General features: G+C 38.9%; 1 long non-coding RNA gene across 1 annotated transcript; it reads right to left on the bottom strand.

Annotated features, from left to right (window-relative positions):
* Positions 1-55,077: 55,077 nt before the first annotated feature.
* Positions 55,078-110,339, bottom strand: LOC140527514 (uncharacterized). The gene is made up of 4 exons (XR_011974826.1): positions 110,109-110,339; positions 89,493-89,552; positions 71,914-72,007; positions 55,078-66,562 (listed from the first exon to the last, which is right to left on the bottom strand). It is a non-coding gene; the product is annotated as an uncharacterized lncRNA (long non-coding RNA).
* Between the last annotated feature and the right edge of the window lie 20,482 nt (positions 110,340-130,821).

The following is a 130,821-nucleotide window of genomic DNA, read 5'->3' as shown; positions in this document are numbered from 1 at the left end:
TCTAGTTAAACCTCCCATCTCCCTTTTGTCTCTGTTCACTACATCTTCCCGTTTGCTTGAGAGCGTGGGAGACAGTCAGGCCAAATATTGGGACACTAGAATTCCAGAGAGAGCTACTTCTGCCACCCCAGCCATTGTTAGTCTCCCGGACCCTAAAGTGCTCCCCCATCTCAGCCAGTATCTGATTAAGCCTGAGGCCTGGGAAGGACTACAACCTTTAACTGAAAAATTCCTTAAGTATAGAATCTTTGTCCCTTGTTCATATCCACGCAACACTGCAATCCTTCCTGCAAAAAAGTCTAATGGAGAATACTCACAATTTATTTTTGCTTTTGAATGTACTTTTCCTGGGAATCAAGTCCATATCAGCTAACATGGACAGTCTTGCCCCAAAGGATTCGAGATAACCCTCATTTATTTGGCCAGGCTTTGGGAAGGGATTTAAGGCACCTGAAACTAAGACACTGACTCAGACCAGGTTAAAGTTTTTGAGACTCCGAAAACTAATTTGACCACCACCCCATCACTAGACCTACCCAATCTGGGAAAACCTTTCCCTCTGTATGTTGCTGAAAGGAGAGGACAGGCTTTGGGAGTCTTAACCCATTCCTTAGGACCTGGCCCCAGGCCAGTTGATGTTTTTATTTACTCAAAATATGTTTTCCTTTTTCTACATACCTATGGAGCAGTCTGGAAAGAAAGGGGATATCTGACAGCAAAAAACTCCCCTATCAAACATGCCCTTCTATGTTTTGACCTTGCCACAGTCATCTTTAATTCTCTCCAGAGAAATTATCTTTTATGCCAGGGAAATTGTCTTTTCTTTATGCTCTCTTTGTACCTGTTTGGTGTGTGTTTGCCTAACCTCCTGGCCAAGTTTATCTTTTCCAGAGTGCAAGCCATCAACTTCCAGATGACAGCCCAGGCTATATACCAACTTCCCAAGGTCTCCAGCCCACTGGACCTGACACCACCCAGGATCTGAAGTCTGACCCCTTGAACAGGACCCATCAAGGGAGGGACAGCTCTACGCCCCTTGCCAGCAGGAAGAAGTTTCACAAGCTGAGACCTTCGCCCTTTACCCCAAAAGAATTTGGGTTCAATCTGTTTGAGAGGGGAATGATGGGGTTCAGACTCTGGGAACTTCCTTGAGCTCCCCTGGAATCTCCTCACTTAACCTGGCTTTTCATACTCAAAGTAAGCTCTCCTTGTATCTCCCCACAGAACCTGGCTTTTCATACTCAAATCTGTGACCATTGTCTGTTACCTCTTGATTGCCTCACCTGTTTCCCACCTAGGCGCCCCCTAGTCTGATATCTCCTAATAGCTTCCAGCTGTTTCCAGCCTTTGACCCTCCTTGGATTCTTTGGACTTCTCAAGACCCTTCCTAAACCCCTCCTCCCATCACCCTCATCTACCCGACCACCCCCCAGATCCCTCCTATACTCTTTTCTGTATTTAGTTCCATCTTGCCTCCACGAAGGCGCTCAGACTCTGTCTAGCTGGGATTCTATCTGGCCCGCTCAAGCATCACAAATGCTTAGGCTCCTTAAGAGCCAACCCAATTTGGTGAATCTTTAATAAACTTTGCTTTCTTTGGCTTTAAGAAGGCTTGAGTCGAATTCATTCGAGCACGACCCAGACTGTTGGTATTTTGGGGTCCCCATCACCCCTCAACCTTATCAGTTCCACATCCATGGACACATCCATGGACATCTACAAAGGAAGGAGCAGGCTAGAAGGAGATATTTTTCTTGGGCCAAGCTTGGTATTTATAATTTGCAACATTCACTTTCATTTGCTTTGTGGTGGTTAATTTTTACCCTTTACATGTTGTAATCATTGTGTACGCTGTTTTTATAATTCTGCTTAATTCACTTTGAATCAGCTCATATAAGATTTTCCAAGTTTCTCTACATTCGTAATCCTTGTCATTTCTTATGGCACAGGAACATTTCATCGTCTTTATGTATGGCAGTTTGTTTAGGCTTTCTCCAATTGATAGGCATTTTTTTCTAGTTCTATGCTGCCATCAAAAGTACTACTATAAACATTTTGGGATACATAGCACCTTTCTTTTTTAAAAAATTAACCTCTTTGGGGATATACACATAGAATGGAATTTCTTTAATCACTATTTTCATAATTCCAGGTTGCTAGATAATGATTACCAAGAAAAATTATTTTTCACACTGTCCAGAAGTGTGTACATTTCAAAGCTCCACTAACAATGCCCCTGTCTCTCCACAACACTAACTACTCCTGTCTTTGATCATCTCTGCCGAATTTGGGGGGTAAGAGAAGAAACTTAGGGTTGTTTTGATTTGTATTTGTGTTAGTATTAGTGATTCGGAACAATTTTTTCACATTGTTAATAGTTTACAGTTCTTCTGTGATCAATTTGTTCATATCTTTTAACAACCTGCAGAATGGCTTTTAGGCATATATTTCTATTGGCTGTCTATATATCTTGCCTATCTAAATCTTACAAGAAATTTACAAGAATTCATCTACCTATAACTATGAAGAGTGGTTGATGTGCATTTCTTCCAATTTCTTTTATGTTATCATCTTTAATATTCAGCTTATGTATTGTGAAAAATGATTTTTCTTAGTAATCATTATCTTGGAGACTTAGAGCTATCCCCCCACCAGCTCCCTTCTTCAAAAGTTCAGTTTCTTCTTCAGAAGGACTTGACGAATAATGAGATCGCATTGAGTCTCCTTATCTTGGTCAAACCCTAACCCAAGCTAGGAACTAATTTAATCAAAGGTATGGAAGCTGCATTGCGTTCTGCTTATGCTTGAGTGGAGACAGATTCTTTTGTCTACATAGTCCAAGTCTGGGAGTGGCCTGCTATGGTGGTGGTGCTCCATTGAAGAGGTTTTCCTCTTTCTGGAGGTAAAATTATGATGGGGTGATAGCTCCTGTTGAAAAGATATTTAAACTGTGCACCCCAACCCCAAAATGGGCTCAGTTGCAAGGCTGCAGATCTCCCTCCTCTTTTCACACCTGCCTGTTTTGAAAAGAAATAAACACACTCTAATCATATCTGTCTTTCCTAAATCAAACTCTGGAGGTTGATAGTATCTTTTGAATTGGTTATAGAACATGATCTAAGATGTTCGCCTAAGCCCAATTTTTGCCAGACTGCTTTTTAGTTTTCCCATGAGCTTTTATCAAACAGGTAGTTTTTTCCTTAGGTAATTACATTTTGAAGGTTTATCTAACATAGGGTTATTGAGTTGTTTGTGATTCTTCCTTGCCTAGTTTATTCTACTGATTTACTTTTCTATTTTTTACCAGGACCATGTGATTTTGATGATTACTCCTTTATATTGTAATATGAGTCCTGGGAATGTTATTCCCCTTTCATTATTCTATTTTAAAAATTATTTCCCTTCACATTCTAGATAATCTTTTCCTCCAAATAACCTTTGTTATTATTTTTTCTGACTTTGAGCACTACTAAATCTATAAATTAACTTTGGAAGTATTGTCATTTTTTACTGTATTGGCATGGCGCAGTCTTCAGTACTGAATATAACTCTAGAAATTTAAGTTTTTCTTTATTTGTTTATAGGACATCTTATAATGAATCTGTAGATATCAAATGTTAGACTAATTTCCAAATATTGTAAGCATTTTTTGATCATTTGATTGAGATTCACATTGCTATTATTGTCTCCTGGATTTTGTTATCATTATTATATAAAAATGCTATTGGTTTTTGTAGATTTGTTTTGTAGCCTATAACTTTGCTAAAGTTATTATCTCAAATTATAAACAAATAAGAACAATTTTTTTTCCTCTTTTCCAATCTTAATGTGTTCAATCACTTTCTTCTATCTTACTGCTATTACTAGGATTTCTAGAACTTTGTTACATTATAGCAGGAAAAATGGGCACCCTTGCTTTACTCCTGTCTTCATTGGGAATACTTCTGGCAAAGAGGTGAGGCAAACACACCAAACAGGTACGAAAGGAGTATAAAGAAGAGACAATTTCCCTGGCATAAAAGATAATGTCTCTGGAGAAAATTAAAGATGACTGTGGCAAGGCAAAAACATAGAAGGGCATGTTTGATAGGGGAGTTTTTTGCTGTCAGATATCCCCTTTCTTTCCAGACTGCTCCATAGGTATGTAGAAAAAGGAAAACATATTTTGAGTAAATAAAAACATCAACTGGCCTGGGGCCAGGTCCTAAGGAATGGGTTACATTACTTATAATGCTTGATTTTGGTGTTGAATAAGTCCTTTTGTCTCCAATAAATATTTATGAAGCCTCTACTATGTGGGAGGCACTGTGCTAAGTTCTGGGGATACACATAAGAAAAAGAAAGTCTTTTTCCTCAAGACGCTTACAATTTAATGGAGGAAGACAACACATAAGAGGAAGCTGGAAAGGGTAAGGGTTGTACACTGGACATGCTCTGCGAAGGGGTATTGTTCTGTGGAGTTCAAACCAAGTAGGGCTGTATGCAGAAAGTAGAGATTAGCATAAAGTTCAGTTCCCAGCCCCTGAAAAGGAAATGTTTGGGAAGGACTTAATGTTCCATTCCAGCCCTCCAATCAGAGGGGAGGGGAGGCTGAGCAAGTTGAACTTTATTTTTTTTAATTGTCTTATACTTAAATTTGAAGGGTTTTAGCATAAACAAGTAATATACTCTTTTAAAAGGTTTTGGGGGCATCTATTGATATAATCGTAATTTTGGATGTCTGAGGTCTCAAATATGACTCATTAATTTCATGATATAGAACAAACTTCATGTTTGTTGTATAAATCTAACTCAGTCATAATGAAAGTTTTAAAAAATAAATTGCTGTGATCTTTGCCAAGATTTTATGTAAATTTCTTGAATCAATATTCATTAATGATACCAATCTATAGTTCTCTTTCTTTGAATTATCTTCCCCTGGTTTAGAAATATATTTATCTTTTAACAGGAGTTTGGCAGACTGTTTTGTTTCTCAGACTTTGGTAATAATTTGTATACCATATATATTAATTTTTTTTAATCTTTGATAGAATTCTTCAAGTTGATCTCTACCAGAATGTTTTTTTTTTAACCTCCTTTCCTATTCCTTTAAAGTTAATATTCTCTTTCCCTGAGGTATATTATTTAACATCTCTATTTGGTATTCTCTTAGTTTGGGAATTTTTATATTTTTGAAAATAATCTACTTGCTTTGTGTTCTTTTCCTCCTTCCCTCCCTCCTTCTCTTCTCTCCAAGTGTACATGGTAGTTTCTGATTATTTTGGATTTGTTGAGATTTTACCTTGTTCATTTTTCATTTTATTGATTTTATTTTTCCACCTTCTTTTAAAATAATTAGATTGGCCAATGGTTTATCAACTTTTTTAGTCATATCAAAGAACCACCTTTTAGCTCTGTATTTTGATTTTCAACTTATCTGTTTAATTTTTCAAAATTTACTCTTGTGTGCTTATATGTTGGCTTTCTAGTTTTAAAAATGCATATTCCATTCTCTAGTCACTGTAGAATTTATTATTAGAATTGTTTAACTGTTGAGGTCAAGGAACCATAATGTAGAGGTCTGGGGTGCTCTGGACCCCAAAATACCAACACACCAAGTCCTGCTGAATGAATTCGAGTCAAGCCTTCTTTCAGTCATGGTGAAACAAAGTTTATTAAAGGTTTGCCCATATTGGGTTGACTCCTAAGGAGCCTAAGCATTTGTGAAGCTTGCATTCACAAGCAGGCCAGATAAAATCTCAGCTGGAGACAGAGCTAGATTGAATCTGAGTGCCTTCATGGAAGTCAAATGGAACTTATATACAGAAAGACTGTGGGAAAGATCTAAAGGTGGTCTAGTCATCTGGGAGGAGGTTCTAAGGAGGCTATTGAGGGGTTGGGGTTACTGGTTGTTGTCCTTCATTCTCCAAGAGGACCAAAATGACATCACCAAGATAAAGTGAAATTTCAGTATGTCTGATTGTGGCTGATTAGACCAATATGAGCTCGGAATGCTCTATCACAGGTTAGATAGTCCGTGTGAATATTTGGGGTGGATACCCCAAATTCTCGCATCCTATGTCTACTTTGTGCTGTCTCAATTCTGCTTTGCTCATAGAGCACAGCATCCTTTCTGATGTGGGCAAGCTATGCTGAATGGTTCTGTGCCAGTGTGTTCCACGTTGCATAGTCAAATCCATAGTTCTTGAGAGTGTCTTTGTATCACTTCTGACCACCATGTGATCGCCTGCCCCATGTGAGTTCAACATAAAATTGTGTTTTGGGCAAGTGTACATTTTGCATTGAACAACATGGTCAACGCATCAGAGTTGCACTCTCTTTAGCATAGTTTGAATGCTTGGCAATTCAGCTTGAGCAAGGACGTCAGTGTCTGGTACCTTATCCTGCCAGATGATCTGCAGAATTTTCGTAAGACAGTTCAAATGAAAGCAATTCAGTTTCCTGGCATGGCACTGGTAGACTGTCCATGTTTCACAGGCATGCAACACTGAGGTCAGCATAATAGCTCTGTAGACCTTCAGTTTGGTAGTCAATCTAATACCTCTTCTCTCCCAAACACTGAGCTAGCTCCGACAATGCATGCAGCAACCTCTTTGTCAATGTATACATCCCTGGAAAGTACACTACCAAGATAAGTGAACTTATCCACAGCACTGAAAACTTCTCCATTTGTTGTAAACAGTGGTTCCACATATGGATGGTTCTTGATATTAATTATTAGGTCAAAATTAGCACAGGCAACAGAGAATTGATCCATACCTTGTTGATCTCAGCTTCAGAGGCTGCATTGAGTGTACAGTCATCTGCAAACAGAAACTCATGCACCAAAACTCCCTCCACTTTGGTCTTGTGAGGTATCTGACAATGGAGAACTGGAGTGGGAAGCAGGTGGGGCAATCTTGAGGTAACAGACTATAGAGAGCCAGGGCTAGGCTAAGGGTAACAGATTTGATTATGAAAGGCCAGATTAAGTGGGAAGATTCAAGGAGAGTTCAAGGAGGTTCCCAGTGTCTGTACCCCATCATAACCACTGTGTGTTTTAGAGTTTGAAACAAGGTGTTTTACTCTATTACTCTTCTTATTTTTCCTAGAATTAATATGGGAATTCTTTTGATTGGTACTCTTTTTTTTATATCTTCGGAAGTTCTTAACAGTTTTCTTTTTGGTATTATTTCCTGAATTACAGTGTTCAGATTTTTCCATTTTTCATGTTTGTTTTTAGAGACCTATAATCCTTAAATTGATACTACAACCTTCTCCAAGGTCAGTAACTTTTGCTTGCAGAAAGATCAGGAGTTTGTTTTTTTAGTCACTTAAAATCTTTTGCTTCATTCCATATAGACTTGTCCTTCATTTTAGCATACTTGTATTACAAATCTGTTGATCTCTGCATTCTTTGAAGACTTGCCATTGTGGATTCAAGTTTTTCTAATCTGTTAATTATTTCTCTTGTGCAGGCCATAAGTTTTGCTATTTAATCTCTTCTAACTTGTTCTCATGATTTTCTGTCTCTTTTGAACTATTCTGGAACATCATGTTTGTCGACACTCTCTTGGCATTTCACAGGGCTCTATGTTTTATTAGGCATTCGTTCAATTTCCTTTTCCTTATTTATCTAGAGATGTGTGTGAATGTCAGTCAGTCAGTCCTTCCTTCTAATTTTAGTATTCTCTTTATTACTTTATGGGCTTATACTCTAGGTTTTTCATTGAATTTCCCCTTGAAATCTCGGTTGATTTTAGCCTTTTCCCCTTATATTCTCTTTCATTCCCTTTCTCACTCCTCCTCCCTTTGATTATAGAAATACCCTGAAACTAAACTGCAAAACTGTCTCAGGCTCATCCTTGTTGAAAAATTGACTTTCACAGGCCTTGGTCCCTCATCCAAGTAGGCTCTTGATGTCAAACTGTCTTCCATTGCCCTTTCTTTTTGACCTTATGCAGCCATCCATATCAGTCTCTTGCCTCAGTTCTCTTCTGTTTTCTTGTTCTATCTTTCTCTAGTGAGGCTTTTTTTGGGAGGAGATACGATAGGCGTTTCTTTCACTTGCATCTTTTCTGACTCTTTTGAAACACACACATGTTTTTGTTGCAGTACCTACTGACTTGATACATTCAACGTGAGCCCAAAGCCCAGTAGAAATGGTTGAGTCAGGAGAAGGGTAGAGAAGATCCCTTCTATGACTGTGCTGGTATATCAGCACCAGCAGTTATCTTGTCATATGTAAGTTATTCTGGCCAAGCTTGGATTGATTGCCTTGCTAGGAGGACTAAATTGCTAATGACCCTGGAAGCTATATTTCTTAGTTTAGGAAGAGACAACTATTGTAGGATTCAAAGCCTAAGGCAAAGTTTTTCCATTGTGAGAGTGATTTTTAAAAACCTCTTGAGAGAGGTGTGGAGAGAGAATTAGAATAAGGGGGCAGCCCACTGCATGTGGCAGAACAGAAAACATAAAACAAAAGATGAAATAAATTCACTTGTTTTATATAAAAATTTATGCCACCTTTTGCTTTTCCTTTCTGTCATGGGAAACAAGGAAGTTCAGTCAGGTTAGAGGTCAGAAACTTGTACACAGGCTCGACAAGCTATTTGAGGAAAACCCTATCAGAGAGAACATGAAGTCATGTGGCAATGGATGGTGTCCTGGCAGGTCCAAAATTCGTACCAGTATAAGAAGATTCCACTGATCTGAACAAATTGTAGCCTTCCTGTAGCCTTATTGGGAAGCCACCCATTCATAGTAAATGTGGAGGATACTCCCTCCTCTGAACTCTATTTTAATAAATTTTCCTTGATGACCTTGTGTGTCAAGTGCATCTCTAACACTGTTGTTTTGTCACATGCATGGACATCATGGTTCGTTGCTAAGTATATCTCAGTTTAGATTTGCATGCTACTTATTTGTATTTTTAAGGCAAGAAAACTTCAATTTTAAACATCTTAAGTTAGTGGTGTTGATGAGGTTTAGGGGTGCTGGGGACCCCAAAATACCAACAGTCCGGGTTGTGCTCGAATGAATTTGACCCAAGCCTTCTTAAAGCCAAACAAATCAAAGTTCATTAAAGATTCACCAAATTGGGTTGCCTCTTAAGGAGCCTAAGCATTTGTGATGCTTGTATTCAAGTGAGCCAGATAGAATCTCAGAGTCTGAGCGCCTTCATGAAGGCAAGATGGAATTTATACAGAAAAGACTATAGAAGGGGTGGGGGGTGGGGATGGAGTCTTCTAGTCTAGAGTGATGGGAAGAGGGGTATAGGGAGGGTCCTGAAAAGAAGTTCTAAAAGGGAATCCCAGGAGGATCAAAGGCTGGAAACAGCTGAGGAAATCAACAAACATCAGACTGGGGGGCGCCTAGGTGGGAAGCAGGTGGGGCAATCCTGAGGTAACAGACTACTCACAGATTAGAGTATGAAAAGCCAGGTTCTGTGGGGAGATACAAGGAGAGCTTACTTTGAATATGAAAAGCCAGGTTAAGTGAGGAGATTCCAGGGGAGCTCAAGGAAGTTCCCAGAGTCTGAACCCCATCAGTGTGACTATAGGATGTGTAATAAAGGAATAAAGGGGTTATGGATATCTTACACCATATTCGACTGGCTAGGAAATCTTTCTGGCTTGGTGATTGTCAATGTGAATTTTAAATGAAAACAGTCAATCTTAACAAAATGAAGTCTTTAATCGGGGCAAGTGAGTTGCCTCTTGGGGTGCCATACAGCAAGTGCTGAACACTCAAGAAAGGGAGTGGGAACAGGGAATAACTATGCTGCAGGTAGGAGAGGTTAGACGTCTCGGTTTCACTAGGTAAGTTGTATTATATAAGAAGCAAAAGTCCATAAAGAAAGTTTGAGAATCTCTAGAGGGGACCCTTTGGGAGATCTACAAAACCACAAGAGGCTGGAAGTGACTGGTCAGACCCAGGCAGTTCATCGGTCTGGGAACCAATACAACTTCTGTCAGTTCTTAGTCTACTGTGTTTGTCAAGGTCAAAAAAGTCACCTAGGGGCTCAGTATTTTATGCATTTTCTTAATAATCTGTATTGTTAAGTTTTCTAACTTTTCAAATAGAAACCAAGATCTGGGGCCTTTGCCCTAGATTAAGACTTTTACAAAATAATCTCATTTACTCCTACTGATAGACCCCTTGGGTTTTCTTCACTCCTTACCCTAATGCAAAAGAAGAGAGGAGGAATTGAGGCTGAGACCTCAAAAGAAAGTCATGCCCTGAGCTAGATGCAGAGGGTCGGGACAGGATTGGTATGAGAATCAAATCCATTCACTTTCCTCAGATTGAGGTGTTGAGGGTGAAAAGTGCTCCTCATCCAAACTCTCCTTCACAGGGACATTTACTGGGCTTCACAAATAAAGATGGAAGCTTTGGGGAGTCAGGTTGAGTCAGTCAAGACAAATTCCCAGCACTCCCTGCTTTTTGACTTCCCAATGTAGTACAGACAGGAAAAGAGCAAAAAAGAAGTTCTGGGTGTATTGAATAGACAAATGAGTTTATTAGAAAATATACTGACCCCACAGCTAGAAATCACTTACCTGGTAACTTCAACTATCCAGGACACAATTACAAACTCTTTGAATGGATATATTCAAAATCCCTATACTTATCAGAGATATACCTTGAAGTGAATACTGTTGTCCACATAGCCTAAATGGACTTAGCTTAGAGGGACTTGTGGGCTGCCTGCTGGTACCAGTGGAATTGTCATGTTGGGAAGACCTTGGGTGTTTATGAGGAAGTCTAGAATGATTTGAATATGATGAGAGTATTTTGAATGAATATGTTGAAGCAGAGATAGTGGGGAGATAGTGCTATAATTGTGCAGAAGTACAGAATATTAGTGTTGGACTGAATGACCTATGAGAGAATGATGTGTGTGTGTGTGGGGGGGTGCTGTTTGAGTGTGGATCCCCATGCAATTTAAGTGTGTCTTTTAGTGCTTTAGGTTCAAGTCCCTGAGGCTGATTCTGTATTCCTAGCCAGCATGACTTGAGTTACAGTTCCTTGGAAAGAATGGTTTCTAGAATGAAGGAGAAGCAATTGTCCTCTGCCTACATAACTAGCCAGGAGGTTATGTGACCCTCCTGTTGTACAGATCCCCCATATAGTACTTATAGTTTTATTTATAGAATAAATATAGTTATTCTGGGATGTCTGAGGAGTTAACAAGCTGTATTCAAAGCTATATCGGAATGGCACAATTTTGATTCCTGCCCCCACCCCTCTCCAGTCTCCCAATGAGACTAGAATGTGGAGGTGCCCCAGGAAGAGGCAGAAAGCCTACCCAGAGTACAAAAACATTGACGAGTGGGCCCAAGTCTTTAGTAGAAGGTTAGACATAGCTTGGTGTTACAGTGGAGAGAGTATTAGGTCTGAAATCAGAAAGACTTGAATTTGGCCTTAAACTCTTATTGGTTGTGTGACTCTAGACAAATCACTTAACTTCCATCTGTTTCAGTTTCCTCAACTATAAAATGGGGATAATAAGAGCACCTACCTCCCAGGGTTGTTGTGACGATTAAATAATATTTGTGAAATGCTTAGCAAAATGCCTGAGACATAGTAAGTGCCTAATAAATGCTTGTTTCCTTCCTTACAGACATTCCTAATAGGCTTAGTTCGGATCATGAATAGAAAATTAGAAAGAGGAACGCTAGAGGTATCCAAATTTATAGCAGCAAGAAGTGAGAGCTGACAGATCCTGGGAAGAGAAAGGACAGCAATAGAAAGCAAAGGCACTCAGAAATCCCAGCAGTCAGAGAGCCATTCAGTGCTGGAGCAAGCTGCCTTCTTCAGTGGAACTGAACTCTTGAAGGCATAGCTCCAGAGGACAACAAATGATGATCATAACAATGTTTTGATGCAGCCAGAAGAGTCTAAATTATGCTCATGAGGAAGGAGAAGGGAAGGAGGGAGGGTGAGGGGAAGAAAAAAAACACCACATTTATTAAACACCTACTATGTGCCAACTGCTTGTTTTTTGTTTTCTTTGCTTCCTTCCCTTCTCTTTCTTTTTTTCCTCCCTTCCTTCCTTTCTTTTCTCTGTCTTTCTTTCTCTCTTTTTCTCATTCTTTCCTCCTTTCCTCCAGGTTCTGTATTCCTAGTAGGGCTTGAGTTATAGTTGCTTAGAGAAAGAATGGCTTCCAAGATGAAGGAGAGGCAGTTGTCCTCTGCCTATGCAACTGAAGAGGAGGTTGTGTGATCCTGGGTCCTTGTGTGCCACACACTGTGCTAAGGACTTTAAAAATATTACATCTGATCCTCCCAAGAACCCTGGCAGGTAAGTAACATAACATCTTCATTTTGTAGCTGGGGAAGCTGAGTTAGAGAGAGGTTAAATGACTTACCCAAGGTTGTCATTATTAAGGAAAGTAAGGAAGCATACATTTAGGAAGATTTCCATCAAAGGGGTATAAAAGAAAGAAACAGGATGATGTGAAATTATAATGATCAAGCTTGATGCCAAAGAAAAGAGATAAATTTTATTTTATTTTATTTTTTTTAATGGTTAAACACTTATGTTAATTGTTAAACAGTTCTACATTGCACTTTTTAATCACATTTCTTTTGGCAACTTCCTTTTTCAACAATTCCATCGTTTTATGAAAATTAAGATAATATTGTTTTTTTTTAACTTAGCAGGAACTAGGAACCAAAGACTGAATAACGAACTTCAAGGTCAGAGCCCCAAATGGGGCAAATGATCCTAACCTTGGAACTCCGGGGGCTCACCTGATTCACGTCCATTGACACCAGTCTTTTGCTTAAGAATCAGCTTCTTCCTTCATCAATAGTACAATATCAGCAGAAGTCGTTATTAATAGATCAGATTGTGAAGAAAGAAACTTACATGTGTTGTTTGAACCAATTAACAGGGCTCACTTATGTATCAGATACTGCTCTAAAGTGGTCGCAGTTTAAAGGAATCAACTTCTGTCCAAAGAGAACTCTTCTTCCCAGTTGCTTAATTCATGCCAGTCTTCTGAAATATTTTTCTTTTTTTTCTTTTTTTTTAAATTTAACTTTTAACATTCATTTTCACAGAATTTTGGGTTCCAAATTTTCTCCCCCCTTGTCCCCTCCCCCCACCCCAAAACACCGAGCATTCCAATTGCCCCCATCACCAATCTGCTCTCTCCTCCATCATTCCTCTCTGCCCTTGTCTCCATCCTCTCCTCTGTCCTGTTGGGCCAAATAACTTTCTATACCCCTTTACATGTATTTCTTATTTCCTAGCAGCAAGAACAGTACTCGACAGTTGTTCCTAAAACTTTGAGTTCCAACTTCTTTTCCTCCCTCCCTCCCCACCCCCTCCCTTTGGAAGGCAAGCAATTCAATATAGGACACATCTGTATAGTTTTGCAAATGATTTCCATAATAGTTGTGTTGTATAAGACTAACTATATTTCCCTCCATCCTATCCTGCCCCCAATTACTTCTATAAAGAGACAAATTTTAAAAAGAGACTCCTGGAACCTCTCACTTTACAGAGGTGGAGGACTATGGGTGTGCCCCATTGTATATACTGTCTGTTTTGGTTTATAGAGTGTTTTGTTTTGCTGAACTGTTTTTTTCTTTCGCATTCATCTTTTATTATAAGGGATTGCTTTCTGGGAAAGGGACAGAGGAGAGAGAATATATTTGAAAAGCAAGGTGACATGAAAAAATCTTTTACACTTTTAAAAGTCAAAGTGGTTAAACAATTTTACCACTAAGAGACAGACTTCAGTTACGTAGGAAATTCATTTATTTAGATAAAGAAAAAATTCTGGATAAAGGAAGTGTGACAACAATGGAGTCAGTTGATTTTCCATGTCATTTAGTTACTTTGAAATTACCTAGAGTAAAACAATATATTTAGGTCTGATCATTCTTGCTAATATCAGCTTTCATGTCTTTTTCTGTTTATTAGGAAGTTAAATAGTGTCTGTCCATGTTCATTCAACTATACATTGCTGATGAAAAGAGATAAGATACATAAAATTCCTTAACACAGAATTCCTATTAAGAATGAATATAGCTAGTCTGAGCTCTTGTGAATTCTTATAGGAAGAGAAACCTAGATTTTGTGTTTCATGCATTTCTATTACCTTCATACTAATTAGGTAAAACTAATATTTGTGTTGGGATTATATATGTAAATTTTTTTCCCTTAGAGAACTGTGACTTGGTGTTGACTAAGTGATCATGGTCCTGAGTCAAGGTTACTTATCAATACTGGAAAAGAAGGCTCTCTCCTTCCAAAGATACTTTATTTAGTCACTTCACGCTTGAAAGAACTTTGGAGAAGTTAGTGATTTCCAATTATAAATTGTAAGACCACATATTTGCTTTAGCACTGTATCAAAATTTCAAATGAGAAAAGAAACTTCAAAGTTCTCCTTTACTAATGCGTCTGCTTAATAGTCTAATGAAGTAACATTTGTCCTGAGAATTTAGAGCAGTCCTGCTAAGACACAAAGAAATGAAACACTTTTAAAAGAGTTGGTATGGTGTAGAAGAAAGAGCCCTGGATTTGGCATTAATAAATCTAGGCTTGAGTACAAGACATGCTTTAATTTTTTTCAAATAGTTTTGTGAATTTGGACAAGTTACTTGTTCTCCCCATGTCTACCTCATGGGATGGCTATGAGGATCATTAAATTGTAAACTCCTTGAAGCCAGGCACTGTCTTTTACCTCTTTTTGTTTCCTTAGCGCTTAGCATAATAGTAGGCACTTAATAAATGTTGATTGATAGTAGACATTTAATAAATGTTTACTGATTGATCAAATGAGATACTATATATATGTGCATGTATATCATATATGTATATATATATGTGTGTGTGTGTAAGTGTGTGTTTATATATATGCAATGTCAAGATCCGCGTGCCAAGACCACTCGTCTCTCTTTACTGTTTTCCAGAGCTAAGGCCCAGCAAGCAAGCTGTGTCCTGAGCTTAGCATCACCACAATCCTTTGCGGCTCACCCTCTGGCTGATCTCAGCCACAACAAAATCCTTGAATCATTTCACAGCAGAAGGAGGTGTTCTCTGAGCTCAGACAAGTACCTGTAATACCTGTGTTCCATTTGTGAAGTCCTGCTATGACTCAAACTTGTCTCATTGTTGCTGTTCTGTATTGTCAGGGCTGTAGCTCATGGCGTAGACACTAGCACATGTATCGAGATGTGCCCACACGCAGATTTCTTACTTAATTCCTTACTTAATCACACGTGTGTCAGTTCTCTCTTCCCATGGAATAAAGAAAGCTTTTTGTTTATAAAAACAAATTTTAGTTTAATTTTATTTATTTATATTATTTTTAGAATTGTGTCATTTTGATAACCTGTATGACTCTCTGGTTTCTTTAGACTTAACAGCAGTTACAGGCCTGCTGTGGCTCTTTGGTCATTTGCCATCAGGGTGGATAGCATACGCATACCCACACACACCACACACATGCATACACATATAAACACATATGTGTATATATACATGTATATATGTGTATACACACACACATACACACACCCTCCTATGGGTCAGAATAAACTCAGGTTCAAATTCTGGAAACCTTTTATGATAATTTAGTGATTTATAGCAGCAATCATGTGACCCAGTGTATAGCGTACTAGATGTGGAATCTAAGTTCAGAGGCAGACTCCAGTACTTATTAGCTTAGTGACCCTGGGCAAACCACTTAACCTTTGTCAACCTTAAATTTCCTTATTGATAAAAGAAAAATCTATAAAATGGAAATAATAATTGTACCTCCCTTCTAGCATTGTTGAGAGGATCTAATAAAATAATAGACCTCCAGTTCTTTGCACACCACGTAAATGCTGGCTATTATTATCTTGGTTCTTCGTCTCTTACCTAGTCTGGAAACTGACTTCTGACAAGGAAGTATCTAGGATTTTTTATTTTAATTTGGTTGTGGATGTAAGTAAATTTTGTTTGTAAGGTCTCATACAAACCCCCAACTATATTCCTGATTAAATCCCACACAATGCAAAATCCTCAAAAACAGTTTAATAAAACATTATAAAGAGTGATTATAACTGACCCAGGCCTAGGTTTTCTGTGCTAGCAGATGCAGCAAAGAATGTCATTGAAATAGTAAACATTTAATCAGGACAGAAAGAAATATTAAAGTAACAAAAATAGTATCATCCACATTTCCAAATGAGGTCAGCATCCTTCCCCTTCCCCCTCACAGTGTCTCAGGATTCAGTCTCCAAACTCAGGACTCTAACATAGAGTCAGTGTCTCTTTGTAGCCAGAGGGTATTTTTGGATAATTATTCTGGGGCTGAAGACATCAGTGAAGGGGTAGCCTGTTTTATGTGCCTAGGCTGCTATCCCTCTTTCTTTGCAAGTCTCACTGCCTCTGCTTGGGTCCCCAGCTTGCCTCTCTTCTTTCTGAATTCATCACTCTTTCATTGAATGACCTTTCTCCCCAGCTGTCTCACCTTGAGGAAGGAGAGAGCATCATCTTCCCTAAGGCTGGAGGGAAAATTTCTTCACTACTTCCTTGCATGTGAGTCTTTCCTCTTCCAGATTCTTCCCCATCCTTCCTTGGAAGGGGAAAATGTGCCCAGGTCAGTCCTTTAAGAAGCCAGGTCCTACCCCATATTTTGTAATAGCACTTTATTATATGACAACGAGTTATTATTATTCCTTAACAATAGGGACCCATCATTAGATGCCAGCATTCTCAAGTTGTATCTCTTGAAGGACAGAAAGGATTGGGACCATATTTATTTAACTTTCTAGTCCAGGAGTTAGAATGGTAGATCAAGTTTCAAATTCCATTTGTGTTCCAGGCAAGGCTTTTAGCCTTATTTTCCTCAGCTGTAAAATGAGATCTTTAGACTAGATGACTTTTAAGAGCTTTTCCAACTCTAAACCTGTGATCCCATGTCTTATCTAAGCTGTGTAATGCTTACTTTACAGCCGGTGGTTGTAGAGATTGAATGAGATAGCACTTTGTAAACCTTGGCAAAAGTTCTATTCAAATGCTAGTGCTTTGTACCTAGTAGGTACTTGGTAAATATTATTTTGAATGAGGAAAGAAAAGAAATAATTATGCCTTCAAGATTTTTGGAAAGGCAGGAAGGTTTTTGTTTTGTTTCATTAATGTTTCTTTAAACAAATATTTTTTTAAATAGTATTTTATTTTTTTCCAATTGTATGTCAAGGCAATTTTTGACTTCCAGATTTTTCTCCTTCCCTCCCTTTCCTTCCCTTCCTAAAACGGTAGGCAATTTGAACAAAGATTTTTTTACAGTGAAACATCAAGTAGTGATAAGACTAGATTCAAGTCAGATACTGTAGATTTAGACTTGGGTTCTGTTATTTGCCTCCAGTATGACCTTAATGAGGTCACTAAACATCTTTGGGATCAATTGGAAGATCTTGGAATCTTAACTGGAAAAATTAAATAAAATATAAATAAGAATAATATAAAAATAACACAAATAAAAAATTAAATAAAACTTGAGATCTTTGCAGCCTCCCCAGTTTCCCCAGCCTTTTGGTGTGGAGGGAAGTCAGAAGTGGTACCATCTCTTTCTAGACTCTGCTCAGAAACTCTGCTTTCCTCACTCTTGTCCTCTTCTCCCACATCAGTTACTTCACTGTGAGTTCCGTTTCAGAAAAATAAAAATGAGTTAATTTTCCTCAAAAGGCAAGAATCTGATGGTAGGAAATACAGGAGGGCCAATAACATGACCACTGAAGAAAGATATGGTGTAGGTCAAGAGAGGAGATATTTGGGGTCATGTGACCCTTTTACTAACCCTCAAACCATGGAACACAATAGAGATACTAACATATCATTTGCCTTGTATGAAACTTATTTGGGATGAATGAAATATCCATAATTCTTAATTGGTTTTGGTCTTCTCCTACCAGCCTCTACTATTGTGATTTCTACATAGAAGGAACTTCAAAGGTTGCTGAGGCTCTGGACAAATGGTTGTGAATGAATTGTGTTCTCCAGTATATTTTATAACAAAATCCCTTCATAATACCTATCACTAGATTATAGATTTGGTTACTACATATGAGAAACATGGTTTGAGGATCACAGGACTTCCCAGGCAAGGTCAGGGAGTTAGCCTGGACAAGCCTCTGTTGCCCATTGCTTTCCTGGTAATGTGCCATCTGGGAGACCCAGTGATAGACCCATTCTCACTGAAAGAACTCAGAAACAAAGTGGACAGGGGAAGGCATTTATTACATACACATCTCTGAGGAAACCAGTGTGGTGCTCACTAAGAACACCCACACCGATACAGAAGCAGGAGTGAAGTTACACAGTTCTGTCCTTCCCCTTAGAATGAGGGTTAGTTCAAACTCCTCTGGGTTATGTCCTTTACTACTCTACATTCCCTTCTTATGCCTATTACACAGGCATAGTAGTAAGGATACTTGTGGCTGGGACATGACCCCTAGGGTTCTGAGCTGTTTGTCATGTCCGAACCTTTCTAGTTCCCCTGAAGTCAGGATGGGCTCCACAGACCATGGCCTTGCAAAACAGGTTATGCATGCTTACCTTATCACAATTTTCCATCAGCCTAGGAGCTTTACTATTTTTCAAGAGCATTTGTGGGAACAAAACAAGACACAATATTCATTCTAACATATGGGCCAACCCATAAAGAAGGGAAATAGTAGGTATAATGGGGAGCTAACACTCCCAGGTTAGGAAGACCTGGGTTCATCAGACACTAACCTGGTGACCCTGAACAAGTCTGAGTCTTAGCTTGCTCATCTATAAAATGAGGGAGTTAGACTCAATTGATTCTGAGGTCCCTTCTAAATCTATAATCCTGTGATACATAATGTACATCCCAGTATAACATGGAGTTATGCTAGGCACTCTGCTATGGAAAGCCTTTAATGGAAGCATTATTCCCTAATGTCAGCACTGAGATGGGGCTCTACTTGTTGGCGTAGATTCATGGTAAAGACACCAGCATTAACAATTCTTGCTGCTGGGTTGTTTTAGTTGTGACCCTATTTGAGGTTTTCTTAGCAAAGTTACTAAAATGACTTGCCATTTCCTTCTCCAGCTCATTGTACAGATGAGGAAATTGAGGCAAGCAGGGTTAAATGATTTACCCAGGGTGATACAACTAGTAAGTGTATTTGAACTTAGGTCTTCCCGGGCCAGTGCTCTATCCAATAGCTGGTGTTTATTTTATACTTGAAGGTTTGAATACAGTTTTCATGTATTATCTCACTTGATCTTCCCAACAACTTTAGGAAATGACTACTTTAGGTCTTACGCTGATTTACAGTTAAGGAAACTAGGGGGCAGGTAGATAGTGGGCTTGATAGAGTACCGGTGGTAGAGTCAGGAAAACCTGAGTTCAAATTTGACCTCCGACACTTGGCACTTACTAGCTGCGTGACCCTGGGGAAATCACTTAACCCCAATTGTCTGGGGGAGGGGCGGGGGGGAGAACAAAACCAGATAAGCAAACTGAGGCTGAGTGGTTAGTTGACTCATTGTTAAGTGCTAATATCTGAGGGAGGAATCAAACCCAGATCTCTCTGATTCCAAGTCCACTATACCAATGGTATCAAACTTGAGTAGAAATAAGGGCCACTCCATAGTACATAAGATCTCTGAGAGTCACATATTGACTTAGAAAACCACATATATGTTCTATTTTTATTTATGTTGCTAAATATCTCCCAATTATATTTTAATCTATTTGGGCCACACTCTGCAGTGTTTCAGACAATGTGGTCCAAGGGTCATATGTTTGACACCTTTGTACCACGCCAGTCTTCTTTTCAGTGAAACTCAATAAGGGCAAAAACTCATTCTGGACAGGAGGGAGTTCATTAAGAAGATCTAGAGACAGAGTGACACCTAATGCACCTAATGGAAAAAAAAAAATATCTATTAGTCTCATTCCCATTGTAGAAGCATTTACCTGATAATCATTGGACTATTAGAATTAGGCAAGAATTATCTTCTTGCCTCTCCTTGAATGTGATCGTCACTTTCCAAATCTGTGCTTTCTCTCTGTCTGAAATACTCTCCTTCCTCTTGCTCTTCTCCCAGCTTCCCTGATTTCCTTCAAGACAGCTCAATTTCTGTCTTCTGAAAAAGGCTTTGCTTGATGCAAGACTCCCCTCCTACCACTGCTTTTGCCTTCTCTCTATTGATTACCTCCCTGTGTATACTATTGGTATATATTTGTTCTTATGTTGTTTTTCCATTGGAGTAAGTTGTTTGAAGACTTCTGCTTCCTCTTCTTCTCCTTCTTCCTCCTTGCTCTTCTTATTTTTATTCTTTTTCTTTTTCCTTTCTTTGCATTCCTGGTGTTTAGTGCAGTACTTGGCACATAGTAGGCATCTAATAAATACTTGTTCTCAGTGAAGATGATGATGACAATGACCTATGACAATGATGATTGACAGGATCTCAAAAGGTCATCAGTCTACCTATCTTCCCTCTTCAAACAAAACCATTCCAGACAGATATAATCTTATTTCTTTGAATTTTCAGCCAAATAAGATTCAGCAGATGACCTCAAAGATCTAATTTAGTATAAGGTTTTTCTAACCCAAATCTTTCCTACTATAATTATGCCAATTTCCTCATATTTTGAAGACAGAAAACAATGTGTTATTGTCCTCTTTACAGAAAGAATATTGTAAATCCCTTAGGCAGGAGGAAAGATGATAGTACTGGAAGCAACATGTAATCTGGACATCTTGTTCATTTGGCTGGAAGGGAGAGGTTAGAGTCATCTCTGGCTAGATGGCATCATGAGACTAGAGAAGAAGACCGTCAGTGTTTGTGCATGTTGGTTACGGACACAGAGATGGTGAGCAACAAAATAGGCCAGAAGATTCAGATGTTAACAAAACAAATCCTAGCACAAATGCAGGAAGAAGGCATACAACAGAATATGCTAAGTTTAACTCCAAAACTGTGTGGGGAGTGGCATCCTGAATCTGTCGGGAGGAATGCTGCATCATTCTAAGGACTTGCTTAATTAGTAAAGGCACAGCATAACTGACAGCACAACTCTTCAAATGTGAAGGTACAGACAGGAGGCGTGGGTCCAAGGCTTGCCTCAGCTACTAACTAGTCCTGTGACTGGGGGCAAATCATTTTAATTTCAGTCTTGGTTTCCTTGTTCAAAAAAAGAACATGTAAAAGAGCTTTGTTAATGTCCAAGTGTTATATAAATAGGAATCATTTGGTTATGAATTCAATAACAATATGAATTCAATTTGAATGTGAATTTAAAAAGATACATGCTTTACTAGTCACTTAGTCAACAAGTCTAGGTGTCAGGCACTGTACTAAGTGCTAGGGATACAAGAAAGGCAACCCCTCCCCCCACATTTGCTAATGTTTGTGATGGTTTTTACTATCCTAGGGTTTTTTTTTTCTTTTTGGCGGACTAGGGGACAGCTAATTTCAGTCTTCCTGATAAATAACCAGGAAGCACTTTTATGACAGCAAGTTGCAAACTCTTTTGATTCCAGGTCAGCCATGGTGTATATACAGATGCCATATTGCCTTGCAACACCCTGGCATCAGCCATGTCTGCCCAAGACTTGGGAAGCATCATAGACTTGACTCCATTTGATGATTTCAGAGGTTGGTCCTTTTTTGTTAATGACTGCCCAAATTTTGAGTTTCAATTAGCCTTTCTAGTTCATATGACCCAACACAGCAGCACTTCATTGTGTACAGAGTACAAGAAAACTTTGGGGTGATTTGTACCTCTGACACTAGCTGGGTGACTCTGGGCAAATCCCTTAACCTCTCAACTCTCTTTCTTTTTCATGTATAAAATAATACCTACAGTATTAATATCATAAGATTGTGAGATTCAAAAAAAAAATTTATGTATAGAAATGCCTTTCTAAACTTTATTTAGAAAAATAGAAACCTAATGTTCATTCCTATATGTTACATATATGTTAATATATATGTATATATGGTAACCACTCCCTTTTATTAATTTATTTCCTATTCTATTTTCAGTTCCAAATTTTCTCTTTTGGCTTTATCTCCCACCCACTGAGAAGACAAGAGCTATGATACATATGCGTATGAAGTCATCTTTGTGAACTTTAAAGCATTAGTAAATATCAATTATTATCTGCCTGTTGAAATGCTTTGTCTGGTAAAACATAAGCTCTTTGAGAGAAGACGCTATCTTTTCAACGTCTTTGCATCCCCAGTGCCTAGCAGAGTGCCTCGCACACATGCTTGAAAATTGTCTGGCGAACTGAATGAAAAACTCAACTTGAGCAAAGTTATCTTGGTCTCAATTGTGAGTAGCAACAATGTTGTGACTTTCACATTGTTTTAACTAAGACGACAAGTTGTTCTGGTAGCATCTAAGAGCACACTTGAAATGTCCCTCTTTTGAGGCAGTTAGGTAGCACAGTAGATTGAATTCTGGGTCTGGAATCAGGAAATCTAGAGTTCGAATCCAGCCTCAAACACTAACTTACCTGCTGTGCCACCCTGGGCAAGCCACTTAGTTTCTGTCTGTCTCAGTTTTCTTATCTGTAACAGAGGGACAATAATGGCACTTGTCTCCCAGGTAGGTTGTGAGGATCAAATGAGATATTGTAAGGCGCTTTGCAAACCTTAAGGCACCATATAATAATAATAAATTATTATTACTTCAAGGACTACTGTGAAGAAAACACTTTGTAAATCTGAAGACCTATATAAATATTAGCTTTGATTATTATTGTTATTCAAAGTACAGCTCAGAGTTATCATAGAATCCTTGATTTGGAGCTGGAAAAGCCCTTTGGGATCATCAATTCTGGCCCTCTTCATTTTAAAGACACGGAAACTGATGAGAACTGCTTCACAGTTCTCTCTGATTTATATTTATTAGTGTCACTTCATTAATGCTAATTAAACAGCTCTGAGAAGCCAGGTAGAGCATAAAGGAAAGACAATGTGAGAATTTAGCCTAATTATCCCACCATCCAAATCTGGAAATTAACACACTACAAAATAAACCTTCACAAATGGAAGGTAAAGTGTTTGTGTGTTGTGGGAGTGGGGCTGCACTCGTGTGTGTGTGTATTCCATGGGATAAATTACTTAAAGCTGGAAGGGATTCTAGAAGTCATTTAATTCAGTTTCTTTACTTAATAAATGAAGAAATTGGGACCCACATCGCAAGTACCCCCATTTGTAGGTAGCAGAGTGGAAGTTTCAACCCTTGTTTTCTGACTCCAAATCTAAGATTCTTTTCACTGCAGCATTTGCTAAACGTAACCTGAGTCTCTCTAGATTATTCAAGCATATCTCCTTGGTTACTCTAGATGATAGAACTCTCAGTGAAACATCAGATCTAGAGATTTATCAACCTCTTTTTTCATCTACTTTTGAAAAGAAACTAGACTTCTTTTCCATTGGTGGTTTTTCTTATCCTATGTCAATGACAACTCATCTACAACTCCAGAAAGAGTTCATGTCTCTTGCCCTTGCTCTGAGAATCCCTTTCTCTTAGACTCTATAGCCTCCCAGTTGGTTTCCTCATCTTGTCTCTCCTCTTTTCACATAAAAATGAAAATTCCTAAATCATAGGTATGACCATGTCACACTCCTGCTCAAGAAGCTCCCTCTTGCCTTTAAGAGAAAATATAGATTCCTTTTCTTAACATTTGAGGCTCTTTATGATCTACTTCCAAAGTACCTTATTAACTCATTACACATTCCTCCCCTTCCTTCACTTTATGACCCACTTATTGTTCCTCATACCCATCTCCCATCTACCACCTACGCCATTGTCCAGGTATCCCCCATGCCTAGAGTGGATTTACTCTATCTTCCCAGCTTAGAATCCCTTGCTTTCTTCAAAGCTCTGCTTAAAAGGTACCTCCTACAGGAAACCCAGCCCAACTCCCCCACCTCTCCCCAGTCACTAGTTTTTCTCTTGGAACTCCTTTGCATTTACTCTGTGTATGTCTTATGTTTGCTGCTTATGTGAGAGATAGTCTGGTATGCAGCGGATGGAGAGCTGATTTTGGAGTCCAGAAGTCTTGGGTTCAAATCCTGTCTCTGACACATGTGAACTGCATGATCGTGGGCAAGTCACTCAACTTCTTAGCACTTTAGCAGCTCCTTAAGTTGTGGAGATGGGAGATGCTTCCCTCCTGGGAGCCTGCCAGAGAACTCCAGGCATTCTCCAGACCAGTGAAATAACAGGTTCATGCCCTGTCTTTGGGGGTGTGTATGTGTGTGGGTGTACATTCATACACACACACACAAATACTTTATATGAACACATGAATACATATGTGCTTATAGTCGTGATGCACATATATGCACTGCATATGTACACACATATACACATGGGCTATACACACAGCAATGTATATATGTATGTAAGCTTATCATGTGTATAGTATGCATATACACAGTGTTTGCATACACACAAAAATATGTATCCAGGCATATACACATACTATGCATATAGTATACACAGTGTTTATATACATGTAACATACATGCATATATAGATAATACTATGTACACAGTATACCCATCATGTTTACATGTAACACACATGTAGATAGGTATACACACATACTATGTATGTGGTATATATACAACATACATATATGTGTATAAATATAGATAAAGAGAGAGGGAATATGTTTATAAATACATACATACACACACTATATGTATGTATGTGCGTGTATATATATACATATACTGTATGTATATAAACACACATATTCTTCTATACAAGAGTTCTTTATATGGTTTCTCTCATATGTATATATACACATACACATAAAATACTATATATACACCCATGATATAATATGTATATAAATATGTTTGTATTATACAAACATGTGTCTATAAACATACATGCATAGTGTTTATTGTGTATGTACATATGAATACTATATGTATATGCATATAGTTTGTATGTGTATGTATACATTATATATACATGTACTTATACATACACACACTCTCTCTATCCGTATATATTGTGTGTGTGCATATAAGCACATATATTCCCTCACCTGGGAGTTATCTATATGATTTCCCCCAAAGAGAATACAAGATCCTTCAGGACAAGGAAGGTTTGATTTTTGCCTCTGCATCCCCAAGCTTCTGCACATTATCTGGCACCTTACATATAATAAAAAATTCTTGCTGAATGAACGAATGAAACAGATAAACTCCTGGTTCATCTCTCGCCTGACAGACTTGCAGGAATGCAGAGGAGGAATACTTCATTTCTGGAGTGGAGATTTTCTCCTGCTCAGCAGCAGCCAGGACGCGGAACATCAGAATTCCTCCCCTGGCCCTTCCACACAAACATCTGGGCTACGATTTGCATATTCATTGACAGAGCATGAAGCACACAGGTCACATATGGACAAGAGCTTGTGGGGACCGGCAGGTGGAAATGCAGCCAGGTAATAAGGGAAGCCTGGGGAGGCACTTTCACTGTTAGGTCTAAAAGACTTCAATTACTCTCAGTGGCTGCATGCTCCCACTTTCATTCCAATTGTGTCTAGTATTCTTTTGGACTTTTAGTCCAACCTCCTCTGATTCTTCCTTCAAGAGAAAAGTTTTATATTGCAGATAATAAGTAAAGACCTGGTTTTGCAGATGATTACAATAAAGACTTTGTAGTCAGAGTTAAGGTTCACAATTACCACACTGCTTCATGTCCCTGTTACAAAGTCCTTCAAAGGGCAGTTATCCCTCTATAATGACAAAACTCTAATTTTTGAAGCTGATATCTGTATGAGTGTTTTTAGTAAAAGCACTAACAATCAACTCTCTAACAAGGTCTATTCTGCTAGTGTCAACTACTTACCCCCTCTTGCTGACTGAAGAGAGATGGCTATTTAACAGTTTTGTAGAATAGGAGAATGCTCCTATCTAGTCTGTAATTACAGTGTCAGCTGGGCAACCTATTGAGTTTGGAAAGCTCTATATGTATTTGGAAAAACTCCACGAATGGACCATGAGCTGGGGTAAGAATGAAGCAGGAGAAGAGAAGGATGGTTGCATGGCCTTTGGGAAATCATAAAGTTCTTTATTGAATGACACCAATTTTCTCTCTGCACAAAAGACCCATTTTAACACCTATATGCTTCCAGTGAAGTTGTGTGACCATAACTCATGGAACATTATAGCTTCCAAAGAACTGAAGAAAAGGATGATCCCATGGGCAATCAGAGGTAGTTACATGACAGGTAACAATCTGCAGCACATTACAGATGAGTCTTAACAGAGAGAAGTGTTAGAAAGAATGTCATTCAAGAAATATGGGACTGGAAAAGGAGAGGGCTTGGTCACCAGACCACAGCGAGGGACAGCCACAGGATAGGCACCACATATATCCTTACAATATCAAAAGAAAGTGAAAATGGCCCGCAAAACATTTGGTGTATAGACAACTTATGGTTAATAGTCACAAATGTGAATTAGAGTTGCTCAGAGTGGGATCAGATCTGTATTGTTGGAGAGAATATCCATATGCATAGCATAATATACTCATTGAAGTCTTGGAGTAGTATATAATAAAGGAAGGGAATAAGCATTTCTTTTTAAAATAATTAATTCTTTATTTTTAAATTTTCAACATTTACTTCCATAAGATTTTGAGTTCTAAATTTTTCCCCTCTCCTCCCTCCTCCCCATGATGTCATGCAATCTGATATAGACTACACACATACATTCATATTAAGCATTTTCACATTAGTCATGTTGTAAAGAAGAATTAGAACCTAATGGCAGGAACCATGAGAAAGAAGACACAGAGAGAGAGAGAGAGAGAGAGAGAGAGAGAGAGAGAGAGAGAGAGAGAGAGAGAGAGAGAGAGAGAGAGCAAAGAGCATGCTTCCATTTGCATTCAGACTCCAAAGTTCTTTTTCTGGATGTGGATCGCATTTTCCATCATGAGTCTTTTGGAGTTGTATTAGAACCTTGCATTGCTGAGAAGAACTAAGTCTATCACAGTCACCGTACAATGTGGCTGTTACCGTGTACAGTGTTCTCCTGGTTCTGCTCACTTCACTCAGCATCAGTTCAGGTAAATCCTTCCAGGTTTTTCTGAAGTGCATATGCTCATCATTTCTTATGGAACCAATAATATTCTGTTATATTCATATACCACAACTTGCTCAGCCATGGAATAAGTATTTCTTAAGGGCGTATAAGGCACCAGGTACTGTGTTATATGCACTTACAGACATTTTTGTCATGTGATACAGAAGCATCTAGCTGCAGTGAATAGAGAGCTGGGCTTGGAGTCAGAAAGACTTGATTTTAAATGTAGCCTCAAAGACTTCCTAGCTATGGTCAAGTCAGTTGCCTCCTGTCTGTTTCCATTCTCTCAACTATAAAATGTTCACCATAATAGTATTTACCTCCCAGAGTTGTTGTAGGGATCAATGAGATAATACAAGAAAGCAACAGGAGTCAGGAGAACTGGATTCCAACACTGGCTCTGCCAGCTGTGTCACCTCAGGTCAATTATTAATCTCTGGGCACCCATTTCTTCCTGTATAAAGTGAATGATGCTGGCTAAGGTCTCTTACAGCTCTGAAATCTTAGCATTCTATGGTTCTACTTTAACCACACTTTCCTTGGTTTTGCATTTTGGCGTGTTATTTGATATTTGCCAAGAAAACTCATGTTTCACACAAATCCTACATTCGTTTGATGCCATTTATCAGAGTGCAGTGAGGGAGCAGGAGGAAGCCAACTAAAATAGCACATTTAGCATTTTCATTTTTCCGCTTAAGGTTAATGGTGAAAGGAAAGGCGCTTTTAAAAAGCACTTGCCCACGTGGAGGTCAGCCTGTGTCTGAGACTGTCGGACCCCAGCTGGCCTCGAGCTAGTCACTGAAGCAGCCAGCTGTTTCCAGGACCTTTTCCCTGATTCCTCTCTTATTCCAAAGAGAAAAGACATGTGAGGGGATCACAGCAGAGGCACTAGGCACAGATTTTAATCACAGCTTTTCCTCTGAAGAATTCTACAGCTGAAATGTGAGGTGGAAGATACTTTGAGATGACTATTGTTAGATCTTGGAAACAATAAAGATTGCCCCTCAGCCTCTCCCCCGCACATGCTGCCCTCCTCCCAACAGCTCCATACTTCTGCCCTACTTTCTTGTTTTCATTTAGGATGTATGTTACATCAAACCAGGTATGTAAATATCATGAAGACCCATTAGCTTCTTCTTTCAAGCAGTGTCCCAGTGAAAATCACTCTTTTCCTAAAACAAAGGAAAAGCTAGGGTCTGCCCTCTCAGTGTGATATAATGAGAAAAGCGGCTGCTTTGACAATTCCCTAATTTTTGTTATTACTATTGTTGCAAAAAGCTTTGGAATCTGGAATTTTCACCAAAATGCACTTCACTTGGCCAGTATATTGACTGTAATTACAGTACACCCTAACTTCACTTAATGAAATTACGTTTTAATGGAGCTCACAAGTTGGGAACTTCACTTGAAATCCTTTATCAGTTTGGAAAAAACCACATAAAGTTTTATGGAGCAATCTATTAACTGCTCGCTGCTGGGACCAAGCTTTGGGCTCTGTTTCTGTTAAGGAATAAGGTCATTCTTCCTTTGATAAAAACTGATGGGGCTGCTCTGATAATTAAACTCTACAGGGTACAGGAGCACTGACATATTTAAACCCTTTTAAAATATGCACAAGGAGAAGAAGTAAGTTATACACTCCCCCTGCCTAACTTCATCATATAAAACCTGAGCAATATGGGTCTTAAGCTATCTATTAAAAAAGGACCTCAGAGTTTTCCCAAAACATTACACAAAAGCCCTGAAGGACCTGGCACCAGTCTAGTACACCAACACTACTGGAAAGATATCTGCATAAAAGGCCAAATTTTAGACTCTGGCTTTTTAAAAGGTCATTTCCCTCCTGGAAATGCAGAATGAGACATATAATCTTTGGACATGGCCAGCTTGGAACTTGGTTTTGCCTGACTATGCATACTTGTCATAAGGGTTTTTCCTCACCCCGAAGTGGTGGTGGGAAGGATGATAGGGTGAGAAGATTGATTTTTGTCAAATGAAAAACATTTAATGAAACAAGTCACCTCCTTTGGAACTGTCTCTTTAAATAGTTTTCACTGTAGATTTTTAAAAAAATCATTTTGCAGATAAGAAAACTAAGGACAAGTATGAACTGATCTCACATTCAATATATCTTTTTGCCAATAAATACCATCGTTCCTTGTGAGCTTATATGCCCCGAATACCTACCAATTTAATTCCACAAGCATTTATTAAGTGATTACTCTCTGTAAGGCCCAGTGCCAAATGCAGAGAATACAAAGATAAGGAACACTTTCAGCTGGGGAGGATTAGGACATCAAAGAATTAAAGGAACTGAATTAGAAGAGACTTCTGAGACTGTCTAGTCTAACCTCTACCTAATCCAGAACACTATCTGCACCAGGTTAAGTATCCCTCCAAATTTCACAGTCTGCAAGTCCAAGCAAACTTGGTATAGTTTCATCCAAATCATTCATAAAAATGTTGACCACCAGAGGGCCAAGGATATACACCCCTGGGGTACTTCTTGTAGACCCTCCTCCAAGTTAATATCAAGCTATTCAAATCTACTCTTTGTGTCAGGTGATTCACCCAGTTTCATGTGCTTAAATGTGCTACCACCTAGGTTACCTCTCATTTTTTTGCCCAGAAGAATAGCATGTACTTTGCTGAAATCTAAGTATGCTATTTCTAAAAGTATTCCTCAAATTTATCAGTCTAGCTACCTCATCCGAAAAAGGAATGAGTTTAGCTTTGGCATGACCTGCTCTTGATGAAGTCACGCTGGCTTTTTGTGATCAATGCTTCCCTTTCTAAATGCTCAAAGTCTATCCCTTTAATAATGTGTTCTAAAATGTTGTCAGGAATAGAAATAAAGTTCACTGGCTACAACAGTCCAAAAATCCATTTTATTTGGGTAGAAGGCAGTGCTAACCCTCATTGGGACATATCTTCTCTCTAGACATGTCTTTTCCTCCTTTGCCTGGCATCCTATCCCCATTTATTTGCTAGAAACTTCTATGCCTAAAATCTTTCCAGCTAGAAGCTTTTGAACCAGTCTTGTTAATGAGTGACTTTTTACTTGTTTCACCTAAGGTCCAAATCAATCATGCATGCCTACTAGATACTATGCCCTTTCCTATCAGACATCAGACAGTTATTCAGGGAGGGAGCAGCCTCACTGTGTACAGTGGAACCCAGGCATATCTGCACTGAACTGTGTGGAATGATGGGATAAGGGGACAGAGTCCCCCTAGTTAGATCTCTGAGCCTCTTTCTTGTCTTGTTGCAAGTCATAAATGGTCAGGTGACAATTATTTTTCAGAGGCTCAAATTCTTTCTCTTCACTGGTTGAATTTTAGATCTATCCTGCTTCTCTTGAGATTGAATTATACTCTAGATTCTCTAGTGACTGTGATCTGAAAACATCTTTTTTTTTCTTTCTACCTCAAGAGCATTTCAAGCTAAGGGCCTTTGTGAGAGTTAATAAAAGTCTATTGCTTTCTACTGGCTGGTCTATCTCTTTGGTAAACGTCATTAAAAGATGGACATGGTGGACTAGGATGTTGGTCTATGTTTGTGACCTTTGCCCTTTCTACAATCCTTCAGTCTCTTTCCTGTTTTTCAGGACCCCTCAAAGATCATCAATAGAAGCTCAGTAGCAACATGTTCCAATTGTTTCAATGTCCTAAGATCATAGGATAGGAAATTTTGAGCTGAAACTTAAAAGCTAGAAATCTAATCCAAATCCTTCATTTTATGGATGAGATAACTGAGGGCAAGAGACTTCATAAATGACTTGCTCAAAGTCACTCAGGTAGGAAATAGTAAACCCCAAATTTGAACCCAAGGGCCTCTTACTACAAATCCACCACTCCTTCCACTGCACTATAAATATTATTCATCCAGTTCTAGAAATTTGAACTCATTAAGGGGCAAATAGATACTTTATTTTCATCTCTGTACTTGGCTTAAATTTTAATTCACTGTTAATTATTTTTGTTCTATCCTTGCCAAGCCAAAGATGGTTCTCCTTGGAAAAGAAAACATAAATAGCAATTAACCAGTTGAATCAGTATTCTCACAGATGTTTGTTATCATCATCCCAACCAACTCAATTAACAGTCATATTCCTTCTTTAACATTTGTTCTGGCCCCAACACAACTGAAAAATAAGAACAAAACACCACAATACCCTTTTTGTTACTCTTAATCATCAGAGTTAATTCCTTTAGGGCTTTAGTGAGCCTGGCATTATTTCCATAAGCTTTGGAGGGCAGGCAATGTTTTACTTTCCAGTGCCTGGCATAGAGCAGGTGTTAACTGATTGCTAATTGATTAGTAAAAGAGGACTTGGGAGACCCTCTGAAATTTCTGAAGCAACATATGTTGCAAAAGTACTCTACCCTCTTTCTATCTTTTGCTCAGAGAATCTTCCCTCCCTCCCTCTCTTCCTTCCTCCCTTCTTTCCTTCCTCCCTTCCTCCTTTCCTTTGTTGACCTGAAAACTTGGTTAAAGAAAAGGCAATAGGCTAAATGCATACATTTTATGATTTAATTAATTAATTAATCAATTCCCTATTAAAGAAAATAATAACATAATGCATTATGGAGCCAGAAAAATGTTCTGGCCACCCAGTACAGAAATCTTCTGGCTTATATACATTTTGCCATGAGAAAGGAACTCTCTTAGTTGAACAAATCATAAATTTAGTAAGACAAGACAATTAACAAAGTAGTGTCGGTTGGGCCTTGCGATTCCAGGCTGTGTAAACATATGTCTCTGTGAGATATGATGAGAAAATCCCACCAGGCTTCCTGTCCTAAACAGGTACTCAAAATAGCTGACACAGGAAAGGGTAAACAAAGTTTTAGTTGAAATTACAACTCAGGACATCTGTGTTTTTCCTTATCACTAAGATGCTAGGAGAGATGGTCTTCTAAGGAAGTTACTAAATCAACCCTATCTGCTTTTCTGACAAAAGACATTTTTGGAGTTTACTTAACAAGGGAGATTATTAGGTTCAGTCTCTTCTTAATTCAAGCTTTGGCCCTTATTAAAGTCCAAAATTTATATTAAATATTATCACCTTCCTTCCAACAGGAAACTTACATGGAAAAGTCCCTAAATTCCTATGTAATAAAATGTGAAATGGTTGGTACTTGTTTCCAGTCTACTCCCTCTACTGGTGGATGACGGTAGAGCCAAGGGGGTGATTTGCTGGTGGCTGACTTTCATCCTAGGTTATTGACTTTCACTGATTCAATTCATTCCTATCAAAGTCTTGTTTTCCCAGGAGTACACACAGAGAAATGATTTTCTTCCATGAAGAGACATCTTCTTCTTGAGTATCTAGAAGGTACAACATTGAGCCTCAGGATGGGAAACAGACAGGATCAGATCACTTATTAATAAAATGGCAGAATATTTCAATAACCTCCTCTCCAAATATGTATCCAGAGCTTCATATCCTGAAATAGCCCTCAATATACTGAGGGTGGGCTCTTGTAGATAAACAACAAAGGGCAGAGCTCTAGTGGACCCCTTGCTCAGTATCAACAGCCCTCAGTATCAGCAGCTTCATAGCAAGGACAGTGTTGTAGTACAAAGGTATCAAAGTACCTGGGAACTCAAATCGGTTGATACCCTGATCTACTGATACTAACAAAAAGATTGCTTCTGCCAGTAATTTCCTTACTTAAAATAATATTCTATATCAATCAAACAAATATTTAAGTACCTACTATGTAAACAGATGGGCAGCTTAGTAGCATAGTGGATAGGGAGCAGGACATGGAGTCGGAAAGACCTAAGTTCAAATCTTATCTCAGACACTTACTAATTGTATGATCTTGTGCAAGTCACTTAACCCTGTTTGCCTCCATTTCCTTATCTTAAAATGAGCTGAAGATGGAAATGGCGATCCATTTCAGTATCTTTGCCAAGAAAACCTCAAGTACAGAAAACCTCCCAAATAGTCCGTATGAACATTTGGAGTGGTGATGTCTCTAAATATGCACATCTCGTGTTTCTTTTGAGCTAATTCAATTCTGCTTTGCTCATAGAGCAGAGCCACTCCTTTGATGCAGGGCTGTCATGCTAGGTGGTCCTATGCCAGGGTCTTTCATGTCTCAAAATTCCAAACTTCTTCAGAGAGACCTTGAGAGTGTCTTTGTAATGCTTCTTCTGACTTCTGTATGAGTGCCTGCCTTGTATGAGTTCTCTATAAAAGAGTCTTTTAGGCAAAGTACATTTGGCATTCAAACAACATGGCCATGTCCATTGGAGTTGTACTCTGAAGCAGAGTTTGAATGCTTGGCAGTTCAGCTAGAGAAAGGACCTCGGTGTCTGGTACCTTATCCTCCCAGGAGATCTTCAGAATCTCCCTAAGACAGTTCAGTTGGAAGTGATTCAGTTTTGTGGTATGGCGCTGGTAGACTGTCCAAGTTTCACAGGCATACAACATTGAGGTCAGCACAATAGCTCTGTAGACCTTCACTTTGGTAGACAGACTAATACCTCTTCTCTCCCACGCTTTCCTTTGGAGCCTCTCAAACACTGAAATAACTCTGGCAATGTGTGTGTCAGCCTCATTGTCTATGCGTACATGCCTGGAAAGTTTACTGCAGTTGTAAGTGAACTTATTCACCATGATTCACATTTAGATAGCTCAGGACTGGCAAGCACTTCCCTCACAGCATCCTTATTGATGAGACAGTGCAGACAAATATTATCCCCATTTTACAGATGAAGAAATTGAGTCTGTCACTTCCTGGTCATCTCCTCCCCATGCTGCCTACATTACAGATATTAGCCTCATCTCCTTTCTATAGTAGCATTGGACTCTGCCCCTGATAAGTAACTCTAGCTCTGATAAGTTTTATCTTGTTGGGAACCAACCTTCCAAGTCACTTCCTGATCATCTCACCATGAAGCTGTCCTATACCTGTCTCCCTTTTCGGCTCACCTTTAAATGTTGTCTTTCCCCCTGAGAATGTGAACTCCTTCAGGGTAGCAGCTAGCTTGCTTGCTTGCATTTATATCCCCAGCACTTAGCACGGTGCCTGCACATAGTAAATACTTATCTGAGAGGCTAGGTGACCCATCCACAGACATATCCTTGAAACTATTGGAAACCACTGGCCCAGAACCTACACAATGGATGCTTGTTTCTGGGCCTACCCAGGTTCTAGCAGAAAACAGCTTTGTTCCATACAGAGAGGACAAGACCACTGCCCATTTGTGATTTGTAGAACAGGATGATAGTGACTCACTAGATTAGAGAAAGAACATTGCTACTTTGTGCAGAAAGTAGCTTTAATGGAGAAATTGGGACAGTTTTGAGCTTAGCATGTTTGGTGAGGCCAGTGTCCAAACCCCAAATCAGAGAACAGACTCAGAGCTCCTGTTACGTGTTTGTGAAATCAGGTTACAAGATGGTTATTTTTCCTCTAAGGAAATAAAAAAAAACCCTCTCATGACTACTCTAGGCTTTAAAATGTGTTGTGTGAATTCCTTGCTGTGCAGAGATAGGAGTTAAGGGGCCAATCATTCAGGAAATCTGATCGGTAGAGGGCAGCAGAATCCTGGCTAGGTTAGAGCAGGAACGACAGATGGACAGTTGTCACTCATAGCCAGAGAATGTCAAGTTGAGGAGAGCAAGGGTTCACTATTCTCTCTTTTTTTGAGGGTGGGAGGGGGATACAGAGTAGGTAGACAGGATTGAGTTGGAGGGGTCTGTCTGAGTGAGGGGAAGGAACATCTAAGTGTAGGACCAGAGAGGGGAAAGGAGATGGAGAGGGAGGTGAGGCATCAGACTCAAGGAATAAGCAAGAATATAGTCAAGAGATAGGGTGTAAGTTAATGAGACCTGGGATATAGACTCTTGGGTCACTGGAATTGGAGTCAGAAAGATGTGGGTTCAAATCTAGCCTCAGCTATTTACTGGCTGTGTGACTCTGGACAAGTCACTTAATCACTGGCTACCTCAGTTTCCTTACTTGTAAAATGAGAATAATAAAAGTGCCTAATAGTAGTGGTACTAATTTGTAGTACCTAATAATGTACCTTGTAGCATTGTTGTGAGGATCAAATGAGATAATATTTGTAATGTACTTTGCAAACTTGAAAGTGCTATATAAATGCTACCTATAATAATAATTATTATTTGTACTGGAAAGCAACATCCTACTATGGCCTCCAATTTCTGCCACTGTCATGTCCTAAGAAAAAGGGAATAGTAACAGTAATAATGTTAACAATAATAATACCCAATAGTCTCTATAATGCTTTAATATTTACAGAGTGCTTTTCTCATAATGACCCTGTGAAGTAGGTATTATTCTCATTTTCACATATGAGGAAATGGAGGTCAAAAAGTTCTCCTGATGTGTTAGGTTTTGAATCTATGGTTTCTAGTTCTAAACCTAGTGCTCCTTCCGTTGTAGAAAGAGGGCAAGAATTTTCTGCCATCTATTTTGAGAGGATAGGGGTGGGGGAGTTCAGTTGAGTCTGAGGCATTTAAATCATCACCTGTTCTACTTTTGTTGTCTACATTCCACATCCACTGTGAAACTACCCAATGTCGACCTGGACACACAATATACACGTGCATGTACACATGCATGCACGTGCGCACACACGCACACATATGAAATGCCTTCCCCAGATAGGGGTTGGGGGATACTGCTAGAGACACTGCTAAAGCGGAGGCATCTACATATCCTATCTGAGGCACTTTCACATATGCCCAGAGCCCAGGGAAAGGGGAAGAAACCTGAGAAAAGATATTCATATATGCAGCCTGCTGCTGAATTTATATTACAATCTCATCAAAGACTCACATGGTGATGTAGCAAGCTCTACCTGCAGTGCTGGGTGTAAAGCACTGTTAAGTACACTAGATATCCCAAGAGAATGGAAAGCACAGACATACAAGGATCTCTCCCTGTTTGCCTTCCTAGTGGATCAGCACACTAATAGAAACACAACACAAGAGAAGGAAAAATGCCATCACCCACCACCAGAATCTGACCTGCTTGGGTCTGTTTTTCTATCACTTTGAATTACATATATATTCAAAATAGGTGTCTGTAGATAGTCTAAATGTATTAGTAAATATCATTACATCCTTTCTCCTTAAGTATCCTAGGAAGTAAACAAACAATAGTTAAGCACTAATTGTATTCCAGGCCCTATGCTAAGAGCTTCAGATGCAAAGGAAGGCAAAAGACAGTTCTGGCCCTTGACATTCTTACTATCTGATGGGGGAGATAACACACAAACAAACAAACAAACATGCTGTATGTAGGATAAATGGAGATAATCAGCAGAGGGAAGGTACTATCTTGCATTAAGTGGGATTGGGAAAGGCTACTTGGGAAAGGTAGGATTTTAGCAGAGACCCGAAGGAAGCCAGGGTGAGGAGAGCATTCCATGCATGAAGGATAGTCAATGAAAATACCCAGATCAGGAGATGGAGTCTTGGTCAAGGAACAGCAAAGAGGAGAATATTGCTGTATCATAGAGTACCTGAAGGAGAATAAGGTATATGAAGACAGAAAGGTTAGAGGTGGGGTAGGGTGAGGCAGGTTATAAAGAGCCTTGAATGCCAAACAAGAGATTTTATATTTGATTCTAGAGGTAATAGGGAACCACTGAAATTCACTGAGTGGGGATCACGTGGTCAGTAAATAATTTAGAAAAGATTATTGATACTTAATGAATAGCCTAGGGAAGTCTAGAGGCAGAGAGCTATTGCAATAGTCCAGGCATAGGATGATAGGGGCCTCTGTGAGGGTGGTGGTCATTTCAAGACAGAGAAGATGGCAGAAAAATAAGAGATATTGTGAAGGTCCCATGAACAGAACTTGGCAACAGATTGGATGTTGGGGAATGGAGTGAGAGAAAGTGAGTTGAGCATGACACTTAAATTCTAAATCTGGGTTCCAGAGAGGACAGTGTTATTATGTTTTTTTGATAACTGAATTTATTTATTTTTAGTTTGCAACATTCATTTCCACAAGATTTTGAGTTCCAAATTTTCTCCCCATCTCTCCCCTTCCCTACCCCAAGACACCATGCATTCTGATTATCCCTTCCCCTAATTTGCCCTCCCTTCCCTTATCCCTATCTTCTCTCTTTTCTTGTAGGGCAAGATAGATTTCTATAGCCCCTTACCTTGTATTTCTTATTTCCCAGTTGCATGCAAAAACAATTCTCAGCATTTGTTCCTAAAACTTTGAGTTCCAACTTCTCTCCCTTCCTCCCTCTTATCCCCACTGAGAAGGCAAGCCATTCAATATAGGCCATACATGTGGAGTCCTGCAAAAGATTTGTACAATAGTCATATTGTGAAAGACTAACTATATTTCCCTCCATCCTATCCTGCCCCCCATTTATTCTATTCTCTCTTTTGATTTTGTCCCTCCTCAAAAGTATTTACTTCTAATTACTCCATTCTCCTATTTGCTCTCCCTTACCTCACTTATCCCCTTATCCCCTACTTTCCTGTAGTGTAAGATACATTTTCATATCACTTTTTCCCTCTCACCTCTCCCCCTTTCTCCTCCATTGAAAAAGCTTTTTCTTACCTCTTTTATGAGAGATAATTTGCCCCATTCCATTTCCCCCTTTCTCTTCCCAATATATTCCTCTCTCACTACTTAATTTTATTTTTTTAGATATCATTCTTTCCTATTCAATTTACCCTGTGCCCTTTGTCTACATATATATATATATGTATATATGTACATATATACATATATATATGCATATTATCCCTCCAACTACTCACATACTGAGAAAAGTTTCAAGAGTTAAAAATACTATCTTTCCATGTAGGAATGTAAACAGTTCAACTTTAGTAAGTTCCTTATGATATCTCTTTCCTGTTTACCTTTTCATGCTTCTCTTGATTCTTGTGTTTGAAAGTCAAATTTTCTACTCAGCTCTGGTGGTATTTTCATCAAGAATGCTTGAAAGTTCTCTATTTCATTGAATGCCCATTTTTCCCCCTGAAATATTATTATCAGTTTTGCTAGGTAGGTGATTCTTGGTTTCAATCCTAGTTCCTTTGACTTCTAGAATATCATATTCCAAGCCCTTCAGTCACTTAATGTAGAGGCTGCTAGATCTTGTGTTATTCTGATTATATTTCCACATTACTCAAATTGTTTCTTTCTGGCTGCTTGCAATATTTTCTTCTTGACCTAGGAACTCTGAAATTTGGCCACAATATTCCTAGGAGTTTCTCTTTTTCAGTCTCTTTCAGAAGATGATCAGCAGATTCTTTCAATATTTATTTTGCCCTCTGTTTCTAGAATATCTGGACAGTTTTCCTAGATAACTTCATGGAATATAATGTCTAGGCTCTTTTTTTGATCATGGCTTTCAGGTAGTCCCATAATTTTTAAATTATCTCTCCTGGATCTATTTTCTGGGTCAGTTGTTTTTCCAGTGAGATATTTCACATTGCCTTCTATTTCTTCATCCTTTTGGTTTTGTTTTGTAATTTTTTGGTTTCTCATAAAGTCATTAGCTTCCATCTGCTCCATTCTAATTTTTAAAGAACTGTTTTCTTCAGTGAACTTTTGAACCTCCTTTTCCATTTGGCTAATTCATTTTTTTAAAGAATATTTTTCCTCATTGACTTTTTGGACCTTTTTTGCCATTTGGGTTAGTCTATTTTTAAAGGTGTTATTTTCTTGAGCATTTTTTTGGATCTCCTTTAGTAAGCTGTTGACTTGCTTTTCATGATTTTTTTTGTATCACCTTCATTTCTCTTCCCAATTTTTCCTCCATTTCTCTTACTTGATTTTCAAAATCCTTTTTGAGCTCTTCCATAACCTGAGACCATTGCAAATTTTTTTTGGAGGTTTTCAATGCAGAAGTATTGACTATTATGTCTTCTTCTGATGGTATACATTGTTCTTCTTCATCTGCAAGGATTCAAGAAAATACCTGTTCACCAAGAAGGTAACCTTCTATAGTCTTAATTTTTTTTTTCCTTTTTTGGGCATTTTCCCAGTCATTGACTTTTGAGTCCTTTGTGAAGTAGAGGGTATACTCTGGGGATGTATAAATTCTCAGTTCCTCCAAGGTGGCACAATCAAGGGAGAGGACTTTACTCCTCTCCTGGCCTGTGCTCTGGTCTGGGAGCAGCCACAAGCACTCTTGTGCTCAGGATCTGTGAGTAGGATTTCCTGTCTAGAGCCTCAACCAGCTCTACCAGCTAGTGCTCCTCCTCACTCCAGGACCACCACTAAGGGCTGAGATCCAGATCAGTGACTCAAATCCTCTGGGTCTTTAGGTGGAGGACTCCAAAAATGTATGCTGGAGCCACCTGGGGCTGGGACTTGCGTAGGACTCTACTCCCTTTTCACCCAGGTGAAAGAGCTTTCTCACTGAACTTTGAAGCTGTCTTTGGCATTTGTGGGTTGAGAAATCCAGGAACTGCAACTGCTGCCTGTGATTCTATGACCTGAAGCCTGCTCTGGTCCTGTTCATGGTGCACAGTATGGCCAAAGCTGGGCTGCACTCTGCTCAGAGCCTGGTGTGATAGACCTTTCCTGTCAGCCTTCCAGGCTGTCTTGGGCTGGAAATCTCTTTCACTCTCATTTTGTGCCTTCTGCTGTTCTAGAATTTGTTTGGAGTCATAGTTCACTGGTATTTTATGGGCTATGGGAGGAGAGCTACAGCAGATCTGTCTTTCTTCTCAGCTATCTTGGCTCCACCCCGGGTTGACTCTTAAGGAGCCTAAGCATTTGTAACGCTTGTATTAACAACTGGGCCAGACAGAATCTCAGTTAGACAGAGTGTGAACTGGATTGAATAGGAACTGGATAGTGGTATTCTTGACAGTAATAAGAAAATTAGGAACAGGAGGCCTCTCCCCCAAACTTCATTCCCAATGGAAATGGAGGCAAGATCACTTACAAAATGACCCCATATGCTTTTTTTTTTTTGCATCCACAGCTCTGCTGTGTTTGAGTAAAGAGTATTTTTTGTTTGTCTGTTCCAAGAAAGTTATATGTGGACAAGGTGTTAGTTGTTTACCATTCTAGAGAAGGAAAGAAAAACAATCGGAAGAATGTATCTGTGCCCTTCAGATTATCAAGGAGTGTTCCTTGGAATAATGTAAATTTCAAGGAAGAGATGAAAAAGAAAGTGGAATCATAGAGGCAGAGGGTTAACTTGACCCAGAGACTGATGGTTAGTAAAAGGTAGCACACAGAAGGAAGGAAAGAAGAACCAGTAAATAGGGATTAGTGCTTGGCCAACATTTTATCTTCGATAGAGGCATGCTCATTAAATTTGCAGAAGACAGCAAACCCACAAGACATCCTAGTCTGATAAGGATCCATAAAGATTTTTACAAGTTAAAACATCAGATTGAATCTCCCCAGATGAAATTCAGTAGTGATAAACATCAACCTTTACACCTGGGGGCAAAGAAATTGACTTTACAAGTATAAGATGGGGAGGAAAGGGGCTAGGTAACAGTTTGTCTGAAAAGATCTGGGAGTTTTAGTGGACTGAAAACTTAACTCAACCCAGCACTGTGATCTGGTAGGCAAAAAAAAAAAAAAAAGCTGATGCAAACATGGGCTGCTGTAAATGTGGCATAGCTTCTAGGACTAAGCAGCTGGCACTACATAGAGTGCTACTGCACTCTGCCCAGGCTGGACTACTTCCAGGCATCCAGGGAATTTCATTCAATTCAGAGTGGGACATAGTTTAAGGTGGATATTAATAAGCATCAAGAGAATGGCAAGGAGGGTGGGGAAGGACCCTGAGACCATGTATAGGAGAATGAGTTGGAGAACCTGAGGATGTTTAGCTTGAATAAAACTCAGAGAGGAGTCGATAACTATCCTGAAATATTTGAAGGGTCTATGATGTTAAAGCAAGGTTAGACTTGTTCTGTTTAGGCCCAGAGGGTAGAACCAGGAACAATGGGCAGAAATCATACAAAAGTCTTTTTAAGTTTCATGCTAGAAAAAACTACTAACAAATAGGACTGATCCTAAAGTGGAAGGTGGCATGTTTCCCCATCACTGATGGTCCTTAAACAGAAGCTAGGTGACCACTTGTTAGGTTTGTTATGATGGGAGATTTCTTTCAGGTATGGGTGGAGCTGGAAAGGACCTCTGTCTGAGATTGTCTAGGAAAGGCCGACCCCTCCTTTCTGGCATTTTTTCAGATGAGAAAACAGATCCACAGAGAAGCAATGACTTGCTCAAGGTCTTTCATTGGCAGAACTGGAATTTGAACTCAGGACCTGATTCCAAATCCAGTGTTCTTTCTATATTACTATAATGCCTATGAGCTGGTGTTAATATTTCCTTGTAATTCTGTGTGAACGTTGAGAGCTAAGTAATTGATATGACATTGTCTCTTTAGAGTGGGAGCTAGACTACCCCAGAAGGAAACATCAGATGATCACATGGATGGTACAGGTACTATCAGATACAGGTGAGTAGTGGTCAAAAGAAGAGATGATATGTGGCTATCTATGACTACTTGTAGAGGGGTTTCAAAGGGACTTTGCCACCTTCACAGCAGTAAAACTTAAGCCTCATGCTAGTTGATTAAAGTAGAGACAAACATCTTTCTTCCATCTGTGTTAGAAATTAATCTTTCTTAAATAGTTTATTTTTAACAACATAAATGGATAAAGTTGATAATTCTCTTACAATAACTGAAAATAAAAGGACATTTAAGCTATACTTTGGAACTTTTCTTACTAATAGTGAATTTTTCCTGGATGTTCCATCTCCCACCTCTGTGCCTTTCCCCAAGCTAAATCCCATGCCTGGGAGGCTCTTCTCACCTCTGCCTCGTTGAAATTCTAAAATCCTTCAAGGTTACCTTCAAGTGGGACAGCTAGGTGGAGCCATAATGTACAGAGGGCCATGCTTGGAGTCAGGAAAAAGAGTCTTCGTGAGTTCAAATCTGACCCCAGATACTTACTAGCTGTGTGACACTGGACAAGTCACTTAATGCTGTTTGCCTCAGTTTTCTCATGTGTAAAGTGAGTTGCAAAAGGAAATGGCAAAGTACTCTATTATCTTTGCCAAGAAACCCCAAAATGGGGTCATGAACATTCAGATGCTAAAAACAACAGCAAGTTCAAATACCAGTTCTCCAGAAGCCTTCTCAGTTATTAATGTTCTGCCTGTCTCTCCTCAACCTCCCTTCCCTAGTTTATTGGTATTTACTTTGTATGTACAGTTATCTCTTCCACATTGTGACCTTGCCCATTGAGGTTCTGATATATCCTGGGTTGGCATAAGTAATGAAATGGAAACTTTTGGGGAGTTTTGTGGAAGGCACAGATGACATATGAAGGCTAGCAGACAACACAGACAAAGTTTAGAAACTCAGAAATTCATAAAATATGTGTATAATATCATATAATACCAACATATTTTATCTTTTAATACTGTAAACACCCCATAAATAAGAGAAGAAAATCAGACTTCCTCTCTGTTATGAAGGGAGGGTCAAAAAGTTTTACCTGGATTTTCCAGATCATGAGGGCACTGAACCCTAACCCCAGAAATGTGGAAGGGATAACTATATTATGTATTTATTTCTCAATGTGCATATTGTTTGACTCAGAATGAGAGCTCCTTGAAGGCAGGAAATATTTTGTTTCTGTCTTTGTGTCTTTCCTCCCCCCAAACTAACAGAGTTCCTGGCACATTGCATGTATTATTATTAATAATAAATTCTCACTGAGTTGACCTGGTCTAACAAAAACAACAGCAGGGTCTGTTGTCTTCCTAGGGCAAGTATCTAGGACTGGATGGAGAGTTAGTCTCCTGAGTCTTATTTAAGTTAATGATCACAGCCCGGAGAATAGTGACCATGACAATGGGGATGTGCCAGGGAAGCTATATGCCAAGGGGAATAACCTGGGGAGTGAATGCTTTGATGCTTTCATCTTTGGAAGTTTCCCTGGGTCATATTAAGGGTTAGATTCATCCTACTTTCTGTGTGGTTCTGATGGTCCTGATGGCTAGTGTTCATTCCTGACCATCCACCGGGTAGGAATGAATGGAAGACATGAATTACAAAGGAATGATCTTGCCAGGCAGGAACTCACTTTCATTGGCATAAAGCTGGAATTTCCTTTGTTATTCCAATGAGGCATTTTCCTTTCTTAAAATAGTTCACATTAAAACCTGTTGTATGTATCTGGAATGACTTGTCATAAATTTGGTTTTTCATCTTGATAAAATGAGGAAGGACCAAAAATTGAAGATTTGGAAATATAGTGTATTATGACAAATTTTGACAATATTTTGAATAAAACAATCAAATCAACCCAGAGCTATAAATAGGGCAGGGCAACTAAGGTTCTGGGCAGCTAGGTAACACCATAGTGCATAGCAGGCCAGGTTTGGAGTCAGGAAGACCTGAGTTCAAATTTGACCTCAGACACTTATTAGATACTAGAGTGCTTTGTCATTTCCTTCCTCAGACACTCAACCCTGTTTGCCTCAGTTTCCTTATCTGTAAAATGAGCTGGAAAAGGAAATAGCAAACCACTCCAGTATCTTTGCCAAGAAAACCCCAAATGGAGTCACTAATAGTTCAGCAACAACTAAAGTTCTCTCCAAGGTGCTAAAATTTAGAGGGTGTTGATAGTACTAATGGTCCTGACTTTTAAAGACTTGGAAAGGAGGTCATGAGCCACTTATTTCAACTCCCTCATATTATAGATGAGGAAACTGAGGCTTAGAAAAATTAAGATCACAAATGTAGTAAGTTTCATAGTCAAGATTCGATCCCAGGTCTTCTGACTCCAAATCTGATACTCTTTTCCTGCACCATGTGACTTCCAAAAGCAGCATAGGAACAACTAGATTAAGCACCTTGTTAGCAAGTACAGTTAGTTTAATTTACTAGAGGGTTGGTTGAATAGGTGGGGGCAAGTCCAGTAGGTATGCTGGTAAATGTTTACTAACCAGCTGTCCTCCCTTCCAAATTATAGTTCATGACACACTTCTAAGTTTAATCTTCATTATTTTCTCCATCACTTTTTTGACTTTAGACAGTCAACAAAACAATACATCAAACTCTGTTTGGCAGCTGTTAGATGATCTTCAAGGTGTAAATACTCAGTGAAAATTAAACAACTGGCTGTTGTCAGCCACTTTGAGCTGAGTCTAGCACAACTTTGGGACACTACAACCTCCAGGTGAATTTCTTCTTAAGTAGAAGCCACCCACTAGTAGTGCCATGTTATCTTAGCATCTGCCATATCTCTCTAATACTTCTCTTTCTCTTCTGTCATCATTACTCTGCTGGTGGGTCAGCCTGTCTTGAGTCTTTCTTTGTGCCAATACAAAATACAAAATACCCCCCCTTTTATTGGCATTCATAATTTTTCATAATCCAGCCCCTTCCTACCTTTCCTGTCTTCTTACACCTTACTCCCCAACTGGTATTCTTTGAGTCAGTGACACTGGCCTTCTGGCTGTTTCATGAACAAGACACTCCATCTCTTGACTTTAGACATTTTTCCTGTCTGTTTCCCATGCTTGGAATGTTCTCCCTCCTTTCTCTATCATCACTAATTCTCTGGCTTCTATTAAGTCTCAGCTAAAATCTCATCTTCTACAGGAAACCTTTCTCAACCCCACTTAATTCTAGGACCTTTTTGAATTGGTTTTGATCTATTCTGTACATAGCTTGTTTGTACATATTTGATTGTGAGCTCTTTAAACTGTTTTTTACCTCTTTTTGTATCCCTAGAACCTAGCACATATCAATAGTACCTTACACATATTAGGCATTGTTTAGTTGGTTCAGTTGTGTTCAAGTCTTCATGATGCCATTTGGGATTTCCTTGGCAAAGATACTGGAAAGGTTTGCTGTTTCCTTCTTCAACTCATTTTACAGATGAGGAAACTGAAGCAAATAAGGTTAACTTGCCCAGGGTCACACAGCTAATAAGAGTCTGAGGCCAGATTTGAACCCAGGAAATTGAGTCCTCTCCAGACCTGGCACTCTATCCAGTTTGTCACCTTGTTGTTGTGTTTGTCCTTCGTTGCCAAAGAAGACCCAACTGACTGACTCCACTGCTGCCTACTGGATTCCTATTCTATTTTAAGTATATGTATTCATGCTGCCTACAGCAGTGCCTTTTATATAATAGGTAGCTAAGGAAAATTTTTCTCTTTGTCATTTTGCATATATACTATTTCAGGTATAAGCTTAAGAAAGTCTCTATTTGGAACTTTAGCATCCTTAAAAATCCATCCACAGCATTAGAAATCATTTTCTGTGACTTAAGTGGCCAAATATAGTGATCCTACTGACCCAAATTTGCATTGCTGTTACCTATTTGACAGTGGTGGAAAGACAACAGGTGTTGAATGCCATTGCTCTGTGATAATAATTTTGTCTCTGTCCCTGGTGCTGGAACTGAGCAGTTATAAATGTCATCACTTCTAGAAAACCAAGCTAAGTAACAGACTCTTTAAATTCTGTACACAAACTGACTAATGAAGAGAAAGGGCTGCTTGGCAATAAGAATAGTCCTAATCAAAGTTATCCATTTTGCATTTCATAATGCATTCTATCTCTCCTTTAGTAAAGAATTCTTCCCTTCTCCATAGATCAGATAAACATAGCATAGCATGACTATAGTGAAAATATACTCAATAGGAAAGTATATGTAGAATCTATACAGAATTGTATGCAGTCGTGGGGAGGGAGGGGGGGAGTGGGGGGTAGGTGGGGGGGATAAAATCACAATTGTATGGCAGTGACTGTTAAACATTACAAAATAAAAAAAAAAAATAAGAATAGTCCTAAAACAGAACCATTTTCTTTTCTGCTGGGAAATGAAAAATGTATTTATTACCTGGATTGTCAAGCAGTTGTTTCAGTCACACTTGGGAGCAAGACTGGAATTTTGCTGATGATCTCATCATGAGACAATCACATCTATCCTTACGCCTTTCTCTCTAAGGGGGGGAGGGGAAATGTGACAGACAAATGATGAATTTTTGACTGTGCCATATAGACTTGCCCTAAGTTTGTAATGTTCTACATTTCCCTTTTATAGTTTATGTTGGATGGATTGATAAAATCATAGCATGCCCGAACTGGAAATGACACAGGGTTTTCCAAGGCCAATTACTTCTGTTTGATACCTTAGAACTGAAAGGTCCCTTCAACGTCTTGATGTCCTCCTCATTTGAGAGATGGGGAAACTGAGGCCCAGAGAGAAATGAACTGCCTTATCTGAGATCAAATAACTAGTTACTGACAGAAATGAAACAAATCAAGCCTTCTGACTCTAGTTGAGTCTCTACCTCTTTCTGTTTTGATTCACACCTATTTTAAGTCTACACTTGGCTTCTACCTCTTCCTTTTTTGTTGTTGTTATCAGTTGTTCTTATTCACCTTCAAATATAGGAAATACATAAGAGACTTCAGTGTCAGACTTTGTCAGTATGTTGATTAATTTTGTAACTTTTTCTCCTTTTAAAAATTCATTGTTATAAAGGATGACTCTCTGGGATGGGTAGGGGCACAGATGCATCGTGATTTAAAAACAAAAGGGTTTTGTCTCCTCTTATAATGTAAGGTTCATCCTTTCTTTCCAAGTCTTTTGTTTTGTCTTTTTTCCTCTTTCTTCAATTACAATGCATACCTCTGGCAGTGGCATTTTGTGGTAAATGTTTAACAATCAGCTGTCCAAAAGAAATGTCGTATAACATACTTTTAAGTTTAATCTGCATCATTTCTCTCTCTCTCTCTCTACTGTTTTGGCTTTTCCTTACCTCTCATTCGGTGTTATTTGATAATTTTAAATCTAATTCTATTTAATTCAACAAATACATACAAAGCATTTATTATGTGCAAAGTATTTTGATATGTACTAGAGGAGATACAAAGTTGGTTTGTTTTTTTACAATCCTCGTTTGTCCAGTTATACACTTTACAATCTACAAAGGCGAAAGACACTTATACAGCTAACTATATGATACAATAAGAGTTCTTCAGGTATACCATATTTCTTCAGCCTCCTTATGGTTCTAGATGATGCTGAATGCTATTTCTCATCCTCTCAAGAGAGTGAAATCATTTCACTTTCTTTTAACAGACTTGTTCTTAATGATGGTGCCTGGGGACAAGCTATTCCATTTCCCAATTTTTCCAATTGAAATATCACGTAAATCGTTCCACTTATATTTTGCTCTGATGTCAAGAGAGATTGATTTGTTTCCTTTCAAAACTGGAGCTTCTGGGAAGGTGGACCTCCCCAGTGCATTCTCTATTAAAATAGGCAGTAATAATAATTCTTCTACTGACCTCTAACACAGTACCCCTCCCTCCCCTCACACACATTACTGCAATACCATGTTCAATGCAACTTAACAAATATTTATTAAGGACCTACTGTGTGCAAGGGACTTCTCACTGTGTTCTCAGATATTAAAAGTAGTAGAGTACAGTAGAGAAAGCAATATACCTGCATTCAGGAAAACCCAGGTTCAAATTCTGCCTTAAACAGTAGCTAGACAAGTCACCCAACCTCTTTCTTTTTCTATTTCCTCACGTAAATTGTAAAATTATGGGGTTGGACTCAATGACTTCTACTTTGGGAGCCCTTGTCCCCTGCTGCCTCTGCTGCTGCCTCCCGAGGGGGCCTGAGTTATGGGGACACCCCGCTCCCCTATCGACCAGCCAAAGAGACCCTCTCACTGACCTTCAGCACCTGTGGGTGGAGGGACCTGTGTGACAGCTGGAGATTCTGTCCCTGAAGCCTGCTTGGATCTGCTCCTCTCGGTGCCCCATGGCCAAGGCAGGGCTGGGCTCTGCTCCGGGTCGGTACGTGACAGACCTTTCGCGTCAGGTTTTCAGGTCTCTCTGGAACAGAAATCTCCTCCATTCCGTTGTTCTGTGGCTTCTGCTGCTCCCGAATTTGTTGGGAGTTCTTCTTTACAGGTATTTTATGGGCTGTGGGTTTCGGAGCTAGAATATGTGTGTCTTTCTACTCTGCCATCTTGGCTCCTGCCCTGGACTCAATGACTTCTAAAGTCTCTTCTGCTTCTAAATCTATGATTCTATAAACTCTCCTTGTGATTATCTTAAGACTTCCTTTAACAAAACTATGAGCCCAGTTTCTGGGACTTGGTTTCCTCTCATTCTCCTTTTCTCTGCTAAAATCTTACTCCAATGCTTTGCTGTGGTGTGTGAATGACCTCACATTTTTGGAAGGCTGTGCTGGCAGAGAGCAAACTCCAGAAGAGTCTATTAAGTGAAAAAGGCTTCCAAGATGGACAGACAAATGACAGACTTGTCATTCCAGGCCCAGACTCTGTACCTTCTAGTCAGAACACACACTCTTCTGGTATAACCTTTGAGAATCCAATATTCCCTGAATGCTACCCTGAGACACTGGGGTAGAACTGTCACCATGGCCTAGCATGTCATAGATGCTTAATTAATGCTTATTGAACTGAATTGAATCTGAAGACCAAACTAGCAAAGTGTGGGGAAACTCAGATGCCTAAGGATGGTTCCTTTTGTTGTTGGTGACATCATAGCAATTTATGAACACTGAGGGGTAGAGTGACAGAGATCTATGTCTGTGGAGGGAGAACCCACTCCATGGAAAACTGTAACTCTTGAAGTAGTAGAGTCCCACATTGCTAGGACAATCTTCAGTACAGCAACATCAAAAAGAGCTCTTGAGCCAAAGTCCAGGCTAAAATACTACCTCTCTCCCAGATTAGACTATATATTAGGCCTCTTTCCTCAGATACACAATCGTGTGTGTATTGCTGGCAGAAGAAGGCATAGCAAACCATGGTTTGTTAATCTCTTCATAATCCTTCTACAAACCATACATCTATTGTGCCTTTCCAAAACCTCTCTGTGTCTTAACCCTAGAATAGCGTTCCACTTATACTTAAGTATTAAATAGGAAACCATCTCCAGTCATCCTGATCCATATCTGACCACTGGACCCAAATGTCTTTGGAAGAGAAAGTGAGGCTGGTGACCTTGCACAGTCCTCCCTCATTCACATCCCATTCACTTGCCAGTCATGGCATCATCTTCCTGATGTCATGATCATCTTTGAGAACAAATGACAAACAACACATATTCAATAACTATCTAAGTAGTCTGGCTTTTTAGAAATGAATTTGAATGGTAAATGTAAATGATTGGGAGCTAGATGGTGCAATGGATAGAACAATGGGCCTGGAGTCAAGAAGACCTGGGTTCACATTTGGCACTAGCTGTGTTACTCCAGGCAAATCACTTAACCTCTTTTTCTTCATCTCTAAAATGGGGATGATATTAATACCTACATCCCAGGGCTTTGGGGAGAATCAAATGAGATAATATTTATGAAGTCCTATGCAAACCTTAAAGTTCTATCCTAAAGCTAGGTACTAAGGTCTAGCTAGAGTAAACACAGCTCACCTCTGGTCCTTAAATAGTCAGACCAATTTTTCCTAAGAGGGAGTTTAATTAACAGATAATGATGATGCACTTTGCAAATATAAATATAATAAAAGTGAAAAGCAATAACTTATCTATAAGTAATTACTTATGAGTATATTACTTACTTGTGTAAGTATATTATTTACTTATAAGTAATTACTTATATGTTAGGTGCCACAGTGGATAGAATGCTGGGTCTGGAGTCAAGAAGACCTGAGTTTAAATCCAACCTGAAACACTTAACTGTGTGACTCTGGGCAAGTAACTTAACCCTGTTTGCTTCAGTTTCTTCAATTGTAAAATAAGCTATAGAAGGAAATGGCAAATCACTCTACTGTCTTTTACTATGAAAACCCAAATGGGGTCATGAAGACTATGATGTGACTGAAATTACTGAACAACAACAAAATAATAATAACTTACCTATAGATATTTAACCATGGTCATGACATTAAAATTTTTTTATTTCCCAAATATGTATTGATTTTTAAAATATTCTTTTTTTTAAAAATTTTGAGATCCCAATTTTCTCCCTTCCTCCTACCCCTTCAGAAGGTATGCAATATGATATTGATTATGCATGTTAAGTCATGCAAAACATATTTCCATATTAGCTGGGTTCAAAAAGAAAACACACACACACACACACACACACACAAAGAAAAATAAAGGAAAATATAAAAGTATGCTTCAGTCTGCACTCAGAGTTCATCCTCTCTCTCTCTGGAGGTGATCACATTTTTTATCATGGGTTGGAATCATTGGAATTATCTTGGATTGTTGTCCTGATTAGGGTTGGTAAGTCTTTCACAGCTGATCATCTTTCCAATATTGTAATTACTGGGTACAATGGTCTCCTGGTTCTGCCCACCATGAGACTTTCTAGAGGATGTTAGCTAAATCTGTTTTTCTCATTGCCAAGGGTTCTGGAAATTTCCTCTCTGAGTCAATCTAAATATAAACCTACCCCCATCTTTGTATTAGACCATCAAGGTCTTAGTTTCATTTGCATCACTGAAGCTTATGTAACCAATTATATGAAAAAGTTGCTGTGCTTGTCAGAGGGATCCTTGGCCCCTGAGAAGCCTTGGATCCCATTTATGGTCAATTACTAGCATTGCTAATCAATTGATCCTGCTTTTTATTTTTTTTATCAAATGGTGCATTCTTACCTCCTCAAAGCTTGGATCTATGAGTTTATCAAACTCTATGACCACTTTGTTTCTTAGCAAGTATCAGGTTGTTTTCATGATTATTATTTTATAATATAATTTGAAATGTAGTACTGCTAGCTGGCCCTGGCATGATGAGAGAGAGTGTACTGGTACAGTGGAAAGAGTCATGGATTTGGATACTTACTTGTCTTTGTATCTGCAGTGTTTAGCCCAGTGCCTGACACATAGGAAGTATTCAGTAAATGCTCCAACTATCTATTATCTGTCTATCTTCCTATTGATGAAAGGATTAGTTGAAAGAGATATTTACCCTAGAGAAGAAAAGACCGAAGAACAGTATGATAGCTGTGTTCAATACTGAAGGGATATGTGGGGGAGAAAGAATTCAGACTTGTGATTCTTGGCCCAGAAGGCAGAATTCAGAACAATATTTAGAAGTTGTAATGAGGCAGATTTAGGCCTGACATGAGAAAAATTTTTTAAGAATTAGAGTTTCTTTGACCCAGCAATACCACTTCTAGGGCTGTATCTCAAAGAGATCATAAAAATGGAAAAAAGGACTCACATGTACAAAAATATTTATTGCAGCTCTTTTTGTGGTGGTCAAAAACTGGAAGTCAAGGGATGCCCATCAATTGGGGAATGGCTAAACAAGTTGTGGTGGTATATAAATGCAATGGAATATTATTGTGCTCTAAGAAATGATGAATAGGTGGCCTTCAGAAAATCCTGGAAAGATTTATATGAGCTGATGCTGAGAAAAGCGAGCAGAACCAGGAAAACATTATACACAGTAATAGCTACAGTGAGTGAGTACTGATTTTGATGGATTTAGCCTTTCTCAGCAATGCAAGGACCTAAAACATTTCCAAAGGACTCATGATGCAAAATGCCACCCACAGCTACAGAAAGGACTATGGAGTTGGAATGCAGAATGAAGAAGACTATTTTCTCTTTTGTTATGTTTTGTTCTTCTCATGATGTCTCTCATTCACTACAACTCTTCTATGCAACATGACTAATGTGAAAATGTGTTTAATGGGAACGTATACGTAGAACCCATAAAAGATTGCATGTCCTCTGGGGTAGAGAGTTGGGAGGGAGGGGGAGAAAATTTAAAACTTACAGAAGTGAATATTGTCAACTGAAAACAAATAAATTAATAAATTAAAAAAAAGAATTAGAGTTATTCAGAAGTGGAATGGGATGTCTTAGGACAAAGTTATGCTCTGGATCTGAGTAATGGGTTTTTTCGTAGTAGAGAGCAGATCTAATTCCGCTTAGATTCAGAGAATCCATCTGAAACTGATGGATGGAAGTTACAGAGGGGTCAAGTTCAGCTCAATGAGAGAAAAAAGCTACCTAATGATTATAGCTGTCCAAAAGTAGAATGGTTTGCTTTGGTATATTATAATTTCCTTACTCATGGTCTTCAGGTGCAGGCTTGAGTACTATTGCTTGGAGATATTATAAAGGGAAATCATAATTCAAGTACAGGATGGGCTAAATGTCCCCCATGATCCCTTACTCCTCCAAGATTCCAACCCTGTCCTTACCAATTGCAAACTTGAAATATCCCTTCTCCAGCTCCCAAGATGAAAAAGTCTGAGGACTCCCATGCTGTCTATCAAGGACAGTCCTTATGGGATAGAGCTTTAAGTCATTTTCAAGTTGAAATTCACCTAGGCTCTCTGAGAGCTTTTAAAAGTGCAAGAAAACCAACATGTAACCTTCAAGTAGTTTTGTAAATATTAAAATTAATATAGAGGACTTGGGTCTTTCCTTTTCTGTACCACAAGACTACTCTTCCAAAGTGCTAAGCCTGATCTGAGAAGGGTCAGTGAAGGAGGAGGAAAGGTAAGGGCAAGACCTCATGTTTTATGGAATCATAGAATTTTAAAAGTAGAAAACACTTTCAAGGTTATATAATACCAATAACCCTTAACCTCTTTCCTTTGCTCCATCTCAATCTATAGATGAAGAGGTTGAAGCTTTAAGTACCAATTTGAGGCTTGTTTTGCTATATAAAGCCAAAATTTGTCCAAATAATAAAAGGTAGGTTGCTCTTATATTTTGCCAATAAAAGAATTTGGGATGGTTAATAACTACTCTTCATGAATTACAGTAATTTAAAATTAAATTGTTTCATTTTTCAATGAGTAAAAATGGAAACAATAAATTATCTCAGAAGTTCCCCTTCCTCCCATTTTACTTTTTTTTAAAGCATGAAGTTCTAAAAATGTGTTGGCCATATAATGATATTAATGATATTTTGTTCTATTAGTGGATGTGAAAACTTACTGATTACTCCTAATAAAACTGAATTATATATTTTGGTTTATAGTTTTAATTGGTATCATATTTTATAAACACCAAATTATCTCTTCTGTTGCACATTTGTTTTATTCAGTTTGCTATTTCCGTTGTTTTGTTAGAGGGTTATTCTTGTCTGCAGAACCTGGGAAAATATATCTGATGAGTCAATTCACCTTCATTAATTATTCAGCTCTGCACTTCATTACATAAACTTAAAAAATCAACGCTATGTTTGCCCCAAACTCTAGCATTCAGTGCATAGCATTTAGATGCTGTTTTGCTTGGTCTGCTTCTGCCTACTCTGGTTATATTAGGGCTCACCAACTCATGGCCCCAGGACCAAACTTGTCTCTTCAAAGCTGCCCACTTGATGCAGGTACAATGTGAAGAATAAAAGAAGAATAACAATAAATGTGTTATTGGGAATTTCATATTTATGCTGTGATTAGAGGTAATCTGTTTGGTTTTTTTTTTGGATAATTTAAGGTAACTTCGAAAAACTCATGACAGAAAATGCCATCCACATTCAGAGAAAGAACTATGGAGTGTGAATGCAGAGAGAAGCAGACGATTTGCCCTCTTTCTTTTTTGTTTTGTTTTATTTCTTCTTTCTCATGGTTCCTTCCTTTGGTTCTAATTCTTTACCATACGACTAATGTGAAAATATGTTTAATATGAATATACATGTAGAGCCTATATCAAATTGCATGCCATCTCGGAGGGGGGAGGGGAAGGAAGGGAAGAAAATGTAAAACTCAAAGACTTATGGAAATGAATGTTGAAAACTAAAAATACTTCATTAAAAATGTCTTTTGACAACAGATTGCACATACAAATAAATAAACAGATGAAAAATAAGCATTTGAGGCTGCCTGGAATAGTGGATAGAGGGCTAGCTAACACATGTTAGCTGTGTGGCCATGAGCAAATCACTCAGCCTCTCAGTACTCTAGGTAACTACAATTATAAATTATGGTCAAGTTGCTGATAATAATGACAACAATAAACAATAACTATACAACACTTATGTAGCACTTCTGATCTGTAATGGCAAAAGAATTTTGGGAAGTTCTCTACAATGATGACACTGGAGGTCCAAATCTCCCCCATACCAAATATACAATAAAGTATATGTGTTTGTTATGATAAATAAATTATACTTTAATGACTCAAAGACTGGTGGTTTCATTTGCATGGGCACTTCACCACCAATGCAGATTTTGACCTGTCCGTGCCTTAATCGTTTTTCATGTATTGCTGTGGCCAGGAAAATTCACCACCTGGTGGGTGACTAACCATCTGTTAATGAATGTCTCCAAGCTAAGCTAGGCTGTTACTCAGATAACAGGCACAGAGTAGATCACCTGGCCCACACTCAAAATCTCTACAGCTCAGGAAGCCCTGCCAACATTTGCTCTATGTTTGAATAATCTTCATGCTATAATAAGGCATCAGGGTAAGATTTTGGTAGAGAAATTCATGAATATTACAGTTCTAGGTGGGAATGATTTTAGCCATTTGTCAATGACCCTGGTAAATTTTGTCTCCTGCCCTTGGCCAAGAGACTCCCGTGGTTCATATAATTTATTTATTTGTATGTTTCTTTTCATCAAATATCAGGAAGAAAACTCAAATCTAATGCTAAGATAGCCAGAAAAATGAGAAGTAATTGAACCAGAAAGGAGAGATAAAGGAATGCAACAACCATTTCTTAGGTGACTACTATGTGCTAGGGTCTTTAGAAATATTATCTCATTTGATAATGAGCAGCAGCCTTGTGAGGCAGATACATTTTCAGTCAAGGAAACTGAGGCAGATATTTTTATATGCCAGGCACTGTGCTAAGCACTTTACAATTATTTCATTTAATTCCCACAACAACCTTGGGATATAGGTGCTATCTTTATCTTTGTTTTACTAATGAGGAAATCAAGGCAGACAGAGATTAAGTGACTTGCCCAGGGTTAAACAGCTAGGAAGTGTTTGAGGTCATATTTGAACTTGAGTCTTCCTATCTTCAAGCTCAACCCCCTATCTACCTAAGAAGGCTAAATAAATAGTAAAAGACAAAGAAAGTACAGAGAAGAGAATAGCAATAAACATTTATTTAAGTGTCTACTGAATGCAGAAGTGAATTTGCCAACTCTTGACTGTGACTCAGGAAGCTGTAGTATGCACAGTGACCACACTCCAGTAAAACCTTCTTAGCAAACAGGCTAAACCAGGTTGAAAGTAACCAACAGGCCTCAAACCCATCTGTGAGTTAAGGGGATGTCTATTGCAAGCATACGAAGACTTTCTCTGGTGGAACGGGCAGATGAGAACTTTTTGTTCCAATGGCCATGAAGGTGGCTGAAGCATGTGATGTGAAATTCTTAGAACTTGGTCAGATATCAAAGATGCCAAGATCATCCACCATATCCCAGGCCATCACCAGTCACTTAGACTTCTGTCCTGCCATTGGACTTCAATGACTCTGGAAGACAGAGTGAGGCTGATGACTTTGCGCATCCCCGCCTCACTTAAATCCAATTCATGCTCAAGTCAAGCCATCAACTGTGATGTTTTTGAAAAGGAAGAATAAACAATAACTGAGTGCAGAATATGACTAGAAGCTGGGGGAAAGAAAACATCTAATCCTTGCTCTCAGGGAAGTTACAGTTTACTAAACTGACAACATGTTACAACAGATAACATTATGTGGCAATTGAATCCAAATATTGCAAAAAACAAAGAAGTGTATAAGGTTCAAGGTAAAATGTCTATTATTAATCAGCAAAATCAAGGAAAAATTCTTGGAAAAGGTGATGCTTGGTTTGGACTTTAAAGGATGGGCAGGAGTTCAGTAAGTAAAGACTGGGAGAGAAGGCATTTGAGGGCTAAGGGATAACCTGAAGATTTAGGGTCATAAGAGATTCAGAAGAGTTGTTTAGTTTAGTTTAGTTTAGTTTAGTTTAGTTTAGTTTAGTTTAATTAATTTTGACCATGGAGAGGAGTGATGGGGAAGCTGATGCCACTGAGCCTAAAAAAGGCAGAAGTACTCAAATCATGTAGAAGAAAAGAAGGGAAGAAGAATGAGAATTGAGAAAAAAATTGTTGCATCTGGCAGAGGAGACCTCAGAGCAGTTTCAATGGAGGGGCAAGGATAGAAACTTGAGAGTTTAAGAGCCAAGCAAATAAGGCAGCAGGCATAAGCTATTTAAAGTCTGGGGCCTATATAATTTTGGTTCAAGGTCATTTTGCTAGTTAGACTAGCATACATAACTCATATACCCTGAAAATGGACCCAACATGAAATCAAGTGAATGTTCTCTTGCCTCAAGTAATATAAATACTTCATTTAATTTCAGTGATAGTCTATTATAGTATAAAGCTCCAGATTGTTAATGTCTCTGGAAATGGCATTAGCTGTTGAGTGAGGGGAATAAAGAGGCAATCAATCAATTAGTCGGTAGTTACACACTGGTCCAAATAAATCCTGTCCTCCCTGCTTCCACCTTCAATGTGGTTTGTATGAAACCCAAGTTTGACTTGTAATTGTACTTTGAGAAATAATAAAATTTTGAGAGTATAGAAGATGACTAAAGAGAGATACTGGATCAACCTGATGAACGTACGGGGAGGTGAGTTTTTGTTTGGGACTTTGTGTCTTCCTTTTAAGAGTACATTAGGGCAGTTAGATGATCCAATGGATAGAATGCTGGACCTGGAATCAAATAGACTCCTCTTCTTGGTTCAAATTCGGACTCAGACCCTTACTAGCTGTGTGACCCCAGGCAAGTCACTTAACTCTGTTTGCCTAGTTTCCTCATCTGTAAAATGAGCTGGAGAAATAAATGGTAGTCACTCCAGTATCTTTGCCAGTGAAACCCTGAAAGGGGTCAGAAAAGTCAGATACCCTATGTTCATAAAGCTTCCATTTTAGTAGGAAGGTCATTATGACTTTTTTATGTAATTGATTAGTCTCTCAGACAAGCAGAGTTCTTTTTCATCTTCTTTTTCTTCTTCTCTTCCTCCTTTTTTCTCATCTTCCTTTTCCTCTTCCTTCTGTGTTTAATTTCAGAACTAAGTAATAGAACCTCATTATTTGCTATCTTAGATATTTCTAGTAAGTTAAAACATTGCCAGATTTTTTTTTTTGGCAATCCATTAATTGTTTTTTTCTGTAGAAAGTAAAAAAAAATATATTGAGGCAGCTTCATAATTGTAGATAGTGGAATGATACACAATTTGATTACATATATAATAGAATCACATTTTTCAGGTAATTTTTTTGCTCATAATGTCCAATCGTTGAACAATTGATGGGATTATCAGTTAACTAACCTCATTTCATAGTTAAAATGGTTCAAATATCCCTATGAAACCTACATTTTCAATCCTGGGCCATTTTTGTGTACTGCTATTTAGATGTGACTCTGAATTGATGGAGACCTACAACTTCTAGTTTTAGAATGTTGCCAAAAGAACACAGAAACTTAATCAGTTAAATATTTACTATCTTTGCCAAAATATGGCAGCTAAGGTCAATTTTGATTTAGAACGTAAATCAATTTCTTATAGAGAAGGATGATTATGAGAAGTATCACCTCATGGAAGGACTAGAACTGATGGAGAGAAAAATGAGATTGCACAAGATTGACACAAGATTCAATTAAGCCAGATCATCCTGAAAATATTCAAACATGAAACACAAAGAAGAAAAGCAAACAGATAAAAAAAAAATAGAAAACTTCTGTCAAGATCAGTATAGCAAAAATATTTTCTTCCATCAATGCAACAGAATGAACACATTTGGACTTTAACATCATATCCTGTGATATGCTTTATGAGAAACTAGAAATGGCACAAAAGAAAATAAAGACAGGAAGTGCTGCTGGATGAGATAAATTATACATAAAAGAGGTTCATGCTGAAAGTGACATAATTTTGCAGGTACTGAAGAATCTATTCTTGAGATATCTTAAAGAAAGTTACCAAATAATTAAAGGAGTTCACAGATGTTATTACTACCAATAAAAAGCAATTGAAAAGACAAAGTAATTACTCATACACCTACTCTTTTTCATCATTATAAAAATCTTCTGAAAATAATGTAAACATAGATCAAGGGCATCCCTGATGACTATATGAGAAGAGACCGGGAATGTTTTCACTACATACATACATAAATACATGCACATGTATGTATATACACAAATACGCACATATTACATATCCATGTGTGTAGGTAGTAGAACACATCTTGATAGTCAGATGACTAAACATGATTTTACTGTACTTATGAGTATAAAAATTATTTGTTTAAGCAGATCAAAATATACATTCAAAGACTTAACCTTCAACAAGGTATCCCCAAGGTATATGTTAGAGTTATGAAAGATTCCTACACAGAAACAACAGAGATGCTTGTTACTCTCATGGAGGATGTACGGTCAGCTAATCAACAAGCATTTATTAAATATTTACTATGTACCAGGTACTTTGCTAAGAGCTTGCTTTCATAAGGCTCATATTCATGGAAGAGATAACATTCAAATAACGTAGAAGACATATACAGCGTAAGTAAAAGGCAGTCCTAAAGGGAAGGTACTGGTCAGTGGGCAGGAAAGGATACCTGCAGCAGGTGAGATTTGAGCTGAAGCACCAAGGAAGCCAAAGAAATTAGTAAGCAGAAACAAAAAGGGTAGGAATGGGGGTAGCCAGTGAAAAGGGATAGTGATCGAGAGAAACGAGGAGCAGCAGGTGGGCCTGGGTAGCTGGATCATGAGTGAATAAATTGTAAGAAAAGTGGAGGTATAGGAAGGGGCCAGTTTGTAACGGCTTGAGGTGCCAAACAGAATTTTATATCTGATCCTAGAGCTAATAGAATACTACTGGAGTTTATTGAATAGCATACATGTTTAGAGCTTTAGGAAAATAATTTTGGTATTAGAGGAGGAGATGTAGATGAGAAATGTTGTGAAGATGAAAATGACAAGATTTGATAACAAATGGAATAGGTGAGGTGGGTGAAAGTAAGGAGTCAGGGATGACACTGAGGTTGTGAGCCTACGTTACCTGGAGGATGGTGATTCCTTCAACAGTGATGGGAGTTGAGATTGAGGTCATGTTGAGATTGAGATGCCTATGGGATATTCAATTCAAGATATCTGAAAGGCAAGTGGTATTTTGAATCTGCATATATAAATCTTAGAATCATGTGCATAGAGAGGATAATTGAGGATAATTGGAGCTAAAGAGGAGGACCTAGTACAGAACCTTGGGAAGCATCCACAGTTATTGGGTGTCAAATACCTGGATGAAAATCTAGCACAGGAGACTAAGAAGGAGCAGTTAGATAGAAAGAAGGAAAACCAGGAGAAGGGTGATGGAAACCCAAAGAGGAGGGAGAATCCTGGAAGAGGTGATAATTAATGATGTCAAATACTATAGAATGATCAAGAAGGATGAAGATTGAGAATGGGCTGTGAATTTTGGCTATTAAGAGATTGAATTTCTGTTGAATTATGAGGTTAGAAGTTAGGTTGCAAAGGGTTAGAAGTGACTGAGAAGACAGGAAGTAGAAGTACCTAGTACAGATGGCTTTATCAAGGTGTTTAGCAAAAAAGTGGGGGAGACATATAGAATGATAGCTACCAAGGATAGCTAGTTCAGGTAAGGATTTTAAAAGGATGGTGAAGACATGGACATGTTTGTAGACTGCAAGGAAGGACCCAGTAGATAGGTAGAGACTGAATCTTAAACAGAAAATGAATATGATAGTGGAATGGGGGGAAGGTTTAATTTCCTAGAGCAGACAGAAGGGGATCATATGAAGGGCATATATGGAGGAGTATGACTTGGCAAAGAGAAAGGCTACCTCTTCACGTAGGACAGGAGTGAAGGAGACAGGGGGAAAATGTTTGAATGATGGAAGATGAGGAGGGGAAAAGGGAGATTTGGGCAAATAGCCTCAATATTTTTGGTTAAGTATGAGTTGAGGTCATCAGTTGAGGGGGATAGGGATTGGGGATGGACCAAAAGATTTGGGATAGTTACTTTGGTGAGTGGTGTTGTGAATTGATTATGAAGGTATGAAAGGATTGCCTTGCTGTAGTGAGAGTCTGGTCAGAATTATATGGTATAAATTTGCATTTGACTCAATCAGTACTGTTTCTTGATTTTCTCTAGAGTCATTCTGTGGCACATGGATAGTCAGAAAGGAGGCAGATAGTGCCTTAATTTAAAGGTAAGTTTTGTGAAAGTATAATCAGTTAAAGGAAAAGAGGAAAAGGGTCAGACTCTGCATAGATAGTGATGTCCTTTAGTAAATGATGTTGTGCCGATTGAATCAGGCCCTTGTAACACAATAAAGTCCCCTAAATGAGATCCATTATCACTTGAAAGAGTTTGGCATCATTATCCACATATGAAAAGAACAAATGACTGAAGAATATTCAAACTATATAAGGTTGGCTAGGGAGCCCAAAGAGTTCATCCACCAATAAATATATTTTGCACAGACGTTGAAGGTAATAACGAACTGAGCCCAGAACTGAATAGGAAGAAGGGAACATCTTATTCATTTGGGAAACTGCAATTCTTACCTTTCCACAAGGTATTATGCTAAATTGTGAGGATATAGAAACACACACAAAAAAGTCCTTGCCCTGAAAGACTTTACATTCCAGTAACCCTAAGATTCCCTATGAAACAATATCCAAACTTTTTAACATCAATATTCTCCTAATGATGCTATATAATGCAAATTGTGGAAAACTATAGTGTAGGTGGGAATGGATGTGGGTGCATTAAGAGCTATTATTTAGTGTATATATGTGTGTAAGCTGTCCCACTGACCACTTGGTTTGGTGTATGCATAAATCAGAGATGTAGGGAAATGCAAAACATGTAACAACATTCATACTTTCTCATTCTTATTTATGTCATATCCTAATTAGGCCTGTTCATGTCACAGCTTTACATTTCTTTCACTGAATGCCTTTTTGTTTAAAACTGTAATTCACTTTCTCCTAGAGATATGTGAGCAAGAGCTGATAAAATAAGATCTCTCTTTTTTCCTTCACAGTTCTGAAATCTTCATATAAGTGTTTCTTCACTTCTATTTTATGGCCAGGACCAGATGTAGAAGTGCTAAAATATTTTGATAAGAGCTGTGCTGGCAGTATTTCTTGCTTTTACAACATCCAAGAGAAAAGAATTATCTAGGAAATCAGCCTGTTAATAGCCAGAGGAGAGGATAGAATCCACCAGGAATCTACACTGACTAAGTAATTCAATTGTTTTAAAAAATCATTCTGATATGAAAAAAAAGGAGGCTTATAAACATAGGAAGACTATGTCATTGCTTTAATTAAAAATAGGAAGGAGATTAAAGACAAAATATAAATACATTTCAGACTTACATTCTGTGCCTGCTTTGCTAAGCACTCACTTCCGTTCTTGCTAATTTCTACCCTCTCATACCTAGGAGGCATACAGCTTCTCTCTCTTCTATACCCACCTTTCTCCCTCTCATCTCACATTCTTTTAGAATCAGAGAAGTTTAGAGCTGGAGGAGACTTTAAAGAATATCTCTTGTTATCTCCTCATTTTATAGATAAAGAAACTGCAGGTTGGAGTGTTACTGCACCATGACAAAGCTGAAAGCAGCTGAAGGGTTCAGTACTGAGTCTGTGGACAGTGCCAGGGCTGTTGCTGAGTCCAGCAGACTTAATTAAGTTGCTGCACTTTTGTACACTTTGGCTTTCTGATTGGTCATAGATTGTGTTAAGTTCTAGTTGAGCGTCTGACTTATGGGAGAGGCAGCATAGCATAGAAAAGAAACAAGCATTATGTGCCTACTATGTGTCTGGCACTCGGCTAAGCAGTTTACAAATGTTATCTCATTTTATTGTTGTGATAACCCTGGGAAATTCTATCATCATACTCCTTTTACAGCTGAGGAAACTGAGGCAAACAGATTAAGTGACTTATCCAGGATCACACACCTAGTACGTGTCTGAGGCTGGACTTGAATGCTGACTCCAGGCCCAGTGCTCTGCTCACTGCACCACCCAGCTGCCTCTTGTACAGTATATATGGCTGTGGTGTATAGTGGAAAAGGCATTAGAATGGGATGATTAAGTCAAGCCAACAAATATCTAAGTGTATGCTATATGCCAGGTCAGGGTTCAAATTTGACTTCATTTAAGCTATGTGATCCTAAAAAAATTCACTTAATGTCTCTGGGCCTCAGTTGCCTTATCAATAAGATGAGGAGTTTGAATTCTGTAGCTTCTAAAGTTCCCTTCAGTTCTAAATATATGATCCTAAAGCGAGTGAGAAATATGATTCTTTTTTGGTTTCTAAGGAATATTGATAGTGATGTTTCTCTTACAAAGAGTGAAAATCAAAGGGTATGCACTCATCACTGGAGAAGCATCCAAAATATGTTTTTCTTCCTTGGGTGTCTGGTGTTAGGATCACTCTTGGGCAGTAAAGGATCAAAGCTCTGATAAAGGCAAAGTGTATGATGGGAAGACCTTTCAGAGACAGGCTGCATTTCTAAAATGGTATTGATTCTAAGATGCTGCTATATCACTCCAAAATCAGGTTTTGAGAGCCCAGAAACAATCCAGAAAGACGAAGGGAATTGACCAAGGAAGTAACAGTTTGTTAATAGTATAACTATGGTCATATTTCAGGCTTCCTATCAATCCAGTGATTTTTCCACCATATCTAGAGAATGACAGCACCTCTGCCCACAGACCACTGGTCTGACTTTTCCACAAGAGTCATTGTGCAGGGAGTTACCCCTGAGGAGAAGAGGACAGCCATCCTTACCAACTGCTACCCCCCAGTGCAAGCAAGTCAGCCTAGCTAAAGCATCAAGACAACCGGAGGGAGATCAGAGGGAGAGACAGGAGATAGCATGTGCCAGGCAAGTCAGTTTACCATTATTACTACCTTGGTCATGATCTCCCTTTGGAAATGGGTGGAGAGAGTTCAGGATGCTGATTTCAGATTCCTAGAAATAGCAGTACCTCCTAGACAAACAACCTTACATCTAGCCCAGTCTTTAAATCCATTATTCAGGGACTTAACCTCTGTGGAAATGTGACCTAGTAATTGCTTCTGAAAGTACCTCAGTCCTTGACTTTTTAGCAACTAGTTACTGGGAACTGAAAGCTGGGGAAAAGAAAGTTCTTGTGATCACAATGCTTGGTACTGTCAAATAGTTCAATATTTAAAATGCACTACATGATACAGTGGATGTAGTGCCAGGCCTAGAGTCAGGAAGATTTAAGTTCAAATCTGGTTGTATGACCCTGGGCAAGTAACTTAACTTTTGTTTACTATAGTTTCCTCATCTGTAAAACTGAGAAACAATAGCACCTCATTGGGTTGTTGAGATAATTATAAAATACTGCAATGCCTAGAACAGAGTAGGTGCTATGTAAATATTATTATTGTTGGTGGTGGTAGGAATAACTAAGAAGATGCATTAACATCTGTTTTGCAATTGTACACTAGATTATGAGACTTTTCCATTTGATTTGTCACCGAAACTTCTTATATGTGTGGTCCTATTAATAATAGCTAGCTTTTGTATAGTACTTGAAGATTTGCTAATACATATGTTATCTCATTTGATCCTCATGACAATTTTGGGAGGTAGGTGCTATTATTATCATCCTCATTTTACAGATGAGGAAACTGAGGCAATCAAATGACTTGCCAAGGTTCATACTATCAAGTGTCTCAAATGGGATTGGAACGCATTTTCCCAACTCCAGATACAGTACTCTTAACCACTGCACCAACCAGTTGCCTGTTAAATGCAAACTCCTTGGAAGCAGGTATGATCTTTCTTTTCTCCTCTTATCCATTCTAACTTCATAAGTCCTGAGGTCACAAAGGAAGGTAAAAATAGTCTGTGGCCTCAGGGAAATTACATTCTATATAGTACATTAGGTACTGAATGGAAATCATTAGAAGTCACTTTAGCTTCTGTGTATGTGTGTGTGTGTGTGTGTGTGTGTGTGTATGTGTGTGTATGTGTATGTGTGTGTAGGAATGACAGTAATACCTTATACTGCCAGTTGAATGGAGGATATACTGGGGTGGGGAGAGGTTTGTAGCAGTGAGACCACTGAGAAGGTTATGGTAACAGTTCAGGTGAGAGGCCTGAACTAGACTGTGTGAGTGGAAACAAGGGGGGAGAGATGTGAGACGTGGAGGTAGAAACAATATTACCCTATAGTCTGTGAACTCCTCCTCTTCTGACACTCTTCCTCATGCTAAGGGAGCTGGAATAAATGATAATCAGTCCCAATAATTAAAGGGGTCGATTATTTTCTTGCTGTGGCTAGGAATAAAAAAATGCCTATGATACACTTGTGCCAGCCCCATAAGCAGCAGCTTCAGTTATTGTAGGGGGCGGTTAGGTGGTACCATGGGTAAGGTGCTGAGCCTTGAGTCAGGAAGATCTTAACCCAAATCCGGCCTCAGACACTAGCTGGGTGATTCTGGGCAAGTCAGCTGTTTCCCTCAGTTTCCTCATCTATAAAATGTGCTGGAGAAGGAAATGGCAAACCACTCCAGTATTTTTGCCAAGAAAACCCTAAATAGAGTCAGGGAGAGTTGGACAGGACTGAAATGACTGAACAACAACAACAGAGATTATATGGATGCTCACTCATATTTATGCATAAGTGAGCATATGTATGTATTTGACAGGCCATATTTGCATACGGTTTCAAATGCGCATATGAGCACACTCTGAGCTTCCTCCTTATCTTTCTGTTCTAAGATGGGTGCTTGATTTGAGGCTGCACAAACACAGAATTTCTGAGTTAGAAGGGACCCCAGAGGTTATCCAGTTCAATCTTTATCTGAACAAGAAGTACCTCTTTCATCCTTACAAGTAATGCCCTGGGACCCTGCTATTCTGATCGGTAATTCTATGGCCTCAGTTACATACTCCATCTAGGCCTAGCTCCCATTCACCACTAGGCTGTCTTCTTACCAAGCTCAATTCCACAGTTCATATTGTCCTCCCATCCCTACCTCAGATCTTTTCCAGTTATAGAATCGTAATCAAATCAGCTCTACTATTGTCGCCGACAAGTCTTTGTCAATCTACTCCCTTCTGATACCCGTAGTCTCTGTAACTTTTTTATAAATAAGTATTCATTGATATATTTTGTTTCTTACATAAAGTATCTCATGTATTTTTCCCTTTTCCCCACCCAGAGAGTCATCCCATATAGGAAATAATATTTTTTTTTGAGAAGAAAAAAAGTCAGCACCGCTGATCCATACATTAAAAAAATCCAAAAATATGTGCAATGTGTAACACCTGTGGACTTCCCACCTCCACTGAGGGGTACTTTGGGAATGTCTTCTCATATCTCTTCATTTGAATCCCACTTGATCTTTATTTTGTTATATTCAGTTTTGATTTTTTGGATTTTTCCAATTATACTGTTGTAGTTACTGTGTATATTGTTTTCTTGGCTGTCCTTACTTCACTCTACCTCAGTTCATACGTCTTTCCACATTTCTTTGTGTTCATCATATGCATCATTTCTTAAAGCACAGTTATATTCCATTAACTTTGTGTATCCTCATTTGTTTAGCCATTCCTAAGTTGCTGAGCATCTATTTTATTTCTAATTCTTGTTTTCACAAAAAGTGTTGCTATAAATACTTTGGAGTATGTGGAGTTTTTCTTCTTATTAATATCTTCCTTTGGGCATAAGCCTAGTAATAGAATCTGGTTCAATGAGTATGATATTTTAGTCACTTTACTTGTATAATAATTCCAAATTGTTTTCCAAAGCAGTTCTGTCACTTCACAATTCCACCAACAATGTATTAGTGTGCTGATCTTTCTGTAACTCCTCCAAAATGGGCTGGTTTTTTTGGTCATTTTTGCCAATTTGCAGGGTTTAAGGTAAAATGTTAAGGCTGTCGCGATTTGCACTTCTTATTATTTATGATATGGAGCATTTTTTTATGTGCTTGTGAATTTGTTGCATATCTTCTTTTGCCAACTGTTTGTTCATATTCTTTGACTATCTATTGGGGAATAGCTATTATATGTTATATAATTACATCTACCTATTTGCAGACAGATAGATACATCACCCTGAAACTGAGATCTCCAAGGCAATGGAAAAAGGGAGAGGGACTAGATTGTATGGGTAGGTTTTGATGTGAGCCTGTATCATGTCCTTCATTCTGCTAGTGCAGCCTTGCTGCTAGTAGCTTGGAAGAAAGAGGAAGGGCTCTGAGTGAGCTCAGGGTGAGTTAGCATCAGTTCCTAGGTTTTTGGCTTTTCAAAAAATCTTCTTTTGGATTCCAGGTATCCTAGACCATGGAGACAGCTAAAGTTGCTTTATCTGGAACATAATTTCTGTTTTGAAGAGGGGCTTGAGATGTGATGGAGATTGAAGAAAGGTTTAGTCTATTGTCTTGTGGCTCACTCTCTGTAACTTTCTGAAACAAAATATTCCTCCCTGTTCACCACCTAAAGGAAGCAAAATGGCACAGTGAGTAGAGTGCTAAACTTGGAGTCAGGAAAACCTGAGCTGAAATTTCTCTTCAGACTCTTGGTTGCTTTGTGACCCTGGGCAAGTCACTTAACCTCTGCCTGCCTCAGCTTAAAAATGGTTTAAAAAACCCCCAAAACAATCTAGTCTGTTTTAATCCACATATAGGAAACAAACACCTATTATGTACCAGGTATTATGCTAAGCTCTTTACAAATATTATCTTATTTGATAATAGGCTCAAGAGGTAGAAAGAAAGGAGAATATGACCACAATGGTCACTGGACCATAGTGAGATGTTCAGGCCCAAGCAGGAGGAAGAGCGAAGCCATTGATGGTTTTCCAGATTAGACTGACCACATCCAGCTCTAATGAGTTCTCTATTACTCCCTCTTAGTAAATGAAGACTGCTTGGGTTCCAATCACTTTCATCCTAGGTGGGTTCCCAGAGATAGACAAAGATGATGGATTGTATAAGGAGAGGAGCAGGTTCTTACTCAAGCCATTCTGATTTGTTTCTAATTTCTGCTGACATAGAGAGAAGCAAAATATTGGTTCATGTAAGAGAACTACTGTAGTTGAAACAAATAGGAAATATAAATTTGGGGCACGAAGTTTCCAGAAAATTTACTTTTAGGGGTTTCAGGCAGGAAGCGAGGTCATGTCCAGAACCTATAACAAAGGTAGCCTACTTCAAGTGAGTTCTTTCAGAGTAGTCCATACAGATTTTTTTTCCAGAGTATTGTATCCTGTCAGAGCCCAATAATAACCTGAATGGACCCTATGCATATGTTATGTTTCCTTACAAGCCCTAGGAGGACAGGCATTATTTTATATATTTACCTAGCAAAGTACTCTGCACATAGGCTAGATCCAGCATGGACTTTTTTCTATTTTTTTTAAGCCATTTAGTATTTAGGGAAGCTATATGGGTCTGCTGTTATTTTGTGAGTACGCTCATTGAAGCTAAGATCCTACTTTGGAAGCCCAGAGTTCCATCAACTTTGTTTTGTTCTCATGCTAAGAACCCCCAAGATACTGCATCCCTGTTGTCAGGTTTCCTGGGTCTCCATTCTACTGTAGCTTAGGGCAAAGGGGAAGGGCCTAGAAGTGTAGTATGATGATAAAACTGCTGGGATTAGAGTTGGAAGATCAGAGTTAAAATCAAACTACCATTCATTAGCTGGAAGATCTTGGCCAAGTTGCTTAATTTTTCTTAGCGTCAGTTTGCTCATCTATAAAAGGGGGATAATACTTGCACACCCTCTTCCTCACAAGAGTGGGAGTGGGAAAATATAAAGTTCCATCAAAAAATGAGCTATTATTCAAGGCAATGTGGCATATTGTTCATAGAGAGTTGGCCTTGAAACCTAGATAAGGTCTAGGTTCAAATCCTGCCTGTGACTCGTAGTGACTGTGTGACCTTAGACAAGTCACCTAATCTCTCAGAGCTCCGGGTAACTCTCTAAGATAGAGGTTCTTAACATTTTTTGTGTCATGAGCCCCTTTAGAGGTCTAGTGAAGCGTATGGACTCCTCAGAATAATGTTTTTAAGTGTATAAAATGAAACAAGACTACAAAGAAAACAAATATACAAAGCAGTTTTAAAGTTTTAATAGCTTCACCTACTCTAAGACTTTGAGGATACCTTATATTGAAACACAGTTATCAAATTTAAAAAAATAACAAAACAAAACCAAATTCTCAAACCTCAGGTAAAGAAACTCTGCCTCTCATATAGTAAATTGCAGAGAAGGTGCTGACCTGCATTAGTGGAGGGAATGTCTTTACCCAGGAGTTCCTCATATTATGTATAGGTTCAGCTACAATCCCCCTATTACTATGATTTAGAATCAGACTTTGGGGAGCCAAATTGAGGTCCCAACAATTCTCTGACCAGTCATCTCTCCTTGTGGTTGTGTTCACACCAGCCCCAACCTTTGTCTTAGGAACCAAAACTCTCACCGCAGGAGGTGAATAAAAATGCTCAGGAGCAACATAGGGAAATGTAAAGAACCTCTTCCAGAGTCCTGGCTGTCTGGGCAGGTGGCAACTTAAAGAGAACAACTCTTAAAGAGAGGAGAAAGCGCTGTGTGGAGTATTCCTGATGCGAGGAAGGCTGAGCTCTGGAAAAAAGCAACTTGCCTAAGAAAGCCACTGCCTGGGGAGATGTTGATTGGAAGGATTGCAGTCTGGGAGAGGCTGAGATCATTAAGAATTTAAAGACTCGCTTAAATGAAGCATTCCTCTTTATTTCCTACTGGTATTTCTCTGGTGATGGTGCTGAAAATGTGGGGCATCGAAGGGATTTGCTATATTCTCCTGCATGGACCAGAATTAACTGGTACCAGCCTCCGCCCAGGATATCATGCAGCCAACAACCACAAAACCTGGCCTGTGTTTTCACTGTCTTTTCCAAATGGGTCTCTGCCTACTCAATTTTTCCTCCGGAAATTCAGATCGCAGAACTCTTCCAGGTTTCAAGCCTCACGTTTCACACATACTGGTTGTGTGCCGAGCCCCTGCTCTTGACAATAACACCAGACTCCTTAGTAAAGTCAAGGGTTATCACTCGGGGGAACATGTAAGTGCCTGCTTCCTCTTCCTGGCTCCCCTTCTGTGATGAAACCTTGTCTAATGGTGTGAAATAAACCTTGGGAGCTCTGAAGGAAATGGAGCCATCCCACAGGAACTCAAATAGTCCCTCTGCAGGGGGCAGAATTAGGTTGGTGTCTATGCTCGCTAGTGCTGCAGGAGAGGGAGTAATAGGGCTGGGGGAAGGGGAGGACAGCTTCATAACATAAGCTAGCATCCATTCAGTATTTAGTGGCAAAGTACTTTCTATTTGTTATCTCATTTGATCCCCACAACAACCCAGAAAGGTAGATACTGTTATTATCCCTAATTTTTATTTTTTGCTATTTTTTTAACAGATAAGGAAATTAAGGCTAAAAAAGTAGTTTTTTTTTTCAGTGGCTTGTCCAGAGTCACATACCTCCTAAGTGTCTAAGGCAGTATTCAAACTCAGGTCTTCTGGACTCTAGGTTACCATTCTATCTACTCTATCTACTGCTTTACCTACAAATGTAAGTAGTAGGAATCTTGATCAAGCTATGAAGCACCTAGTCCCTAAATATCATAAAGGAAAGCCTATAGTCATCTAGGACAAGACATCTTATATTCTTAATTTTTTTTTGGAGGGAGAAGACAGGGCGATTGGGGTTAAGTGACTTGCCCAAGGTCACACAGGTAGTACATGTCAAGTGGACAAGACATCTTTTTTTTCCCATTTTGACCAATTTTTAGTAGTCCCTCATTTTGGGAAGCTTTAATCATGCAAAAAGCATTTATTGGTCACCAAGTCTATTGCATTAGGGCTAGAGAAGAGATGAAAAACAAGGTCTAGTTTCTCTCCATTAATTCTTGACTCAAATGATCATCTTAATCAATTGACCCTTCCTATCTTTCTCAATAGCTAACTGTCCTAATTTTCTAATATATCCACAATGGATAAGCATATACTATCCATCTCAGCCAAATAAACCTGCTTATGATTGTCACTTAACCTCTCTGGGCCTTGGTTTACTAATCTGTAAAATTGTGAGGTTGGACTAGACCAGGGGTTAATTAGACAAGACATTTTTTAAAGTAGACTTTGAAACCAGGTTACAGTAAATACAGTAAATAGTCACATAGAGAAAATTCTTCATTGCCTTATGTTGAAGTCCACAAATATGGCACTAGATAAATGAAATTCATAGATAATGACAGTGTCATTTTAAATCATCAGATCACAGATTTAAAAGTGGAAAGGACCTTGTGATGTTATCTCCAAACATTTAACCAGGATGGTGAAGACAGCTCTGAAATTTTTTCCATGCCCTGACTTCCTTCTTAGAGAAGGGTATACTCTCCTACAGAAAAAAATAGCCAAGATCAGGAGCAAAAAAGAGAAACACAATTTTGGACAGATTTGATTAACTCACAAAACAGATACTTATTCACCTAGACAGAGCTGACAAGTCAACTAAAGAATCTAATGAGAGCAAGGCTTCAATGAGAGCCCACTTTGTGTATCTCAGACTGACACTTGCCTATGGTGATTTGAATTTTAACTCTTAATCATTTCTATTACTGTTGGGTTTTGTCTAAATATTTAGGCAGATCCGTGTAGAGTGAAATTGCCTTTGTAAAGTGTTATGTACTGATATATTCTAATAGTCAGTCACTGAGGAAACTACACCACAGTAAAACAGATGTGATTTGACAGGAGCTAAATCCACTGTGACTTCACATGTTCCTAGCACTTACTGGAAAAAGGTGCTCAATATTGAAGGGTCACTGTCTCCTGGAGTCCTAGACCACTTAATGAGAACCTGACTAATCCTTCAAGGGATATTATTATTATTTTTTATATGATTAATTAATTTTACTTTAATAATGATGAGGATGATGATAGGATAACTAACACACTGGGTAATTGAAACAGGCTTTGAAAAGATTTGAAAAGTCTAGAACACTGGGCAAATCTAAGCTGAGTGCTCCTGGGCAAATAACAAAACCCTGTTTGCCTCAGTTTTCTCATCTCTAAAATGAACTGGTGAAGGAAATAGCAAACCACACCACTATCTTTACCAAGAAAAACTCAAGTGAGATTATGAAGAATCAGGCACAACTGGAATGGCTGAATAACAATGGTGATATTTAATAAGGAAAAATATAAAATATTAAATTTAGGCTAAAAAATAAATGTAAAAAATGCAAGATGGGGAGACCTGGTTAGGCAGTCATTTGTCTGAAAATGATCTGGAGTTTCTAGTGGATTGCAAGTTCAACAGGAGTTAACAGTGTGAAAAGCTAAGAGAGAGAGAGAGCTAATGCCATCTGGGACTACATGGAAGGGCATAGTTTCTAGGAATGAAGAGGTGATAATCCTGTTATACTCTGCTCTGGTCAGACCACTTCTTGAGTGTTTTATTCAGTTCAGGGTGCCATAGTTAAGCTGGAGAGCACACAGAGGAGGACAGTCAGGAAGATGAAGCATCTCAAGAATATGCCAAATGAGGATTGTTTGAAGGAACTGAGGATGGTTAGTCTAGAGACAGAAAGAATCACAGAATTTCAGAGTTGGAAGGGATCTCAACAAACATCTAGTACAATCCGCACCTCACTTGAAAAGTAATCCATCCCCTGTATAACATACCCATTAAGGAGTCATCCTACTGCTGTTGGAAGCCTTCCATGGGGGCAGGGGGAAATCCCCAACTCTTGGGACAGTTGATAGCTCTGATTATTAAAAACTTTTTTCTGACATACAGTCTAAATGTACCTTTTTGTAGTCATTACCCATTGTTCTTGGTTCTCCTTTCTGATGCCAAACAGAGGTAGTCTAATCTCTCATCCATATAGAACCCTTCAAGTTTCTGAGGAAAGAAGAAAGAAAACAAAGAATTTACTAAATGCCTACTATTTTCAGACACTGAGAACTTTGCAAACATTAACTTATTTGAAGTTCAGAATAACCCTGGGAGGTAGGTGATATTATTATTCTCATTTTACAGATGAGGAAACTGAGGCAGACAGAATTTAAGTGACTTTCCCAGGGTCACAAAGCTAGTAACTAGTTTTCCTGACTCCAAGCCCAGTGCTGGCTGCTATCCTATCTTCCTAACTCCTTTCTCTTTTCCATAACCAACATTGTAACCTACCTCCTTCCACTAAACTGCAGATTGCACTGACTCACAGACTTTCCCCATTCTGGTTGCCATCTTCACTGGCACCTAAAACCTAAACCCTGACACCTAAAACACAAAGCTCAGAAGGGACATGACAGTTGTCTTCAAAGATTTGACTGTTATCATGTGGAAAAGAGATGAGCTTTGTTCTACGAAGTCTCAAAGGATAGAAATAGTGCAATGGATGGAAGTGGCAAAAAGGTCACCTCAGCTTTCATATAACAAACCTTTCTAACAATCAGAGCTGTCCAAAAGTGGAATGAGGCAGCGAGTGTGAGGAGAAATCAGAACCACAAAGCCAGAAAGACCTGTGTTCCAGACCCAGGTCTGATCCTTACCTTGTTAAGTAACTCTGGGCAAGTCATTTAACCTCAGTGGTCAAGGAAGCCCTCTAAGACTAAGAAGTTGCACAGAAGGTGCCAATGTGTATTAGTAGAGGGAACGTCTTCATCTGGAGGTTCCCTGTACTAGTGGAATCACAAGCACAGTCCCTCACCCCAAAGTAGACTAGTCTGTTTGGGAGGCAAGGGCTTTTTCTTCATTGGAGACATCAAAGAGATTGAACAACCACTTATTTGGAATGGTGTGGAAGTTGAGCCTTAGCTCCCTAGATCCCTTGCAATTTTTGTGATTCTTTGATTCTTCTGTAATCAATTGAGGTTTGGGTCACATTGTTCTGAATGACCAGAAGTCATTTTACCTTCATGTAGCTACATAACAAATGGCTTCATATCATGAAAATAAGGCAGGTTTGAAGCCAAATTTAAAACATAAGCCCTCTCTTTAAGACTTGTCTAAGTCACCCCCTTCTTCAGGAGGCCTTTTCCAGCCATCCCACCCTACAGGGTGCTAATGCCTAATGTTATCTTCCAACTGCTCTGTACCTATTTTATTTACCTATTGCCTCCAGCATTAGAATGTAAGCTCATGAATTTGGAACTATGCCCAAAGGGCTACAAAAATGTGCATACCCTTTGACCCAGCAATATCGCTACTAGGACTATATCCCCAAGAGATCATAAAAATGGGAAAGGGTCCCACATGTACAAAAATATTTATAGCAGCACTCTATGTAGTTGCCAAAAACTGGAAGTCAAGGGGATGTCCATCAATTGGGGAATGGCTGAATAAATTATGGTATATGAATGTAATGGAGTACTATTGTGCCATAAGAAATGATGAACAAGAAGACTTCAGAGAGGCCTGGAAGGACTTATATGACCTGATGCTGAGTGAAAGGAGCAGAACTAGGAGAACTTTATGCACAGCAACAACCACAGTGTGTGAGAGTTTTTTCTGGTAGACTTAGATTTTTGTAATAACACAAGAACTTCTTACCAAAAAAAAAAAAATCCCAATGGAGGATCTCAAGGCAAAATGCCTGCCACACTCAGAGAGAGAAATATGGAAGTCACTCACATATTGTAGCTGATCATGTTTGTGTATGTGTATGTGTTTGTGTATCATGTTCTGATTTGTTATACGATTTCTTTCATTTATCTTAGTCTGACTACATAGCATGACTATAGTGAAAATATACTCAATAGGAAAGTATATGTAGAATCTATACAGAATTGTATGCAGTCGTGGGGAGGGAGGGGGGTAGTGGGGAGTAGGTAGGGAGGGATAAAATCGCAATTGTATGGCAGTGATGGTTAAACATTACAAAATAAAAAAAAAAAAATAAAGTCTTTCTAGGACCTACCAAAAAAAAAAAAAAAAAGAATGTAAGCTCATGGAGGTCAGGTATTAGCCTTGCTTTTTCTCTGTATCTTCAGCATTTAGCACATTATAATCACTTAGCAAATGTTGTTGATGAATTAATGAGTCTTAAATATATGAAGGAAAGAGGACACATTATGGGTGAAAGTAGATTGGGTATTAGATTGCTTTGGCTAGAGGGGAGGGCTTAGCAAGGCAAATAGCTGAAGAATTGGATTCCAACCTCCTTTTTGAACTTCACTGCATCCTATTCCCCTTTGTATATTCTACCTTCCAGAAAAACAGAGTTGTTTACTTTGTTTGATCTCATCTTAACCTTCTCTACTTCAGTGGTCTTGCACATACTTTCCCCTGTGCTTGCAAATAACTTCCCACCACCAAAAAAACTTAGCCTATGAAATCCTTGCTGTCCTTTAAAGCCAAGCTCAGGCCTTACCTCTGCATGAAGCCTCCCCTGATCCCTCTAGATCCCTCTATAAGGGGTCTCTTCCTTCTTGAATCTCTCATAATGCTGCACCTCTTCTATGTAATTATATTATATTATTGCTTTTTATTTTTTGTTTATTTGTCTTTTTATATAAATAAATATAAAATAATTTATATAAATTTATATAAATAAATGTAAAACATAAATAAAAATTTATTTATTATTTGTCTTTTTGTCCCTGATCAGATTATAAGATCCATGAGGACCAGGATTGTACCTTGTTCCATATTTGTACTCAATAGGATCTAGCTGAGTCACTACACATATTAAGCCCAGTAAACGTGGTTGAAGTGGATTGAGCTATGGTTGGCCAAGGTAGAGTGAAACCTCATTGCGAAGGAGCTTGGACTTCATTCAGTTGGCAAAGGAGAGTCACTGGAGGCTTCTGATTGGGGAAATGACCTGATTAAAATCATAATTCCAGAAAACAGCTCTAGCAGTAGTATGAAGGGTTGGGTGAATAAGGAAGAGAATTGGAGGTAACAAGTCTAGTTTAGTCATTAATCTAGTCCAGGCCTGTGAGGATAAAAGTCTGACTGGTTAGTGGCAAAATAAATGGAAAGGTAATGGTAGGTTCACAAGACAGTTTGTGGTGCAAAGGTCATGGTAGTCAGATTTCATTTTCTACCATGCCTGAGGCAGAGAAAACATCAGTCAATGAAAGAGTATTCTCTGGAATCTGTCTCCTACAGTGACTGGGCTGTAGTGTTGTGATGTTGCTAGGAAAGAGCTCTGATTTGTGGGGGAGGGGACAGGAGGGAGTACTATGTGAGTTAGGAGAGACAAGGAATGGAATGAAGCATCATGGTACTTCTATCATGGACAGAAGAGGCAAGATATGGAACAACTCTCAGGGGAGGGAGACATAACACTCATCATCACCATTACAATTACGATTTCTATAGTGCTTTAAGATTTGCAAAATGCATGACATTTTTTATCTTATTTGACTGGAGAGAAAATATGTAAACTGAATAACATGGCCATGGTCACTCTGACTCTCCCGCCATGTCTGGACCATGATGACTCCAGCGCAGAGGAGAGAGCTTTCAGTTATTTTCTGGCCTGTCTTGAGAGATTCCTGGGAAAGATACTCCAGGAGGGAGATGATACCACTCTGAGTGCTCACCACTAGAACTATGAGCTAGGAAGTGATTGTGACCTTCTTGCTGTGCTGGAGAGTTGAAGGGATTGTAGGAACTAGCTTTTAACTCCTCTGGAGGTGAAGAGGATTGTACTCTTTTGTGTGTGGGGACAGAGAATGCTTGAGTACTTAATTCTCTTTCTTATTACCTACATTGCTTTACGTCTTAATTAAATACTTTTGCTATTGTATTTATGTATCTCTGGTATGGGTATAGCTATAGAGTAATATATTAGATGTGGTCTCTGGCTGTGGGTTGAACAGTTATTATTCCCAAATAGTCATACTAAACTTGGGAGGAGCTAAGTCATGTTAAAGAGGAAGGAATCATTGTAATATGGTGACTGATTCACAATGGAGCCAGGGAAATAATGCATTTTCCCTCTTACTGTCAAGAAGGAGGAAGGCTAAGCAATACTCTCAGTGAGTCAGCATAAGGATTCAGAGGACATGATAAGTCTTCCTTCCCTCTTCTGCTGTTTACGCAGACTGGTGCATGCTTGCAAATTGTGAAGTATTAATGGTGTGTTGTGAGGAGAGAGGGATGGATGAGCCATGAGGCTAGGTCATCATTCCCTTTTGCAATCTAAAGTTATTTGTAGCAACTAGTGATGTCAGAGAGGTAATATTATGTAGCAGAAGGAACATTGATCTTAGAACCAAAAGATTTGAGTCTGAATACTGCTCTACTACATAGATCTGGTGACCTTGAGTAATTCATTTAACTCTTCTGAGCCTCTGAATTTTCTTCTGTAAGATGCAGATGAATAATCCTTGCCTTGTATATCTCAGAGTTGCTATGAGAAACAAAGGAGATTATGTCTATGAAAGCGCTTTATATATGTTATATAATCATGCATTATTAATGTTGTTATGGGCAGCTAGGTGGCACAGTGTATAGAATGCTGGGCCTGGAGTTAGGAAGATTCATCTTCCTGAGTTCAGATCTGGCCTCAGACGTTTAAGAGCTGTGTGACTGTAGGTACAGGGTTTGCCTCAGTTTCCATCTGTAAAATGAGCTGGAGAAGGAAATGGCAAATCGCTCTAGTGCCTCTGCCAAGAAAACCCCAAATGGGGTCACAAAGAATTGGATATGACTGAAAAACAACTGAACAACAACAAAATTAATGTTGTTAGGAAGACTAGTATTTGTAGCAGTAACATGGCAAAATAAAAAACTAGATGATTTCAAACATTGTGTTATTGAATAACATCTTTTCCCAAAATTTTGACCAGAGCTGCAACAAATAGCCAAGTGAACTAATTTGTATTCTGTCTTTTCTTCTTTTGCCTGGACCCCTTCCAGTGAAGGTGTTGATGAGAATTCAAAAGGAAGGCAGGAGACCACAGTAAGTCACAAAGTGGCTAATCAGCCCCTGACAAGATAACTGTTGATTGGATTGGGTGAGCTGCCTTCTTCTCCTCAACTACGAAAGAAATGTAAAGACCTGCTCCCAGTTTTTTACACTAATAGGAAATACTAGTCTGGATAATCCCAAGCGGTTGATAATTCAAATTTATGATTATATATTTAGAGCTATATGGGATGGATGTTGGAGACCAATGAGTCAAAGCTCTTCATTTTACAGGTGAGAAAACTAAAGTACAGAAATGCTGACTGACTAGCTCAGGAAAGATAGAAAAGTGGGAAAAGAAATGAGTCAATCTAGGATATCATGGTCAATAGAGGAAAACCTAGCCTATTGTAAAAAAAATTTGCCATGGAGAACTCAGACGCAATGTGGTCATTACTGGACATCAAGTCTGATATTGGGTTCTGCCCCAACTTTATAATTTAACTGTGTGACCTTGAGAAAAATCACTCATCCTTATCTATAGTTTTCACATATGTAAAATGGGAATACTTAATATTACTTTCCTCATGATGCTGTTGTGAGCATCAGATGAAATAATGGATATGAAAGAAATTTGTAAATTATAAAACATTACACATGTAAGATATAGTAAAGAAAGGCTGATGATAGCCCAGGCTTCAATAGCACTAATCAACTTGGCAGAGTGATCAATCAGTCAAACGAGCCTTTATTAAGTGCTTAGTATGTCCCAGGTAGTAAGGGGCAGACAGGCCAGTGCAGAGGGTAGAGTGCCAGCCCTCAAGTCAGGAGAACCTGAGTTTAAAGTGGCCTCAACCCTGTTTGCCTCAGTTTCCTCATTTATAAAATGAGCTGGAGAAGGAAATAGCAAACCACTCTAGTATCTCTGCCAAGAACCCAAACAGGGTTCAAAATAAGTTCAAACAAGGTTGGATATGATTGAAAATAACTGAACGATAACAGATACTGTATTAAGCCCTGCAGGATACTGAAGAATGTCAAAAAATAGTCCCTGACCTCTATTGAACAATAGCAAAAAATGATATTAATGCTTTACTCTGCAGGTTAGACTCAACTCTTCCAGAAACAATTTAATTAAATTTAATATTAATTTAACATCCAAGGATTTCAGGTGACATTTATAGGAATCTTGAATAAGGAAAAGATCACAATATCTAAAAATATAGTTCTGATTTAATTTTCCAGAATATCTGAGTAACAAAGGCACTATACCCTACCCCGCTGGATCCTTCCCCTCACTCTGGGAGTAAAAGGGGGACTTCCGATCTTCAATCAACATCTTAACGCTTTCAATAGAGAAGAGTGGATCTTAGCACCAGTCACTTCAGGAGATGAAGAAGAAGCAATTCTTTTCTCTACAAAAGATTTAAATTTGTCTATCACTCTTTATCCATTTCCCTAAGGCCCTTTTTATTTTTGACCCATCATCTACCTTTCCAAAGAGCTTTAGAGAAAAACATTATTTAATAGTTTTAATTTTACCAAAAAGAAGGGTTGTAAGTAGGTTTCCATACCTTAAAGAGTTTAAATTCCAGTAAGAGAAACAACGGGTACATACAAGATAAACACTGAGTGGATAGGAGTTTGGTCTTCAGGGACGTCAGGAATATCCCAAGACATAGAGGTGAGGAGGGATGGCATTTCAGGTACAGTGGACAGGCAGTGTAGACATGGAGAAGGGCAGCTGGAGTGTTTTATTTGAGGAACAACAAATAGGCTGATATGGCTGTGGAGGGCAAATAGTGTACGTAAGAAGACTGGGAAGTAGGAAGGGGCCAGCCAGGTTGTGAAGAACAAATCCCAAACCAGCAAAAGAAAACCCAACCCAACCCAACTGAACTTTATATTCGACTGTTGCAGTTTCAATAAACTGAAGTTTATTGAGTAGTATAGTGACATGGTCATTTGGGCTACTGGAAAATCATTTTGGCAGTTGGGTGGGGGATGGTTTGGAGACCTAAGAGACATGAAACAGAGAGACCAATTAGCAGGCCAATGACGACATCTATGCAAGAGGTGATGAGACCTTGTACTTGGGTATTGACTGAATGAGTGCAGAAAAGGGGACATGTACAAGAGATGTTCATATTGAGTTATTCTAAGCTTTTCTCTGTTTCTCCTTTCAATCTTTTCCTTACTACTGGATCCTTCCCCTCAGCCTTCAACATGTTTCCCTTCTACATATTTTTGAAATTTTTATTTATTTTGAACTTAAATACAAAAAGACAAAAAAAGAACATTTCTATGTACACAGCACAACATAAGAAGAGCATTCAATATAAAACCATAAATTTCCATTTCACACTGTTCACTTTTTTGAAAAAACTATGTAATAAATATTACACATCACTTTCAAAGTTACCCCGATTTTCTGTGGTTCCTTATAATTTTTCTTCTGTTCTCTGCTGTGCATTTTTTATGTTTTTTTCTCCCTCCTTTCCCATCCCACCCTAGAGAAGGCTATCATTAGACACAAATGTGTGTGTGTGTGTGTGTGTAAAAGCATACTTCTCTTTATCAGTTCTTTCTCTGGATGTGGATAGCATCTTTCTTCACAGGTCCTTTATAGTTGTTTTGGAATTAGTTGATCTTTAAATGTTTGGTAGCATTCACCTGTAAATCCATCTGATAATGATACTTTTTCTTAGGAAGCTCAAACAAGCCTGCTGTCTCTTTGGCTACCACTCTATTTCTCTTATTGCATCCTGGGCCATCTCCAGTCATCCTGATGAATATCTGGTCAGTGGACCCAGATGGCTCAGGAGGAGAAGGTGAGGTTGGTGACCTTGCACAGCCCTCCCTCACTCAAAACAAAGTAAAGTGGAAGTCATGTCATCATTTCTCTGATTTCATGGTCTTCTTCAAAAACAAAGGACAAACACAGATTTCTCTCCTCTATTTCAGTGCCAAATATATTTAAATAGTGATTTGTGCTTATTACTATAAGGAACCTTTGGAGTATGCCCAGTATGCCTACTGTGGAGGCTCCTTGAGGGGCTTGTCCTGAGTGCCCAGATCACCTAATATGGAGGCACTTGGCATTCCTTACCATGTGGGTGAGGGTAGCCTCCTTTGATTGGCTGCATAGCTGGAAAGACTGCATCTTTAAAACTGCCCCAACTGAGACAATCTCTATCTTATACGATCTTTCCAGTTGCACTTCTTCCTCCTGTGTCCAGAGGGTGAAGCTAGTAGTTCACCCACAGCACAAGTGCCATGAACTGAAGGGAGGGAGGACTTCCTTCCTCTGCTCCTTCCTTTAAGCTGGCTCCAAGAAATGGATTAAGGTGTTTGTCTTCTTGTTCTGTGTTTGTCTTTCTCAGTTTCAGGTGTTGGTAGTGATTCCCACCAGATTCAGGAGTTGGAGCCATGGGAACCTTGGAACCAGTATTTCAGATGGGATGTTGCAGCCAGCCAGGTAGAAAAGCCCTAAAAAGTCAGAGTACTTGGGACTTGAGACCATGGGGTACTTTGGACTTGGAACTGCAACTGTGTCCTCCATAGGAACTCACCTAAGCTATGAACCTAATCCCTTTCTCCTCCTCAGTGACTGAGGGGGAATGAGATGGGAGATTAAGCCTTTTATGTTAGAGAGAACACCTGTATATGTATGATTCTACCTTTGAAGTAAATATTTCTTTGTAAAAGTTAATAGAAGTTAGTGGTTAAATTGAACTTGGAGGAAGCGGGAGACACCCTCTATAATGAGGGACTATCACTGATGGGGGCTGGAACTATTTGCAAAGAACCTAGAGATCCCCCCACCCCCAACTCCCTTAATAATACTGGAGAACCCTGGAGGGATAGGCCTGGCCTTAAGGCATTGGTGATTGATATTATGTATACTACATCTATTTTCTTTTCTCATCATCTACTCCTACATTGAGTATACTGTAATTCAGCTCTCATTCCCAAAACTCTACTGAAATGACTCACTCCAAAGTTAAGAGATCTCTTTATTGCCAAATCCAATATCCTTTTCTCTATCCCTGTTTCTGTTGACTTTTATGCTATATGGCAGTCAGTCAACAAGCAGTTATTAAACATCTACTATGTGCCAGACTCTGTGACTACCCACTGCTGCTTGAAATTCAACTTTTGGTTCCAAATGAACTTATCCACTCCTCCATAAAAATCCTACTCCAATGTCTCGTCATTGGCATCGAGGCTTCCCAGCTCTTAGGATCTGAACTTAACTTCACACACTTCCTACTTTCACCCCAAAAGGAACACGAGAAATTCACACTTTCCAAGACTACCGCCTCTCCTTCCATGGTCTAGGAGAATAGAATTATAGAATTAATAGCCAGCATTTATATGATAAGAGTTAGCATTTATTAAGGGGCTTGCTGGCAAAGTCCACACACATTATCTCCTTTGATCCTCACAACCATCCTAGGAAATAGGTGCTGTTATTATCTGCATTTCACAGATTAAGAACCTCAGACTGAGAGAGGTAGAGTGATTTGACCAGGGTTGCCAAACTCACGTATGTCTGAAGCAGAATTTGAATTCAGGTCTTTGTGACTCCAAGTCCAACACTTAATAACAACATCAAGTAACGTTTACATAGCACTTGAAGGTCTGCAAAACACCTGACAAATATTATCTCATCTTCACAACAATTCTGGGAAGTAGATGCTATTTTTCTCCCCATTTGCAAAAGGGGGAAACTGAGGCAAACAGAACTTAAGTGAGAGTTACATGATAAGGGTTTGAAGTGAGATTTGAGCTCAGGTCTTTGTGACTCCATGTCCAACAAAAAATTGATAATAATAATAATAACAATACATAATGGTAATAGTAATATTAGAGGAAGGAAAGGGAACAAGCATTTACAAAATGCTTACTATGTGCTAACACTTTACAAATATTATTTCATTGGAGTCTCACAACAACAATAACTGGCATTTATATAGGGTTTTAAGGTTTGCAAAGTACTTCACAATTATGATTTTATTTTACCCTCACAGCAACCCTGGGAGGCAGACACTATTTTTATACCCATCTTGCAGAAGAGGAGGTAGATAGAAGGTAAGAGATTTGTCCAGGGTCACATAGCTATGAAGTATATTAAAATTGGATTTGAACTCAGATTTTCCTAACTCTGAGTCCAATGCTCTATCCTCTCTCCTCCCTACCCCTTGTTCAACACATGCTACACTCTGATTTAAAAAAAAATAGAACTTGTGATTTCTTTGGTATGATAAAGCTTGCTCTAGTACTGAGTACCTAAATATCACTGCCTGTTGTTGTTCAGTCATTTCAGTCATGTCTGACTCTTTATGACCCTGTTTTGGGGTTTTCTTGGCAAAGATACTAAAATGTTTAGTCATTTCTGTCTCCAGTTCATTTTAAAAATGAGGAAACTGAGGCAAACAGGGTTAAGTGACTCACCCAGGGTCACACTAACAGAAGGAAATAATAATGATACTAAAATTAGGGCTGCAGGATAAACAGGTTCCCCCAATAGTTCACATTGGCTTGAGAATGGGAAAATATGCCTATGATCTTTTGGGACTTGGGGCAAATTGCTCCCAGGGTGGATAAGAAATGAACCTCTCTCTCTGTATCAGTAAAATTAGGCTAATCATACTCACCACTCATCAACTTACCTCCCAGGGAGGTGGAAAAAAATAAGATCACATCTCTGGACACCTCTGAATTCTTTGAAAGGGTCCACATATGCGCCAAGGATAATTGCAATGAGGGGAGGGAAAGAGAGAGTGGGCCTTGTGCTTGCCCCAGCAGGATGTGAAAATTCAGCTGTGTGCTTTTTATAGTTTCAATCATCCCTGGTAATGAAGATTCTGCAATTAGCTCTCAGCTGGCAGTTTTGCTGGGGATGTGTGAGACAGAATAGAATCCCAGGTCTGCAGGAGGGCAAGTCTATTTGTCAGGACAATTTGAAGGCCAATGGGAAACCAGTAATGTTGTGGGAGAGCAAATGCTATTTTTATAGCATTTTCTTACCATAATCACTCCTTAAGTAAAATCCACTTGGGCACTAAAATTTTAACATTTTCTTTAAACTACACTCAGCTCTCAATTATCTGCTCTAATGGAGGGGAGTATTAATAAAGACAATTGCACGAAGTAGATGGAGTGAGATCTCATTATTTTAGGCTACTGCTTATTTGGAATTTATTATCATTTGACCTGAGCTGATCTGGTGTTTACCTTCACATTGTCTATTAAGAGTTTGCTGAGCGAAATAAAGAGGCTGCCAAAATTATAAGAGGATGTTTAACCTATTTAAGAGGACAAACTATTTTGAAACACTCGAGTATCATCCAAACACTTGCAACCAAGGTGCTAATTGCAACAGGAGTTTCTCTGTGCATAACAGATTTGGGAAAACCTTTCTTTGGCATTACTCTGCTAGAAGTTAGAGTTGACGTAGGTGCTTGAAAGTAACAAAATCATATAAACCTCAAATACCTCACCATATAATTGAATTAATATAGTGTAGAACTTTAATTGAGTGGCATTGACTAAGTCAAATAGATCCAAGGAATGCTGTAGACGTTCTTGAGATAGATACTCAGATATCAGCAAAACATTTACCATACCCTTTTAGAACATCTTTATGAACAAGATGTAGAGATTTGACTTAGATGATAAAAAAACCTAGGTGGACTTGGAACTTGTGAAATGAGTGACTGGACCCAAAGAGTAGTCAACAAGGCATTGATGTCAATGGGGAAAGGGTTAGGAATGTGGGAAAGATCTCCAGTGTAGTACCTGATGGATCTGACCTTGGACATAACATTTTTAAAATCATATTTTATTTTTTTCATTTAGCAAATATCTATCTACCCCTCGTCTACTTGAGAACTAAAGAAAAATAAATGTCATTACAAATATGCATAATCAATCCACATTGGCTATATCCAAAAAAGTCTCGTTGTGCACTCTGAGTCCTTTACTGCTCTATCAGGAGGAAGGTAGCAAGCTTCATCAGTAGTCATCTGGAATCATGGTTGGTCCTTACACTGATAACAATTCTTAATTCTTCATATATTTTTCCACTTTTTTAAGCTATTCTTAACCATCCTTGCTTTTGGAAGGACCAACATGATGTAGTAGTTTCATACTACTAATTGAGAATGTTTGGTTGCTTTCTCTATCTAAATTTTCCTTTTATTTTTAAATCCTAAGAAAAGATCTTTTTTAAAAATTATTTTAAATTCCAAACATTGTCTTTTTTCTCTCTTCTTTCCCTAGCCATAGACAAGGTAAAAAAAAAAAAAAAAAAAAAACCAACCCAAACTTCAAACCACTAAAATACTTATTGTCATGCAAAACAGATTTCTCCATTAGTCATATTTTTTTAAAATCAAAAATAAGAAAGAAATAGAAGAAAATATGCTTCAATTTGTACTTTGGGTCCATTAGTTCTTTTAACTGGAGGTAGATAGCATGTTTTATCATGAGTCCTTTAGAGTTGTAGCTGATCATTGTGTTGATCAGTTACTAAGTCTTTCAAAGTTGATTATCTTTACAATATTGCTATTAATATATAAATTGTTCTCCTGGTCCTTCTCATTTCACTTTGCTTCAGCTCATATAAGTCTTCCCAGGTTTTTTCTGAAACCATTCCCTTTATTATTTGTCGCAACACAATAGTTTTCTATCACATTAATATATCATATATCATGTTAAGCCATTGCTCAATTGATGGACATCCCTTCAGTTTCCAATTCTTTGCTACTGCAAAAAGAATTATTATAATTTTTTTTATCTCTTTAGGACATATATCTAGTAGCAGTATTACAGGGTCAAAGATATGTGCAGTTAAATAGCTTTTTGGTGAAGTTCCAAATTGTTTCCCAGAATGATTGAACTAATTCACAGTTTCACAAAGAGTGCATTAGTATACCTATTTTCTCATATCCCCTCCAGCATTTGTCATTGTCCATTTTTTGTGTGTCATTTTTTTTACATATGCTTTTAAATTTATTTATTTAACTTTTAACATTCATTTTCACAAAATTTTGAGTTCCAAATTTTCTCCCCCTTTCTCCCCTCCCCCCACCCCAAAACGCCAAGCATTCTAATTGTCCCTATTACTGATCTGCCCTCTCTTCTAACATCCCTCCCTTCCCTTGTCCCCATCTTCTCTTTTGTCCTGTAGGGCCAGATAACTTTCTATACCCCATTACCTATATTTCTTATTTCCTAGTAGCAAGAACAATACTCGACAGTTGTTCCTAAAACTTTGACTTCCAACTTCTCTTCATCCCTCCCTCCCCACGCATTCTCTTTGGGAAGAAAATAATTCAATATAGGCCATATCTGTGTAGTTTTGCAAATGACTTCCATAATAGTGATGTTGTATAAGATTAACTATATTTCCCTCCATCCATTACTTGTATTCTCTCTTTTGATCCTGTCCCTCCCCAAGAGTGTTGACTTCTAATTGCTCCCTCCTTCCACTGTCCTCCCTTCCATCATCCCCCCACCCTGCTTATCCTTTTCTCCTCCACTTTCCTGTATTGTAAGATAGGTTTTCATACCAAAATGAGTGTGCATTTTATTCCTTCCTTTAGTTGAATGTGAGGAGAGTAAGCTTCTTGTTTTTCTCTCACTTCCCCTCTTTTTCCCTCCGCTGAAAAGTCTTTTGCTTGCCTCTTTTATGAGAGATAATTTGCCCCATTCCATTTCTCCCTTTCTCCTCCCAATATATTTCTCTCTCACTGCTTAATTTCATTTTTTAAAGATATGATCCCATCCTATTAAATTCACTCTGTGCTGTGTGTGTGTGTGTGTGTGTGTGTGTGTGTGTGTGTGTGTGTGTAATCCCACCAACTACCCAGATACTGGAAAGTTTCAAGAGTTACAAATGTTGTCTTTCCATGTAGGAATGTAAACAGTTCAGCTTTAGTAAGTCCCTTATGACTTCTCTTTGCTGTTTACCTTTTCATGCTTCTCTTCATTCTTGCTTTTGTGTGTCATTTTAAATGATTGGTGTATACTGGAACATCAGAGTTGTTTTCATTTGCATTTCTCAAGTTATTAGTGACTTAAAACAGCTTTTATATAGTTATTGATTGCTTTGATTTTTTTCCTCTGAAAACTGCCTATTCATATCCTTTGATCATTTATCAACTGAGTTCCTAATTCTTCCAAAGTTGTTTGCCATTACTGTATTGTAGCCATTATGTAAATTATTCCCCTGGTTCTGTTCACCTCACTCAGCAGCAGACCATACAAGTCTTTCCAGGTTTCTCTGAAACTATCCCTTTCGTCATTTATTACAACACAATATTATTCTGTCACATTTATATACCATAACTTGTTCAGTCAGTCCTCAATTTATGGGTATCTTCTCAGATTCCCATTCTTTGGCACCTTAGAAAGAGCTTCAAATGTTTTTGTACATCTTTAGACTTTGTTTTGCTTAGGACTAATCCTTAAACTGCCCTCCTTCTAATTCCCTCTCACTCCTTCTCCCCTTTCTTTCTTGTTTCCATTTTGAATGAAATTATTTCTGTCCTTTAACCAGTTCAAATGAGGGTGAGTTTGAAGTGTCAGCTGTTCCCTCACCCCTCTTCCTTATTTTTCTACACACATACTTGTTTACTCTACCAATATGAGATAATTTCCCCTACCCTTCTTCTTCTTTCCTCTCCCCTGGACAAAGGATTCACTATGACATTTTCTGAATTTCTCAGGCAGGATTCAGTCTGATGCATTTTCTTTTTCTTTTCTTTCTCTTTTTTTTTTTTTGATAAAAAGAAATTTATTTAGCCACAGAAGGAGAAAGATATTTAACTAGGGTATGTATTAAGGATATCCCAAGTTAATTCATTTGAGTGAAAATCCTTTGTCTTTGAGTTGTCCAGTGTGGTCTACCAGTCAAGCATCTCAGAGGCCCTTGTGCCTGTTTTGTGCCTGGGTGAACAGTGAGTAACTAATATTGCTTCAGAGTTTAGTCCTCTGAGCTAATCAAATCTTTTTTTTTTTTTTGCTTGTCAAATCCCAGGTCTTTTATTTTATTTCTTTTTAGTTTTCAACATTCACTTCTATAAGATTTGAGTTCTAAATTTTCTCTCCATTCCCCTCCTCCTCCTTTCCCTAAGATAGCATGCAAACTGATATAGGCTTTACTTACATATTCATATTAAAAATATTTTCACATTAGCCATGATGTAAAGAATTAGACCCAATGGGAGAAACCATGAGAAAGAAGAAATGACAACAACAATGAAAAAGAGAGAAAAATAGTGTGCTTCTATCTGCATTCAGACTCCATAGCTCTTTCTCTGGATGTGGATAGCATTTTCCATTATGAGTCTTTTGGAATTATCTTAGATCTCTGCATTGCTGAGAAGAACTAAGTCTATCAGTTAGTCATTGTACAATGTTGCTATTACCGTGTACAATGTTCTCCTGGTTTTGTTCACTTCATTTAGCATCAGTTCATGTAAATCTTTCCAGGTTTTTCTGAAGCCCACCTGTTCCTCATTTCTTATGGAGCAATAGTATTCCATCACATTCATATACCACAACTTGTTCAGTCATTCCCCAATTGATGGACATCCCCTCAACTTCCAATTCTTGGTCACCACAAAAAGAGCTGCTATAAATATTTTTGTACATGTGGTCCTTTTCCCGTTTTTATGATCTCTTTGGAATACACACCTATAAAGGCATAGCACTTTTGTAGCCCTTTGGGCATAGTTCCAAATTGTTCTTCAGAATGGTTGGATCAGTTCACAACTCCACCAACAATCACCATTAGTATTCCATTTTCCCCACATCTTCTCCAGCATTTATCCTTTTTCTGTCTTACCATGTTAGCCAATCTGATAAGTGTGATGTGGTAACTCAGAATTGTTTGGTTTGCACTTCCCTAAAGTCTGATGCATTTTCTAGGATTGTTGAAGGAGTTTTTGTCAAAAGGAGCTCAGGTGTGTTGCTTCCTACTAGTGTGCTATCTTACTTGGACCTGTGACTTTTAACATTTCTGTCAGTGAGTTAAAAGTATGCATAGGGTACTTAAATTTTCAGATGACACAAAGAATGAAAGCATTGCTAACTCTTTGGATAACAGGATCCAAAATCCTCTTGATAGGTTAGACTAATGAACTGAATGTAACCAGATAAAATTTAATAGGGATAAATGTAAAGTCATACCCTTGGGTTCAAAAAATCTATATCACAAGTATGGCATAAGGAAGACACAAATAGACAACAATTCACTTGAAAATGCTTTGGGGGCTTTTGGAGACTGCAAGTTCAATATGAGTAATGGCATGACAGCATGACATGATGACCAAAAAAGCTGGTGGGATTTTAGTACACATTAAAAACAAAAATAAAAACAAAACAATGTTCAGGACTAGGGGGTTAGTATCCTTGCTCTATCCTATCCTAGTGAGACCATGTCTTAAATATCATGTTAGATTTGGGACTAGCATTTGTCATGGGCTTCATATTTTAGGGAAGATCTTTCTAAGTTGCATAAAGGGACTAGAGGCATTTAGCCTGGAGAACAGAAGGTTAATTTGGAAAGGACTTGATAGCTATTTTCAAATATTTGGAGGGCTGTCATATAGAAGAGAGATTAAACTCATTCTGTTTGCTCCCAAAGGAAATAACTAGAAGCAAAAGTTGGAGAAAAGTGAAATATAGACTTGATATGAGGAAAACTTCCCAAAGTCATGGATTTTCCCCTTCTCTCTAGGTATGAGATTTTTAAACTTTTTTTGTGTCATGAGCCCTTTTGGTAGTCTAGGAAGTCTGAAAACCCTTGCTCATGATAAATTTTTATATGTAGAAAATATATAGGATTACTAAGGAAGCCAAAAGGTAGTGAAATGAAAATGTATTTGTTTCCCATCCAAGGTCAAACTCCCCCCCACCCCCATTTGAAACAGATCCATAATCTCCTTGCAGGTCCATGAGCCTCTTTGATTGGCGTTTAATGAATTTAGGCCCAAACAAAAAGCCATGTGAAACGCTGGGCCACTGGGCCACATTCCTTCTTGTATGATATGTGTCTGCCGACAAGGAAAATGCAGCAGGTTTAGCCAGTAGAGAAGAACAGTATCTCTAAGCATTTCACGGAAAGGGTGTAGGTTATGCTAGGCATCAAGGAACTTAAGAGAGATTACTTTGACCATATCCCTTCTTGCTTGTTATACTGTAGACAGATAAAGAGAAAGATAGGACAGCTATTAAGCCTTTAACATATGCCAGGCACTGTGCTAAGCAGTGGGAATACAGATATAAACTAGGAAAGACAGTCTCTAACCTCAAGGAGCTGATATTCTGATGGAGGAGGACAACATAAAGTAGGGTCTGAAAAGGAATTAGGGGAGGGCTTCCCCTATGGGGCAAGGCTGTTAGTGGGGAGGCAGACAGTTCAGAGAGTTAGCAGTGGGGCTGGGAGGGAAGTGAGCATGGATGGCATGGACCTCTCTTGAAACAATGGTCTCGACAAGGGAAATCACTTACCAGAGTAGATGGGGGCAGAGGCAGAGGCATCTCCAGGCTGAGAAGAATGCTGGGGATGAGCTGAAAAAGACAGGAAGTTCAGGAATGGAGCCAAGAGAGAAGCAGGTGAGACAGGCAGATAAGCATGTGCCAGAAGAAACACCATACAGCCAGTACTTGGTTATTTCTCCTGGACATCTTCTCTTCTCTAGGTTTTCATTACACTGATCTCTCCTGGCTCTTCCCCTACCCATCTGACTGATTCTTCTTTGCCTTCTTTCCTGGATCATCTTGCTTCAGGCCATACCTGTTCACTATGCAGAGGTTCCTAAAGTGGGCCACATCACCCCCAGGGGGTGCTGGAACAATTGGAGCTAAGAGGAGGGCAGTAGTAATCTTGGGTGCAATTGGGAGGCATTGAATAAAAAATAAGGGGGCACAGAAGCATAAGAAAAGAAGAGATGAGAAAAATTTGAAAAACTTCATACATATTCCATCTGTTGTATAACAGAGTTAAAGTCATAGTGATTACATTATTTTCCCAACAAAACACAAAGTATAAACAATTGGTGGTCAAGTCCTCAGATAGGTCTTAACAAGCAAGTGTTGGCAGGCAATCATGCTACACATTGTTGGGAAGTCCAGCATGCATTGGCAGGAATAAGTAATGACTTGTTTATATTATGATATTCTATGGTTACATGATGCCATGAAAATTTGAATGCAGTAAAACCCCTCAAATTTACAATAAATGATTAAATTTAGATGCATCATTTAAAAAAATATCTTTTTGAAATGGCACAAATTTCAAAAAAAACCTAAAGATTAAAGAAAGTAGATTTCCAGGGAAGAACTGAGTAATTTTTTTTTTTTTTTGCAAAGGAAGTGATAGTCCAATTTGGGAACCTCTGAACTATAGGTATCTCCCAAAGTTCTGTCCTTGGCTCTCTTCTCTTCTTCCTCTATTCTGTCTCTCTTGGTCTTATCATCAGATCCCATTTGTTCAATTATTATTTCTATGGAGATGATTCTCATATTTAGCTAATGTATCTCTTATCTCTGGTTTTCAATTATCAATGTACATCTCAAATTGAATGTCCCGTAAGCATCTCAAACTGGATTTTCCCAAATAGAAGTCTTCCTTACCTCCACCCTCCCCTCTTCTAAACTTCCCCTTTACTGTTGAGTAAGCCTTTACTCACGTACTTAGCATTGTCCTTGACTCCTCCCTTTCATTCATCTATATATCCAATCCAAGTCTTGTCATTTCTCCCTTCAAAACATTTCTCTTATACATCTCTCTTTCTCCACTCACACAGCCTCCTCTCTGAAATAAGTCCTCATCTCCTCTAATTTGGATGCCCCAACTCAGCTGCCAAACTCTTCTCCTAATGGGCAGGTCTGATCCTGCTACCTCCCTACTCAACAAACTTGCATTTTCTCAAGGTCTCTGTTCTCTCTATAATTATTTATATAAAATCCTTGGTTTGGATCTTTTTACTACCTGATCTCTTCCTACCTTCCCAGTCTTCTCACTCTTTACCTAGCTGTCACATACTCTTTGATTGAGTGACTTGGGCATCATTGCCATTTCTCAAATAAGATATCCCAATTTTCTGATTCTTTGCCTTTTCCTGATTGTTTCCCAGGCCCAGAATGAGCTCTAGTCTCACCTCTGCCTCCTGGCTTCCCTGGCTTCTTTCAAAACTCAGCTCAAACCCTAGCTTCTGCAAGCTTCTGTGCCTCTCACCCCAATGCCTTCCCTGAGATTACCTTCTACTGATACTCTACACACATTACACGTACACAGTTATTTACATGTTGCCTCCCCCATTAGAAGATGAGCTTCCTGAGGGCATGGACTGTGTTTTTGCTTTCCTATGGATCTTGAGCCATCATGCCCATCGTATAATAAGGACGTAATGAATGCTTATTGACTGACTGAGTAAAGTTGATATTAGACTTTCCCTGCCCTATTTGTCAAAATGGAGTAGAAATGATTGCCACTGAGATATTTCAGGGACACACTGGGATTCTGTGATGAGTTGTCCCTAACTGACTCTGAATATTTCCAATAGGTCCTTCAAAGGTCACTGCAGAATTTCTATTTTTAGGAAGGAAGCTAGTCCGGAGGGAAAAAATGAGGATTTTAGCCTACTAATGAGAGAGAGACAGAGAGAGAAATAGAGAGACAGAGAGAGAGAGAGAGAGAGGAAACAGAGAGAGAGAGAGAGAGAGAGAGAGAGAGAGAGAGAGAGAGAGGAGACAGAGAGAGAAGGAGAGAGAGATTTTTGTAATCCATTTCAGAGATGTTTTGTTTGCTCTAGGCTACATTATGGTCAAGTCAAGTCAGCAAATATTTATCATTTGCATCTACTATGTGACAGGCACTGTGCAAAAATCAGTTCCTGCCATGTAGGAAGTCACGTTGTCTTGCGGGAAACAACTAAGTACATATAAGATGTGTCCAGTGTAAACGGGAGGCACTCTCAGAGAGAAGCCACTGAGGGGTGGGAGAAGAGTGGGAACAGAAAGAATGCCAGTGGAGCTGGATCACAGAGTAAGCATCAGAGGAGAGCAAAATGCATGAAGACTGGAAAGGTGGTAAAGGACTTTCCATTTCTCTACTGGTGGATCGTCAGTCAGTGGCCTGAGGGTTTGGCCTATGAATAATGATGGATTTCTAAGTTGGTAATTGGAGGAGAGAACTGTATTACTGACTTTTTCTCCTGGGAGGTGCCCAATGAAATGATGGAAAGGCACTTTGCATAATCATAATTCTCCCTCATGCGATTCCCTGTGCCTCAGAAGTGGAGTAAGCCGCTCATCGATACCAATCTGGCCACCCAGAAATCATGTCTGTAAGGAAGCTAAGACACATCAGCTTTTAAATCATTGAAAGGTGACTTTAGCCTGCCCAGAGCCAATAGTATAGGGCATAATATACTTGTCCCTGGAATAGTATGACACTATTTTTCTAGACAGCTGAGGAATAGAATACAGGAAACAGGCTGTCACTAGGGAAGGGGCCTTCATCTGGGGGTGCCATGTCAGTGTTCTAGAACTGCTACAGAGATGGTGTTATATCTACATCAGAAATGGGATTAAAAAGTCTGGAGTGACTGGTGCTACATGATTGAGGAGGAAAGGGTCAGAGGCAGGGATATTTGAGCATATGACGGGTAAGGATTAAATTAGAACCACCTTTCTTCCTGAGTCATGGATGAAAACTCAGCCTGGGCAGATGATACCACTGTCATTGCTTCAGGGCTTCCAGGCCAGATGCTGAAAACAGCAGGATCCCAAAAGTGCTATGGGGAAATCAGGTTTAGGGGAAATAAAGGATGTTTCTTTTTAGAGCTGATTTCCCTGAAGGCCAATGATGATGACAAAATGAAGCATTTATTACTAGCTCTACTTAATTACTAGCATAGTAGCTGACACATAGTATGTGCTTAGGAAATGCTCGTGTGGAGTAGAGTCGGTCTGATGTGTCAGATCACATCAAAAGTTCCTTTTTACGTTCCATTATTTCTCAGTTATACAATGAAGGTGTTGAACTGTGACTTAAAAGGACATTTATGGGCCAATCATTGTACTGGGTACTGGAGATACGAAGGCAGAAATGAAACAGTCTTGTCCATTCTATTGATGGGATACAAAAAGGAACATAGATACAACGTAGACAGTAAATACAAAGTGGATAGGGTTATATGAATGTGGGTGCTGGGGCTTCCTTTGATTCTATGCTTAAAGTGATGCTAAGAGATGAATTCAGGGACAACCACAGCACCCCCCACAGACTTATCGATGTGTTGCCTTTTCCTCTAGGTTCAAAGGTAGTATAATGGCTATGCTATGGAATATATTAAAAATAACCCTATCTATAAAAGTCTATCTTTCTCTCTCTCATTAGTAGGCTAAAATCATCACTCTTCTTTCATGGACTGGCCTCTCTCCTGAATATCAAATCCTCAGATGCACCGTTGTTGTTGGTTGCTGTGTTTGTCCTTCGTTCTCAAAGAGGACCATGACATCAAGATGATGACATGAATTGCAGTTGACTCTGACTTGAGTGAGGGAGGGCTATGCAAGGTCCCCAACCTCACTTCTTGTCCTGAGCCATCTGGGTCCAATGGCCTGATATTCATCAGAATGACTGGAGATGGCTCAGGATGCAACAGGCAACCCTGACTCTTTTAGGCTAAGGTCTTATCAGATTCTCACTTAGACAACTTAATGTTAATAGGTAATTTGTTAGCAATATCAAAAAACATAATGTCTAACAGACAGACATTAAAAACTTCCATGACAGGCTGCAATAATGTGGCAGTTTGGGTTGATTTCTTTCCCCTTCCTCCCTCCACTCTTCCCCAGAAAAAAGCACGAAAATAGAAAGAAAATTGGTCAGGCAGGGGAAGAAATGGGGTTTCTTCCCAGGCTTCCTCTCCAAGCTTTGTGTCTTAGGGAAATAGAAGAGAAAGAACCTGTAGACTAAACTGTATTAGTTCTCACCACCTATATGTCTGAGGATCTACCTCTATATGTTCTCTCTGGCTGCCTCCAGTCTGCATATATCTGATTGTCATTGTTTTGACTTGCAGAAACATTTCTCATATTCTTTCTGTGAGTCTCTAAGGATCTAAAAATACTTTGCATTAAGGATATTGTGGGATTTTTAATAGGAGCTAATCATAGCCTCTGAAGTCCATTCCATCTCAAAACTCATGATCCTATGATCAAAATTTCTTCACAGTTTTAATGGTAGTTGAAAAAGTAGCACATACCTCATACCAGCAATCCTGGTTAATGGGCTGTTATTTTTGTCATCTGCTCAGACAATAATTAAAGGGGGAATGGGACTGTGGTTTGGCACTTAATCCATTTAGCTTTAGTGTGCCAACCCTGGTACTGAGCTGTCCTGATTGGTGAATGAGTGAGCACAAATTCACATGATCCATCATATCTGACTGGTCCCAGACCAAGTCATACTTCACCACCCCCCTAACTAGCCACTTTGGCCACCTTCTTGTCATCCGCCCTACTGCTGATGAGCTGGACCACCAGACCTTCCTGCCACCACTAAGTATCCCCAATGATGCTCTCGATCTCAAGTTTGGGTAATCATTATTAAATGAATGCTACTATTACTTCTGGGGGGAGGGGGAACAAACAAAAACAATTTTATTGACTACCCTATGGCTCCAGTCACCATGTCTATGACTTCTCATACCAAAACACATTTTATTAGCCACCACTCTCCTATATATTTTGTTTTCTTTATTAGAATATAAGCTCTGAAGGTCAGGGATGATCTTACTTTTGTATTTGTCTCCTTAGTGCTTAGCACAGTGCTTGGAATACAGTAAGCACTTAATACATGCTATTTATTAATTTTATTTAAAAAATTTTTTTATTTCCACTTCTGATTTCTCTGCCTCCCTCTAGCCTCACCCTCACCCACTGAGAAGGTAAGAAACATAATACCCATTATACATATGAAGTCATGCAAAATATATTCTCACATTAGCCAAGCTGTGTGTGTGTGGGTGAGGAGGGAGGAACAAGAAAAATGAAGAAAGTGAAAGAAAACATGTTTCAATCTACACTCAGGGTTCATTAGTTCTCTCTCTGGAAGCAGATAGCATTTTTCATCAAAGATTGTTGTACTGATCAGAGTAGCTAAGTCTTTCAGAATCAATTATCATTACAATACTACCGTTATTGTACACAATTTTCTGTTGGTTCTTCTCACTTCACTTTGCATCAGCTCATATAAATCCTCCCAGGACTGTCTGAAATTATCCCCTTCATCATTTCTCACAGGTTAATAGTATTCCATCACAATGAAATGGCATAACTTTTACAGCCATTCCCCAATGGATGGGCATCCTCTCAGTTTCCATTTCTTTGCCAAGACAAAAAATGCTGCTATAATTATTTTTGTACATATGGGTCCTTTTCCTCTGGTCATTTTTGGGGTGACGTGCTAGTAGTATTGCTGGGTTAAAGGTTACAGTCCTTTGGACATAGCTCCGAATTGTTCTCCAGAGTGGTTGGACCAGTTCACAGTTCCACCAACAGGGCATTAGTGTCTCAATTTTTCCAGATCCCTTCCAGCATTTGCCATTTTCCTTTTCTCTCATTATAGTGAATCTGTTAGGCATGACGTGCTACCTCAGACTCATTTTAATTTTCATTTCTTTTACTATCAGTGATTTAGAGCATTTTTCATATAACAATTAATAACTGATTTCTTCTGAAAACTGCCTGTTTATATCCTTTGACCATTTATCAATTGGGGAATGGCGCTTATTTTACAAATTTGGCTCAGTTCCCTATAGATTTGAGAAATGAGACCTTTATCAGAGAATCATTAATTCATTTTAGCAGCTGTAGCTTCACCTCTGCCCCTAATTTATTAATGTTTGTCGTCCCAAACTGGCTTCCCATAGTGCTTTTCCTGGCTTTCCATTTTTGAACTCCCTTTAGTTCTATCAATGCCCAGAAAATTCACTTTATGTTTTCTGCCCTGGAGCTTGCCAGTTGTGAGAAAATGATATAATACTGTAGACAGCAAATGAAACTGCCCCACATTCCCTCCTTTCATTCCCACACCACTAATGTACTCTGGGTTCTCATTTCCTCTCACCTTGACAATTTCAGTGCTTTCCTAAGCAGCCTCTCTGTCTCCAGTTTTGTTCCTTCTCCAAATGATTTTATTCATCAGATTAATTTTCCTAATGTGCACCTCTGACCCTGTCATGCTTTAAACCTTTCAGTGACTTCCTAATGCTTATGGACCCTCCCTCACTCAAAGCAAAGTCAAGTACAAGTCATGTCATCATTTCTCTGATGTCATGATCTTCTTCAAAAATGAAGGATGAATACAGACAGAATGCTTATGGAATAAAGTCTAAATTCCTAACATGATTGCAATAAGCAGCTGTTTGGTCTGCCTTCCACAAGTCTTTCCTCCTGCTATCAGTGTGATCTTCCTAAAGTCCAGGTCTGACCACATCACTCTTCCCTCCAACTCAATAAACTCCAATAACTCCTGGTCACCTTCAGGATCAAATCTAAACTCCTGTTTGGCATTCCAAGCCTTTTACAATCTATCTCTGCTGCTGCTCCAGTCTTCTTATGCCTTACACCTCTCCTCATACTCTTCAGTCCGGGGACACTGACTTCCTTGATGTTCCTTGAACATGATGCTTCATCTCCTTGACTCTAGGCATTTTCAATGGCCGTTTTTCATGCCTGGGATGCTCTCCCTCTTCAACTGTGCTTCTCAGCTTGCTTCCCTGACTTCCTTCAAGTCCCAGATAAAATTCTACCTTTTATAGAAAAGCTTTGCCAACCCCTCACAATTTGAGTGCCTTCTCTCTGTTGATTATTTCCAATTTATCCTTTGTATAGTTTATCAATACATAATTATTTATATGTTATCTCCCCTACAAGACTACGTGCTAATTGAAGGCAGGGACTCTTTTTGGACTTTTTCTGGTATTTCTGGTGCTTAGCAGGTTATGGCACATAGAAGGGAGTCAATAAATGTTTGTTGATTGACTGCCTGGCAATTTACTTCTCCAGTCTTATTTCATACCCTTCTGCTTTGTCTTCTCTATGCTCCAACCAGACAAGACCAATCATGATTCTAGGAGCATGCTATGCACTGTCTGATCTCTGTGGTTTCATTTAAGCTGTTCATCTATGTTTAGACAACATAAATCTTCTCTCTTGTCTCTTCTTTCCTTTATTGAAATCCTACTCATTCTTTCAGACTGGCTCAAATATTGCTCACTCTGGAAGTTTTTGATTTTCACAATGGGAATTGATATCTTTCTATTTTTCAAGAGAAATAATGTTATTTTATTTTCCCCTCAATTACATGTAAGAGCAATTTTTAACATTTTTTAAGATTTGAGTTCAAAATTGGATCTCTCCTTCTCCTCCCTACCCCCTCTTTGAGACAGTAAGCAATCTGATATAGATTATACATGTGCAGTTTTGGCAAACATTTCCACATTAGTTATTTTGTGTAAAAAGATTGAAAGAAAGAAAGGAAGGAAGGAAGGAAGAGAAAAACAGTACGCTTCAGTCTGTATTCAGACATCAGTTCTCTCTCTGCAGGTGGATAGTATGCTTCATCATTATTCCTTTGGAATTGTCTTGGATCACTGTATTATTGAGAATAGTTAAGTCATTCACAGTTCTTCATTATACAATACTATTGTCCCTGTGTACAACATTCTCCTGGTCCTGCTCACTTCACTTTGTATCAGTTTGTGTAAGTTTTCACGGTTTTTCTGAAATCATCCTGCTTGTCATTTCTTATGGCACAATAATATTCCATTATATTCATATAACACAACCCAATTGATGGCCATCCCCTCAATTTTCAGTTCTTAGCCACCACAAAAACAGTTGCTATAAATATTTTTGTGCAAATAGTTCCTTTTCCATTGTTAAAGAAATATCTTTTGGGGATATAGATTAGAAGTGGTATTGCTGGATCAAAGGGTATCACAGTGTTATAACCCTTTGGGTGTAATTCCAAATTGCTCTCCAGAATGACTGGATCAGCTCATAGCTCTACCAACAATGCATTAGTGTCCCAGTTTTCTCATACTCCCTTCTATATTTATCATTTTCCTTTTTTGTCATGTTAGCCAATCTCATAGGTGTGAGGTGGTACCTCAGAGTTGATTTAATTTGCATTTCTCTAATCAATAGTAATTTGGAGCATTTTTTCATATGACTATAGATAGCTTTGATTTCTTTGTCTTAAAACTGCCCTCATTGAAGCTCAGAGAGACTAAAAAAATTGCTCAACCAACATCACACACCTGGTAAGTAGTCAAAATGGGCTATGAATCCAAGTGGATGAAAGTCCTAGTCTTTTTTGCTACACTATACTTAATGGACTATTCAAGATCCCCAGCTCACCCTTCCTATCATTATTTCCAACTATTTTATGTGAATCTTTCACTACAGTTAGACCCTATACTTGTCCTCTGCATATACCTTGTGACTTCCTGCCTCTGCTCACAAGGTTGACAGACCCAGGCAAGGAACAGTACTCCAATAGGAAAACATTTAATTAGGAAAGAAATAAATAGTACAGCATTGAAAACAATACAAGTGCATATTCCCAAATGAGTAGTGTCTTTCCACTTCCCCAAGAGCATTTTGGGAAATGAACCCTTTCAGAATGCTCATTAGATCTGCCATAAAGCAAAAGCCTCCTGGAGCTGAGGGAGAAGGCAGACAGACTTTGCTGCTAAGAACTGTTGGTATCTGCAGTCTGCCACTCATGACTGTCCAGACACTCTCAGGCTCTAACGCAGTTCATGAGGCTTGGCTTCCCTTAGGTATTACTTGTGCCTCTCAGTCTTCATGCTCCCAGCCTGGCTTATTTCTCTTTCCTCATGCTCATAAATCCCAGCAAGAGACATCCATTAAAGCTCCATCTTTTTTGGTGGTAAAAATCTCTTCTCTCAGACATTTCTGCTCCCAGCCTTCCCTCCTCCACCTCTCCAAAGAAGGTTGGTGGTGGGTGAGTGAGCTGCACCCAAGTCAAGCCCCAATCAGAGAAGCTGTCAGCTATCATCTATGACTAATCTTGGCTTTAATGCGAGGTGATGTCTATCCTTGGGTCTATCACATTAATTCCTTTCAATGACTAGAAGCAGATGCTTCATCTCCTGCACTAAGGTTTGAGCTCTCCTTTGAACCACCCTCTGAGTGTCTATTCCCCATGTGAGGGATGCTTCCTGCTCTCCCCTATTTGTAGAGGATAAAAGACTATACAACTGTAGTCAATGATGACTTTTCCAGGTTGCTTTTAGTCTCATCTACTTTTCCATATTCTTTGATCACTTAGGTGTACCCCAAGGATATGATCACTCAGAAGCCTGTCATAGATCCTAGGGTTTAGGGTTAAAAGAGACCTTGGAAGTCTGATCTAACCCCCTCATTCGACAGATGAGGGAACTAACCCATCACTATCGTTTTACAATACCCAAATTACTTTATTAAACATAATTACAATATTATACATGATTTCTGCTATGGCAAGAGGAAGACAATTCTTTTGCTTACCATCTCAAGGAGGAGCGAAGGATAGAATTTGGAACTAAAAACTTAAAAAAAAAGTTTGAAAAATTGTTTTTAATTGTACGTGTTTTTAAAACATGTAATTGGGGGAAAATAAAATGTATTAAATAAGAAAAAATGTTAAAAAAAAAAGGTGAACTTAAAAAAAGAAAAAGATAATAGGGTAGTGAGGACAAGGGAAAAGATGCAGTCCCTAGGTGATAACCTTATGCAAGGGAACTGAGGGACCTTGGGTAATATAGCAGTGAAGTCGAGGAGTAATTAGCCAGTTGGGCTGCTCTGCTGTCAGAGCCATACCAACATTTGGGCAGCATTAAAATCATTTGGGGACCTTAATGGAGGTACCAAAAACCATTTTTTCCATTTTTTCCATTTGCTTTTTATTATAGACAATCTCTCACATGTGTGCAAATTATGTCTTCCAGAAATGTTTTTTCATTGGAATCACAGATGCATGATCAAACCTATCTGGGATTGGCAGACTCTGTTGCATCATGGGTATATTTTAATTCTGAGAAATGGCTGGCTCTGATGCATGTTCTTTCACCTAAGCCTATTTTTATCTGTTAACTGTAGAATTGGAAAATGCTGATTCTTTGTGGCAGATTTCTGTTTCAGTTAAGCTGGTCCAGAGTCCAGGATTTTCCAAGGTTGGTATCTTTGTTGTATGTCTTCATTTGGCTTTCACAGAATCAGTACCACAAAATCACAGAATTTCCAAGTTGGAAAGTGCCTAAGCAGCCACAGAGACCAAGCCAAATTCAATAATGAATTCCCAGTACAACACAACAAATAGTCATCCAGCCATTGTTTGAAGAGCTCCAGTGAAGGGTGACCTACTCCCTCCTGTGGCAGACCATTCTATTGCTTCTGGATAGCTCTAATTGTTAGGAAAATTTTCCAGATATCAAGCGTTTAGTTTTAGTTTTTTCATATATCAAGCAATTTAAATTGCCTCATTGCAACTTCAATCTGCTACTTTTAGTTCTCCCTTCTGAGGCCAAATGAAACAAATCTTATCACTCTTCCAAGTTTGCCTTTTTTTTAACCTTAATAGTATTTTATTTTTCCAGGTTTGCCTTTCAAGGATTTGAATGTTGCTATCACTTCTCTGGTCTTATCTTCTCCAAGGTAAACATCCTTAATTCCTTCAACTAATCCTCATGGTATGTGCCTATAGACCTTTTCCATTACAGTGGCCTTGCTCTAGGCACCCTCTAACTTAGTTGATGTCCTTAATAAAATGTAATATCTAGAACTGAACATGAAACTCCAGATATTGTCTGTCAAAGTTGGAGCATGCTGGTATTGTTGCCTCCCTAGGCTTGGATGACCTTTCTTGGTATAGTCTAAAATCACTCACTGTGAGAATCTGATAAGACTTTAGCCTAAAATGGCCAGGGTTTCCCATTGCATCCTGGGCCATCTCTAGTCATGCTGATAAATATCTGGCCACTGGACCCAGATGGCTCAGGAGGAAAAAGTGAGACTGGTGACCTTGCACAAACCTCCCTCACTCAAATCCAAGTCAACTGCAAGTTATGTCATCATCTTGATGTCATGGTCCTCTTTGAGAATGAAGGACAAACACAATCCAGAACTGAATAAATACTCCAAATATGGTCTGAAGATCATTTAAGAAGCAGATGAGAGTATGTAGTGGCTCCCAATTGCCTCTAGGATCAAATATAAACTCATATGTCTAGTTTTTAAGCCCTACATCATCCATCCCCTTCTTACTTTTCCAGTCTTCTTACACCTTACTCCCCTCCATGTATTCCATGCCCAATGACATTGGCCTCCTGGCTGTCACTTGAACATGACACTCCATCTCCCAACTCAGGGCATTCTCCTTGGCTGTCTCATTTTCACTTCCTGGGTTCCCTGGCTTCCTTTAGGTCTCAGCTAAAATTGTACGCTCTGAAAAAAAGCCTTTCTTTGTCCTTGATAGTTAGTCCCTTCCCTCTGAGATTACCTCCAGGTTATCCTGTATTTATCTTTGTACATAATTGTTTTCATTTTTTTCTCCTCCTTTAACTTGTGAGCTTCTTGAGAAAACAGACTGTCTTTTGCTTTTTCTTAGTATTCCCAGTGCTTAGCACAGTGTATGGCACATACTAGGTGCTGATTCAAAGCTTATTGATTTGACATAGATATCACCACTTTCTTTTTTGTTTGTTTTTAGGAGGCAATGGGGTTAGGTGACCTACCCAGGGTCACACAGCTAGTAAGTCACACACACTAGACACTAGCTACTAAGTGTCTGAGATGGGTTTTAAATTGAGGAAGATGAGTCTTCCTGACTGCCATGTAGCTGCCCTGTGAACTCAGGTACAGGACTTTACATAGATCCCTATTAAGTTTCATCTTTTGAGAATTAGACCAATTTTTTTTAGCCTGTGAAAAATTTTTTGGATCCTGACTCTGTCATTTATAATGTTATTTGTCATTTGTGTCAACTGTGAATTGGATGTCATTGATAAAACATTTTAACAGCATAGTTCCCTGAGGCACTCCCATGGGAACCACCTTGCAAGCTGACATGGAGATATTAGCAATTAACAATGAGTCTGACCATTTGAACAGTTTTCAGTGTAGTTAGTTGTACTTTTATCTAGTCCAAATCTCTTCATCTTTTCCACAACGATATTTATGAGATACTTTAATAAAACTTCAGCGAAATCTAGGAAAACTGTACCTATAGTATAGTATAATGGGAAATGTTCTGGATTGGAGTCAGAAGATCTGGGTTTGAATTCTGGTTCCGCCATTTTACTATCTATGTGAATGTGGACAAGCCATGAAGGATTAGACTAGATGACTTCTGAGGTCTCTTCCAGGGTCTGAACCCATGAGCCTATATTCCTATGGTCTACTAGGTTAATTACCTTGCCAGAAGGATAATAAGGTTCATCTGGTATGATCTGTTCTTGTTGGAGCTATGTTGGCTCTTTGTAATCATAACTTCCTTTTCTAGATGTTTCCTTATCATCTTTTAAAAAGTATGCTCTAGAATTTTCCCAGGAATCAAAGTCAAGTCTACTGGCTTAGAGTTTATAGATACTATTCTTTCCTTCTTTTTGAACATGGGACAGTTGTATTTCTCCATCCTGTGGTATCTCTCCTATTCTTCAACAAGATCAAAGATGGGGTCAGCAATCACATCCTCCAGTTTTTTCAGATCCCCAGGAGGTAATTCCTCTAGGCCAGTTGATTTGGATCCATTTAAGAACACCAGGTACTCTTTTACTATCTCCTTACTATTGGGAACTATGCAATTCAAATGGATTAGTGTTGAATGACTATTTTCTCAATATTCTTGTTATTGCTTGTATGAGGATGCTAGTATTTTAGCATCTATCTTTTGAGCTTCTAACTGGAAAATTCAACTGAAACAATACACATCTCCATGTCTCAGGATAATCACCTTGAGGACAGGGACTATCTCACTTCTGTATTAATAATTGCAGTATTTTGTACAGATCCTGGCATATGCTTAATAAATACTTGTTGAATGATAGATTAGTTGATAGCAACTATCTTGGAAGACTATAAAGTAACTTTAAAATTGAATATAGTGGTCTTTAAGGACCTATTACCCCGAGGTGGAAATTTTGATTGAAAATTCAATATTTGGGATTCAACGCTTAATATAGTAGAAACAGTACTGACATTGGAGTCTGAGAATCTGGGTTCAAATCTCACCTCTGATATCTGGGGAAAGAAACTTGGCCTTTGTGAGCCTCAGTGTCCTTATCTGTAAAAATGAGGAGTTGGACTACATAACCTCTAAAGTCCCTTCCAGTCTGTGAACCTCGTGAAAACTCTCCTTCCCTGTGATGCCAAATGGATGCAGAAAATCCTAGTTTAGATTAACCAGAAGAGGGAGGCAGAGGCCATGAGATCTCCCCCTAGGTCTGTTGACTTCTAGAAAGACTCCAGTGTTCTAAAGATAAGGAACATCACCTGGGAAAGGTAGCACCATTGGTGGTAGCACACAACTGACATGCCTAGAACAACCCAAGTCTCCTTTGTTTTGGAGTTGGAGGAACTATGTTAGAATCTTGGCTCTGCTACTTAAGATATGTGACCTTGAGCAAGTGACTACAACTCTCTAGGTGTCAGCTTCCTCAATGGTAAAATGAAGTCACTGGACTGGAAAGAAACATAAAGTCCCTCCCAGTTCTCTCTCCCATCATCCTATAACCATCATCGGGTACCATCATAATGGTGCCATTACTCCAGTAGGAAAATTTACATCCATCGTTGAGAGGTCTAAGCATGGATGGTACCATAAATACTAACTGTTCAAGCAGCTGCTGCCTGCTTGGAAGCCATGACATCAGAGAAATCCAGGAGATGAATTGGGGAGGATGGAAGGAGTAGAAGACTAAGTCTAAGCCTCAAGGCCATAGCAGGGATTCCCAGGACCCCTACAACCTCTGATCTACTTAATCTTTCAGAGGAGAGAAGGTTCATGTGATTATCATGATGGTAGCTGGTCTTTGAACTGCATATTATTGAACTCTGTTGCACTGTCTCCTCTCCTTTCCCCTCCCTTCCCTACATCCTCACATTTAGGGACCCTCAAATTTAGACTGAGTCACATGGGCTTCTTTGCTCTGAAAAAAAAAATGCAAATAGGTACTCATGACTCCTGGGCAGAAGGTTACTCACATCATATTCTTTTTTCCTGTTTCTCCTCTTCTCCACTCCCTCTGTCACCATCTTAATTTATTCTGTCACCCACTCTCATTTAGATTATTGTAATGGCCTCCAGTACTGGTCTCCCTGTCTCTAGTCTCTTCTGTCTTCCATCTATCCTTCAGATTGCTGCCAACATAATCTTCCCAATGCACACATTCAACCATTTGTCTCCAATCGAAAACCTTTTTTTGTTGAGATAAAGATGGTAACCAGAAGCAGACGGTCTTTGTATTGGAGAGTTAGAGGTCTCCTAATCTAATCCCTAGTTCTAATTTGAGGAAGGAACCCACTCTAGAACAGCCTGCAAAAAGCAGTCATCTAGCCTCTTCTTGGATATTTCCAGTGATAAGGAACTCATGACCTCATTTTGGGCAGCTCTAATTGTTAGAAAGGCAGTGTGCACAATGGATAGTGTAGGTCAGGAAGCCAGGGAGACCTGAGTTAAAGTTCTGCCTCTGACACAGAGGGACTGTGTGACCCTGATCAAGTCACTTAAACTTTGAGACCGTACCCTGTACCTGACCTACACCGGTAAGAGTTTCCTCACCTCAGAGTTCCCTATAGCAAGAAATCACAGCTCTAGTCACTAACTCTAAGTATTTCAAAGTGCTTCATCCCACTGGATGTATACTTCCTTGGGGTCCCAATTTTTCTTTCCAGGGTGAAGAGAAGGTAAAGGGAGCAAAAACTTATTAAGTGCCTACTATGTGCCAGGGTGAAGTAAAACAATTTAAATCTACCTTTAATGTGAATTGCTTCCACATCTATTAGGTTTCACATTATCTAAAAGATTTTTTTAAAAGGCCACTAGGTAGCAACAGATGGCTGCAGTTAGGAAGACCTGAGTTCAGAATCAACTTGAGACAATTATTAGCTGTGTGACCTTAGGCAAGTCACTTAACCTCTGCTTCAAATTCCTCAAAAACCTACAAAATGGAGATAATAATAGAATCTACCTCCAAGGGTTGTTGTGAGGATCTAATGAGATAATAATTTGTAAAATTCTGAGCACAGTGCCTGGCACATGGGAGGGACTATATAAATGTTAACTATTCTTCTTCTTAAAAAGTAAAATCCTTAAACCACATGGAAGAGACTCCAGAATTCTGCCCAAATTAGCCTTTTTTTTTTTTGGTAGCCCTCCTGTTCATGCATTAGCCTGTTCAAGGACTGCCACACTGGGGGCTGTTCCCTGATTTCATCCTTTTGTCTACTGCTTCCAAACCTTTGGGCTGTTCCCTTATTTTTATCCAGCTGTTGCTAGGTACAGACCACCCCTACATGGTTATCTCCTGAAATCCTTCTTGCTAAAAGATTTATCAAGCTGCCTATACCTTTGGACCCAGCAATATCACTATTAGGTCTATTTCCAAAAATGATTAGGGAAAAAGGGAAAAAAAAACACTATATGTTTTTAAATGTTTATAGCAGTTCTCTTTGTGGTGGCAAAGAACTGGAAATTGTGGGGATGCCCATCAATTGGGGAATGGCTGAACAAGTTGTGGTATATTGTGATGGAATACTACTGTGCTATAAGAAATGATGAGCTCAATGATCTTAGAAAAGCATGGAAAAACTTGCAGGAAATAATGAAGAGCAAAATGATCAAAACCAAGAAAACACTGTATATGGTACTAGCAATATTATTTAAGAATGACTTTGGGTGATAAGTTATTTTGCCTATTATAAATACTCAAATTAATTATAAAGGATATATGAAGAAAGACACTATCTGTATCAGAGAAAGAACTCATAAAAATAAGCCTGTATAGATAAATTTTACATATATATGACTATTTGTGTCTAATAGTGGCTATTTCTAGGGTGGGGGGGGAGAAGGGAAGGAAAAAAAGAAAACAATTTATGTGATAACTTTGTTATATATTTAAAAGTTATACATAGTAGATTTACAGTTTCATGTGCAATCAACTATTTTTTAAATTATATTTATATTTTATTTCGTAAGTTAAAAATAAAATAAATTTTAGAAAAAAGAAATCCTTCCTTTCCTGTGAGGTTCAACTCCGGAGTAACCTCCACCCTCAGCCTTTCCTAACCACCTCACTTGAAATTCTTCTTCCTGCATTTTTCATGCCGTGCTTGATCTCTCAGATCAAGCCTTTCTTTCCCTGATTATGTCCAGTTTATCCTGTATATATCTTGTTTGTACAAAGCAATTTGCATGTTGTCTTCACAATTAGACTGGAAGCTCCTTGAAGGCAGGACTATTTTTTGCCTTTTTTTATATCCTTTAAATACAGTGTTAGCACATAGTAGGTGCTTAATAAATACCTGGTAGCTGTATTTGAATTATACAGTTATCACTAATCCTATAATTTATGCATGTCTCATCCTCCACTAGATAATAAACTTCTCCAGCACAGGAATTGCCTAGGATTATGTGAATTCTTACATTTAGAGGGTATTAAAAAGAGAATTAAGAAGGCAGGAGAATAATCAGAATAGCCTTGTCACCAAAGCTAGAGGAAGAATTTTGAGAAGGAAATGTTCTTGGGAAGAAGAGAAGTGAGGTGCTTGAAGGCACATTTCAACCAGGGCATTAACAAACCAGAAAAAAAGATAAGTAGGAGGCTAAGTGGATGGGAAACCATGTCATAAGAGGAACAGTTGAAAGAACTGGATATATTTAACTTGGAGAAGATTGAGACATCTATCTTTAAATATTTGAAGGGACACAATGTGTAATATCAATCAATCAGTCAATCAAAATGTATTAAGTGCCTACTATGTGTCAGGACTAGAATAGGGAATAAATTTGTTCTCTATTGCACCACAGGATGAAACTAAAATCAATGAGCTGATTTTAAGGCAGATATGGAATCAAAATAAGGATGACTTATCAAACAATTAGAACTACCTACCAATGAAAATGACTGCTTTAGTAAATAGATAATACAACATAGTGGGAAAAGTCCTAGACCTGGAATCAGGAAAAAGTTAGGTTCAAGTCTGATCCTCAACATTAACTAATTATGTGACCATGGACAAGTCATTTCACTGTCCTGTACCTTAATTTCCTGATCTGTAAAACTGAGAGAATAATGCTTTAAAGATTTGCCTTGCAAGGTTGTTGTAAGGATCAAATGACCTCTTTGATACTGGAATTATTCAAGAAGGGACATGAAGACCATCTGTTAAAAATGTTATAGAAAAGATGTCAAATTCATCATTCTATAGTTCTTGGAATTTTTCTTTCCCTTCCTTTTGAAAATTAGAACATTTGCTTACCTTCAGTCTTCTATTACATCTCTAGTTTTTCATCATTTATCAAAGATGATTAAGTGCTAGTATTCACAGTTTCTCAAAATATCATGAGATTCCATTCTATTTCATTCAACAATACTTATTAGATGCCTACTATGTGCAAGCCATTTAGTAGGCACTGGAGATACATAAACGTAAATTAAATCGTCCTTGGCCTCAAGTGGCTTACAGAAGATGGGGGTGGTGGTGGCATACGTTTACAGACAAGCACAGTAAAAGAAAATTTTAGATGTGATTCATCTGGGCCATGATGCCTTCCATGAAGACTTGAACTCACTTACAGCACATAGGCACTCTTTTGTAATCTCTGTAGTGATCTTGAGTTTTGATCCCCTCAGTAATTTTTGTCTTATGCTTTAAGCAAAGGAGTTGAATAGTTCTGATTTCTCTTTGTTTTCTCTAAGTATCACACTGTCTTCACTTAGAAATGGGTATATCCTTTTAAAATTTTGTTTGCTTGCTTTTCTCTGAACTGACCCTTAAAGGCCTCTTCTTTTTACGGTCTTTAGATTTCTTCCAGGTTGAGCTCTTTTTGAGCTTTCTTTTTCAAAAAGTGCTCTCCCTCCAATTAATAAGCAATAAACCTTTCTCTCCCCCTGCTCATTGGAAAAATACAAAAACGAAACCCTTATATCAAATATATGTGGTTAAGCAAAACCAAATTTCAACACTGGCCATGTCTAAAAATGTAGATCTTATTTTGCTGAGTCAGGGGATAGGTAACATTCTTTATCATTAGTCTTTTGGAACCATGGTGGGTCATTCCTTTGATCAGAGTTCCTAAATATTTCAAAGTTTTCTTTAAAGTATTGTTTTTATCATAGAAATTGTTTTCCTGGTTCTGCTCATTTCACTCTGCATCAGTTCACGCATAATTTCTCAGGTTTCTCTGAAGCCTTTCCTTTTACCATTTCTAATGGCATATTTGTGTTTCATTCTACCTGTATGTCATAATTTGTTCCATCATTCCCAATTGATGGGCATCTCCAGTTTTTTCCTGGAGTTCAGTTGACAGATTTGCGTTATTCTTTTGTATTCATACTAAAGTACACCCCTTCCATCTTTTCTATGTAACTTTAAAAAGAATATCTAACCTCATCAGAGTTTCCTATGCAGCCACAGCAGGTTTTACATTATTGGGATTATTATATGAACATATAGCAAACCTACAAGACAATTAGGAACATACCTTCTTGAAATATCCATTTAGAAGATTTGGGTTCTGTCAATCACAATTTATTTTCTCTCAAATAAGGTTCAGAGAGTTGATTTTTTAAAAGCTGTAACAGTTATGCTTTTTTTTTTTAAAAAAAACATTATTAAATTTATATTATCTATTGAGGATATCCCATTAGAAACAAGAGATGGGACTTACTGGGGTTACTCTTTTAGTTCCTGTTAACCTAATGATTCTGAGGAGACCCAAAGCAGTAGAACTCTCATACCATATTGCACAACCTCTGAACATTTTCTTCTCCCAATCCAAATCTTGTCCTTCTACAAACTTTTTATCACCCCCACTCACTAGCTATATTTGTGAAGACTCACCTGATTTTGTCCAAGAAAATTCAACTCTATGGTTCCCCTCATCAAAAAGTCTGGTAGGAGGGCAGGAGAGGGTTAGCATCAATGATCATTCCCAGGGTTGAGACAGACTTGAAATCTGAACAATTTTCCCATAATTCCAGTAAAGATAATTTCATTCTTTTTTCTTTCTGGTTTCCCAAGTGCCTAGCATAGTGCCTTATACATAGTGGATATTTAAGAAATGTTGAATTTAATTGGTTTAGATGATAAATGCTATGGGATTCAGAATTTAGAGAAGATAAAGCAAGTAGAACTGGATTAGTCTGAGAAGCCTTCACAGAAAACAAGAGGTTTGAGCAGCCTAATGGAGGATATAGATTTGGATCTGGAGAAGGGAAGTAGGGAACAGTTCATATGTACATATACATATACATGGTTCAATAGTGCTTTAAATAATTATAGCTAGCATTTGCATAGACTTTAAGGTTTTCAAAGCACCACAAACATTTTCTCATTTTATCCTCACAACACTGGCAGATAGGTGCTACTATCATCCCCTTTATATTGGTCTACTCAAGGAGTATCTGTTAGCCAAAGCCTCCATTAAGTTGGATGGTCCCATTGTGAAGAACTTATGGGGAGACATAATCAAGGAATTGCACAGGATGGGCAGGGATGGGTGTGTTGTGATATTGTATCAAATACAGATGGATGAGATGACATGTATTTGAATGTTCGTGTTATGGGTCATAGGTTTATGGAATTTCAGAGCTAGAATTCCATTCAATTAATCTACTTATGCTGATGGATACTTATGAAACACCTACTATGTACAAAAAACTGGCTAAATGTTGAGGGAGATACAAGGTATAGATAAGAAATATCCTTGCTCTCATTCATTCAACAAACATTTATTAGATGTCTATTGCAAACAGAGTCTCCAAGCTATGCATTGAGGGAATATACAAAGTTTAGAAAACTGAATTACATTGAATTTACCTCTCTGCAACCTTTGACACTTCTGATATTCCCTCTTATTTGATGGTCTCTCCTCAGCTTCCTGGCCATCACAATCCCCTGAATCTTTTCCTTGGCTTCTCATCTTCTTCCTGACCCCTGAAAGGAACTCTTTCCTTCGGTTCCATCTTCAGGCCTCTTCTTTCGTACAAGGGACCTTAGAGATTCTTTGACTTGGCTCCCTCATTACAGAAGTATGAAAATGATGCCCCCCCCCCCAAAGTGAAATGCCCCACCACAAGTCAGCAGCAGAGAAGGGCATAGCAATGTGACTGTTTCTCTGGCACCATACTGTTATACAATAGCAGCAGGGGATGTTTGAGAAAGTTCATCGTGATCATATAATGAGGTATGACTCAAGGATTCATCATCTCTTTGGAAACAAAACTGGCAAAACTTCAGGTTCTATTTCAACCTAATTTCCACATCCCTTTTCCCAACTTCAGGTCAAAAACAGTGGGAGGGCATGACTGGAACTATGACATCATTAAGCAGAAAGTGATTAGGTGCCAAAGGGAACCTGGTTCCAATTCTTAGTTGTGGCACAGACTCATTCAGACCTTGGCAAACTGCTTTGATTGCTGGCACCTCTATCTCATGTAAAATGGGGAAAGGTAGTGACTCTCAAGATCTTCATCTCACCAGTATAACTGCCTCACCTGTAAAGGGAGGTGGCTAGACAGCATTATTTTTAAGGTCCCATCCATATAGTGGGATCATAGGATTAGAGTTGGAAAGGACAGCCCAGAGACCTTCTAGTCCAACCCCCTCTTTTGATAGAAGAGAAAACCAAACTCCATGAATTGCTCAGTCACGAAGGTAATAAATTTCAGACAGGATTTCAACCTCAATCTTCCTGATTCCCACTCCAATATTTTACCCATTCTTCAAACTCCAATATTTTACCCATTCTTCTTCTAGTAAACATTATTTGCAATTTGAGGGACTCATGGTTTGGGATGAAATGGTATTTTTTTCTGCAGTATTCTGAGCTCTTTGAAAGAAGACTGTAGTCAGCTTCTAAGTTATAGTTTTTATGATCAATTAAAGGCAAAGTAATTCATTTAATACAGTTTGTTACGATGGGTGATCATTACAGAATGGCAGATTTAGGATGATATGAGAAAGAACTTTATTATGATTATGATTATCTGAAAATCAAATGGGCTGCCTCATGAAGGAGTGAATGCTCTTTTGGAGAGTTTCGATCAGAAGTTGGACAATCATTTGTTGGAGATAGGGAAGATTCATGTATCATGCAGTTGGCTGGACTCAGTTACTCTCAAGATCTCTTTCCATCTGAGATTCCATAGTTGTTTACATAGAGAATTGGGTAAATTTTTTCTTTAAGGCTTTCACCATAAATGTTAGCAGATTCTATTAGTGTACCTCACTTTGAAAAATATCTAATACTTGGAAATCTGAGTTTTCAGAAAAATATAAATTAGGAGGCTAAAATGTCTTTTACAAAAATGTTCTTTGGGTTACAGAAGAAGTCATTATACAATTTCTTTTAATGCTGACTCACTTTCAATCTTGTATCTCCAATTGCCTTTCAAACATCTCAAATGGAATGTCATCTTACATCATCTTAGACATCTTAAACTCAACATACCCCAGGCTGAACTCATTATCTTTCCCCCTAAACCTTCCCTTCTCTTCTAATTTCCTTGTTACTGTTGAGGACAAAACCATACTCCCTGTCTCTAAGGTTCACAAACTAGGAGTCATCCTGACTTCCTAACTATTAATCACTTCTCCTCTTCCTCCATATCCAAGCTGCTGCCAAGGCCTATCAATTTTGCACCATCTCTTGATTATGTCCCCTTCTCTTCTCTGACACTGCCCCTACTCTGGTGCAGGCCCCCATCACCTTACACTTGGACTATTACAATAGCCTGCTAGAAGATTAGCCTGCCTCAGATCTCTCCTCACTCCAATTCACCCTCCATTCAGTCACCAAATTGTTCTTCCTCAAGTGCAGGTCCATCTATGCCATTCCCTCACTCAACAAACTCCAGTGGCTCCCTATTACCTCCAGGATCAAATATAGAATCCTGTTTGGCACTATAAGCCCTCCCTAACCTGGCCCTACCTTTACAGTCTTCTTATACCTTTCTCCCCATTACATAGTTTTCGATCCAGTGACAGTGACCTCTGCCATTCCACGAACAAAACACTCTATGTCTCAGTTCTGGGCATTTCCTCAGGCTTTCCCTCATGCTCAGAATGCTCACTTTCCTCATTTTTGCCTCCTGACTTCCTTAAGTCCTGACTAAAAAATCCTACCTTCTACAGGAAGCCTTTCCTGGCCCCTCTTAATTCTGGTTCCTTCTCTGTTAATTATTTCTATTTATCCTGTATATTGCTTGCTCTGTATATAATTGTTTGCTCATCGTCTCCCCCACTAGAGCATGAGCTCCTTGAGGACAGCAATCGCCTTTCCTTCTTTTTGTATCCCCAGGTCTTAGCACAAAGCCTGGCACGTAATAAATGGTGTTGACTAACAGTGCATTAGGAATGTTTGTAAAACTTTGATTTATTCTATTGTGGGGTACAAAGTAAGGCAGATCCCCAGAACTGAATGCTTCCTGAACATTTGTTTCTCTGCCATCTATGTAAGTTAACTTTCATTTCATTAATCATTTCATAAGGCCCTCCTAAGTACAGGGCACTGGGCCAGATGCTGGGAATCCTAAGATAAAAAAGAGGATCAATCCCTGCCTTCAAGGTACCTATACACTGTAGCAGGGGAATGAGACAGGAACACAAATAAATCTAATACAAGTGAGAATGAAAAGAAAAAAGGCATATAGGAGAAGTCAAACAGAGAGGGTGAGAGATGCTATGTGGGGAACAATCAGAGAAGGTCTTATGGCAGTAAAGTGGTACAGTGGTCAACAATCAGGAAGACCTGAGTTCAAATCCAGCTTCAGACACTTACCAGCAGTGTGATCCTGGGCAAGTCACTTAACCTTTATTTGCCTCAGCTTCCTCATCTGCAAAAATGGGGATAATAATAACTCCTTTTTCTTAGCATTGTTGGGAGAAGAAATGAGATAATCTTTAGAAAATGCTTAGCATAATGCCTAGCATGTAATAGGCATTACATAACCATTAGCTGTTATTAGCTATGTTTTCTGGAGGAGCAGCCTCTGAGCTGCGTCTTGAAGGAAGACAAGGGGTTGGATGAGCAGAGATACGGAAGAAGGATGGGCCAGAGATGAGGACGGCCTATGTGAATGCAGAGAAGGGGTAAAAGGTAGATTAAGATCCAGCAGGGACCAATTGGACCAAATGTTGGGGGCCTAAAGTGGAGTAGTGTGCAAGAAGTCTGTACAGGCTGCTCGAGATTTGGGAGTGCCAGAATAAGAAATTTGTACTTCATCTTGAAGGTAATGGGGATGCGCTTAGGATTTCTGTTGTTATTTTTAAGCAAGGGTGTGACATGAAAAGATTTCTGCAAATAAACAGAAACTGGAAGGAGAATGATCAGTACAGTGCAAAGGTCCCATATCTCAGGAACTAGCAAACCAATTTTTTATATCATTTAGATAGCTAGGTGATACAACAAATAGAACTCTGGAGCTACAGTCAGAAAGAGTTCAAATCCCACCTCTGACTTACACACTGTTATTTAGTTAGCCTTTCTTTGCCTCAGTTTTTTCCATCTGTAAAATGGGAATAATAACAGAATGTAGCTCTCAGGATAGTGGTAAGGATTAAATGAGATCATATTTGTAAAGCATTCTGCAAACCTTAAAAACACCACACAGGGTTCCTAAAAGTCTAAGCACAGTTTTAAGTTTTGATAACTTCACACATAAAAATGTAAAAAAAAAGGAAAGGTTAATTATTTAAATTTTTAAAATAATGATAATTTTCTTATTAAAAATCAAAATAAACACTGTCGTGTGCTGCTTTGTCACTCTAGTCTATTCTGAGTTTTGTAAAAGCTTCCATCAGGGGCTGCCCAGTGACCAAAAGGAAAGCATCTGTATCTCAGCCTTCAAAGCATGCAGAGAACAAGGTTCGGATGCACACACGACAGTTTTCACGTGACCCCACAAGAAAAAAATCTAACAGAGGTAGATCAGGTTACTGAGGTAGCCAAGCAAGAGGACTTCCTCTACCATCCACCCAGGCAGACAAGGTGTCATCCACTTTTCCATAGAAATGTTGCAATTCCTTGCATAATGACAAGGTGCTTTGTCTTGTTAAAATTAAAATTAAAAATTTATCATTCAGAATTCACAAAACTAAATAAGTATAAAAGAAATTTAAATAATTAAACTTTCAAATGATATTTTTATAAGTTTGTACCATTTATACTTCTGAAATTATTAAAACTTAAAATATTAACCATTAGTTTTGCACATAATAATGCATCTAAGGAAACAAGCTTCCTTAGAATCATAAAATGTCAGAGGTGAAAAGGACTTTCAAGATCATTGAGTTCAACCACCTTGTTTTACAGATAAGAAATACGAGTCTCAGGGAGGAGTCACAGAGTGAGTCGTATGCTGGACTTGGACTTAGGAAGACTTGGGTTGGGTTTCGCCTCTGAGACTATGTGATAATCCTGGATAAATTTAACTTTTCTGAGACTTATTTTCTTTATCTGTAAAATGGAAATATGGCTATAGTATCTACCTCACGAGGTTTGGGATAGAGATTTTATATATATAATGTATATATATATACATATATATATACACACATATAAAGGGCTTTGCAAACTTTACAGTGTTGTGTTAATGTCAATTTTATTATTGGTCACAGATTCTTTGCTAGAACCCAGGCCATACTGTTTTCCATACCATAGATGATAAGGACTGGGAATGCATCTGATACAATTTTTGGCTTACAACACACACACACACACACACACACACCTTGAATAGTTTTTGAAGTTAGATTTTTTTTTCAGCTAACCAAAATTTATTTTTTCTCCCTCTTACTTAGCTTCATTGAAAAAGAGGGGGACTCTTGTAACAAATATGTTCAATGCCTTTTTAAAAAATCACTTTAAAATAGCAGTCCACCTATTCTCAATGGAGCTAGGTGGCACCATAGTGCATAGAGTGCCAGGCCTGGAGTCAGGAAGACTCACCTTTCTGAGTTCAAATCTGGCCTCAGACACTTAATAGCTGTGTGACTCTAGGAAAGTCACTTCATCCTGTTTGTCTCAGTTTCCTCATCTGTCAAATGAGCTGGAGAAGGAAATGGCAAACCACTCCAGTATTTTTGCCAAGGAAACTCCAAATGGGGTCATGAAGGATTGGACTGAATAACGTAACCACCTATACTGAAACGTATTTTCCTCATCAAAGTTACAAAGACTCATCTTTTATTTAGAACCTATCTATTCAGTTGTGGCCCTTTGGGTCCAAGCAGTTGCCAAAATATTTTCCCAACTCTTAGGTAAGCTCAGTACAGGTGAGTTCAGTTGCTCAGCTGGGGTAGCAATTGCATCTGCTTAAGAAATCTGTCTCCCCATTGGTGAAACAGTCACTTAGCAACCAGTCCTCTATAGCTGGCAGAGATCACCAAGGAACAGAGAAGTCTTAAGCACTAGATGCTGCAGGAGGATTTCTCCCCTCGGTGGAATTCGGTCCCTCCTTGGGGTAAGCTTCTTGAAGTCTGTGCCAGTAAATCCCCACCCCCTTCCACATGCCACAGAACATATTACTTTTATGTGTCAGACATAGTCCAGGCACTCTAGCCTGGAGGACTTTTCTGCATTGTTTTCAGTTTAAATTTTACTCACATTTCCATTTGCCCAGACCTGTTATAATGAAAAGAGAATGAACCTGGAGCCAGATACTCGCATTTGAACTGAAACTCTAATGCTTCCTACCTATATGACTTTTAAAAAGTCATTTTACCACTCTTGTCCTCAGTTTCCCATCTGAAAAATTAAGGGGGTTGTACTAGATGAGCCTTAAGATCTCTTGCAACTCTAAGTCTATGATCCAATTAAAAAAAACTAATTTATTATATAATAATAATAGCATAGACTTTTGCAGCAGAGAGCAGCTTGGGACCATTGAAAACATTTTGTCATATCCTAAATGGAATCTTGCCTACTTTCCTTTTCCTATTTAATTTTCAATACAGATTATTTTTTGTCTATCTGCAGACGGACATGCTGCAAATCACAGAACATCCCAATCTCAGAAGAATTAAAATTTCAGTTGACCCAAAAGGCAAAGGAAAGAGACATGGTAGATATGAGGAGGCTGCAGAACATTATCTTGTATAATGTGCACAAAAAATGGCATAAAAGACATCATTAAGGATGCATGAGAGGCTTAGACTCAATGACCTTGAAGGTCCATAACAGTTCAAAAGCCCAGGATTCTGCACATGACTTGAAAATGCAGTTGACAAGTCATTTGGTGAGATCAGGGGATAGCAGATGGAAGGCCTGATGGACCATTATGCATAAATATTTTTCCTTTTAATATTTTATTTTTCCCAATTACATGTCAAAACAATTTTTAGCTTTCAGTTTTGTAAGATTATGAGTTCTGATTTTTTCCTTCATTTCCCCTTTCTCCCCTCCCTTCTTCCTAAAATAGTAGGCAATTTGATATGGGTTATACGTGTGCTATCATGTAAAATATATTTCCATATTAGTCAAAGTTGTGAAAGAAGAAACAGATGAAAAGGAAAAAAAAAGCCATGAAAAAGAATGAAGTGTAAAAAGTATGCTTTGATTCATTCAGAATCCATCAGTATTTTATCTGGATGTGGATAGCATTTTCCTTTGTGAGTCCTTTGTTATTTGTCTTGGATTATTGTGTTTCTGAGAAGAGCTGAGTCATTCATAGTTGATCATCACACACTGTTGTTAATAGTGGGTACAATATTTTCCTGGTTCTGCTCGTTTCATTTTGCATCAGTTCGTACAAGTCTTTCCAGGTTTTTCTGAGAATTTCCTGTTCATCACTTCTTATTGCACAATAGTATTCCATTACAGTCATATACCACAGCTTGTTCAGCCATTCTCCAACTGACGAACATCTCAGTTTTCAGTATTTTGCCACCATGGAAAGAGCTGCCATAAATATTTTTGCACATGTAGGTCCTTTCCCCTTTTTTATGATCTCTTTGGGATACAGACCTAGTAGTGGTATTGCTGGATCAAAGAGTATGCATAATTTTGTAGTCTTTTGGACATAGTTCCAAATTGTTTTCCAGAATGGTTGGATTAGTTCACAACTCCACCAACAAGTGCATTAGTGTTCTAATTTTCCCACAGCCTTTTCAACATTTGTAATTTTCATTTTTTTGCCATGTTAGCCAATCTGATAGGTGTGAGGTGGTACCTCAGAGTTGTTCTAATTTGCATTTCTCTAATCAATAATGATTTGGAGCACTTCTTCATATGCCTGTAGATAACTTTGTTTTCTTCATCTGAAAACTGATTGTTCATATCCTTCTACCATTTTCAATTAGGAAATGGCTTGTATTTTCATAAATTTGACTAAGTTCCCATGTATTTGAGAAATAAGGTTTTTATCAGAGACACTGGCTGTAAAAATAGTTTCCCAGTTTTCTGCTTCCTTTCTAATCTTGGTTGTGCTAGTTTTCTTTGTGCAAAAGCTTTTTTAATTTAATATAATCAAAATTATCTATTTTGCATTTCATAATGCTCTCTATCTGTTTGTCATGAACCTGTAACTTACTTAATTTCTCCTTTAATAATTTGGATGCTATACAACTTCGTGCATATATGTTTAGTGCTAATATTACTTTATTGTCTAAGGTACCTTTTAGCAAGATGTAATTTCTTTCTTTACCTCTTTTAATCAGGTCTATTTTTGCTTTTGCTTTGTCTGAGATCAGAATTGCTATCCCTGCTTTTTTTTTTACTTCAGCTGAAGCATAACAGACTCTACTCCAGCCTCTTACATTTACTCTGTGTGTGTCTCTCTGCTTCAAGTGTGTTTCTTGTAAATAACACACTGTAGGATTCTGGTTTTTGATCCTCTCTGCTATCCATGGGATATGGAAGAGTTCATCTCATTCACTAAATATATTTTTGAAAGGAGGCCTTCTAGAGAAAGCCATCCAATATATTGGGGAGATAATCTATGGAAGATTTCTGAAAGGACCTGGAAAAGAAATGCATTGTAAGAAGGCATGTTTATGTTGTGGTGGGCACCTTCCATCAAAAGGCATGGATCTACACTGATGGAAATCATCTTCGTGCTGAAGAGATTTTGTACTTAATGAAAAAGGATGAAAACATTAATTTGTAAACTCCATGACAATAGGCATGACATGATTTTTTATTTTATATCCCCATTGTTCAGCATAGTGCCTTGCATAAGGTAGGTACTTGGCAATGTTCAATTGAGCCTAACTCAAAAATTTAACCTAATTTTTTTCAGACCTTTGGCATTGTGAACCTATATTAATCTGCCAATCAATCTTCACCACCAAGGAAATCCCCTTGTAGCTTAAATTGGAAAAGTAAATACTCTTCCATATTCTTCCCCAATCAGTGGTATATTGTTATAGTGTTTGATGGCTATTTTCCAGCTGCTCTTTTTTCTGGACTTGTAGGTTTTTCCAGTGATTGAGCATGACCGTTGAAGAATGCATAATTTTTGTAAAAGTCAGGAAGGAATTGTGTGGTATCCTCCAAGATCCAAGGAGTTGCACAGTCTATTTATTACTCTTTTAAATCAAAATAGGCTTCCTTCAGCTTTACTGAAAATGCTGAATCTTGATATACCATTGAGTTAGCTAAGAGAATTCCTGGAGGTTTGGCTTCCCCAGAGGACAGAACTTGGTGTTTTATATTGAACTAAAACAAGAGATGTGCAAAAGACCAGCTAGTACAGGCTCTGGTGGGCTGATTGGTCAGTCTTTAGTGTGAGTATTTACACTCAAAACCAGCTAATGCTACAGATCAGGACTTGATTTATTGTTTGGTTGACTGTCTAGACTTAAGAAAGTGACGCAGAAAAATGTTAATGATGTAAATTAAACTTAAAAATGTGTTGTGCACATTTACCAGCACACACCTCCCATAGATCCCTGACGATCCTCTAACCATTTTTGTTTATCAGTTACTTTAATTGTGCTTGCCTTCCCACAAGCCTCACTGTTGCCTGTTAAAGAAAATCAAAAGACAGCTATGTGGTGCAGTGGATAGAGCACTGCTCAGGAGGACCTGAGTTTAAGTCTGGCCTCAGACATTTACTAGGTGTGTGACCCTGGACAAGTCACTGAACTTCAATTGCCTCCAAAAAGACAAAAAGAAAAAAGCATCCAATGACCTAGAGGAAAATGTCTGGCTCTTTGGGATGATCACCTTGTAGGCTCTGTTTCTTTCCCTATTTGGTTTCTCTACTTTTGGGTCTCAAATACTATTAGAGGAAGGCGAAAGCTTTGGGTGTATTGTTTAGCATTATTGCCAAAGTGAGCTTGCCTCTGTTTATTTATTATCTCTGTTAGCTTGGAGGATAAAGAGCTGAACCTTCAAGTGCGCACTTTGGTGGGTACTCCATGTCCAAGTCTTCCCTCCACTGTAATAAATCACCACTCTTTCTGTTCTCATGTAATGCAATTCTTGACCATTTTTTCCCCATCTCTCTTCCACAGAGGAGGTGCCTAACACATAGACCTTTGCTGGATTCCTTCCATATCTCAGGAAAATTTCTCAGGGAAACAGCACAAGGAGAGAGCATAATTAGCGATGTATGTATTTATGTGTTACTATTATTTGATAACTAAAAATTTAATTCAATAACTTATTTAGCACCTATTCTGGATAGGGTGCTGCACTAAGCACTGTGGATTTGTTGTCGTTCAGTAGTTTTTCAGTTGTGTCTGACTCTTCTTGACCTCATTTGGGGTTTTCTTGGCAGAGACGCTGGAATAGTTTGACATTTCCTTCTCTGGCCCATTTGACAGATGAGGAAACTGAGGCAAACAGGGTGAAGTGTATTGCCCAGGGTCCCACAGCTAGTACATGTCTAAGGCCAGATGTGAACTCAGGAAGATGTCTCTTCCTGACTCCAGTCTCACTTCTCTATGCACTGTGGTGCCACTTCACTGGCCTAGGCACTGAGGGTAAAAAGATAAAAAAGGATTTAGTACTTCCAAGAAATTTCCCAAGTCTAATGGGAAGAAAACAAATGTACATAAATAAAACTAATACAATATAGAATGAGAAAAATATGTAGTAGAGCTACAATAAAAAAGGCATGAGAACCTGAGGAGGGAGACACCACTTTCAAATGGTGAGGGGTGAGGGACATGGGACAGAGAAATTAAAGAAGACCTTATGGAGGGAGAGGAACCTAGGCTCTAGACACCAAGGAAGAATTTCAACACAGAGACATTGGTGGAAGGGGGTGTAGCTTGGGCAAATGCACAGAGGTAGGACAGAATAAGACAAGATCAGAAGATGGCTAATAATAACTTAGCTATCATAAAGACTATGGGAAGGGGAGTATGTGAAAGAAGCCCAGAATGGGAAGTTAAAGCCAAACCATGCAGGTCCTCAAGAAAATGACAGAATAAGGAGTGTGTATCTTGTCCTGTGGAAGATGGGAAGGCAGTCCAACTCAATTAAATTCAAGGAGCATTTGTTAAGTGTCTGCTGTGTGTAGAACACTTCCAGACACTGAAGGAGAAAGGAAACTTAAGTGAATCGCAGTTCTTGACATGGTAGAGCTACCAGTGTAGCTGAGGGATGTGTTACATTTATAGACAATGCTAATGTAAAATAACATGATAACTGCTTTAGAGGTGCCACACCAAGGGTTACGTGAGATTCAAGGTGAAAAAAAGAAAGACAGAACAGTTATTGATTATGGGGGACCAGGGAAATACTCAGGGAGGAGGTAAGACCCAAGGTTGGGCTTAGATTGGAAAAACTGTTTTTGCAGTTTCACATACAAGTATTTTATTTTCTATTCTACTATGTAATGGAAATGGTTGGGGTTTTTTTACATTTAGATTAAAATAAGTATATGTTAAAAAAAGACTGCAATGACTCTGTGTGTGTGTGTGTGTGTGCGTGCGTGCGTGTGTGTGTGTGTGTTGTATAAATCAAGGCAATTCATGGATCTGTGGATACATTAAATGACAGACTGGTGCAAATATGCGTACATCTCTGCGTGTACCTTTTCTCTTCTTGGTAGTCCCAAGGTAATATCTCAACATCAGCAATTTCTAGAAATTACTCATCTGAAAGTGGAAACCCTCCTCTCTGTCCATGTCTAAAAAGCCAGGGCACATTTTGTTTGTCAGGACTGACATTCCCATCTGTCTCCTCTAGCATCCAAAAACACTGGTTGGGCTACATTCCAAAGCGTTTTCTATCATTTTAAGAAAAGGAATCAACAGCGCACCCAGTCCACCTCTCACATCCATCCCCTTGTCAGGCACTGCAAGGCGAGATCCCAATCTCGACTACTATAGGTCACTTGTTCCTGAGCTGGATGGAACAGAGCAAAGCCTGTCATATTTGGGTTTCCCCACCACGCCCTCCAGGACAGCTGCTCAGCTGTTCACTTTATGCACAAAGAGGTCAGTGGTTCAGAGGAAAGACCAAGAGAAATGTGAGAAGGAGGGAAAGGAAGGGAATGTGCCAAGCACTGTGCTGAGCACTTAGCAGATATTATTCCATTTTGTCCTCACAACAATCCTGGGAGGTAGGTGCTGTTATGATTATGATCCCCTTTACAGCTGGAGAAATTGAGGCAAAGAGAAATTAAGTGACTTGCCCTGGGTCACACAGCTAGTAAGTGTCTGAGGTCAGTCTTATGACTTCTGAGTCATCCTTGCTCTATCCCCTGAGTTATATGTGTGCCCTTGAAAACCAAAAGAATCTATCTTTTCCTTCAAGACCCAACTCAAGCACTACATTCTACATAGAGCCTTTTCTGAGCCTTCCAAATTCTAGTGCACATCTTCCCTAATCACCTTAGATTTATTTTTTAATTTTATATCTATATCTATCTATCTATCTATCTATCTATCTATCTATCTATCTATCTATCTGTATGTATGTATGTATTATGCACACAAATTTAAATATAGGTCTACTTATTAAGCAGTTAAAGCTTAAAACTGCTTTAAGACTTTTGGGACACTTCGTATATGTACATGCTATTAATACCCTTACAGAATATAAGCTCCCAGGTGATAGGAATTGTTTATCTTTTTGATTTGTCTCTCCCAATAGCTAGCACAGTAAGCATTGAATAAACGCTTATTGATTTGGTTGATTGATTTAGTAGGTTGGCACTCTTCTGTCTGTCCATAGATCAATTCAGGGATGATGAAGCCCAGGGAGTGATGTTCTCAGATTGTGGATTTACAGCTGGTATAGTCTAGTCTGAAGCCTTTATTTTACAACTGGTAACTTACCATGCATGTATAAATCAAGGTATTGTAATATCTACTTTCTATACTATGAAGGCAGGGCTTGTGTCTTAGCTAAATTTAGATCATATTCAAAACCAGAAAATAGCAGGAACTTAATAAATGTTGGATGAGTGAATGGCTGAATCCTTTGAGTATCTAGAAGTCAGTTACCCAGAGCCCTTATTTCATCAGAATTGGGCTGCCCCATACTTGTAGGAGAAAAATGGAAATCCTAATCAGCCAAGGTGAAATCTGTGATTGAATGAAAAAACAAACAAAAATGCTTCCAAGGCACATTTCTGGGTTGGAAATTCCTCATACCTTTTCCAAATGCATCTATGGACTTATGCTATAGGCTTGAATGACAGTCCCAATGTTGCATGCTTTGGGGGCTAGGTTGTTGAGAGACACCTCATATAGTGAACAGAACTACTCTGACTGCTTCCGCATGTCTGACTCAGGGGCAAAGAACTTGCACCTCCAGCTAATGAAACACTGCCCATATGGGCCATTGAACAGGAAGAGCTTAAAGGGAGTGATTTCTCCCTCTGTCCTTTTCTCTTCCCTTCTTTCCAAGTGTGTGAGAACTTTTCTCGTCACACCCTGGAGAGATGGGAGGAGAGGCAGCTATCTCTTCCACTCTATACTCTCTTCTCCCCTCACTGCTTGCATATGTTCTAGCCAGGCTGAGCTTGAGACTGGATCTCAAAACCCAGCTGCTTCTTCTGCTTTGTATTTCTTTTTCCCCCCCAAAGACAGTTTCATTTTATTATTTTTTTTCATTTTCATTTTTTTTTTGTTTTCAACTTTGTATTTCTTTTTTGAGCAGAGATTTTTGGAAAGCAAGACTCAAATGACAGTTATAGACTTGGAAGCCACTACGTGAGGTTGAGAAGTTGGCAGTTCCAGGGTTATGGGTTGGAGCTGGTTCTATTTTGGGAGGAACCCCTAGTAATTATTGCAGCTCTTCTTGGAGATGGTGACCGTTAGTAGCAGACTCTGATCTGGCTTGCCAGAAGGCAGGGATCTGAAGGGAATTGTTTGGACAGTAAAGAGCTGAGCTGAAAGTGAAGTGCCAATTCAAATTTGTGTTTGAGATTTTAAGAATTAACATCTTGGGAGAGTATAGAAGTCGTTATAAATTGTTGCTTCTTTTTCATTTATTTTTGGCAATGCATGCTTGTGAATCTTTTGTGCTTAGCATTTCTTTTGTGTGGATGAAATAAACAGCTGTCCTGTATATGGCTTACATTTTACATAGGACTAACTTTCTAATTTCCCAGTCTGGGGAGACCCTAGACAAGAACCAAACAAGCTCTATGTAATTTTCCCCAAGGCTGCAGGCTGTGGATACAAAAAGTCAGAGATAGATTTTTTCCTTTTAAGTCAGAAACTGAGAAAAGAGCCTAATTCTTCTCTTTCCAAGCCGGGCTCTCCCAGGACTGACCTTGGCACACATATGGGTGGATCCAGAGCTGAAAGGGACCCCTGAGTGGAGATGGAGAGGATGAATTCTTCAGCCCCCCTGGGCCAAAGAATATCTCTTATTATTGAAAATCAAAGAAAGGTCCCATAAAGTCTAGAGCAGGGGTGTGGACTAATAGATATTTTAGATTTTCTTTAAAAATGCTAAAGTAAATATAAGTTTCTGGTTAAGACTCATTTAAACAGGAAATTCAATGAATCAGAATGCTCCCACATGCAAAATGTTCAGACTAATCAAGGCTTTACTGTTTACCTTTTCTTGGAAAGAAACTAGGCTGGTCACAGTGAATGCCTTCAAAATGCTGAGAAGACGCTGATGTTAACAATTATGGTTGAGTGGTCAGGAAAAGCAGAACATTTTAATTAAAAGTGATTGAAAATATTAATTGCCAGCAAATTAAAAGTCTTTAGCTTTTCTTGCCCACTCTGCATCTTTTGGCCTCCTCTTTGTGACCAAAGGCAGAGATGAGTAAGATTGGCTGAATTTCCCCTTCCATAGTATATGCCCTGTGTTTCAGCTTCCAAAATAACGTCATCATGGAGCGTGGAGAGAGCGCTGAATTTACAGTTGTAACAGCTGGGTTCAGATTCTGGCTTTGCCACCACTTTACTATCTGTGTGACTTCAGGCAAATTACTTTGTCTCTGAATCTGTTTCCTCAACTAAAAAATTAGAATATGGAACCAGGTGATCTCTAGGGTCCATTCCAACCTGTGAGCCTAAGACCTTCTTATGGCTTCAGTATATACTGGACCTCCAACTGGGAAATCAGAATACAGCAAAGGTTGGTTCTTGTCTCTCACTCCTGAAGAATCCATGGATTGATGTGATAGAGCACTGGACCTGGAGTCAAGACAACATGGGCTCAAATCTGGACAAGTCACTGAACTCCTCTTTCCCTCAGTCTCCTCAATAGCTATAAAATGGGATAATAACAGCAGAGACTTTGCTGGGTTATTGTGAGGATCAAATGAGATCATATTTGTAAAGTGCTCACTCAGCACAGTGCCTGGCACATAGTGGGTCCTATATAAATACCTATTCCCTTCCTTTCTCCCTGAAGCATCTCTATTCCTTTAAGTAGTACTTGGGAAATAGTCTATCTTTCTCAGCTGCTCCCTTTTACTTAACACAGGGTCCCTATTTTCTATGAGTACAGGCATGTAGAGAGTATGGGCAGACTGTGCCTGGATGTGCCACTTTTGCGGGTACCAGCATCCTCCTTCCAGTCTCCCAGGCTCACAACCTGGCTGTCATTGTTGACTCCTCAATCTCTCTCATTCCCCGTATCCAATCAGCTATTAAGTTCTATCATTTTTACCTTTGTAACATCTCTAGCATATGCCCCCTTTTGTTTTCTGACACTGTCATACATCATCCTGGTACAGGCCCTCATCACTTCATGTCTGGTCTATTCTAATAATCTGTTGGTTGCTTTCTCTGCCCCAAGTCTCTTCCTACTTAGGGGTCAAACTGAAATTCCTGAAGAGAAGGTCTGACCATGTCAACCCCCATCCCCATCCCCATGCCTCCACCATTTAATATATTCCAGTGACATCTATTTCCTCCAGGATCAAATACAAAATCATCTGTTTGACTTTTAACTCCTTTCATAACCTGGTCCTTTCTGACCTTTCCAGGTTTCTTCCACCTTACTCACCCCTATGTACTCTAAGATCTTTGCTGCTCCCCAAGCAAGACACTTCATCTCCAAACTATGTGCATTTTCATGGACTGTCTCCCATGCCAGAATGCTCTCCCTCCTCATCTCCACCTTCTGGCTTTCTTCAAGTTCCAGCTGAAGTCCTACCTTCTACAGGAAGCTTTTCCTGATTATCCCCTCCCATGCCACCCTCAACCCCACCCATGACATCCAGTGTGTATCATTCCTACAAGTGGTAGAGGTAGAGTGAAGGAGTAGGTCATAGGAATTAAGAGGAAATGAGGAATTGGGAGGGCAGGACAGGTAAGTCCAAGAGCCCCAGTAATAGCAATGCCCCCCTCCCACCACTAAACCTACTTCTAGATGAGCCTCAGAAGCTAAAGTTATTGGGAGCAAGACTTAAGGAGAAGGTGTCCACCATTTCTACTGCCTCTGACTTCAACTCCTAACAACTGCTACCAACAGGGTAGCGATGCCAGGCTGACTGAAGCACATCTTCATGTGAGAGTGAGACAGGAAGTGATCTGTGCTAAGCTGTGAAACTCCACCTCTCCTCAGATCTTGGGACACTCCAGGATTCTGAGACCAAGAACCCCAGGAATTATAGTGTCCCACATACCATTTGGCCCTTGCTTCTAGTTTTTCTCTTGCAACTATAATGAAGGAAAGCAATCTTCATTGAGGAATGGACCCACCATCCCCACCAACCACCATTACTACCATAACCTTTAGAAAAACCCTGGAAACCTTCAGCCCAATGGCCTGCTTCAGGAGTTAGGTGACTTGGGGGATAAAATGCTATCCCTGGAGTGAGGAAGATCTGAGTTCAAATTCAGACTTAGTCACTTACTAGTATGAGAACCTTGACAAGCTATTTAACCTCTCTCTCCTTCAATTTCTTCATTTATAAAAGGAGGATAAAAGTAGCACTTTGCAAACCACAAAGTGCTATATAAATACTAGCTATTCTTCTAGCTTGGTCTCTACGCCACAGTCCAGAAAAATAACCCTGGTGGAGATCTGACCTGGCAACTTCCACTACCTGTGCTGTAGCCTATCCCTGCTTAGCAGCCTAAATTTCTGATGACCAAGGAAAGAAAGTTCCAACCATGAAGTGCTTAGCTCTGTTGAATGACTGAGTATTTTTTTAAAACTGATTTCGTTTTATGAATGGAAATGACATTGAGGAATATACATCATCACCCACTGTGCTGTTGCATCTGAAGGACCACTGGACCTATGCATCTGACATGCAGCTGAAACCTCCTCTGTGTATTGGTGGTCCTTGTTAGAAGGTGAGCTTCTTAAGACTAAGCATTATCTTCCTTTTATATTCATATAAAAGCTTAGCACTGTGGTTTGCACCTTGAAAATACTGAATAAAAGCCTTTTCATTCATTCATTCATTTGAGGGAGCATCAGCATAGACTCTATGGCATCTCAGGGTTCTGTTCTGGGCCTCCTCATTTCCCTCCATACTGTTTTAATTAGTAATCTCAGGAGCTCCCACAGATTTAATTATTGTCTCTATGCTGATGATTCTCAAATCTCCCTTTCCTGAGCCAATCTCTCTGCTGACCTCTAATCTTGCTGCCTTTCAGATGTCTCAAACTGGACGTCCAGTAGACATCTTAAAGAAAATTTGTCCAAAACTGAACTCATATCTTTCCCCCAAACTTTCCCTCTCCTCCTACTTTCCCTGTTATTCTAGAGAGTAACACCATCCTCCCAGTCCCTCACACTCATAACCTAGGAGTCAGCCTGGATTCCTCACTATTTCGCCTCTGATACATCCAGTCTGTTGCAACATCTTTCAAATATGCTCCATTCTCTCCTCTGACCCTGTCTCCACCCTGCTGCAAGCCCTCATCACCTCACACCTATGGTATTAGAATAGCCTGCTGGTGGGTCTTCCTGCCTCAAATCTCTTCCCACTCCAATCCATCCTTCATCAAGCAACCAAAGTGATTTTCCTAAAACACAGGTCCAATCATGTCTCCCTCCACTCTAATGACTTCCTACTGCCTCTAGGATTAAATACAAATTCCTCTGTTTGGCATTTAAAGTCCTTCATAGCCTAGCCCTCTATCCTTCTAGTCTTATGCTTTACTTCTAACATGCCCATTCTTTATCCAGAGATGGGGAGCTTGCAGCCTCGAGGCCACTTCTAGGTCTTAAAGTGCAGCCCTTTGATTGAATCTAAACTTCACAGAACAAATTTTTTATTAAGAAGTCTTGTTCTGTGAAGTTTGGATTCAGTCAGAGGGCCACACTTGAGGACCTAGAGGGCCACATGAGGCCTCAATAAAGGCAGCAAGCTTCCCCACCCCTGTACCTTACTTCTCAATATATACTCTCCAATCTAGTGATACTGACCTCCTGGCTCTTCCATGAACAAGACATGCCATCTCGCCATTCTCCTTTCCTTTCTCTCCAGTGCACCGTTGTAACTGGTTTCAAGTCCCAATACATTTTCCCAATCTTTCCCAGCTGCTCTTAATCCTAATGCCTTCCCTCTGTTAATTACTACCTCTTCATCCTGTATGCAGCTTGCTTTGCATATATTTGTTCTCACATAGTTTCCAAGCTTCTGGAGGGCAGAGACTTTCTTTTGCATCTTTTTGTATCCCCAGCACTTAGGACAGCACCCCTCACATTGTAGGTACTAAATAAATTTGTATTGACTAACATATGGATTAGTAGTTCAAAGATTCATGTTAACTGTCATCATGGTTACTGTGTGTGTTTGTGTGTGTGTGTATGTGTGTGTATGCATGTAATAATACTGCATATCTGGGGAAATGGGATGTAAAGGATGAGTGCATTCTATATTTGAGGGACCACTTGCGCAAAGATATGGAGATGGGAAATTTGTGTGAGAGAAGCAGTTAAAAGACTAATTTGACTGGAACAGAGCATGTATGAAGGGAAGAAGGGGTGTGATAGGAATTACATTGCTGAAATCCCACCTCCTCCCAGATGTTAATGCTCTCTCCTTCTTCAAAGTGATTTTTTTATTACTTTGTTTATACTATGTATTTGCTTTATCTGTGTACATGCTGCCCTCCTTCCTGCCACGTGAAATTTCAGCAAGGACTGTGTTGTTTGTGTGCCTGATACCTTGCACATACTAAGAACTTAAAATGTTTGTTGAACTGAAATCTAGAGCTTAGATAGATCGTACTATCTTGTTCTCTTTTTCATGTGTGTAAATAGCAGTACCTTTTTCTTTCCCCTCTCCAGCACAGGGCTGCCCCCTCAAACATCCGCTTTTGTGGAGATGTGGTAGAATCTGCAGCCTGGACCTGCTGGGAGCTGAAGATCCAGAAAGCACAGTTCTCTCCACCCTTGGTACCATCAAATGGTTCAATCAGAAACAGATGCCGTCTTATGAGTTGAAGCCACATTTGAAAAGCTGCATTACTACCTGCCATGCTGCTAAACTCTAAAGACCATGAGACTTTTCTATCTCACTTGCAGCTAAAACTTCCTCTATGTGTTACTGGACTGTTAACCCCTTGAGAACAGAGACTGCCTGCTTTTCCATTTGTATCTCCTGATATTATCACCACAGTGTTTTGCACATAGTAAGTGCCTATAAGTATCATTCATTCATTCATTTATTCAAATAATAGTTGTGTATTGATTCTACAGAGATATAATATCCCTAATGATCCTGGTAATATGGAACAAACACTTTGTGCTGGATGGTTTCAGGTTCCACCTCCTTGTAGGTAGAGGGGTTCAGGGTGGGGGTTAGGCAGTTCAGCTAGGAACATAACATGACAGTCCCATGGAATTCTTTGGCAAGGGCCTTTCCCTACTAGCCAGAAGCCTTCCAGAGCAAGGTCAGGCTCAAACCCATGAGAAGGAGGAATACCTGACTGAGAACATTTTCCTAGAATGAGGTCAGTGAGGCCTTTTAGAAAATGGGTTGGAGGCCCTCTAGAAAGCACACCCAGTCCCCTCAGGGAAGAGACAGGAGATAAACAAATCTCAATCCTCAGGTGAGGGAGTCAGTCCAGATCTGGGTGGGAACACAGAGCATCTAGATCTGGTATAATGACCACTGCACATCTCTGAAGGAGGAATTTAAACCAGGGCTAATTCTCTTTCTTGCCTCCAGCCTTCAGGAAAGGGAGGATATGCATGGGCTCTGCTTCATATCAGAAGAATTTTAGCTTCTCTCCCTGGCCCCAGGGAAGAGCCCTGGTAGAGGGGCTAAAAAGACCCCATGGATCATCCTGGCAGCCCACCTTCCACCTTGCTGGCCACCAGGCTGATATCAGCACAGACATCTCTGGCTGGGTCACAAGGTATTTTCTTCCTCAATGATCCACCTAGCTTCTCAGGACACTTGCTAATGAAGAGACCATTTAGGGACTGGGTGCTGCCTTATTTCAGTGAAACTCCACTCAGCAGTCATCTCCTGACTCCTCCCCACTCATTTTTTCCCCTCCTTCAGCTACTTAACTTCTGACTCTCTTATTTTCTTTAACTGCTGTTCATGGATTCTATTTCTCATCCACCAAAGAAGAAATCTTTTCTCTCCACCTACTCTTTTGAATGAGATATGCCTAGGCCTCTGGCTGTATCTCCTTCACTTTATGCCTGTGCATGTGAATATGTGTGTGTGTGCATAATGATCTTTTTATTTCCAGCACCTGATACATAGTAGGAACTTTAATAAATTCAGATTGATTGGTTGATTGGATAGGCCCATCTGTTCACTAGGATCTCACAGAGCCTAATCAAAGTGTAAACCAATGAAGGAAACATACAACTGCTAAACTCAGACCAAGCATTAAGGTTTACTAAACAAAAGGTTTTTCTTCAAAGTGGTTTGGTTCAGTCCAGAAAATGTTAAAAGTAGAACGTTTTAACAGATTTTGTAAACAAGGGAGATAGTACCAAAGGATGTATCTTGAAAAGGTCAGAGACAAGGTATGAAATAGAGCAAAAGGGCTGAGTCAGGAAGCTCTACACAGGAATCCTGGCCCAGGGAGTGGCGAGGTGACTGGCAAGTCACTTCATTACTCTCAGCCTCAGTTTCCTCTTCTTGTAAAACAAGGGGGTTGGACTTATTCTAGTTCTAAAGCTATGATCTCATTGTTCCCACTATGGTCTGGGTCCAAGATCATAGATATAGAA

This window comes from Notamacropus eugenii, chromosome 2, assembly GCF_028372415.1.
Source record: "Notamacropus eugenii isolate mMacEug1 chromosome 2, mMacEug1.pri_v2, whole genome shotgun sequence".
Taxonomy (NCBI): domain Eukaryota; kingdom Metazoa; phylum Chordata; class Mammalia; order Diprotodontia; family Macropodidae; genus Notamacropus; species Notamacropus eugenii.
The sequence above is the reverse complement of the archived record's forward strand: the minus strand, read 5'-3'. Positions and strand labels throughout refer to the sequence as shown.